Below are 144,179 nucleotides of genomic sequence, written 5' to 3'. Positions count from 1 at the left end.
GAGAGCTTCTGAAGGGTCAAAGATTCTCATTACGACTCGGCAATAAGTTTTAAGTATTGTGTAAATCTGGTTTTAATACACAATGCTAAGAATATTAATAGATTCTGTGCATGTGCGGGAACTTGACTCTTAAAATTCCGATAAAATATAGAAATATTTTAAATTTATAATATTGTTTTGAAATATATGATTTGGAATGATTCATAGTAACTCTATGAATAATGGAGAAATAAAGATAAAATTTATTTTAAAAAAAGAAAAATTATAAATTATTTGTCGATCTCGAGATTCGAACAGAAGACAGCAAAATACAATGACACACCCTGCCGACCTAGCCACCAAGACTCGTACCTCGAGAGCTTCTGAATGGTCAAAATTCTTATTACGACTCGGCAATAAGTTTTAAGAATTGTGTAAATCTGGTTTTAAAAGCACAATGCTAAGAATATTAATAGATTCTGCGCATGTGCGCGAACTTGACTCTTAAAATTCCGATAAAATATAGAAATATTTTAAATTTATAATATTGTTTTGAAATATATGATTTGGAATGATTCATAGTAACGCTATGAATAATGGAGAAATATAGATAAAATTTATTTTAAAAAAAGAAAATATATAAATTATTTGTCGATCTCGAGATTCGAACAGAAGACCAGCAAAATACAATGACACACCCTGCCGATCTAGCCACCAAGACTCGTTTCGCGAAAGCTTCTGAATGGTCAAAGACTCTTATTACGACTCGGCAATAAGTTTTAAGTATTGTGTAAATCTGGTTTTAAAAGCACAATGTTAAGAATATTAATAGATTCTGCGCATGTGCGGGAAATTGACTCTTAAAATTCCGATAAAATATAGAAATATTTTAAATTTATAATATTGTTTTGAAATATATGATTTGGAATGATTCATAGTAATGCTATGAATAATGGAGAAATATAGATAAAGTTTATTTAAAAAAAAGAAAAATTATAAATTATTTGTCGATCTCGAGATTCGATCTGAAGACAGCAAATTATAATGACACACCTTGCAGATCTAGCCACCAAGACTCGTACCTCGAGAGCTTCAGAAGGGTCAAAGATTCTTATTACGACTCGGCAATAAGTTTTAAGAATTGTGTAAATCTGGTTTTAAAAGCACAATGCTAAGAATATTAATGGATTCTGCGCATGTGCGCGAACTTGACTCTTAAAATTCCGATAAAATATAGAAATATTTTAAATTTATAATATTGTTTTGAAATATATGATTTGGAATGATTCATAGTAACTCTATGAATAATGGAGAAATAAAGATAAAATTTATTTTAAAAAAAGAAAAATTATAAATTATTTGTCGATCTCGAGATTCGAACAGAAGACAGCAAAATACAATGACACACCCTGCCGACCTAGCCACCAAGACTAGTACCTCGAGAGCTTCTGAATGGTCAAAATTCTTATTACGACTCGGCAATAAGTTTTAAGAATTGTGTAAATCTGGTTTTAAAAGCACAATGCTAAGAATATTAATAGATTCTGCGCATGTGCGCGAACTTGACTCTTAAAATTCCGATAAAATATAGAAATATTTTAAATTTATAATATTGTTTTGAAATATATGATTTGGAATGATTCATAGTAACGCTATGAATAATGGAGAAATATAGATAAAATTTATTTAAAAAAAAGAAAAATTATAAATTATTTGTCTCGATCTCGAGATTCGAACAGAAGACCAGCAAAATACAATGTCACACCCTGCCGATCTAGCCAACAAGACTCGCACCTCGAGAGCTTCTGAAGGTTCAAAGATTCTCATTACGACTCGGCAATAAGTTTTAAGTATTGTGTAAATCTGGTTTTAAAAGCACATTGCTAAGAATATTAATAGATTCTGCGCATGTGCGCGAACTTGACTCTTAAATTTTCGATAAAATATAGAAATATTTTAAATTTATAATATTGTTTTGAAATATATGATTTGGAATGATTCATAGTAACGCTATGAATAATGGAGAAATATAGATAAAATTTATTTAAAAAAAAGAAAAATTATAAATTATTTGTCGATTTCGAGATTCGAACAGAAGACCAGCAAAATACAATGACACACCTTGCAGATCTAGCCACCAAGACTCGTACCTCGAGAGCTTCTGAAGGGTCAAAGATTCTCATTACGACTCGGCAATAAGTTTTAAGTATTGTGTAAATCTAGTTTTAAAAGCACAATGCTAAGAATATTAATAGATTCTGCGCATGTGCGCGAACTTGACTCTTAAAATTCCGATAAAATATAGAAATATTTTAAATTTATAATATTGTTTTGAAATATATGATTTGGAATGATTCATAGTAACGCTATGAATAATGGAGAAATAAAGATAAAATTTATTTAAAAAAAAGAAAAATTATAAATGATTTGTCGATCTCGAGATTCGAACAGAAGACTAGCAAATTATAATGACACACCTTGCAGATCTAGCCACCAAGACTCGTACCTCGAGAGCTTCAGAAGGGTCAAAGATTCTTATTACGACTCGGCAATAAGTTTTAAGTATTGTGTAAATCTGTTTTTAAAAGCACAATGCTAAGAATATTAATGGATTCTGCGCATGTGCGCGAACTTGACTCTTAAAATTCCGATAAAATATAGAAATATTTTAAATTTATAATATTGTTTTGAAATATATGATTTGGAATGATTCATAGTAACTCTATGAATAATGGAGAAATAAAGGTAAAATTTATTTAAAAAAAAAGAAAAATTATAAATTATTTGTCGATCTCGAGATTCGAACAGAAGACCAGCAAAATACAATGACACACCCTGCCGATCTAGCCAACAAGACTCGTACCTCGAGAGCTTCTGAAGGGTCAAAGATTCTCATTACGACTCGGCAATAAGTTTTAAGTATTGTGTAAATCTGGTTTTAATACACAATGCTAAGAATATTAATAGATTCTGTGCATGTGCGGGAACTTGACTCTTAAAATTCCGATAAAATATAGAAATATTTTAAATTTATAATATTGTTTTGAAATATATGATTTGGAATGATTCATAGTAACTCTATGAATAATGGAGAAATAAAGATAAAATTTATTTAAAAAAAAGAAAAATTATAAATGATTTGTCGATCTCGAGATTCGAACAGAAGACTAGCAAATTATAATGACACACCTTGCAGATCTAGCCACCAAGACTCGTACCTCGAGAGCTTCAGAAGGGTCAAAGATTCTTATTACGACTCGGCAATAAGTTTTAAGTATTGTGTAAATCTGTTTTTAAAAGCACAATGCTAAGAATATTAATGGATTCTGCGCATGTGCGCGAACTTGACTCTTAAAATTCCGATAAAATATAGAAATATTTTAAATTTATAATATTGTTTTGAAATATATGATTTGGAATGATTCATAGTAACTCTATGAATAATGGAGAAATAAAGGTAAAATTTATTTAAAAAAAAAGAAAAATTATAAATTATTTGTCGATCTCGAGATTCGAACAGAAGACCAGCAAAATACAATGACACACCCTGCCGATCTAGCCAACAAGACTCGTACCTCGAGAGCTTCTGAAGGGTCAAAGATTCTCATTACGACTCGGCAATAAGTTTTAAGTATTGTGTAAATCTGGTTTTAATACACAATGCTAAGAATATTAATAGATTCTGTGCATGTGCGGGAACTTGACTCTTAAAATTCCGATAAAATATAGAAATATTTTAAATTTATAATATTGTTTTGAAATATATGATTTGGAATGATTCATAGTAACTCTATGAATAATGGAGAAATAAAGATAAAATTTATTTTAAAAAAAGAAAAATTATAAATTATTTGTCGATCTCGAGATTCGAACAGAAGACCAGCAAATTATAATGACACACCTTGCAGATCTAGCCACCAAGACTCGTACCTCGAGAGCTTCTGAAGGTTCAAAGATTCTCATTACGAATCGGCAATAAGTTTTAAGTATTGTGTAAATCTGGTTTTAAAAGCACATTGCTAAGAATATTAATAGATTCTGCGCATGTGCGCGAACTTGACTCTTAAAATTCCGATAAAATATAGAAATATTTTAAATTTATAATATTGTTTTGAAATATATGATTTGGAATGATTCATAGTAACTCTATGAATAATGGAGAAATAAAGATAAAATTTATTTTAAAAAAAGAAAAATTATAAATTATTTGTCGATCTCGAGATTCGAACAGAAGACCAGCAAAATACAATGACACACCCTGCCGACCTAGCCACCAAGACTCGTACCTCGAGAGCTTCTGAATGGTCAAAATTCTTATTACGACTCGGCAATAAGTTTTAAGAATTGTGTAAATCTGGTTTTAAAAATACAATGCTAAGAATATTAATAGATTCTGCGCATGTGCGCGAACTTGACTCTTAAAATTCCGATAAAATATAGAAATATTTTAAATTTATAATATTGTTTTGAAATATATGATTTGGAATGATTCATAGTAACGCTATGAATAATGGAGAAATATAGATAAAATTTATTTAAAAAAAAGAAAAATTATAAATTATTTGTCTCGATCTCGAGATTCGAACAGAAGACCAGCAAAATACAATGTCACACCCTGCCGATCTAGCCAACAAGACTCGTACCTCGAGAGCTTCTGAAGGTTCAAAGTTTCTCATTACGACTCGGCAATAAGTTTTAAGTATTGTGTAAATCTGGTTTTAAAAGCACATTGCTAAGAATATTAATAGATTCTGCGCATGTGCGCGAAATTGACTCTTAAATTTTCGATAAAATATAGAAATATTTTAAATTTATAATATTGTTTTGAAATATATGATTTATAATGATTCATAGTAACTCTATGAATAATGGAGAAATATAGATAAAATTTATTTAAAAAAATGAAAAATTATAAATTATTTGTCGATCTCGAGATTCGAACAGAAGACCAGCAAATTATAATGACACACCTTGCAGATCTAGCCACCAAGACTCGTGCCTCGAGAGCTTCAGAAGGGTCAAAGATTCTTATTACGACTCGGCAATAATTTTTAAGAATTGTGTAAATCTGGTTTTAAAAGCACAATGCTAAGAATATTAGTAGATTTTGCGCATGTGCGCGAACTTGACTCTTAAAATTCCGATAAAATATAGAAATATTTTAAATTTATAATATTGTTTTGAAATATATGATTTGGAATGATTCATAGTAACTCTATGAATAATGGAGAAATAAAGATAAAATTTATTTTAAAAAAAAGAAAAAATTATAAATTATTTGTCGATCTCGAGATTCGAACAGAAGACCAGCAAAATACAATGACACACCCTGTAGATGTAGCCACCAAGACTCGTACATCGAGAGCTTCTGAAGGGTCAAAGATTCTCATGACGACTCGGCAATAAGTTTTAAGTATTGTGTAAATCTGGTTTTAAAAGCACAATGCTAAGAATATTAATAGATTCTGCGCATGTGCGCGAACTTGACTCTTAAAATTCCGATAAAATATAGAAATATTTTAAATTTATAATATTGTTTTGAAATATATGATTTGGAATGATTCATAGTAACTCTATGAATAATGGAGAAATAAAGATAAAATTTATTTTAAAAAAAGAAAATATATAAATTATTTGTCGATCTCGAGATTCGAACAGAAGACCAGCAAAATACAATGACACACCCTGCCGATCTAGCCACCAAGACTCGTTTCGCGAAAGCTTCTGAATGGTCAAAGACTCTTATTACGACTCGGCAATAAGTTTTAAGTATTGTGTAAATCTGGTTTTAAAAGCACAATGTTAAGAATATTAATAGATTCTGCGCATGTGCGGGAAATTGACTCTTAAAATTCCGATAAAATATAGAAATATTTTAAATTTATAATATGGTTTTGAAATATATGATTTGGAATGATTCATAGTAATGCTATGAATAATGGAGAAATATAGATAAAATTTATTTAAAAAAAAGAAAAATTATAAATTATTTGTCGATCTCGAGATTCGAACAGAAACCAGCAAAATACAATGACACACCTTGCAGATCTAGCCACCAAGACTCGTACCTCGAGAGCTTCTGAAGGGTCAAAGATTCTCATTACGACTCGGCAATAAGTTTTAAGTATTGTGTAAATCTAGTTTTAAAAGCACAATGCTAAGAATATTAATAGATTCTGCGCATGTGCGCGAACTTGACTCTTAAATTTACGATAAAATATAGAAATATTTTAAATTTATAATATTGTTTTGAAATATATGATTTGGAATGATTTATAGTAACTCTATGAATAATGGAGAAATAAAGATAAAATTTATTTTAAAAAAAGAAAATATATAAATTATTTGTCGATCTCGAGATTCGAACAGAAGACCAGCAAAATACAATGACACACCCTGCCGCTCTAGCCACCAAGACTCGTTTCGCGAAAGCTTCTGAATGGTCAAAGACTCTTATTACGACTCGGCAATAAGTTTTAAGTATTGTGTAAATCTGGTTTTAAAAGCACAATGTTAAGAATATTAATAGATTCTGCGCATGTGCGGGAAATTGACTCTTAAAATTCCGATAAAATATAGAAATATTTTAAATTTATAATATGGTTTTGAAATATATGATTTGGAATGATTCATAGTAATGCTATGAATAATGGAGAAATATAGATAAAATTTATTTAAAAAAAAGAAAAATTATAAATTATTTGTCGATCTCGAGATTCGAACAGAAGACCAGCAAAATACAATGACACACCTTGCAGATCTAGCCACCAAGACTCGTACCTCGAGAGCTTCTGAAGGGTCAAAGATTCTCATTACGACTCGGCAATAAGTTTTAAGTATTGTGTAAATCTAGTTTTAAAAGCACAATGCTAAGAATATTAATAGATTCTGCGCATGTGCGCGAACTTGACTCTTAAAATTCCGATAAAATATAGAAATATTTTAAATTTATAATATTGTTTTGAAATATATGATTTGGAATGATTCATAGTAACGCTATGAATAATGGAGAAATATAGATAAAATTTATTTAAAAAAATGAAAAATTATAAATTATTTGTCGATCTCGAGATTCGAACAGAAGACCAGCAAATTATAATGACACACCTTGCAGATCTAGCCACCAAGACTCGTACCTCGAGAGCTTCTGAAGGTTCAAAGATTCTCATTACGACTCGGCAATAAGTTTTAAGTATTGTGTAAATCTGGTTTTAAAAGCACATTGCTAAGAATATTAATAGATTCTGCGCATGTGCGCGAACTTGACTCTTAAATTTCCGATAAAATATAGAAAAATTTTAAATTTATAATATTGTTTTGAAATATATGATTTGGAATGATTCATAGTAACTCTATGAATAATGGAGAAATATAGATAAAATTTATTTAAAAAAATGAAAAATTATAAATTATTTGTCGATCTCGAGATTCGAACAGAAGACCAGCAAATTATAATGACACACCTTGCAGATCTAGCCACCAAGACTCGTACCTCGAGAGCTTCAGAAGGGTCAAAGATTCTTATTACGACTCGGCAATAAGTTTTAAGAATTGTGTAAATCTGGTTTTAAAAGCACATTGCTAAGAATATTAATAGATTCTGCGCATGTGCGCGAACTTGACTCTTAAATTTCCGATAAAATATAGAAAAATTTTAAATTTATAATATTGTTTCGAAATATATGATTTGGAATGATTCATAGTAACTCTATGAATAATGGAGAAATATAGATAAAATTTATTTAAAAAAAAGAAAATTATAAATTATTTGTCTCGATCTCGAGATTCGAACAGAAGACCAGCAAAATACAATGACACACCCTGCCGATCTAGCCACCAAGACTCGTACATCGAGAGCTTCTGAAGGGTCAAAGATTCTCATGACGACTCGGCAATAAGTTTTAAGTATTGTGTAAATCTGGTTTTAAAAGCACAATGCTAAGAATATTAATAGATTCTGCGCATGTGCGCGAACTTGACTCTTAAATTTCCGATAAAATATAGAAATATTTTAAATTTATAATATTGTTTTGAAATATATGATTTGGAATGATTCATAGTAATTCTATGAATAATGGAGAAATAAAGATAAAATATATTTAAAAAAAAAATTATAAATTATTTGTCGATCTCGAGATTCGAACAGAAGACCAGCAAAATACAATGACACACCTTGCAGATCTAGCCACCAAGACTCGTACCTCGAGAGCTTCTGAAGGGTCAAAGATTCTTATTACGAATCGGCAATAAGTTTTAAGTATTGTGTAAATCTGGTTTTAAAAGCACATTGCTAAGAATATTAATAGATTCTGCGCATGTGCGCGAAATTGACTCTTAAAATTCCGATAAAATATAGAAATATTTTAAATTTATAATATTGTTTTGAAATATATGATTTGGAATGATTCATAGTAACTCTATGAATAATGGAGAAATAAAGATAAAATTTATTTTAAAAAAAGAAAAATTATAAATTATTTGTCGATCTCGAGATTCGAACAGAAGACCAGCAAAATACAATGACACACCCGGCCGATCTAGCCACCAAGACTCGTACCTCGAAAGCTTCTGAATGGTCAAAGACTCTTATTACGACTCGGCAATAAGTTTTAAGTATTGTGTAAATCTGGTTTTAAAAGCACAATGTTAAGAATATTAATAGATTCTGCGCATGTGCGGGAAATTGACTCTTAAAATTCCGATAAAATATAGAAATATTTTAAATTTATAATATTGTTTTGAAATATATGATTTGGAATGATTCATAGTAACTCTATGAATAATGGAGAAATAAAGGTAAAATTTATTTAAAAAAAAGAAAAATTATAAATTATTTGTCGATCTCGAGATTCGAACAGAAGACCAGCAAAATACAATGACACACCCTGCCGATCTAGCCAACAAGACTCGTACCTCGAGAGCTTCTGAAGGGTGAAAGATTCTCATTACGACTCGGCAATAAGTTTTAAGTATTGTGTAAATCTGGTTTTAATACACAATGCTAAGAATATTAATAGATTCTGTGCATGTGCGGGAACTCGTCTCTTAAAATTCCGATAAAATATAGAAATATTTTAAATTTATAATATTGTTTTGAAATATATGATTTGGAATGATTCATAGTAACTCTATGAATAATGGAGAAATAAAGGTAAAATTTATTTAAAAAAAAGAAAAATTATAAATTATTTGTCGATCTCGAGATTCGAACAGAAGACAGCAAAATACAATGACACACCCTGCCGATCTAGCCACCAAGACTCGTACCTCGAGAGCTTCTGAATGGTCAAAATTCTTATTACGACTCGGCAATAAGTTTTAAGAATTGTGTAAATCTGGTTTTAAAAGCACAATGCTAAGAAAATTAAGAGATTCTGCGCATGTGCGCGAACTTGACTCTTAAAATTCCGATAAAATATAGAAATATTTTAAATTTATAATATTGTTTTGAAATATATGATTTGGAATGATTCATAGTAACGCTATGAATAATGGAGAAATAAAGATAAAATTTATTTAAAAAAAAGAAAAATTATAAATTATTTGTCGATCTCGAGATTCGAACAGAAGACCAGCAGAATACAATGTCACACCCAGCCGATCTAGCCAACAAGACTCGTACCTCGAGAGCTTCTGAAGGTTCAAAGATTCTCATTACGACTCGGCAATAAGTTTTAAGTATTGTGTAAATCTGGTTTTAAAAGCACATTGCTAAGAATATTAATAGATTCTGCGCATGTGCGCGAACTTGACTCTTAAATTTCCGATAAAATATAGAAATATTTTAAATTTATAATATTGTTTTGAAATATATGATTTGGAATGATTCATAGTAACTCTATGAATAATGGAGAAATATAGATAAAATTTATTTAAAAAAATGAAAAATTATAAATTATTTGTCGATCTCGAGACTCGAACAGAAGACCAGCAAATTATAATGACACACCTTGCAGATCTAGCCACCAAGACTCGTACCTCGAGAGCTTCTGAAGGGTCAAAGATTCTCATTACGACTCGGCAATAAGTTTTAAGTATTGTGTAAATCTGGTTTTAATACACAATGCTAAGAATATTAATAGATTCTGTGCATGTGCGGGAACTTGACTCTTAAAATTCCGATAAAATATAGAAATATTTTAAATTTATAATATTGTTTTGAAATATATGATTTGGAATGATTCATAGTAACTCTATGAATAATGGAGAAATAAAGATAAAATTTATTTAAAAAAAAGAAAAATTATAAATTATTTGTCGATCTCGAGATTCGAACAGAAGACCAGCAAAATATAATGAAACACCCTGCCGATCTAGCCACCAAGACTCGCCCCTCGAGAGCTTCTGAAGGGTCAAAGATTCTCATTACGACTCGGCAATAAGCTTTAAGTATTGTGTAAATCTGGTTTGAAAAGCACAATCCTAAGAATAGTAGTAGATTCTGCGCATGTGCGCGAACTTGACTCTTAAAATTCCGATAAAATATAGAAATATTTTAAATTTATAATATTGTTTTGAAATATATGATTTGGAATGATTCATAGTAACTCTATGAATAATGGAGAAATAAAGATAAAATTTATTTTAAAAAAAGAAAATATATAAATTATTTGTCGATCTCGAGATTCGAACAGAAGACAGCAAAATACAATGACACACCCTGCCGATCTAGCCACCAAGACTCGTACCTCGAGAGCTTCTGAATGGTCAAAATTCTTATTACGACTCGGCAATCAGTTTTAAGAATTGTGTAAATCTGGTTTTAAAAGGACAATGCTAAGAATATTAAGAGATTCTGCGCATGTGCGCGAACTTGACTCTTAAAATTCCGATAAAATATAGAAATATTTTAAATTTATAATATTGTTTTGAAATATATGATTTGGAATGATTCATAGTAACGCTATGAATAATGGAGAAATAAAGATAAAATTTATTTAAAAAAAAGAAAAATTATAAATTATTTGTCGATCTCGAGATTCGAACAGAAGACCAGCAAAATACAATGTCACACCCTGCCGATCTAGCCAACAAGACTCGTACCTCGAGAGCTTCTGAAGGTTCAAAGATTCTCATTACGACTCGGCAATAAGTTTTAAGTATTGTATAAATCTGGATTTAAAAGCACATTGCTAAGAATATTAATAGATTCTGCGCATGTGCGCGAACTTGACTCTTAAATTTCCGATAAAATATAGAAATATTTTAAATTTATAATATTGTTTTGAAATATATGATTTGGAATGATTCATAGTAACTCTATGAATAATGGAGAAATATAGATAAAATTTATTTAAAAAAATGAAAAATTATAAATTATTTGTCGATCTCGAGATTCGAACAGAAGACCAGCAAATTATAATGACACACCTTGCAGATCTAGCCACCAAGACTCGTACCTCGAGAGCTTCAGAAGGGTCAAAGATTCTTATTACGACTCGGCAATAAGTTTTAAGTATTGTGTAAATCTGGTTTTAAAAGCACAATGCTAAGAATATTAATGGATTCTGCGCATGTGCGCGAACTTGACTCTTAAAATTCCGATAAAATATAGAAATATTTTAAATTTATAATATTGTTTTGAAATATATGATTTGGAATGATTCATAGTAACTCTATGAATAATGGAGAAATAAAGATAAAATTTATTTAAAAAAAAGAAAAATTATAAATTATTTGTCGATCTCGAGATTCGAACAGAAGACCAGCAAAATACAATGACACACCTTGCAGATCTAGCCACCAAGACTCGTACCTCGAGAGCTTCTGAAGGGTCAAAGATTCTCATTACGACTCGGCAATAAGTTTTAAGTATTGTGTAAATCTGGTTTTAAAAGCGCAATGCTAAGAATATTAATAGATTCTGCGCATGTGCGCGAACTTGACTCTTAAAATTCCGATAAAATATAGAAATATTTTAAATTTATAATATTGTTTTGAAATATATGATTTGGAATGATTCATAGTAACTCTATGAATAATAGAGAAATATAGATAAAATTTATTTAAAAAAAAGAAAAATTATAAATTATTTGTCTCGATCTCGAGATTCGAACAGAAGACCAGCAAAATACAATGACACACCTTGCAGATCTAGCCACCAAGACTCGTACCTCGATAGCTTCTGAAGGTTCAAAGATTCTCATTACGACTCGGCAATAAGTTTTAAGTATTGTGTAAATCTGGTTTTAAAAGCACAATGCTAAGAATATTAATAGATTCTGCGCATGTGCGCGAACTTGACTCTTAAATTTCCGATAAAATATAGAAATATTTTAAATTTATAATATTGTTTTGAAATATATGATTTGGAATGATTCATAGTAACTCTATGAATAATGGAGAAATAAAGATAAAATTTATTTTAAAAAAAGAAAAATTAAAAATTATTTGTCGATCTCGAGATTCGAACAGAAGACAGCAAAATACAATGACACACCCTGCCGATCTAGCCACCAAGACTCGTACCTCGAGAGCTTCTGAATGGTCAAAATTCTTATTACGACTCGGCAATAAGTTTTAAGTATTGTGTAAATCTGGTTTTAAAAGCACAATGCTAAGAATATTAATGGATTCTGCGCATGTGCGCGAACTTGACTCTTAAAATTCCGATAAAATATAGAAATATTTTAAATTTATAATATTGTTTTGAAATATATGATTTGGAATGATTCATAGTAACTCTATGAATAATGGAGAAATAAAGATAAAATTTATTTAAAAAAAAGAAAAATTATAAATTATTTGTCGATCTCGAGATTCGAACAGAAGACCAGCAAAATACAATGACACACCTTGCAGATCTAGCCACCAAGACTCGTACCTCGAGAGCTTCTTAAGGGTCAAAGATTCTCATTACGACTCGGCAATAAGTTTTAAGTATTGTATAAATCTGGTTTTAAAAGCACATTGCTAAGAATATTAATAGATTCTGCGCATGTGCGCGAACTTGACTCTTAAATTTCCGATAAAATATAGAAATATTTTAAATTTATAATATTGTTTTGAAATATATGATTTGGAATGATTCATAGTAACTCTATGAATAATGGAGAAATATAGATAAAATTTATTTAAAAAAATGAAAAATTATAAATTATTTGTCGATCTCGAGATTCGAACAGAAGACCAGCAAATTATAATGACACACCTTGCAGATCTAGCCACCAAGACTCGTACCTCGAGAGCTTCTGAAGGGTCAAAGATTGTCATTACGACTCGGCAATAAGTTTTAAGTATTGTGTAAATCTAGTTTTAAAAGCACAATGCTAAGAATATTAATAGATTCTGCGCATGTGCGCGAACTTGACTCTTAAAATTCCGATAAAATATAGAAATATTTTAAATTTATAATATTGTTTTGAAATATATGATTTGGAATGATTCATAGTAACGCTATGAATAATGGAGAAATATAGATAAAATTTATTTAAAAAAAAGAAAAATTATAAATTATTTGTCGATCTCGAGATTCGAACAGAAGACCCGCAAAATACAATGACACACCTTGCAGATCTTCCCCACCAAGACTCGTACCTCGACTGCTTCTGAAGGTTCAAAGATTCTCATTACGACTCGTCAATAAGTTTTAAGTATTGTGTAAATCTGGTTTTAAAAGCACATTGCTAAGAATATTAATAGATTCTGCGCATGTGCGCGAACTTGACTCTTAAAATTCCGATAAAATATAGAAATATTTTAAATTTATAATATTGTTTTGAAATATATGATTTGGAATGATTCATAGTAACTCTATGAATAATGGAGAAATAAAGATAAAATTTATTTAAAAAAAAGAAAAATTATAAATTATTTGTCGATCTCGAGATTCGAAAAGAAGACCAGCAAAATACAATGACACACCCTGCCGATCTAGCCACCATGACTCGTACCTCGAGAGCTGCTGAAGGGTCAAAGATTCTCATTACGACTCGGCAATAAGTTTTAAGTATTGTGTAAATCTGGTTTTAAAAGCACAATGCTAAGATAATTAATAGATTCTGCGCATGTGCGGGAACTTCACTCTTAAAATTCCGATAAAATATAGAAATATTTTAAATTTATAATATTGTTTTGAAATATATGATTTGGAATGATTCATAGTAACTCTATGAATAATGGAGAAATAAAGATAAAATTTATTTAAAAAAAAGAAAAATTATAAATTATTTGTCGATCTCGAGATTCGAACAGAAGACCAGCAAAATACAATGACATACCTTGCAGATCTAGCCACCAAGACTCGTACCTCGAGAGCTTCTTAAGGGTCAAAGATTCTCATTACGACTCGGCAATAAGTTTTAAGTATTGTATAAATCTGGTTTTAAAAGCACATTGCTAAGAATATTAATAGATTCTGCGCATGTGCGCGAACTTGACTCTTAAATTTCCGATAAAATATAGAAATATTTTAAATTTATAATATTGTTTTGAAATATATGATTTGGAATGATTCATAGTAACTCTATGAATAATGGATAAATATAGATAAAATTTATTTAAAAAAATGAAAAATTATAAATTATTTGTCGATCTCGAGATTCGAACAGAAGAAAAGCAAATTATAATGACACACCTTGCAGATCTAGCCACCAAGACTCGTACCTCGAGAGCTTCTGAAGGGTCAAAGATTGTCATTACGACTCGGCAATAAGTTTTAAGTATTGTGTAAATCTAGTTTTAAAAGCACAATGCTAAGAATATTAATAGATTCTGCGCATGTGCGCGAACTTGACTCTTAAAATTCCGATAAAATATAGAAATATTTTAAATTTATAATATTGTTTTGAAATATATGATTTGGAATGATTCATAGTAACGCTATGAATAATGGAGAAATATAGATAAAATTTATTTAAAAAAAAGAAAAATTATAAATTATTTGTCGATCTCGAGATTCGAACAGAAGACCCGCAAAATACAATGACACACCTTGCAGATCTTCCCCACCAAGACTCGTAGCTCGACTGCTTCTGAAGGTTCAAAGAGTCTCATTACGACTCGTCAATAAGTTTTAAGTATTGTGTAAATCTGGTTTTAAAAACACATTGCTAAGAATATTAATAGATTCTGCGCATGTGCGCGAACTTGACTCTTAAAATTCCGATAAAATATAGAAATATATTAAATTTATAATATTGTTTTGAAATATATGATTTGGAATGATTCATAGTAACTCTATGAATAATGGAGAAATAAAGATAAAATTTATTTAAAAAAAAGAAAAATTATAAATTATTTGTCGATCTCGAGATTCGAAAAGAAGACCAGCAAAATACAATGACACACCCTGCCGATCTAGCCACCATGACTCGTACCTCGAGAGCTGCTGAAGGGTCAAAGATTCTCATTACGACTCGGCAATAAGTTTTAAGTATTGTGTAAATCTGGTTTTAAAAGCACAATGCTAAGATAATTAATAGATTCTGCGCATGTGCGGGAACTTCACTCTTAAAATTCCGATAAAATATAGAAATATTTTAAATTTATAATATTGTTTTGAAATATATGATTTGGAATGTTTTATAGTAACTCTATGAATAATGGAGAAATAAAGATAAAATTTATTTTAAAAAAAGAAAATATATAAATTATTTGTCGATCTCCAGATTCGAACAGAAGACCAGCAAAATACAATGACACACCCTGCCGATCTAGCCACCAAGACTCGTACCGCGAGAGCTTCTGAATGGTCAAAGACTCTTATTACGACTCGGCAATAAGTTTTAAGTATTGTGTAAATCTGGTTTTAAAAGCACAATGCTAAGTATATTAATAGATTCTGCGCATGTGCGCGAACTTGACTCTTAAAATTCCGATAAAATATAGAAATATTTTAAATTTATAATATTGTTTTGAAATATATGATTTGGAATGATTCATAGTAACTCTATGAATAATGGAGAAATAAAGATAAAATTTATTTAAAAAAAAAATATATATAAATTATTTGTCGATCTCGAGATTCGAACAGAAGACCAGCAAAATACAATGACACACCCTGCCGATCTAGCCACCAAGACTCGTACCGCGAGAGCTTCTGAATGGTCAAACACTCTTATTACGACTCGGCAATAAGTTTTAAGTATTGTGTAAATCTGGTTTTAAAAGTACAATGCTAACTATATTAATAGATTCTGCGCATGTGCGGGAACTTGACTCTTAAAATTCCGATAAAATATAGAAATATTTTAAATTTATAATATTGTTTTGAAATATATGATTTGGAATGATTCATAGTAACTCTATGAATAATGGAGAAATATAGATAAAATTTATTTTAAAAAATGAAAAATTATAAATTATTTGTCGATCTCGAGATTCGAACAGAAGACCAGCAAATTATAATGACACACCTTGCAGATCTAGCCACCAAGACTCGTACCTCGAGAGCTTCAGAAGGGTCAAAGATTCTTATTACGACTCGGCAATAAGTTTTAAGTATTGTGTAAATCTGGTTTTAAAAGCACAATGCTAAGAATATTAATAGATTCTGCGCATGTGCGCGAACTTGACTCTTAAAATTCCTATAAAATATAGAAATATTTTAAATTTATAATATTGTTTTGAAATATATGATTTGGAATGATTCATAGTAACGCTATGAATAATGGAGAAAAAAAGATAAAATTTATTTAAAAAAAAGAAAAATTATAAATTATTTGTCGATCTCGATATTCGAACAGAAGACCAGCAAAATACAATGTCACACCCTGCCGATCTAGCCAACAAGACTCGTACCTCGAGAGCTTCTGAAGGTTCAAAGATTCTCATTACGACTCGGCAATAAGTTTTAAGTATTGTGTAAATCTGGTTTTAAAAGCACATTGCTAAGAATATTAATAGATTCTGCGCATGTGCGCGAACTTGACTCTTAAATTTCCGATAAAATATAGAAATATTTTAAATTTATAATATTGTTTTGAAATATATGATTTGGAATGATTCATAGTAACGCTATGAATAATGGAGAAAAAAAGATAAAATTTATTTAAAAAAAAGAAAAATTATAAATTATTTGTCGATCTTGAGATTCGAACAGAAGACCAGCAAAATACAATGTCACACCCTGCCGATCTAGCCAACAAGACTCGTACCTCGAGAGCTTCTGAAGGTTCAAAGATTCTCATTACGACTCGGCAATAAGTTTTAAGTATTGTGTAAATCTGGTTTTAAAAGCACATTGCTAAGAATATTAATAGATTCTGCGCATGTGCGCGAACTTGACTCTTAAATTTCCGATAAAATATAGAAATATTTTAAATTTATAATATTGTTTTGAAATATATGATTTGGAATGATTCATAGTAACTCTATGAATAATAGAGAAATATAGATAAAATTTATTTAAAAAAAAGAAAAATTATAAATTATTTGTCGATCTCGAGATTCGAACAGAAGACCCACAAAATACAATGACACACCTTGCAGATCTTCCCCACCAAGACTCGTACCTCGAGAGCTTCTGAAGGTTCAAAGATTCTCATTACGACTCGGCAATAAGTTTTAAGTATTGTGTAAATCTGGTTTTAAAAGCACATTGCTAAGAATATTAATAGATTCTGCGCATGTGCGCGAACTTGACTCTTAAATTTCCGATAAAATATAGAAATATTTTAAATTTATAATATTGTTTTGAAATATATGATTTGGAATGATTCATAGTAACTCTATGAATAATGGAGAAATAAAGATAAAATTTATTTTAAAAAAAGAAAATATATAAATTATTTGTCGATCTCGAGATTCGAACAGAAGACCAGCAAAATACAATGACACACCTTGCAGATCTAGCCACCAAGACTCGTACCTCGAGAGCTTCTGAAGGGTCAAAGATTCTCATTACGACTCGGCAATAAGTTTTAAGTATTGTGTAAATCTGGTTTTAAAAGCACAATGCTAAGAATATTAATAGATTCTGCGCATGTGCGCGAACTTGACTCTTAAAATTCCGATAAAATATAGAAATATTTTAAATTTATAATATTGTTTTGAAATATATGATTTGGAATGATTCATAGTAACTCTATGAATAATAGAGAAATATAGATAAAATTTATTGAAAAAAAAGAAAAATTTTAAATTATTTGTCTCGATCTCGAGATTCGAACAGAAGACCAGCAAAATACAATGACACACCTTGCAGATCTAGCCACCAAGACTCGTACCTCGAGAGCTTCTTAAGGGTCAAAGATTCTCATTACGACTCGGCAATAAGTTTTAAGTATTGTGTAAATCTAGTTTTAAAAGCACAATGCTAAGAATATTAATAGATTCTGCGCATGTGCGCGAACTTGACTCTTAAAATTCCGATAAAATATAGAAATATTTTAAATTTATAATATTGTTTTGAAATATATGATTTGGAATGATTCATAGTAACGCTATGAATAATGGAGAAAAAAAGATAAAATTTATTTAAAAAAAAGAAAAATTATAAATTATTTGTCGATCTCGATATTCGAACAGAAGACCAGCAAAATACAATGTCACACCCTGCCGATCTAGCCAACAAGACTCGTACCTCGAGAGCTTCTGAAGGTTCAAAGATTCTCATTACGACTCGGCAATAAGTTTTAAGTATTGTGTAAATCTGGTTTTAAAAGCACATTGCTAAGAATATTAATAGATTCTGCGCATGTGCGCGAACTTGACTCTTAAATTTCCGATAAAATATAGAAATATTTTAAATTTATAATATTGTTTTGAAATATATGATTTGGAATGATTCATAGTAACTCTATGAATAATAGAGAAATATAGATAAAATTTATTGAAAAAAAAGAAAAATTTTAAATTATTTGTCTCGATCTCGAGATTCGAACAGAAGACCAGCAAATTATAATGACACACCTTGCAGATCTAGCCACCAAGACTCGTACCTCGAGAGCTTCAGAAGGGTCAAAGATTCTTATTACGACTCGGCAATAAGTTTTAAGTATTGTGTAAATCTGGTTTTAAAAGCACAATGCTAAGAATATTAATAGATTCTGCGCATGTGCGCGAACTTGACTCTTAAAATTCCTATAAAATATAGAAATATTTTAAATTTATAATATTGTTTTGAAATATATGATTTGGAATGATTCATAGTAACGCTATGAATAATGGAGAAAAAAAGATAAAATTTATTTAAAAAAAAGAAAAATTATAAATTATTTGTCGATCTCGATATTCGAACAAAAGACCAGCAAAATACAATGTCACACCCTGCCGATCTAGCCAACAAGACTCGTACCTCGAGAGCTTCTGAAGGTTCAAAGATTCTCATTACGACTCGGCAATAAGTTTTAAGTATTGTGTAAATCTGGTTTTAAAAGCACATTGCTAAGAATATTAATAGATTCTGCGCATGTGCGCGAACTTGACTCTTAAATTTCCGATAAAATATAGAAATATTTTAAATTTATAATATTGTTTTGAAATATATGATTTGGAATGATTCATAGTAACGCTATGAATAATGGAGAAAAAAAGATAAAATTTATTTAAAAAAAAGAAAAATTATAAATTATTTGTCGATCTTGAGATTCGAACAGAAGACCAGCAAAATACAATGTCACACCCTGCCGATCTAGCCAACAAGACTCGTACCTCGAGAGCTTCTGAAGGTTCAAAGATTCTCATTACGACTCGGCAATAAGTTTTAAGTATTGTGTAAATCTGGTTTTAAAAGCACATTGCTAAGAATATTAATAGATTCTGCGCATGTGCGCGAACTTGACTCTTAAATTTCCGATAAAATATAGAAATATTTTAAATTTATAATATTGTTTTGAAATATATGATTTGGAATGATTCATAGTAACTCTATGAATAATAGAGAAATATAGATAAAATTTATTTAAAAAAAAGAAAAATTATAAATTATTTGTCGATCTCGAGATTCGAACAGAAGACCCACAAAATACAATGACACACCTTGCAGATCTTCCCCACCAAGACTCGTACCTCGAGAGCTTCTGAAGGTTCAAAGATTCTCATTACGACTCGGCAATAAGTTTTAAGTATTGTGTAAATCTGGTTTTAAAAGCACATTGCTAAGAATATTAATAGATTCTGCGCATGTGCGCGAACTTGACTCTTAAATTTCCGATAAAATATAGAAATATTTTAAATTTATAATATTGTTTTGAAATATATGATTTGGAATGATTCATAGTAACTCTATGAATAATGGAGAAATAAAGATAAAATTTATTTTAAAAAAAGAAAATATATAAATTATTTGTCGATCTCGAGATTCGAACAGAAGACCAGCAAAATACAATGACACACCTTGCAGATCTAGCCACCAAGACTCGTACCTCGAGAGCTTCTGAAGGGTCAAAGATTCTCATTACGACTCGGCAATAAGTTTTAAGTATTGTGTAAATCTGGTTTTAAAAGCACAATGCTAAGAATATTAATAGATTCTGCGCATGTGCGCGAACTTGACTCTTAAAATTCCGATAAAATATAGAAATATTTTAAATTTATAATATTGTTTTGAAATATATGATTTGGAATGATTCATAGTAACTCTATGAATAATAGAGAAATATAGATAAAATTTATTGAAAAAAAAGAAAAATTTTAAATTATTTGTCTCGATCTCGAGATTCGAACAGAAGACCAGCAAAATACAATGACACACCTTGCAGATCTAGCCACCAAGACTCGTACCTCGAGAGCTTCTTAAGGGTCAAAGATTCTCATTACGACTCGGCAATAAGTTTTAAGTATTGTGTAAATCTAGTTTTAAAAGCACAATGCTAAGAATATTAATAGATTCTGCGCATGTGCGCGAACTTGACTCTTAAAATTCCGATAAAATATAGAAATATTTTAAATTTATAATATTGTTTTGAAATATATGATTTGGAATGATTCACAGTAACGCTATGAATAATGGAGAAATATAGATAAAATTTATTTAAAAAAAAGAAAAATTATAAATTATTTGTCGATCTCGAGATTCGAACAGAAGACCCGCAAAATACAATGACACACCCTGCCGATCTAGCCACCAAGACTCGTACCACGAGAGCTTCTGAATTGTCAAAGACTCTTATTACGACTCGGCAATAAGTTTTAAGTATTGTGTAAATCTGGTTTTAAAAGCACAATGCTAAGTATATTAATAGATTCTGCGCATGTGCGGGAACTTGACTTTAAAATTGCGATAAAATATAGAAATATTTTAAATTTATAATATTGTTTTGAAATATATGATTTGGAATGATTCATAGTAACGCTATGAATAATGGAGAAATAAAGATAAAATTTATTTAAAAAAAAGAAAAATTATAAATTATTTGTCGATCTCGAGATTCGAACAGAAGACCAGCAAAATACAATGTCACACCCTGCCGATCTAGCCAACAAGACTCGTACCTCGAGAGCTTCTGAAGGTTCAAAGATTCTCATTACGACTCGGCAATAAGTTTTAAGTATTGTGTAAATCTGGTTTTAAAAGCACATTGCTAAGAATATTAATAGATTCTGCGCATGTGCGCGAACTTGACTCTTAAATTTCCGATAAAATATAGAAATATTTTAAATTTATAATATTGTTTTGAAATATATGATTTGGAATGATTCATAGTAACTCGAAGAATAATGGAGAAATAAAGATAAAATTTATTTTAAAAAAAGAAAATATATAAATTATTTGTCGATCTCGAGATTCGAACAGAAGACCAGCAAAATACAATGACACACCCTGCCGATCTAGCCACCAAGACTCGTACCTCGAGAGCTTCTGAAGGGTCAAAGATTCTCATTACGACTCGGCAATAAGTTTTAAGTATTGTGTAAATCTAGTTTTAAAAGCACAATGCTAAGAATATTAATAGATTCTGCGCATGTGCGCGAACTTGACTCTTAAAATTCCGATAAAATATAGAAATATTTTAAATTTATAATATTGTTTTGAAATATATGATTTGGAATGATTCATAGTAACTCTATGAATAATGGAGAAATATAGATAAAATTTATTTAAAAAAAAGAAAAATTATAAATTATTTGTCTCGATCTCGAGATTCGAACAAAAGACCAGCAAAATACAATGACACACCCTGCAGATGTAGCCACCAAGACTCGTACATCGAGAGCTTCTGAAGGGTCAAAGATTCTCATTACGACTCGGCAATAAGTTTTAAGTATTGTGTAAATCTGGTTTTAAAAGCACAATGCTAAGAATATTAATAGATTCTGCGCATGTGCGCGAACTTGACTCTTAAATTTCCGATAAAATATAGAAATATTTTAAATTTATAATATTGTTTTGAAATATATGATTTGGAATGATTCATAGTAACTCGATGAATAATGGAGAAATAAAGATAAAATTTATTTTAAAAAAAGAAAATATATAAATTATTTGTCGATCTCGAGATTCGAACAGAAGACCAGCAAAATACAATGACACACCCTGCCGATCTAGCCACCAAGACTCGTACCTCGAGAGCTTCTGAAGGGTCAAAGATTCTCATTACGACTCGGCAATAAGTTTTAAGTATTGTGTAAATCTAGTTTTAAAAGCACAATGCTAAGAATATTAATAGATTCTGCGCATGTGCGCGAACTTGACTCTTAAAATTCCGATAAAATATAGCAATATTTTAAATTTATAATATTGTTTTGAAATATATGATTTGGAATGATTCATAGTAACGCTATGAATAATGGAGAAATATAGATAAAATTTATTTAAAAAAAAGAAAAATTATAAATTATTTGTCGATCTCGAGATTCGAACAGAAGACCAGCAAAATACAATGACACACATTGCAGATCTTCCCCACCAAGACTCGTACCTCGAGAGCTTCTGAAGGGTCAAAGATTCTCATTACTACTCGGCAATAAGTTTTAAGTATTGTGTAAATCTGGTTTTAAAAGCACAATGCTAAGAATATTAATAGATTCTGCGCATGTGCGCGAACTTGACTCTTAAAATTCCGATAAAATATAGAAATATTTTAAATTTATAATATTGTTTTGAAATATATGATTTGGAATGATTCATAGTAACTCTATGAATAATGGAGAAATATAGATAAAATTTATTTAAAAAAAAGAAAATTTATAAATTATTTGTCTCGATCTCGAGATTCGAACAAAAGACCAGCAAAATACAATGACACACCCTGCAGATGTAGCCACCAAGACTCGTACATCGAGAGCTTCTGAAGGGTCAAAGATTCTCATTACGACTCGGCAATAAGTTTTAAGTATTGTGTAAATCTGGTTTTAAAAGCACAATGCTAAGAATATTAATAGATTCTGAGCATGTGCGCGAACTTCACTCTTAAAATTCCGATAAAATATAGAAATATTTTAAATTTATAATATTGTTTTGAAATATATGATTTGGAATGATTCATAGTAACTCTATTAATAATGGTGATATAAAGATAAAATTTATTTAAAAAAAAGAAAAATTATAAATTATTTGTCGATTTCGAGATTTGAACAGAAGACCAGCAAAATACAATGATACACCCTGCCGATCTAGCCACCAACACTCGTACCTCGAGAGCTTCTGAAGAGTCAAAAACTCTTATTACGACTCGGCAATAAGTTTTAAGTATTGTGTAAATCTGGTTTTAAAAGCACAATGCTAAGAATATTAATAGATTCTGAGCATGTGCGTGAACTTGACTCTTAAAATTCCGATAAAATATAGAAATATTTTAAATTTATAATATTGTTTTGAAATATATGATTTGGAATGATTCATAGTAACTCTATTAATAATGGTGATATAAAGATAAAATTTATTTAAAAAAAAGAAAAATTATAAATTATTTGTCGATCTCGAGATTCGAACAGAAGACCAGCAAAATACAATGACACACCTTGCAGATCTAGCCACCAAGACTCGTACCTCGAGAGCTTCTGAAGGGTCAAAGATTCTCATTACGACTCGGCAATAAGTTTTAAGTATTGTGTAAATCTGGTTTTAAAAGCACAATGCTAAGAATATTAATAGATTCTGCGCATGTGCGCGAACTTGACTATTAAAATTCCTATAAAATATAGAAATATTTTAAATTTATAATATTGTTTTGAAATATATGATTTGGAATGATTCATAGTAACTCTATGAATAATGTAGAAATAAATATAAAATTTATTTAAAAAAAAGAAAAATTATAAATTATTTGTCGATCTCGAGATTCGAACAGAAGACCAGCAAAATACAATGACACACATTGCAGATCTTCCCCACCAAGACTCGTACCTCGAGAGCTTCTGAAGGGTCAAAGATTCTCATTACTACTCGGCAATAAGTTTTAAGTATTGTGTAAATCTGGTTTTAAAAGCACAATGCTAAGAATATTAATAGATTCTGCGCATGTGCGCGAACTTGACTCTTAAAATTCCGATAAAATATAGAAATATTTTAAATTTATAATATTGTTTTGAAATATATGATTTGGAATGATTCATAGTAACTCTATGAATAATGGAGAAATATAGATAAAATTTATTTAAAAAAAAGAAAATTTATAAATTATTTGTCTCGATCTCGAGATTCGAACAAAAGACCAGCAAAATACAATGACACACCCTGCAGATGTAGCCACCAAGACTCGTACATCGAGAGCTTCTGAAGGGTCAAAGATTCTCATTACGACTCGGCAATAAGTTTTAAGTATTGTGTAAATCTGGTTTTAAAAGCACAATGCTAAGAATATTAATAGATTCTGAGCATGTGCGCGAACTTCACTCTTAAAATTCCGATAAAATATAGAAATATTTTAAATTTATAATATTGTTTTGAAATATATGATTTGGAATGATTCATAGAAACTCTATGAATAATAAAGAAATAAAGATAAAGTTTATTTAAAAAAAAGAAAAATTATAAATTATTTGTCGATTTCGAGATTTGAACAGAAGACCAGCAAAATACAATGATACACCCTGCCGATCTAGCCACCAACACTCGTACCTCGAGAGCTTCTGAAGAGTCAAAAACTCTTATTACGACTCGGCAATAAGTTTTAAGTATTGTGTAAATCTGGTTTTAAAAGCACAATGCTAAGAATATTAATAGATTCTGAGCATGTGCGTGACCTTGACTCTTAAAATTCCGATAAAATATAGAAATATTTTAAATTTATAATATTGTTTTGAAATATATGATTTGGAATGATTCATAGTAACTCTATTAATAATGGTGATATAAAGATAAAATTTATTTAAAAAAAAGAAAAATTATAAATTATTTGTCGATCTCGAGATTCGAACAGAAGACCAGCAAAATACAATGACACACCTTGCAGATCTAGCCACCAAGACTCGTACCTCGAGAGCTTCTGAAGGGTCAAAGATTCTCATTACGACTCGGCAATAAGTTTTAAGTATTGTGTAAATCTGGTTTTAAAAGCACAATGCTAAGAATATTAATAGATTCTGCGCATGTGCGCGAACTTGACTATTAAAATTCCTATAAAATATAGAAATATTTTAAATTTATAATATTGTTTTGAAATATATGATTTGGAATGATTCATAGTAACTCTATGAATAATGTAGAAATAAATATAAAATTTATTTAAAAAAAAGAAAAATTATAAATTATTTGTCGATCTCGAGATTCGAACAGAAGACCAGCAAAATACAATGACACACCCTGCCGATCTAGCCATCAAGACTCGTACATCGAGAGCTTCTGAAGGGTCAAAGATTCTCATGACGACTCGGCAATAAGTTTTAAGTATTGTGTAAATCTGGTTTTAAAAGCACAATGCTAAGAATATTAATAGATTCTGCGCATGTGCGCGAACTTGACTCTTAAAATTCCGATAAAATATAGAAATATTTTAAATTTATAATATTGTTTTGAAATATATGTTTTGGAATGATTCATAGTAACTCTATGAATAATGTAGAAATAAAGATAAAATTTATTTAAAAAAAGGAAAAATTATAAATTATTTGTCGATCTCGAGATTCGAACAGAAGACCAGCAAAATACAATGACACATCTTGCAGATCTAGCCACCAAGACTCGTACCTCGAGAGCTTCTGAAGGGTCAAAGATTCTCATTACGACTCGGCAATAAGTTTTAAGTATTGTGTAAATCTAGTTATAAAAGCACGCTAAGAATATTAATAGATTCTGCGCATGTGCGCGAACTTGACTCTTAAAATTCCGATAAAATATAGAAATATTTTAAATTTATAATATTGTTTTGAAATATATGATTTGGAATGATTCATAGTAACGCTATGAATAATGGAGAAATATAGATAAAATTTATTTAAAAAAAAGAAAAATTATAAATTATTTGTCGATCTCGAGATTCGAACAGAAGACCAGCAAAATACAATGACACACCTTGCAGATCTTCCCCACCAAGACTCGTACCTCGAGAGCTTCTGAAGGGTCAAAGATTCTCATTACTACTCGGCAATAAGTTTTAAGTATTGTGTAAATCTGGTTTTAAAAGCACAATGCTAAGAATATTAATAGATTCTGCGCATGTGCGCGAACTTGTTTCTTAAAATTCCGATAAAATATAGAAATATTTTAAATTTATAATATTGTTTTGAAATATATGATTTGGAATGATTCATAGTAACTCTATGAATAATGGAGAAATATAGATAAAATTTATTTAAAAAAAAGAAAAATTATAAATTATTTGTCTCGATCTCGAGATTCGAACAAAAGACCAGCAAAATACAATGACACACCCTGCAGATGTAGCCACCAAGACTCGTACCTCGAGAGCTTCTGAAGGGTCAAAAACTCTTATTACGACTCGGCAATAAGTTTTAAGTATTGTGTAAATCTGGTTTTAAAAGCACAATGCTAAGAATATTAATAGATTCTGAGCATGTGCGCGAACTTGACTCTTAAAATTCCGATAAAATATAGAAATATTTTAAATTTATAATATTGTTTTGAAATATATGATTTGGAATGATTCATAGTAACTCTATGAATAATGGTGATATAAAGATAAAATTTATTTAAAAAAAAGAAAAATTATAAATTATTTGTCGATTTCGAGATTTGAACAGAAGACCAGCAAAATACAATGATACACCCTGCCGATCTAGCCACCAACACTCGTACCTCGAGAGCTTCTGAAGAGTCAAAGATTCTCATTAAGACTCGGCAATAAGTTTTAAGTATTGGGTAAATCTGGTTTTAAAAGCGTAATGCTAAGAATATTAATAGATTCTGCGCATGTGCGGGAACTTGACTCTTAAAATTCCGATAAAATATAGAAATATTTTAAATTTATAATAATGTTTTGAAATATATGATTTGGAATGATTCATAGTAACTCTATGAATAATGGAGAAATAAAGATAAAATTTATTAAAAAAAAAATTATAAATTTTTTGTCGATTTCGAGATTTGAACAGAAGACCAGCAAAATACAATGACACACCCTGCCGATCTAGCCACCAAGACTCGTACCTCGAGAGCTTCTGAATCGTCAAAGACTCTTATTACGACTCTGCAATAAGTTTTAAGTATTGTGTAAATCTGGTTTTAAAAGCACAATGCTAAGAATATTAATAGATTCTGAGCACGTGCGCGAACTTGACTCTTAAAATTCCGATAAAATATAGAAATATTTTAAATTTATAATATTATTTGAAATATATGATTTGGAATGATTCATAGTAACTCTATAAATAATGGAGAAATAAAGATAAAATTTATTTAAAAAAAAGAAAAATTATAAATTATTTGTCGATCTCGAGATTGGAACTGAAGACAGCAAAATACAATGACACACCCTGCCGATATAGCCATCAAGACTCGTACCTCGAGAGCTGCTGAAGGGTCAAAGATTCTCATTAAGACTAGGCAATAAGTTTTAAGTATTGTGTAAATCTGGTTTTAAAAGCACAATGCTAAGAATATTAATAGATTCTGCGCATGTGCGCGAACTTGACTCTTAAAATTCCGATCAAATATAGAAATATATTAAATTTATAATATTGTTTTGAAATATATGATTTGGAATGATTCATAGTAACTCTATGAATAATGGTGATATAAAGATAAAATTTATTTAAAAAAAAGAAAAATTATAAATTATTTGTCGATCTCGAGATTCGAACATTAGACCAGCAAAATACAATGACACATCCTGCCGATATAGCCACCAAGACTCGTACCTCGAGAGCTTCTGAATGGTCAAAAACTCTTATTACGACTCGGCAATAAGTTTTAAGTATTGTGTAAATCAGGTTTTAAAAGCACAGTGCTAAGAATATTAATAGATTCTGCGCATGTGCAGGAAGTTGACTCTTAAAATTCCTATAAAATATAGAAATATTTTAAATTTATAATATTGTTTTGAAATATATGATTTGGAATGATTCATAGAAACTCTATGAATAATGGAGAAATAAAGATAAAGTTTATTTAAAAAAAGAAAAATTATAAATTATTTGTCGATCTCGAGATTCGAACTGAAGACAACAAAATACAATGACACACCCTGCCGATCTAGCCACCAAGACTCGTGCCTCGAGAGCTTCTGAATGGTCAAAAACTCTTATTACGACTCGGCAATAAGTTTTAAGTATTGTGTAAATCTGGTTTTAAAAGCACAATGCTAAGAATATTAATAGATTCTGAGCATGTGCGCGAACTTGACTCTTAAAATTCCGATAAAATATAGAAATATTTTAAATTTATAATATTGTTTTGAAATATATGATTTGGAATGATTCATAGTAACTCTATGAATAATGGTGATATAAAGATAAAATTTATTTAAAAAAAAGAAAAATTATAAATTATTTGTCGATTTCGAGATTTGAACAGAAGACCAGCAAAATACAATGATACACCCTGCCGATCTAGCCACCAACACTCGTACCTCGAGAGCTTCTGAAGAGTCAAAGATTCTCATTAAGACTCGGCAATAAGTTTTAAGTATTGGGTAAATCTGGTTTTAAAAGCGTAATGCTAAGAATATTAATAGATTCTGCGCATGTGCGGGAACTTGACTCTTAAAATTCCGATAAAATATAGAAATATTTTAAATTTATAATAATGTTTTGAAATATATGATTTGGAATGATTCATAGTAACTCTATGAATAATGGAGAAATAAAGATAAAATTTATTAAAAAAAAAATTATAAATTTTTTGTCGATTTCGAGATTTGAACAGAAGACCAGCAAAATACAATGACACACCCTTCCGATCTTGCCACCAAGTCTCGTACCTCGAGAGTTTCTGAATTGTCAGAGGCTCTTATTACGACTCGGCAATAAGTTTTAAGTATTGTGTAAATCTGGTTTTAAAAGCATAATGCTAAGAAGATTAATAGATTCTGCGAATGTGCGGGAACTTGATTCTTAAAATTCCGATAAAATATAGAAATATTTTAAATTTATAATATTGTTTTGAAATATATGATTTGGAATGATTCATAGTAACGCTATGAATAATGGAGAAATATAGATAAAATTTATTTAAAAAAAAGAAAAATTATAAATTATTTGTCGATCTCGAGATTCGAACAGAAGACCAGCAAAATACAATGACACACCCTGCCGATCTAGCCACCAAGACTCGTACCTCGAGAGCTTCTGAATCGTCAAAGACTCTTATTACGACTCTGCAATAAGTTTTAAGTATTGTGTAAATCTGGTTTTAAAAGCACAATGCTAAGAATATTAATAGATTCTGAGCACGTGCGCGAACTTGACTCTTAAAATTCCGATAAAATATAGAAATATTTTAAATTTATAATATTATTTGAAATATATGATTTGGAATGATTCATAGTAACTCTATAAATAATGGAGAAATAAAGATAAAATTTATTTAAAAAAAAGAAAAATTATAAATTATTTGTCGATCTCGAGATTGGAACTGAAGACAGCAAAATACAATGACACACCCAGCCGATATAGCCATCAAGACTCGTACCTCGAGAGCTGCTGAAGGGTCAAACATTCTCATTAAGACTAGGCAATAAGTTTTAAGTATTGTGTAAATCTGGTTTTAAAAGCACAATGCTAAGAATATTAATAGATTCTGCGCATGTGCGCGAACTTGACTCTTAAAATTCCGATCAAATATAGAAATATATTAAATTTATAATATTGTTTTGAAATATATGATTTGGAATGATTCATAGTAACTCTATGAATAATGGTGATATAAAGATAAAATTTATTTAAAAAAAAGAAAAATTATAAATTATTTGTCGATCTCGAGATTCGAACATTAGACCAGCAAAATACAATGACACATCCTGCCGATATAGCCACCAAGACTCGTACCTCGAGAGCTTCTGAATGGTCAAAAACTCTTATTACGACTCGGCAATAAGTTTTAAGTATTGTGTAAATCTGGTTTTAAAAGCACAATGCTAAGAAAATTAATAGATTCTGAGCATGTGCGGGAACTTGACTCTTAAAATTCCGATCAAATATAGAAATATTTTAAATTTATAATAATGTTTTGAAATATATGATTTGGAATGATTCATAGTAACTCTATGAATAATGAAGAAATAAAGATAAATTTATTTAAAAAAAAAATTATAAATTATTTGTCGATTTCGAGATTCGAACAGAAGACCAGCAAAATACAATGACACACCCTGCCGATCTAGCCAAAAGGCTCGTACCTCGAGAGCTTCTGAATGGTCAAAAACTCTTATTACGACTCGGCAATAAGTTTTAAGTATTGTGTAAATCAGGTTTTAAAAGCACAGTGCTAAGAATATTAATAGATTCTGCGCATGTGCAGGAAGTTGACTCTTAAAATTCCTATAAAATATAGAAATATTTTAAATTTATAATATTGTTTTGAAATATATGATTTGGAATGATTCATAGAAACTCTATGAATAATGGAGAAATAAAGATAAAGTTTATTTAAAAAAAGAAAAATTATAAATTATTTGTCGATCTCGAGATTCGAACTGAAGACAACAAAATACAATGACACACCCTGCCGATCTAGCCACCAAGACTCGTGCCTCGAGAGCTTCTGAATGGTCAAAAACTCTTATTACGACTCGGCAATAAGTTTTAAGTATTGTGTAAATCTGGTTTTAAAAGCACAATGCTAAGAATATTAATAGATTCTGAGCATGTGCGCGAACTTGACTCTTAAAATTCCGATAAAATATAGAAATATTTTAAATTTATAATATTGTTTTGAAATATATGATTTGGAATGATTCATAGTAACTCTATGAATAATGGTGATATAAAGATAAAATTTATTTAAAAAAAAGAAAAATTATAAATTATTTGTCGATTTCGAGATTTGAACAGAAGACCAGCAAAATACAATGATACACCCTGCCGATCTAGCCACCAACACTCGTACCTCGAGAGCTTCTGAAGAGTCAAAGATTCTCATTAAGACTCGGCAATAAGTTTTAAGTATTGGGTAAATCTGGTTTTAAAAGCGTAATGCTAAGAATATTAATAGATTCTGCGCATGTGCGGGAACTTGACTCTTAAAATTCCGATAAAATATAGAAATATTTTAAATTTATAATAATGTTTTGAAATATATGATTTGGAATGATTCATAGTAACTCTATGAATAATGGAGAAATAAAGATAAAATTTATTAAAAAAAAATTATAAATTTTTTGTCGATTTCGAGATTTGAACAGAAGACCAGCAAAATACATTGACACACCCTTCCGATCTTGCCACCAAGTCTCGTACCTCGAGAGTTTCTGAATTGTCAGAGGCTCTTATTACGACTCGGCAATAAGTTTTAAGTATTGTGTAAATCTGGTTTTAAAAGCATAATGCTAAGAAGATTAATAGATTCTGCGAATGTGCGGGAACTTGATTCTTAAAATTCCGATAAAATATAGAAATATTTTAAATTTATAATATTGTTTTGAAATATATGATTTGGAATGATTCATAGTAACGCTATGAATAATGGAGAAATATAGATAAAATTTATTTAAAAAAAAGAAAAATTATAAATTATTTGTCGATCTCGAGATTCGAACAGAAGACCAGCAAAATACAATGACACACCCTGCCGATCTAGCCACCAAGACTCGTACCTCGAGAGCTTCTGAATCGTCAAAGACTCTTATTACGACTCTGCAATAAGTTTTAAGTATTGTGTAAATCTGGTTTTAAAAGCACAATGCTAAGAATATTAATAGATTCTGAGCACGTGCGCGAACTTGACTCTTAAAATTCCGATAAAATATAGAAATATTTTAAATTTATAATATTATTTGAAATATATGATTTGGAATGATTCATAGTAACTCTATAAATAATGGAGAAATAAAGATAAAATTTATTTAAAAAAAAGAAAAATTATAAATTATTTGTCGATCTCGAGATTGGAACTGAAGACAGCAAAATACAATGACACACCCAGCCGATATAGCCATCAAGACTCGTACCTCGAGAGCTGCTGAAGGGTCAAACATTCTCATTAAGACTAGGCAATAAGTTTTAAGTATTGTGTAAATCTGGTTTTAAAAGCACAATGCTAAGAATATTAATAGATTCTGCGCATGTGCGCGAACTTGACTCTTAAAATTCCGATCAAATATAGAAATATATTAAATTTATAATATTGTTTTGAAATATATGATTTGGAATGATTCATAGTAACTCTATGAATAATGGTGATATAAAGATAAAATTTATTTAAAAAAAAGAAAAATTATAAATTATTTGTCGATCTCGAGATTCGAACATTAGACCAGCAAAATACAATGACACATCCTGCCGATATAGCCACCAAGACTCGTACCTCGAGAGCTTCTGAATGGTCAAAAACTCTTATTACGACTCGGCAATAAGTTTTAAGTATTGTGTAAATCTGGTTTTAAAAGCACAATGCTAAGAAAATTAATAGATTCTGCGAATGTGCGGGAACTTGATTCTTAAAATTCCGATAAAATATAGAAATATTTTAAATTTATAATATTTTTTTGAAATATATGATTTGGAATGATTCATAGTAACTCTATGAATAATGGAGAAATAAAGATAAATTTATTTAAAAAAAAAATTATAAATTATTTGTCGATTTCGAGATTCGTACAGAAGACCAGCAAAATACAATGACACACCCTGCCGATCTAGCCACCAAGACTCGTACCTCGAGAGCTTCTGAAGGGTCAAAGATTCTTATTACGACTCGGCAATAAGTTTTAAGTATTGTGTAAATCAGGTTTTAAAAGCACAATGCTAAGAATATTAATAGGTTCTGCGCATGTGCGGGAAGTTGACTATTAAAATTTCTATAAAATATAGAAATATTTTAAATTTATAATATTGTTTTGAAATATATGATTTGGAATGATTCATAGAAACTCTATGAATAATGGAGAAATAAAGATAAAGTTTATTTAAAAAAAAGAAAAATTATAAATTATTTGTCGATCTCGAGATTCGAACAGAAGACCAGCAAAATACAATGACACACCCTGCCGATCTAGCCACCAAGTGTCGTACCTCGAGAGTTTCTGAATTGTCAGAGACTCTTATTACGACTCGGCAATAAGTTTTAAGTATTGTGTAAATCTGGTTTTAAAAGCAGAATGCTAAGAATATTAATAGGTTCTGCGCATGTGCGGGAAGTTGACTATTAAAATTCCTATAAAATATAGAAATATTTTAAATTTATAATATTGTTTTGAAATATATGATTTGAAATGATTCATAGAAACTCTATGAATAATGGAGAAATAAAGATAAAGTTTATTTAAAAAAAAGAAAAATTATAAATTATTTGTCGATTTCGAGATTCGAACAGAAGACCAGCAAAATACAATGACACACCCTGCCGATCTAGCCACCAAGTCTCGTACCTCGAGAGTTTCTGAATTGTCAGAGACTCTTATTACGACTCGGCAATAAGTTTTAAGTATTGTGTAAATCTGGTTTTAAAAGCATAATGCTAAGAAGATTAATAGATTCTGCGAATGTGCGGGAACTTGATTCTTAAAATTCCGATAAAATATAGAAATATTTTAAATTTATAATATTGTTTTGAAATATATGATTTGGAATGATTCATAGTAACTCTATGAATAATGGTGATATAAAGATAAAAGTTATTTAAAAAAAAGAAAAATTATAAATTATTTGTCGATCTCGAGATTCGAACATTAGACCAGCAAAATACAATGACACATCCTGCCGATATAGCCACCAAGACTCGTACCTCGAGAGCTGCTGAAGGGTCAAAGATTCTCATTAAGACTAGGCAATAAGTTTTAAGTATTGTGTAAATCTGGTTTTAAAAGCACAATGCTAAGAATATTAATAGATTCTGCGCATGTGCGGGAAGTTGACTATTAAAATTCCTATAAAATATAGAAATATTTTAAATTTATAATATTGTTTTGAAATATATGATTTGGAATGATTCATAGAAACTCTATGAATAATGGAGAAATAAAGATAAAGTTTATTTAAAAAAAAGAAAAATTATAAATTATTTGTCGATCTCGAGATTCGAACAGAAGACCAGCAAAATACAATGACACACCCTGCCGATCTAGCCACCAAGTCTCGTACCTCCAGAGTTTCTGAATTGTCAAAGACTCTTATTACGACTCGGCAATAAGTTTTAAGTATTGTGTAAATCTGGTTTTAAAAGCGCAATGCTAAGAATATTAATAGATTCTGCGCATGTGCGGGAACTTGATTCTTAAAATTCCGATAAAATATAGAAATATTTTAAATTTATAATATTATTTGAAATATATGATTTGGAATGATTCATAGTAACTCTATGAATAATGGAGAAATAAAGATAAAATTTATTTAAAAAAAAGAAAAATTATAAATTATTTGTCGATCTCGAGATTCGAACAGAAGACCAGCAAAATACAATAACACACCCTGCCGATCTAGCCAACAAGACTCGTACCTCGAGAGATTCTGAAGGGTCAAAGATTCTCATTACGACTCGGCAATAAGTTTTAAGTATTGTGTAAATCTGGTTTTAAAAGCACAATGCTAAGAATATTAATAGATTCTGCGCATGTGCGGGAACTTGACTCTTAAAATTCCGATAAAATATAGAAATATTTTAAGTTTATAATATTGTTTTGAAATATATGATTTGGAATGATTCATAGTAACTCTATGAATAATGGAGAAATAATGATAAAATTTATTTAAAAAAAAGAAAAATTATAAATTATTTGTCGATTTCGAGATTCGAACAGAAGACAGCAAAATACAATGGCACACCCTGCCGATATAGTAACCAAGACTCGTACCTCGAGAGCTTCTGAATGGTCAAAGACTCTTATTACGACTCGGCAATAAGTTTTAAGTATTGTGTAAATCTGGTTTTAAAAGCACAATGCTAAGAATATTAATAGATTCTGCGCATGTGCGGGAAGTTGACTATTAAAATTCCTATAAAATATAGAAATATTTTAAATTTATAATATTGTTTTGAAATTTATGATTTGGAATGATTCATAGAAACTCTATGAATAATGGAGAAATAAAGATAAAGTTTATTTAAAAAAAAGAAAAATTATAAATTATTTGTCGATCTCGAGATTCGAACAGAAGACCAGCAACATACAATGACACACCCTGCCGATCTAGCCACCAAGTCTCGTACCTCGAGAGTTTCTGAATTGTCAAAGACTCTTATTACGACTCGGCAATAAGTTTTAAGTATTGTGTAAATCTGGTTTTAAAAGCGCAATGCTAAGAATATTAATAGATTCTGCGCATGTGCGGGAACTTGATTCTTAAAATTCCGATAAAATATAGAAATATTTTAAATTTATAATATTGTTTTGAAATATATGATTTGGAATGATTCATAGTAACTCTATGAATAATGGAGAAATAAAGATAAAATTTATTTAAAAAAAAGAAAAATTATAAATTATTTGTCGATCTCGAGATTCGAACTGAAGACAGCAAAATACAATGACACACCCTGCCGATATAGCCACCAAGACTCGTACCTCGAGAGCTGCTGAAGGGTCAAAGATTCTCATTAAGACTAGGCAATAAGTTTTAAGTATTGTGTAAATCTGGTTTTAAAAGCACAATGCTAAGAATATTAATAGATTCTGCGCATGTGCGCGAACTTGACTCTTAAAATTCCGATAAAATATAGAAATATTTTAAATTTATAATATTGTTTTGAAATATATGATTTGGAATGATTCATAGTAACTCTATGAATAATGGTGATATAAAGATAAAATTTATTTAAAAAAAAGAAAAATTATAAATTATTTGTCGATCTCGAGATTCGAACATTAGACCAGCAAAATACAATGACACATCCTGCCGATATAGCCACCAAGACTCGTACCTCGAGAGCTTCTGAATGGGCAAAAACTCTTATCACGACTCGGCAATAAGTTTTAAGTATTGTGTAAATCTGGTTTTAAAAGCACAATGCTAAGAATATTAATAGTTTATGAGCATGTGCGGGAACTTGACTCTTAAAATTCCGATAAAATATAGAAATATTTTAAATTTATAATAATGTTTTGAAATATATGATTTGGAATGATTCATAGTAACTCTATGAATAATGGAGAAATAAAGATAAATTTATTTAAAAAAAAAATTATAAATTATTTGTCGATCTCGAGATTCGAACAGAAGACCAACAAAATACAATGACACACCCTGCCGATCTAGCCACCAAGTCTCGTACCTCGAAAGTTTCTGAATTGTCAAAGACTGTTATTACGACTCGGCAATAAGTTTTAAGTATTGTGTAAATCTGGTTTTAAAAGCGCAATGCTAAGAATATTAATAGATTCTGCGCATGTGCGGGAACTTGATTCTTAAAATTCCGATAAAATATAGAAATATTTTAAATTTATAATATTGTTTTGAAATATATGATTTGGAATGATTCATAGTAACTCTATGAATAATGGTGATATAAAGATAAAATTTATTTAAAAAAAAGAAAAATTATAAATTATTTGTCGATCTCGAGATTCGAACAGAAGACCAGCAAAATACAATGACACACCCTGCCGATATAGCCACCAAGACTCGTACCTCGAGAGCTGCTGAAGGGTCAAAGATTCTCATTAAGACTAGGCAATAAGTTTTAAGTATTGTGTAAATCTGGTTTTAAAAGCACAATGCTAAGAATATTAATAGATTCTGCGCATGTGCGCGAACTTGACTCTTAAAATTCCGATAAAATATAGAAATATTTTAAATTTATAATATTATTTGAAATATATGATTTGGAATGATTCATAGTAACTCTATGAATAATGGAGAAATAATGATAAAATTTATTTAAAAAAAAGAAAAATTATAAATTATTTGTCGATTTCGAGATTCGAACAGAAGACAGCAAAATACAATGACACACCCTGCCGATATAGTAACCAAGACTCGTACCTCGAGAGCTTCTGAATGGTCAAAGACTCTTATTACGACTCGGCAATACGTTTTAAGTATTGTGTAAATCTGGTTTTAAAAGCACAATGCTAATAGATTCTGCGCATGTGCGGGAAGTTGACTATTAAAATTCCTATAAAATATAGAAATATTTTAAATTTATAATATTGTTTTGAAATTTATGATTTGGAATGATTCATAGAAAGTCTATGAATAATGGAGAAATAAAGATAAAGTTTATTTAAAAAAAAGAAAAATTATAAATTATTTGTCGATCTCGAGATTCGAACAGAAGACCAGCAAAATACAATAACACACCCTGCCGATCTAGCCAACAAGACTCGTACCTCGAGAGCTTCTGAAGGGTCAAAAATTCTCATTACGACTCGGCAATAAGTTTTAAGTATTGTGTAAATCTGGTTTTAAAAGCACAATGCTAAGAATATTAATAGATTCTGCGCATGTGCGGGAACTTGACTCTTAAAATTCCGATAAAATATAGAAATATTTTAAGTTTATAATATTGTTTTGAAATATATGATTTGGAATGATTCATAGTAACTCTATGAATAATGGAGAAATAATGATAAAATTTATTTAAAAAAAAGAAAAATTATAAATTATTTGTCGATTTCGAGATTCGAACAGAAGACAGCAAAATACAATGACACACCCTGCCGATCTAGCCACCAAGACTCGTACCTCGAGAGCTTCTGAATGGTCAAAGACTCTTATTACGACTCGGCAATAAGTTTTAAGTATTGTGTAAATCTGGTTTTAAAAGCACAATGCTAAGAATATTAATAGATTCTGCGCATGTGCGGGAAGTTGACTATTAAAATTCCTATAAAATATAGAAATATTTTAAATTTATAATATTGTTTTGAAATTTATGATTTGGAATGATTCATAGAAACTCTATGAATAATGGAGAAATAAAGATAAAGTTTATTTAAAAAAAAGAAAAATAATAAATTATTTGTCGATCTCGAGATTCGAACAGAAGACCAGCAACATACAATGACACACCCTGCCGATCTAGCCACCAAGTCTCGTACCTCGAAAGTTTCTGAATTGTCAAAGACTCTTATTACGACTCGGCAATAAGTTTTAAGTATTGTGTAAATCTGGTTTTAAAAGCGCAATGCTAAGAATATTAATAGATTCTGCGCATGTGCGGGAACTTGATTCTTAAAATTCCGATAAAATATAGAAATATTTTAAATTTATAATATTGTTTTGAAATATATGATTTGGAATGATTCATAGTAACTCTATGAATAATGGAGAAATAAAGATAAAATTTATTTAAAAAAAAGAAAAATTATAAATTGTTTGTCGATCTCGAGATTCGAACTGAAGACAGCAAAATACAATGACACACCCTGCCGATATAGCCACCAAGACTCGTACCTCGAGAGCTGCTGAAGGGTCAAAGATTCTCATTAAGACTAGGCAATAAGTTTTAAGTATTGTGTAAATCTGGTTTTAAAAGCACAATGCTAAGAATATTAATAGATTCTGCGCATGTGCGCGAACTTGACTCTTAAAATTCCGATAAAATATAGAAATATTTTAAATTTATAATAATGTTTTGAAATATATGATTTGGAATGATTCATAGTAACTCTATGAATAATGGAGAAATAAAGATAAAATTTATTAAAAAAAAAATTATAAATTTTTTGTCGATTTCGAGATTTGAACAGAAGACCAGCAAAATACAATGACACACCCTGCCGATCTAGCCACCAAGACTCGTACCTCGAGAGCTTCTGAATCGTCAAAGACTCTTATTACGACTCGGCAATACGTTTTAAGTATTGTGTAAATCTGGTTTTAAAAGCACAATGCTAATAGATTCTGCGCATGTGCGGGAAGTTGACTATTAAAATTCCTATAAAATATAGAAATATTTTAAATTTATAATATTGTTTTGAAATTTATGATTTGGAATGATTCATAGAAACTCTATGAATAATGGAGAAATAAAGATAAAGTTTATTTAAAAAAAAGAAAAATTATAAATTATTTGTCGATCTCGAGATTCGAACAGAAGACCAGCAAAATACAATAACACACCCTGCCGATCTAGCCAACAAGACTCGTACCTCGAGAGCTTCTGAAGGGTCAAAAATTCTCATTACGACTCGGCAATAAGTTTTAAGTATTGTGTAAATCTGGTTTTAAAAGCACAATGCTAAGAATATTAATAGATTCTGCGCATGTGCGGGAACTTGACTCTTAAAATTCCGATAAAATATAGAAATATTTTAAGTTTATAATATTGTTTTGAAATATATGATTTGGAATGATTCATAGTAACTCTATGAATAATGGAGAAATAATGATAAAATTTATTTAAAAAAAAGAAAAATTATAAATTATTTGTCGATTTCGAGATTCGAACAGAAGACAGCAAAATACAATGACACACCCTGCCGATCTAGCCACCAAGACTCGTACCTCGAGAGCTTCTGAATGGTCAAAGACTCTTATTACGACTCGGCAATAAGTTTTAAGTATTGTGTAAATCTGGTTTTAAAAGCACAATGCTAAGAATATTAATAGATTCTGCGCATGTGCGGGAAGTTGACTATTAAAATTCCTATAAAATATAGAAATATTTTAAATTTATAATATTGTTTTGAAATTTATGATTTGGAATGATTCATAGAAACTCTATGAATAATGGAGAAATAAAGATAAAGTTTATTTAAAAAAAAGAAAAATAATAAATTATTTGTCGATCTCGAGATTCGAACAGAAGACCAGCAACATACAATGACACACCCTGCCGATCTAGCCACCAAGTCTCGTACCTCGAAAGTTTCTGAATTGTCAAAGACTCTTATTACGACTCGGCAATAAGTTTTAAGTATTGTGTAAATCTGGTTTTAAAAGCGCAATGCTAAGAATATTAATAGATTCTGCGCATGTGCGGGAACTTGATTCTTAAAATTCCGATAAAATATAGAAATATTTTAAATTTATAATATTGTTTTGAAATATATGATTTGGAATGATTCATAGTAACTCTATGAATAATGGAGAAATAAAGATAAAATTTATTTAAAAAAAAGAAAAATTATAAATTGTTTGTCGATCTCGAGATTCGAACTGAAGACAGCAAAATACAATGACACACCCTGCCGATATAGCCACCAAGACTCGTACCTCGAGAGCTGCTGAAGGGTCAAAGATTCTCATTAAGACTAGGCAATAAGTTTTAAGTATTGTGTAAATCTGGTTTTAAAAGCACAATGCTAAGAATATTAATAGATTCTGCGCATGTGCGCGAACTTGACTCTTAAAATTCCGATAAAATATAGAAATATTTTAAATTTATAATATTGTTTTGAAATATATGATTTGGAATGATTCATAGTAACTCTATGAATAATGGTGATATAAAGATAAAATTTATTTAAAAAAAAGAAAAATTATAAATTATTTGTCGATCTCGAGATTCGAACATTAGACCAGCAAAATACAATGACACATCCTGCCGATATAGCCACCAAGACTCGTACCTCGAGAGCTTCTGAATGGGCAAAAACTCTTATCACGACTCGGCAATAAGTTTTAAGTATTGTGTAAATCTGGTTTTAAAAGCACAATGCTAAGAATATTAATAGTTTCTGAGCATGTGCGGGAACTTGACTATTAAAATTCCTATAAAATATAGAAATATTTTTAATTTATAATATTGTTTTGAAATATATGATTTGGAATGATTCATAGAAACTCTATGAATAATGGAGAAATAAAGATAAAGTTTATTTAAAAAAAAGAAAAATTATAAATTATTTGTCGATCTCGAGATTCGAACAGAAGACCAACAAAATACAATGACACACCCTGCCGATCTAGCCACCAAGTCTCGTACCTCGAGAGTTTCTGAATTGTCAAAGACTCTTATTACGACTCGGCAATAAGTTTTAAGTATTGTGTAAATCTGGTTTTAAAAGCACAATGCTAAGAATATTAATAGATTCTGCGCATGTGCGCGAACTTGACTCTGAAAATTCCGATAAAATATAGAAATATTTTAAATTTATAATATTGTTTTGAAATATATGATTTGGAATGATTCATAGTAACTCTATGAATAATGGTGATATAAAGATAAAATTTATTTAAAAAAAAGAAAAATTATAAATTATTTGTCGATCTCGAGATTCGAACATTAGACCAGCAAAATACAATGACACATCCTGCCGATATAGCCACCAAGACTCGTACCTCGAGAGCTTCTGAATGGGCAAAAACTCTTATCACGACTCGGCAATAAGTTTTAAGTATTGTGTAAATCTGGTTTTAAAAGCACAATGCTAAGAATATTAATAGTTTCTGAGCATGTGCGGGAACTTGACTCTTAAAATTCCGATAAAATATAGAAATATTTTAAATTTATAATAATGTTTTGAAATATATGATTTGGAATGATTCATAGTAACTCTATGAATAATGGAGAAATAAAGATAAATTTATTTAAAAAAAAAATTATAAATTATTTGTCGATTTCGAGATTCGAACAGAAGACCAGCAAAATTCAATGACACACCCTGCCGATCTAGCCACCAAGACTCGTACCTCGAGAGCTTCTGAAGGGTCAAAGATTCTTATTACGACTCGGCAATAAGTTTTAAGTATTGTGTAAATCAGGTTTTAAAAGCACAATGCTAAGAATATTGATAGGTTCTGCGCATGTGCGGGAAGTTGACTATTAAAATTCCTATAAAATATAGAAATATTTTTAATTTATAATATTGTTTTGAAATATATGATTTGGAATGATTCATAGAAACTCTATGAATAATGGAGAAATAAAGATAAAGTTTATTTAAAAAAAGAAAAATTATAAATTATTTGTCGATCTCGAGATTCGAACAGAAGACCAACAAAATACAATGACACACCCTGCCGATCTAGCCACCAAGTCTCGTACCTCGAAAGTTTCTGAATTGTCAAAGACTGTTATTACGACTCGGCAATAAGTTTTAAGTATTGTGTAAATCTGGTTTTAAAAGCACAATGCTAAGAATATTAATAGATTCTGCGCATGTGCGGGAAGTTGACTATTAAAATTCCTATAAAATATAGAAATATTTTAAATTTATAATATTGTTTTGAAATTTATGATTTGGAATGATTCATAGAAACTCTATGAATAATGGAGAAATAAAGATAAAATTTATTTAAAAAAAAGAAAAATTATAAATTATTTGTCGATCTCGAGATTCGAACTGAAGACAGCAAAATACAATGACACACCCTGCCGATATAGCCACCAAGACTCGTACCTCGAGAGCTGCTGAAGGGTCAAAGATTCTCATTAAGACTAGGCAATAAGTTTTAAGTATTGTGTAAATCTGGTTTTAAAAGCACAATGCTAAGAATATTAATAGATTCTGCGCATGTGCGCGAACTTGACTCTTAAAATTCCGATAAAATATAGAAATATTTTAAATTTATAATATTGTTTTGAAATATATGATTTGGAATGATTCATAGTAACTCTATGAATAATGGTGATATAAAGATAAAATTTATTTAAAAAAAAGAAAAATTATAAATTATTTGTCGATCTCGAGATTCGAACATTAGACCAGCAAAATACAATGACACATCCTGCCGATATAGCCACCAAGACTCGTACCTCGAGAGCTTCTGAATGGGCAAAAACTCTTATCACGACTCGGCAATAAGTTTTAAGTATTGTGTAAATCTGGTTTTAAAAGCACAATGCTAAGAATATTAATAGTTTCTGAGCATGTGCGGGAACTTGACTTTTAAAATTCCGATAAAATATAGAAATATTTTAAATTTATAATAATGTTTTGAAATATATGATTTGGAATGATTCATAGTAACTCTATGAATAATGGAGAAATAAAGATAAATTTATTTAAAAAAAAATTATAAATTATTTGTCGATTTCGAGATTCGAACAGAAGACCAGCAAAATACAATGACACACCCTGCCGATCTAGCCACCAAGACTCGTACCTCGAGAGCTTCTGAAGGGTCAAAGATTCTTATTACGACTCGGCAATAAGTTTTAAGTATTGTGTAAATCAGGTTTTAAAAGCACAATGCTAAGAATATTGATAGGTTCTGCGCATGTGCGGGAAGTTGACTATTAAAATTCCTATAAAATATAGAAATATTTTAAATTTATAATATTGTTTTGAAATATATGATTTGGAATGATTCATAGAAACTCTATGAATAATGGAGAAATAAAGATAAAGTTTATTTAAAAAAAAGAAAAATTATAAATTATTTGTCGATCTCGAGATTCGAACAGAAGACCAACAAAATACAATGACACACCCTGCCGATCTAGCCACCAAGTCTCGTACCTCGAAAGTTTCTGAATTGTCAAAGACTGTTATTACGACTCGGCAATAAGTTTTAAGTATTGTGTAAATCTGGTTTTAAAAGCGCAATGCTAAGAATATTAATAGATTCTGCGCATGTGCGGGAACTTGATTCTTAAAATTCCGATAAAATATAGAAATATTTTAAATTTATAATATTGTTTTGAAATATATGATTTGGAATGATTCATAGTAACTCTATGAATAATGGTGATATAAAGATAAAATTTATTTAAAAAAAAGAAAAATTATAAATTATTTGTCGATCTCGAGATTCGAACAGAAGACCAGCAAAATACAATGACACACCCTGCCGATATAGCCACCAAGACTCGTACCTCGAGAGCTGCTGAAGGGTCAAAGATTCTCATTAAGACTAGGCAATAAGTTTTAAGTATTGTGTAAATCTGGTTTTAAAAGCACAATGCTAAGAATATTAATAGATTCTGCGCATGTGCGCGAACTTGACTCTTAAAATTCCGATAAAATATAGAAATATTTTAAATTTATAATATTGTTTTGAAATATATGATTTGGAATGATTCATAGTAACTCTATGAATAATGGTGATATAAAGATAAAATTTATTTAAAAAAAAGAAAAATTATAAATTATTTGTCGATCTCGAGATTCGAACATTAGACCAGCAAAATACAATGACACATCCTGCCGATATAGCCACCAAGACTCGTACCTCGAGAGCTTCTGAATGGGCAAAAACTCTTATCACGACTCGGCAATAAGTTTTAAGTATTGTGTAAATCTGGTTTTAAAAGCACAATGCTAAGAATATTAATAGTTTCTGAGCATGTGCGGGAACTTGACTATTAAAATTCCTATAAAATATAGAAATATTTTAAATTTATAATATTGTTTTGAAATATATGATTTGGAATGATTCATAGAAACTCTATGAATAATGGAGAAATAAAGATAAAGTTTATTTAAAAAAAAGAAAAATTATAAATTATTTGTCGATCTCGAGATTCGAACAGAAGACCAACAAAATACAATGACACACCCTGCCGATCTAGCCACCAAGTCTCGTACCTCGAGAGTTTCTGAATTGTCAAAGACTCTTATTACGACTCGGCAATAAGTTTTAAGTATTGTGTAAATCTGGTTTTAAAAGCGCAATGCTAAGAATATTAATAGATTCTGCGCATGTGCGGGAACTTGATTCTTAAAATTCCGATAAAATATAGAAATATTTTAAATTTATAATATTGTTTTGAAATATATGATTTGGAATGATTCATAGTAACTCTATGAATAATGGAGAAATAAAGATAAAATTTATTTAAAAAAAAGAAAAATTATAAATTATTTGTCGATCTCGAGATTCGAACTGAAGACAGCAAAATACAATGACACACCCTGCCGATATAGCCACCAAGACTCGTACCTCGAGAGCTGCTGAAGGGTCAAAGATTCTCATTAAGACTAGGCAATAAGTTTTAAGTATTGTGTAAATCTGGTTTTAAAAGCACAATGCTAAGAATATTAATAGATTCTGCGCATGTGCGCGAACTTGACTCTTAAAATTCCGATAAAATATAGAAATATTTTAAATTTATAATATTGTTTTGAAATATATGATTTGGAATGATTCATAGTAACTCTATGAATAATGGTGATATAAAGATAAAATTTATTTAAAAAAAGAAAAATTATAAATTATTTGTCGATCTCGAGATTCGAACATTAGACCAGCAAAATACAATGACACATCCTGCCGATATAGCCACCAAGACTCGTACCTCGAGAGCTTCTGAATGGGCAAAAACTCTTATCACGACTCGGCAATAAGTTTTAAGTATTGTGTAAATCTGGTTTTAAAAGCACAATGCTAAGAATATTAATAGTTTCTGAGCATGTGCGGGAACTTGACTTTTAAAATTCCGATAAAATATAGAAATATTTTAAATTTATAATAATGTTTTGAAATATATGATTTGGAATGATTCATAGTAACTCTATGAATAATGGAGAAATAAAGATAAATTTATTTAAAAAAAAATTATAAATTATTTGTCGATTTCGAGATTCGAACAGAAGACCAGCAAAATACAATGACACACCCTGCCGATCTAGCCACCAAGACTCGTACCTCGAGAGCTTCTGAAGGGTCAAAGATTCTTATTACGACTCGGCAATAAGTTTTAAGTATTGTGTAAATCAGGTTTTAAAAGCACAATGCTAAGAATATTGATAGGTTCTGCGCATGTGCGGGAAGTTGACTATTAAAATTCCTATAAAATATAGAAATATTTTAAATTTATAATATTGTTTTGAAATATATGATTTGGAATGATTCATAGAAACTCTATGAATAATGGAGAAATAAAGATAAAGTTTATTTAAAAAAAAGAAAAATTATAAATTATTTGTCGATCTCGAGATTCGAACAGAAGACCAACAAAATACAATGACACACCCTGCCGATCTAGCCACCAAGTCTCGTACCTCGAAAGTTTCTGAATTGTCAAAGACTGTTATTACGACTCGGCAATAAGTTTTAAGTATTGTGTAAATCTGGTTTTAAAAGCGCAATGCTAAGAATATTAATAGATTCTGCGCATGTGCGGGAACTTGATTCTTAAAATTCCGATAAAATATAGAAATATTTTAAATTTATAATATTGTTTTGAAATATATGATTTGGAATGATTCATAGTAACTCTATGAATAATGGTGATATAAAGATAAAATTTATTTAAAAAAAAGAAAAATTATAAATTATTTGTCGATCTCGAGATTCGAACAGAAGACCAGCAAAATACAATGACACACCCTGCCGATATAGCCACCAAGACTCGTACCTCGAGAGCTGCTGAAGGGTCAAAGATTCTCATTAAGACTAGGCAATAAGTTTTAAGTATTGTGTAAATCTGGTTTTAAAAGCACAATGCTAAGAATATTAATAGATTCTGCGCATGTGCGCGAACTTGACTCTTAAAATTCCGATAAAATATAGAAATATTTTAAATTTATAATATTATTTGAAATATATGATTTGGAATGATTCATAGTAACTCTATGAATAATGGAGAAATAATGATAAAATTTATTTAAAAAAAAGAAAAATTATAAATTATTTGTCGATTTCGAGATTCGAACAGAAGACAGCAAAATACAATGACACACCCTGCCGATATAGTAACCAAGACTCGTACCTCGAGAGCTTCTGAATGGTCAAAGACTCTTATTACGACTCGGCAATACGTTTTAAGTATTGTGTAAATCTGGTTTTAAAAGCACAATGCTAAGAATATTAATAGATTCTGCGCATGTGCGGGAAGTTGACTATTAAAATTCCTATAAAATATAGAAATATTTTAAATTTATAATATTGTTTTGAAATATATGATTTGGAATGATTCATAGAAACTCTATGAATAATGGAGAAATAAAGATAAAGTTTATTTAAAAAAAAGAAAAATTATAAATTATTTGTCGATCTCGAGATTCGAACAGCAGACCAGCAAAATACAATGACACACCCTGCCGATCTAGCCACCAAGTCTCGTACATCGAGAGTTTCTGAATTGTCAAAGACTGTTATTACGACTCGGCAATAAGTTTTAAGTATTGTGTAAATCTGGTTTTAAAAGCGAAATGCTAAGAATATTAATAGATTCTGCGCATGTGCGGGAACTTGATTCTTAAAATTCCGATAAAATATAGAAATATTTTAAATTTATAATATTGTTTTGAAATATATGATTTGGAATGATTCATAGTAACTCTATGAATAATGGAGATATAAAGATAAAATTTATTTAAAAAAAAGAAAAATTATAAATTATTTGTCGATCTCGAGATTCGAACAGAAGACCAGCAAAATACAATGACACACCCTTCCGATATAGCCACCAAGACTCGTACCTCGAGAGCTGCTGAAGGGTCAAAGATTCTCATTAAGACTAGGCAATAAGTTTTAAGTATTGTGTAAATCAGGTTTTAAAAGCACAATGCTAAGAATATTGATAGGTTCTGCGCATGTGCGGGAAGTTGACTATTAAAATTCCTATAAAATATAGAAATATTTTAAATTTATAATATTGTTTTGAAATATATGATTTGGAATGATTCATAGAAACTCTATGAATAATGGAGAAATAAAGATAAAGTTTATTTAAAAAAAAGAAAAATTATAAATTATTTGTCGATCTCGAGATTCGAACAGAAGACCAACAAAATACAATGACACACCCTGCCGATCTAGCCACCAAGTCTCGTACCTCGAAAGTTTCTGTATTGTCAAAGACTGTTATTACGACTCGGCAATAAGTTTTAAGTATTGTGTAAATCTGGTTTTAAAAGCGCAATGCTAAGAATATTAATAGATTCTGCGCATGTGCGGGAACTTGATTCTTAAAATTCCGATAAAATATAGAAATATTTTAAATTTATAATATTGTTTTGAAATATATGATTTGGAATGATTCATAGTAACTCTATGAATAATGGTGATATAAAGATAAAATTTATTTTAAAAAAAGAAAAATTATAAATTATTTGTCGATCTCGAGATTCGAACAGAAGACCAGCAAAATACAATGACACACCCTGCCGATATAGCCACCAAGACTCGTACCTCGAGAGCTGCTGAAGGGTCAAAGATTCTCATTAAGACTAGGCAATAAGTTTTAAGTATTGTGTAAATCTGGTTTTAAAAGCACAATGCTAAGAATATTAATAGATTCTGCGCATGTGCGGGAAGTTGACTATTAAAATTCCTATAAAATATAGAAATATTTTAAATTTATAATATTGTTTTGAAATATATGAATTGGAATGATTCATAGAAACTCTATGAATAATGGAGAAATAAAGATAAAGTTTATTTAAAAAAAAGAAAAATTATAAATTATTTGTCGATCTCGAGATTCGAACAGAAGACCAGCAAAATACAATGACACACCCTGCCGATCTAGCCACCAAGTCTCGTACCTCGAGAGTTTCTGAATTATCAAAGACTGTTATTACGACTCGGCAATAAGTTTTCAGTATTGTGTAAATCTGGTTTTAAAAGCGCAATGCTAAGAATATTAATAGAGTCTGCGCATGTGCGGGAACTTGATTCTTAAAATTCCGATAAAATATAGAAATATTTTAAATTTATAATATTGTTTTGAAATATATGATTTGGAATGATTCATAGTAACTCTATGAATAATGGTGATATAAAGATAAAATTTATTTAAAAAAAAGAAAAATTATAAATTATTTGTCGATCTCGAGATTCGAACAGAAGACCAGCAAAATACAATGACACACCCTTCCGATATAGCCACCAAGACTCGTACCTCGAGAGCTGCTGAAGGGTCAAAGATTCTCATTAAGACTAGGCAATAAGTTTTAAGTATTGTGTAAATCTGGTTTTAAAAGCACAATGCTAAGAATATTAATAGATTCTGCGCATGTGCGCGAACTTGACTCTTAAAATTCCGATAAAATATAGAAATATTTTAAATTTATAATATTATTTGAAATATATGATTTGGAATGATTCATAGTAACTCTATGAATAATGGAGAAATAATGATAAAATTTATTTAAAAAAAAGAAAAATTATAAATTATTTGTCGATTTCGAGATTCGAACAGAAGACAGCAAAATACAATGACACACCCTGCCGCTATAGTAACCAAGACTCGTACCTCGAGAGCTTCTGAATGGTCAAAGACTCTTATTACGACTCGGCAATAAGTTTTAAGTATTGTGTAAATCTGGTTTTAAAAGCACAATGCTAAGAATATTAATAGATTCTGCGCATGTGCGGGAAGTTGACTATTAAAATTCCTATAAAATATAGAAATATTTTAAATTTATAATATTGTTTTGAAATATATGATTTGGAATGATTCATAGAAACTCTATGAATAATGGAGAAATAAAGATAAAGTTTATTTAAAAAAAAGAAAAATTATAAATTATTTGTCGATCTCGAGATTCGAACAGAAGACCAGCAAAATACAATGACACACCCTGCCGATCTAGCCACCAAGTCTCGTACCTCGAGAGTTTCTGAATTGTCAAAGACTCTTATTACGACTCGGCAATAAGTTTTAAGTATTGTGTAAATCTGGTTTTAAAAGCGCAATGCTAAGAATATTAATAGATTCTGCGCATGTGCGGGGACTTGATTCTTAAAATTCCGATAAAATATAGAAATATTTTAAATTTATAATATTGTTTTGAAATATATGATTTGGAATGATTCATAGTAACTCTATGAATAATGAAGAAATAAAGATAAAATTTATTTAAAAAAAAGAAAAATTATAAATTATTTGTCGATCTCGAGATTCGAACAGAAGACCAGCAAAATACAATAACACACCCTGCCGATCTAGCCAACAAGACTCGTACCTCGAGAGCTTCTGAAGGGTCAAAGATTCTCATTAAGACTCGGCAATAAGTTTTAAGTATTGTGTAAATCTGGTTTTAAAAGCACAATGCTAAGAATATTAATAGATTCTGCGCATGTGCGGGAAGTTGACTATTAAAATTCCGATAAAATATAGAAATATTTTAAGTTTATAATATTGTTTTGAAATATATGATTTGGAATGATTCATAGTAACTCTATGAATAATGGAGAAATAATGATAAAATTTATTTAAAAAAAAGAAGAATTATAAATTATTTGTCGATTTCGAGATTCGAACAGAAGACAGCAAAATACAATGACACACCCTGCCGCTATAGTAACCAAGACTCGTACCTCGAGAGCTTCTGAATGGTCAAAGACTCTTATTACGACTCGGCAATAAGTTTTAAGTATTGTGTAAATCTGGTTTTAAAAGCACAATGCTAAGAATATTAATAGATTCTGCGCATGTGCGGGAAGTTGACTATTAACATTCCTATAAAATATAGAAATATTTTAAATTTATAATATTGTTTTGAAATTTATGATTTGGAATGATTCATAGAAACTCTATGAATAATGGAGAAATAAAGATAAAGTTTATTTAAAAAAAAAGAAAAATTATAAATTATTTGTCGATCTCGAGATTCGAACAGAAGACCAGCAAAATACAATGACACACCCTGCCGATCTAGCCACCAAGTCTCGTACCTCGAGAGTTTCTGAATTGTCAAAGACTCTTATTACGACTCGGCAATAAGTTTTAAGTATTGTGTAAATCTGGTTTTAAAAGCGCAATGCTAAGAATATTAATAGATTCTGCGCATGTGCGGGAACTTGATTCTTAAAATTCCGATAAAATATAGAAATATTTTAAATTTATAATATTGTTTTGAAATATATGATTTGGAATGATTCATAGTAACTCTATGAATAATGGAGAAATAAAGATAAAATTTATTTAAAAAAAAGAAAAATTATAAATTATTTGTCGATCTCGAGATTCGAACTGAAGACAGCAAAATACAATGACACACCCTGCCGATATAGCCACCAAGACTCGTACCTCAAGAGCTGCTGAAGGGTCAAAGATTCTCATTAAGACTCGGCAATAAGTTTTAAGTATTGTGTAAATCTGGTTTTAAAAGCACAATGCTAAGAATATTAATAGATTCTGCGCATGTGCGGGAAGTTGACTATTAAAATTCCGATAAAATATAGAAATATTTTAAGTTTATAATATTGTTTTGAAATATATGATTTGGAATGATTCATAGTAACTCTATGAATAATGGAGAAATAATGATAAAATTTATTTAAAAAAAAGAAGAATTATAAATTATTTGTCGATTTCGTGATTCGAACAGAAGACAGCAAAATACAATGACACACCCTGCCGATATAGTAACCAAGACACGTACCTCGAGAGCTTCTGAATGGTCAAAGACTCTTATTACGACTCGGCAATAAGTTTTAAGTATTGTGTAAATCTGGTTTTAAAAGCGCAATGCTAAGAATATTAATAGATTCTGCGCATGTGCGGGAACTTGATTCTTAAAATTCCGATAAAATATAGAAATATTTTAAATTTATAATATTGTTTTGAAATATATGATTTGGAATGATTCATAGTAACTCTATGAATAATGGAGAAATAAAGATAAAATTTATTTAAAAAAAAGAAAAATTATAAATTATTTGTCGATCTCGAGATTCGAACTGAAGACAGCAAAATACAATGACACACCCTGCCGATATAGCCACCAAGACTCGTACCTCGAGAGCTGCTGAAGGGTCAAAGATTCTCATTAAGACTCGGCAATAAGTTTTAAGTATTGTGTAAATCTGGTTTTAAAAGCACAATGCTAAGAATATTAATAGATTCTGCGCATGTGCGGGAAGTTGACTATTAAAATTCCTATAAAATATAGAAATATTTTAAATTTATAATATTGTTTTGAAATTTATGATTTGGAATGATTCATAGAAACTCTATGAATAATGGAGAAATAAAGATAAAGTTTATTTAAAAAAAAGAAAAATTATAAATTATTTGTCGATCTCGAGATTCGAACAGAAGACCAGCAAAATACAATGACACACCCTGCCGATCTAGCCACCAAGTCTCGTACCTCGAGAGTTTCTGAATTGTCAAAGACTCTTATTACGACTCGGCAATAAGTTTTAAGTATTGTGTAAATCTGGTTTTAAAAGCGCAATGCTAAGAATATTAATAGATTCTGCGCATGTGCGGGAACTTGATTCTTAAAATTCCGATAAAATATAGAAATATTTTAAATTTATAATATTGTTTTGAAATATATGATTTGGAATGATTCATAGTAACTCTATGAATAATGGAGAAATAAAGATAAAATTTATTTAAAAAAAAGAAAAATTATAAATTATTTGTCGATCTCGAGATTCGAACTGAAGACAGCAAAATACAATGACACACCCTGCCGATATAGCCACCAAGACTCGTACCTCGAGAGCTGCTGAAGGGTCAAAGATTCTCATTAAGACTAGGCAATAAGTTTTAAGTATTGTGTAAATCTGGTTTTAAAAGCACAATGCTAAGAATATTAATAGTTTCTGAGCATGTGCGGGAAGTTGACTATTAAAATTCCTATAAAATATAGAAATATTTTAAATTTATAATATTGTTTTGAAATATATGATTTGGAATGATTCATAGAAACTCTATGAATAATGGAGAAATAAAGATAAAGTTTATTTAAAAAAAAGAAAAATTATAAATTATTTGTCGATCTCGAGATTCGAACAGAAGTGGCTGCCGATCTAGCCACCAAGTCTCGTACCTCGAGAGTTTCTGAATTGTCAGACACTCTTATTACGACTCGGCAATAAGTTTTAAGTATTGTGTAAATCTGGTTTTAAAAGCATAATGCTAAGAAGATTAATAGATTCTGCGAATGTGCGGGAACTTGATTCTTAAAATTCCGATAAAATATAGAAATATTTTAAATTTATAATATTATTTGAAATATATGATTTGGAATGATTCATAGTAACTCTATGAATAATGGAGAAAGAAAGATAAAATTTATTTAAAAAAAAAATTATAAATTATTTGTCGATCTCGAGATTCGATCTGAAGACAGCAAAATACAATGACACACCCTGCCGATATAGCCACCAAGACTCGTACCTCGAGAGCTTCTGAATGGTCAAAAACTCTTATTACGACTCGGCAATAGGTTTTAAGTATTGTGTAAATCTTGTTTTAAAAGCACAATGCTAAGAATATTAATAGATTCTGAGCATGTGCGCGAACTTGACTCTTAAAATTCCGATAAAATATAGAAATATTTTAAATTTATAATATTGTTTTGAAATATATGATTTGGAATGATTCATAGTAACTCTATGAATAATGGTGATATAAAGATAAAATTTATTTAAAAAAAAGAAAAATTATAAATTATTTGTCGATTTCGAGATTCGAACAGAAGACAGCAAAATACAATGACACACCCTGCCGATATAGTAACCAAGACTCGTACCTCGAGAGCTTCTGAATGGTCAAAGACTCATATTACGACTCGGCAATAAGTTTTAAGTATTGTGTAAATCTGGTTTTAAAAGCACAATGCTAAGAATATTAATAGATTCTGCGCATGTGCGGGAAGTTGACTATTAAAATTCCTATAAAATATAGAAATATTTTAAATTTATAATATTGTTTTGAAATATATGATTTGGAATGATTCATAGAAACTCTATGAATAATGGTGAAATAAAGATAAAGTTTATTTAAAAAAAAGAAAAATTATAAATTATTTGTCGATCTCGAGATTCGAACAGAAGACCAGCAAAATACAATGACACACCCTGCCGATCTAGCCACCAAGACTCGTACCTCGAGAGCTGCTGAAGGGTCAAAGATTCTCATTAAGACTAGGCAATAAGTTTTAAGTATTGTGTAAATCTGGTTTTAAAAGCACAATGATAAGAATATTGATAGATTCTGCGCATCTGCGCGAACTTGACTCTTAAAATTCCGATAAAATATAGAAATATTTTAAATTTATAATATTATTTGAAATATATGATTTGGAATGATTCATAGTAACTCTATGAATAATGGAGAAAGAAAGATAAAATTTATTTAAAAAAAAAAATTATAAATTATTTGTCGATCTCGAGATTCGATCTGAAGACAGCAAAATACAATGACACACCCTGCCGATATAGCCACCAAGACTCGTACCTCGAGAGCTTCTGAATGGTCAAAAACTCTTATTACGACTCGGCAATAGGTTTTAAATATTGTGTAAATCTTGTTTTAAAAGCACAATGCTAAGAATATTAATAGATTCTGAGCATGTGCGCGAACTTGACTCTTAAAATTCCGATAAAATATAGAAATATTTTAAATTTATAATATTGTTTTGAAATATATGATTTGGAATGATTCATAGTAACTCTATGAATAATGGTGATATAAAGATAAAATTTATTTAAAAAAAAGAAAAATTATAAATTATTTGTCGATTTCGAGATTCGAACAGAAGACAGCAAAATACAATGACACACCCTGCCGATATAGTAACCAAGACTCGTACCTCGAGAGCTTCTGAATGGTCAAAGACTCATATTACGACTCGGCAATAAGTTTTAAGTATTGTGTAAATCTGGTTTTAAAAGCACAATGCTAAGAATATTAATAGATTCTGCGCTAATGCGGGAATGTGACTATTAAAATTCCTATAAAATATAGAAATATTTTAAATTTATAATATTGTTTTGAAATATATGATTTGGAATGATTCATAGAAACTCTATGAATAATGGTGAAATAAAGATAAAGTTTATTTAAAAAAAAGAAAAATTATAAATTATTTGTCGATCTCGAGATTCGAACAGAAGACCAGCAAAATACAATGACACACCCTGCCGATCTAGCCACCAAGACTCGTACCTCGAGAGCTTCTGAAGGGTCAAAGATTCTTATTACGACTCGGCAATAAGTTTTAAGTATTGTGTAAATCAGGTTTTAAAAGCACAATGCTAAGAATATTAATAGGTTCTGCGCATGTGCGGGAAGTTGACTATTAAAATTCCTATAAAATATAGAAATATTTTAAATTTATAAAATTTTTTTTAAATATATGATTTGGAATGATTCATAGAAACTCTATGAATAATGGAGAAATAAAGATAAAGTTTATTTAAAGAAAAGAAAAATTATAAATTATTTGTCGATCTCGAGATTCGAACAGAAGACCAGCAAAATACAATGACACACCCTGCCGATCTAGCCACCAAGACTTGTACCTCGAGAGCTTCTGAAGGGTCAAAGATTCTCATTACGACTCGGCAATAAGTTTTAAGTATTGTGTAAATCAGGTTTTAAAAGCACAATGCTAAGAATATTAATAGATTCAGCGCATGTGCGGGAAGTTGACTCTTAAAATTCCGATAAAATATAGAAATATTTTTAATTTATAATATTGTTTTGAAATATATGATTTGGAATGATTCATAGAAACTCTATGAATAATGGAGAAATATAGATAAAGTTTATTTAAAAAAAAGAAAAATTATAAATTATTTGTCGATCTCGAGATTCGAACAGAAGACCAGCAAAATACAATGACACACCCTGCCGATCTAGCCACCAAGACTCGTACCTCGAGAGCTTCTGAAGGGTCAAAGATTCTCATTACGACACGGCAATAAGTTTTAAGTATTGTGTAAATCTGGTTTTAAAAGCATAATGCTAAGAATATTAATAGATTCTGCGCATGTGCGGGAACTTGACTCTTAAAATTCCGATAAAATATAGAAATATTTTAAATTTATAATATTGTTTTGAAATATATGATTTGGAATGATTCATAGTAACTCTATGAATAATGGAGAAATAAAGATAAAATTTATTTAAAAAAAAGAAAAATTATAAATTATTTGTCGATCTCGAGATTCGAACAGAAGACCAGCAAAATACAATGACACACCCTGCCGATCTAGCCACCAAGACTCGTACCTCGAGAGCTTCTGAAGGGTCAAAGATTCTCATTACAACTCGGCAATAAGTTTTAAGTATTGTGTAAATCTGGTTTTAAATGCGCAAAGCTAAGAATATTAATAGATTCTGCGCAGGTGCGGGAAATTTACTCTTACAATTCCGATAAAATATAGAAATATTTTAAATTTATAATATTGTTTTGAAATATATGATTTGGAATGATTCATAGTAACTCTATGAATAATGGAGAAATAAAGATAAAATTTATTTAAAAAAAAGAAAAATTATAAATTATTTGTCGATCTCGAGATTCGAACAGAAGACAGCAAAATACAATGACACACCCTGCCGATCTAGCCACCAAGACTCTTACCTCGAGAGCTTCTGAAGGGTCAAAGATTCTCATTACGACTCGGCAATAAGTTTTAAGTATTGTGTAAATCAGGTTTTAAAAGCACAAAGCTAAGACTATTAATAGATTCTGCGCATGTGCGGGAAGTTGACTCTTAAAATTCCGATAAAATATAGAAATATTTTAAATTTCTAATATTGTTTTGAAATATATGATTTCGAATGATTCATAGTAACTCTATCAATAATAGAGAAATAAAGATAAAATTTATTTAAAAAAAAGAAAAATATTAAATTATTTGTCGATCTTGAGATTCGAAGAGAAGACCAGCAAAATACAATGACACACCCTGCCGATCTAGCCACCAACACTCGTACGTCGAGAGCTTCTGAAGGGTCAAAGACTCTTATTACGACTCGGCAATAAGTTTTAAGTATTGTGTAAATCTGGTTTTAAATGCGCAAACCTAAGAATATTAATAGATTCTGCGCATGTGCGGGAAATTTACTCTTACAATTCCGATAAAATATAGAAATATTTTAAATTTATAATATTGTTTTGAAATATATGATTTGGAATGATTCATAGTAACTCTATGAATAATGGAGAAATAAAGATAAAATTTATTTAAAAAAAAGAAAAATTATAAATTATTTGTCGATTTTGAGATTCGAAGAGAAGACCAGCAAAATACAATGACACACCCTGCCGATCTAGCCACCAAGACTCGTACCTCGAGAGCTTTTGAAGGGTCAAAGATTCTCATTACGACTCGGCAATAAGTTTTAAGTATTGTGTAAATCTGGTTTTAAAAGCACAATGCTAAGAATATTAATAGATTCTGCGCATGTGCGGGAAGTTGACTCTTAAAATTCCGATAAAATATAGAAATATTTTAAATTTATAATATTGTTTTGAAATATATGATTTGGAATGATTCATAGTAACGCTATGAATAATGGAGAAATATAGATAAAATTTATTTAAAAAAAAGAAAAATTATAAATTATTTGTCGATTTCGAGATTCGAACAGAAGACCAGCAAAATACAATGACACACCCTGCCGATCTAGCCACCAAGACTCGTACCTCGAGAGCTTCTGAATCGTCAAAGACTCTTATTACGACTCGGCAATAAGTTTTAAGTATTGTGTAAATCTGGTTTTAAAAGCACAACGCTAAGAATATTACTAGATTCTGCGCATGTGCGGAAACATGACTGTTAAATATCCGATTAAATATAGAAATATTTTAAATTTCTAATATTGTTTTGAAATATATGATTCCGAATGATTCATAGTAACTCTATGAATAATGGAGAAATAAAGATAAAATTTATTTTAAAAAAAGAAAAATTATAAATTATTTGTCGATCTTGAGATTCGAAGAGAAGACCAGCAAAATACAATGACACACCCTGCCGATCTAGCCACCAAGACTCGTACCTCGAGAGCTTCTGAAGGGTCAAAGATTCTCATTACAACTCGGCAATAAGTTTTAAGTATTGTGTAAATCTGGTTTTAAATGCGCAAAGCTAAGAATATTAATAGATTCTGCGCAGGTGCGGGAAATTTACTCTTACAATTCCGATAAAATATAGAAATATTTTAAATTTATAATATTGTTTTGAAATATATGATTTGGAATGATTCATAGTAACTCTATGAATAATGGAGAAATAAAGATAAAATTTATTTAAAAAAAAGAAAAATTATAAATTATTTGTCGATCTCGAGATTCGAACAGAAGACAGCAAAATACAATGACACACCCTGCCGATCTAGCCACCAAGACTCTTACCTCGAGAGCTTCTGAAGGGTCAAAGATTCTCATTACGACTCGGCAATAAGTTTTAAGTATTGTGTAAATCAGGTTTTAAAAGCACAAAGCTAAGACTATTAATAGATTCTGCGCATGTGCGGGAAGTTGACTCTTAAAATTCCGATAAAATATAGAAATATTTTAAATTTCTAATATTGTTTTGAAATATATGATTTCGAATGATTCATAGTAACTCTATCAATAATAGAGAAATAAAGATAAAATTTATTTAAAAAAAAGAAAAATATTAAATTATTTGTCGATCTTGAGATTCGAAGAGAAGACCAGCAAAATACAATGACACACCCTGCCGATCTAGCCACCAACACTCGTACGTCGAGAGCTTCTGAAGGGTCAAAGACTCTTATTACGACTCGGCAATAAGTTTTAAGTATTGTGTAAATCTGGTTTTAAATGCGCAAACCTAAGAATATTAATAGATTCTGCGCATGTGCGGGAAATTTACTCTTACAATTCCGATAAAATATAGAAATATTTTAAATTTATAATATTGTTTTGAAATATATGATTTGGAATGATTCATAGTAACTCTATGAATAATGGAGAAATAAAGATAAAATTTATTTAAAAAAAAGAAAAATTATAAATTATTTGTCGATTTTGAGATTCGAAGAGAAGACCAGCAAAATACAATGACACACCCTGCCGATCTAGCCACCAAGACTCGTACCTCGAGAGCTTTTGAAGGGTCAAAGATTCTCATTACGACTCGGCAATAAGTTTTAAGTATTGTGTAAATCTGGTTTTAAAAGCACAATGCTAAGAATATTAATAGATTCTGCGCATGTGCGGGAAGTTGACTCTTAAAATTCCGATAAAATATAGAAATATTTTAAATTTATAATATTGTTTTGAAATATATGATTTGGAATGATTCATAGTAACGCTATGAATAATGGAGAAATATAGATAAAATTTATTTAAAAAAAAGAAAAATTATAAATTATTTGTCGATTTCGAGATTCGAACAGAAGACCAGCAAAATACAATGACACACCCTGCCGATCTAGCCACCAAGACTCGTACCTCGAGAGCTTCTGAATCGTCAAAGACTCTTATTACGACTCGGCAATAAGTTTTAAGTATTGTGTAAATCTGGTTTTAAAAGCACAACGCTAAGAATATTACTAGATTCTGCGCATGTGCGGAAACATGACTGTTAAATATCCGATTAAATATAGAAATATTTTAAATTTCTAATATTGTTTTGAAATATATGATTCCGAATGATTCATAGTAACTCTATGAATAATGGAGAAATAAAGATAAAATTTATTTTAAAAAAAGAAAAATTATAAATTATTTGTCGATCTTGAGATTCGAAGAGAAGACCAGCAAAATACAATGACACACCCTGCCGATCTAGCCACCAAGACTCGTACCTCGAGAGCTTCTGAAGGGTCAAAGATTCTCATTACGACTCGGCAATAAGTTTTAAGTATTGTGTAAATCTGGTTTTAAAAGCACAATGCTAAGAATATTAATTGATTCCGCGCATGTGCGCGAACTTGACTCTTAAAATTCCTATAAAATATAGAAATATTTTAAATTTATAATATTGTTTTGAAATATATGATTTGGAATGATTCATAGTAACTCTATGAATAATGGAGAAATAAAGATAAAATTTATTTAAAAAAAAGAAAAATTATAAATTATTTGTCGATCTCGAGATTCGAACAGAAGACCAGCAAAATACAATGACACACCCTGCCGTTTTAGCCACCAAGACTCGTACCTCGAGAGCTTCTGAAGGGTCAAAGATTCTCATTACGACTCGGCAATAAGTTTTAAGTATTGTGTAAATCTGGTTTTAAAAGCACAATGCTAAGAATATTAATTGATTCCGCACATGTGCGCGAACTTGACTCTTAAAATTCCGATAAAATATAGAAATATTTTAAATTTATAATATTGTTTTGAAATATATGATTTGGAATGATTCATAGTAACTCTATGAATAATGGAGAAATAAAGATAAAATTTATTTAAAAAAAAGAAAAATTATAAATTATTTGTCGATCTCGAGATTCGAACAGAAGACCAGCAAAATACAATGACACACCCTGCCGTTTTAGCCACCAAGACTCGTACCTCGAGAGCTTCTGAAGGGTCAAAGATTCTCATTACGACTCGGCAATAAGTTTTAAGTATTGTGTAAATCTGGTTTTAAAAGCATAATGCGAAGAATATTAATAGATTCTGCGCATGTGCGGGAACTTCACTCATAAAATTCCGATAAATATAGAAATATTTTAAATTTATAATATTGTTTGGAAATATATGATTTGGAATGATTCATGATAACTCTATGAATAATGGAGAAATAAAGATAAAATTTATTTAAAAAAAAGAAAAATTATAAATTATTTGTCGATCTCGAGATTCGAACAGAAGACCAGCAAAATACAATGACACACCCTGCCGATCTAGCCACCAAGACTCGTATCTCGAGAGCTTCTGAAGGGTCAAAGATTCTCATTACGACTCGGCAATAAGTTTTAAGTATTGTGTAAATCTGGTTTTAAAAGCATAATGCGAAGAATATTAATAGATTCTGCGCATGTGCGGGAACTTCACTCTTAAAATTCCGATAAAATATAGAAATATTTTAAATTTATAATATTGTTTTGAAATATATGATTTGGAATGATTCATAGTAACTCTATGAATAATGGAGAAATAAAGATAAAATTTATTTAAAAAAAAGAAAAATTATAAATTATTTGTCGATCTCGAGATTCGAACAGAAGACCAGCAAAATACAATGACACACCCTGCCGATCTAGCCACCAAGACTCGTATCTCGAGAGCTTCTGAAGGGTCAAAGATTCTAATTACGACTCGGCAATAAGTTTTAAGTATTGTGTAAATCTGGTTTTAAAAGCATAATGCGAAGAATATTAATAGATTCTGCGAGTGTGCGGGAACTTCACTCTTAAAATTCCGATAAAATATAGAAATATTTTAAATTTATAATATTGTTTTGAAATATATGATTTGGAATAATTCATAGTAACTCTATGAATAATGGAGAAATAAAGATAAAATTTATTTAAAAAAAAGGAAAATTATAAATTATTTAACGATCTCGAGATTCGAACAGAAGACCAGCAAAATACAATGACACACCCTGCCGATCTAGACACCAAGACTCGTACCTCGAGAGCTTCTGAAGTGTCAAAGATTCTCATTACGACTCGGCAATAAGTTTTAAGTATTGTGTAAATCTGGTTTTAAAAGCACAATGCTAAGAATATTAATTGATTCCACGCATGTGCGCGAACTTGACTCTTAAAATTCCGATAAATATAGAAATATTTTAAATTTATAATATTGTTTTGAAATATAAGATTTGGAATGATTCATAGTAACTCTATGAATAATGGAGAAATAAAGATAAAATTTATTTAAAAAAAAGAAAAATTATAAATTATTTGTCGATCTCGAGATTCGAACAGAAGACCATCAAAAAACAATGACACACCCTGCCGATCTAGACACCAAGACTCGTACCTCGAGAGCTTCTGAAGTGTCAAAGATTCTCATTACGACTCGGCAATAAGTTTTAAGTATTGTGTAAATCTGGTTTTAAAAGCACAATGCTAAGAATATTAATTGATTCCGCGCATGTGCGCGAACTTGACTCTTAAAATTCCGATAAATATAGTAATATTTTAAATTTATAATATTGTTTTGAAATATAAGATTTGGAATGATTCATAGTAACTCTATGAATAATGGAGAAATAAAGATAAAATTTATTTAAAAAAAAGAAAAATTATAAATTATTTGTTGATCTCCAGATTCGAACAGAAGACCAGCAAAATACAATGACACACCCTACCGATCTAGCCACCGATTCTCGCACCTCCAGTGCGTCTGAAGGGTCTAAGATTCTCATTAAGACTCGGCAATAAGTTTTAAGTAAGGTGTAAATCTGGTTTTAAAAGCATAATTCTAAGAATATGAATAGATTCTGCGGGTGCGCGCGACCTGCTTCTTAAAATTCCGATTAAATATAGAAATATTTTGAAATTAAAATGTATTTTTGAAATATAGGATTTCTAATTTTTCATCATATCGCTATGAATAACGGAGAATTAAAGATAAAATTTATTTTAAAAAAATTATAAAATTATTTGTCGCTCTCCATTTTCGAACTGAAGACCAGCAAAAGACAATGACACACTTGCCGATCTAGATACCACGCCTCGTACCTCGAGAGCGTCTGAAGGGTCTAAGACTCTCATTACGACTCGGCAATAAATTTTAAATACGGTGAAAATCTGGTTTCAAAAGCACCATGCTAAGTTTAGGAATAGATTCTGCGCATGTGCGCGACATGACTCTTAAAATTCCGATAAATATAGAAATATTTTAAATTTATAATATTGTTTGGAAATATATGATTTGGAATGATTCATAGTAACTCTATGAATAATGGAGAAATAAAGATAAAATTTATTTAAAAAAAAGAAAAATTATAAATTATTTGTCGATCTCGAGATTCGAACAGAAGACCAGCAAAATACAATGACACACCCTGCCGATCTAGCCACCAAGACTCGTATCTCGAGAGCTTCTGAAGGGTCAAAGATTCTAATTACGACTCGGCAATAAGTTTTAAGTATTGTGTAAATCTGGTTTTAAAAGCATAATGCGAAGAATATTAATAGATTCTGCGCATGTGCGGGAACTTCACTCTTAAAATTCCGATAAATATAGAAATATTTTAAATTTATAATATTGTTTTGAAATATAAGATTTGGAATGATTCATAGTAACTCTATGAATAATGGAGAAATACAGATAAAATTTATTTAAAAAAAAGAAAAATTATAAATTATTTGTCGCTCTCCATTTTCGAACTGAAGACCAGCAAAAGACAATGACACACTTGCCGATCTAGATACCACGCCTCGTACCTCGAGAGCGTCTGAAGGGTCTAAGACTCTCATTACGACTCGGCAATAAATTTTAAATACGGTGAAAATCTGGTTTCAAAAGCACCATGCTAAGTTTAGGAATAGATTCTGCGCATGTGCGCGACATGACTCTTAAAATTCCGATTAAATATAGAAATATTTTGAAATTAAAATGTATTTTTGAAATATATGATTTGGAATAATTCATAGTAACTCTATGAATAATGTAGAAATATATATAAAATTTATATTAATAAAATTATAAAATTATTAGTCGCTCTCCAGATTCGAACACAAGACCGGCAAAATACAATGACACACCTGCCGATCTAGCCACCGATTCTCGCACCTCCAGTGCGTCTGAAGGGTCTAAGATTCTCATTAAGACTCGGCAATAAGTTTTAAGTACGGTGTAAATCTGGTTTTAAAAGCACAATGCTAAGAATAGGAATAGATTCTGCGCATGGGTGCGACATGATTCTTAAAATTCCGATTAAATATAGAAAATTGGATATTTGAGATTAAATATTTTGATTGAATATTTTGAAATAAAATTTTGAAATTAAATGAATAATATTTTGAAATTAAAATGCATTTTTGAAATATATGATTTGGAATTATTCATAGTAACTCTATGAATAATGGAGAAATATAGTTAAAATTTATTTTAAGAAAATTATAAAATTAATTGTCGCTCTCCAGATTCGAACAGAAGACAAGCAAAATACCATAACACACCCTACCGATCTAGCCACTGAGCGTCGCACCTCCAGCGCGTCTGAATGGTCTAAGATTCTCATTTACGACTCGGCAATAAGCTTTAAGTATGTTGTAAATCTGGTTAGAAAAGGACAAATCTAAGAATAGGAAGAGATTCTGCGTATGTGTGCGACATGATTCTTAAAATTCCGATTAAATATAGAAATATTTTGAAATTAAAATGTATTTTTGAAATATATGATTTGGAATTATTCATCATAATGCTATGAATAATGAAGAAATAAAAATAAAATTTATTTTTTAAAAATTTTAAAATTATTGGTCGCTCTCCAGATTCGAACAGAAGACAAGCAAAATACAATGACACACCCTACAAATCTAGCTACCGAGCCTTGCTCCTCCAGCGCGTCTGAAGGGTCTAAGATTCTCATTACGACTCGGCAATAAGTTTTAAGTACGGTGTAAATCTGGTTTTAAAAGCACAATGCTAAGAATAGGAATAGATTCTGCGCGTGTGCGCGACTTGACTCTTAAAATTCCTATTAAATATAGAAATATTTTGTAATTAAAATATATTTTTGAAATATATGATTTGGAATAATTCATCATAACTCTATGAATAATGGAGAAATATAGATAAAATTTATTAAAAAAAAAAAACAGAAAAACTATTAAATTATTAGTCGCTTTTCATATTCGAACAAAAGACCAGCAAAATACAAAGACACACCCTACAGATCTAGCAACCAACTTTCGTGCCTTGTGAGCGTCTGAAGGATCTAAGGTTCTCATTACGACTCTTCAATAAGTTTTAAGTACGGTGTAAATCTTGTTTTAAAAGCACAATGCTAAGAATAGGAATAGATTCTGCGCATGTGCGCGAACTAGCCTATTAAAATTCAGATTAAATATAGAAATATTTTGAAATTAAAATATAGTTGTGAAATATATGACTTGGAATAATTCATCAGAACTCTATGAATAATGGAAAAATATAGATAAATTTTATTTAAAAAAATGAAGAATTATATAATTATTTGTCGCTCTCCAGATTCGAAAAGAAGACTAGCAAAATACGACGACACACCCTACCGATCTAGCCACCAAGCCTCCTAACTCGATAGCGTCTGAAGAGTCTACGATTCTCATTACAACACGGCAATAAGTTTTAAACAATAACTAGTGGTCAAAATAAATTTTTCAAAGTTTTTAAATTTTATTTTTTAGAAGAATTTTTCTATATCTCTTAATAAAATTGGAAAACCGGACGGAAATCTCTATTAAATATCTTTGATAATAGATGGGAGCATGAAACAATGAAGTCATATTTTCTCTTTTGAGTCATAGATGGAGCAAGAAAGAATGAGAAACTTTTATTTTGTCTTTTTTTTCATAGATGGAAACACGACACAATGAAAAATATTACTTTCACTTTTTTCTCATAGACGGCATTTCGAAACCTTGAACGTTGAAAACATTTTACTTTCTGTTTGGTTTCATTGAGGGCAGCACGACAGAATTTGACACTTATTTTTCTCTTTTGCTTGATAGATGTGAGCACAAAAGAAAGAAAAACTGTTTTTTTCTATTTTTTCCCATAGGTGGCGCAAGTAAGGACTGAAAACTTTTATTTTCTAATTTACTTCGAAGTTAGTGCCACGAATGTAGAATTTATCCGGAAAAAAAAACTTTTGTTAGTTGTCGCCCCAAAAACAAATACATTTTCGCAGTAAATAATCGAATGCATTCGTATTATTTGATTGGATTCATGATTTATTGACATCGATGAAGACGTTCTTATTGATCGTATGAAAATTTTTTAAAATTTTTCCTAAAGTATAAAGACAAAAATTCTGTTTGTTTAGATTTAAATCTTATAAGATAATTCCATTTTATTTTTAAAGCACCTGAAATAATGTGTTAATTTATTTTCATTAAAATTTTGGTTTGCTTTTTTTCAAATTTTTTTTGATAGAATGAATAATAAAACGTTAATTACCAAATTTCTATATCTACAAAATTTCTCTTTGAATGTTCTATTTCAAAATAAAAGAACGGAAATTTTCAATAGTTGGAGGGGAAAAAAACAAAATTACTGCAGAATTTCACTAACATAGCATTTACATCGAATTAAACTGGCGCTATTGCAAAAGATTTACCGGTTTCAATATATTTCCAAAAAACACCTCTAAAAATTATTTTCATAGAGCCGTAATATTAATACTCTTCAATCTAATATTTTCCACTTCTCGTTACTTCTAATTCAACATATTTTTCTTAAGAAAATTAATATACAGTGTAAAAATATTTTCAGAAAATCTTTTTGCCAAAATATGCCACTGGAGAGTCAAGTTTTATGCTTAAAAATTTTTGCAGTTATGTAAATTTAAGTAAGGGTAGTTTAAGTATTTAGAGTTTTCAATGCGTAAGAGTTAGAAAAGAATTAGGTAAGTTTTATAAGAAAGAAAAGAGCTCACATTTCTTTCCTTTCCGTATTGTACATTCACTTTTTTTTTTTTTTTTTTTTTTTTTTGCTGAAAGCATTATGTTTCATGCGCAAGAGAAAATTAATCCCAATAAAATTAAAGATGGACCCATGATATTATCGCTAGTAAAAAAAAAATGAAATTGGTGATAATATTGCATATATAATAATTGTTTTTTTAATAAGCAAACTTTGCAAAGCTAAATTTATTTAAAAGTGAAAAATGATCGAGATTTATTAAGAAAATTCTTTAGACATTTAACACATCTTTCAGTCCTTGAATGCTTACATTTTTTAACCCGTTTATGAAATAATGACTCATTTTTATTGAAGTTTTTGCAATATTTCTTGAAAAAAACATCATTAAAAAATACATTTATTGCAGCAATGTAAAGATTAAATACACAGTTTCTTGAAATTCCTCCAATCAAATCGACTTGGGGGGGATTATAAATATTTGCCATTAAAATAATTATTTCTCAGCAGCATGTAATTCTAATTTCTTAACACTTTTACCGGTAATTCTCACCTTTAAAAATTTTTTTTTTAATTATATAACATCGCATTTTTATCAACACTCTTAGTTCAAAATAGAAACAATGAAAGATTTACATTTTAACTTTTGCAAGAATTGTAAGAAAAATGTTTTATTGATTTTTCATTTTAAGCAATCTAAAAAATACAATTATAATATTTATCTTTTTATGTTGGAGAGGGTCGCAGCGAAAGGAGCTTAAATAATGAAACTTTTTTTTGAAATTCCTGATGCAAAATTGTTGTCAAGGAAATGAAAATATTTTTTACAAGTTTAAAATAAATAATTTAGAAAATAAAAGCTTTTTATAGCTTTAGAATATATTTTTGTTTACATTTTTAACTGTATAGAATACGAAAAATAGATGTTGTGTTTTATTCCCTTTGCGTTTTCTTCTAGTTTTTCGGTTTCTAATAAAAACTTCTTAATTCCAAAGCAACATAACTTGTAATGGGCTTTTAAAAAAAAGTCGTATCTGCTTTAAAATAAAATGATAAATAAATTTTCATTTAGCTAATTTCATGGTTTTTTCCTGTCTAATTATGAAACCTTTTGCATCTGTTTCATTTCTGTGCAGATTACACTGCATCTAGAGACACATAATCCACGATTTTTTGAATAACATATAACTTTGCTATTTTTATTTTTAAATATCTAATATCTGTTATCCAAATATCTGTTATTTTAATCATATTATTAATTAACATTATTAATTAGTATTAAATATGATATTTATTAATTGTAATTAATATTTACTATACTAATTTAAGTAACTAATTTAACTAATTTAATCACGTGCAATTGAATTAATTTATCTATTTCAGCTTACTTCTGAAATTTGATTTTTTCAAAACTATTTATTTAATTTCTTTATTGGAGTAAACAATTTTCTGAAAAATTTAAATTAAATATATATGTCATTCCTTTAAAATGTTTACTTTAGTTCTATATTTTACCAATAGATGGCGCCAGCAGTAAACAGATTATATGCAATCAAAGTCAAATCACAAGCAATTAAAAATTATCTTTATGGAATAGTGCATCGTCAAATGCGGATATCGGAAAATCAAGGTCACTCCCATGAAGTGGTGCGGTGACTTCACAATTTCCAGTGAATTCACCGCTCCTATAAATTTCAGTTATATGCAATTCAATGATACGATAACTTCATTAATAACCGGTCCGTTCACATTTCAACCCTTCCACAGATTTCTCCTTTTCTCTTTATTCGCGTTTAGGGGATGGGAGACTCGGGACACAAGAGAAGAATGTATCGTATTTCTGGAATTTCCTTTCCACTCCCTGGGGGGTCGGGGATCAGCCGGTACCCTTTTTTTGCTTTCAGAGATGTCGGATTGAAAAAATGTTATCGTGTAAATATTTCTCATACAAAATAATACATGTATGGATGTGATTTTATAGATCATTGTAAATGAAACCATTCATTTCTTCTATACGATTAGAAAGAATCATTAGATGAATTAATTATTCTAAGCATAACTAATTTTATATTCCTTTTATAGGTTTTTTTTTATTCTTTAAAAAAGTATTTTGAAAAAATATAAACTTTTTTTTTCCTAAAATGTCTGTTTTAAATCTAATTTTTAAGGATGGATAACGTAATATATTTATGCATTGCTCTGAAATACGATTCTTTCAAAATTGGAATTTCTCCATTTGCTACATTTTTTACTACTTTTAAGAGTCACAAATTGAGCAAAGATATTACTTTCCCCTTCTGCAGATTTTCTGCCCATTAGGAATGCTAATTAATTCCCAGCCACCCGAAAGCAATTGCTTAACGCGTCGAATTTTCGCTTTCTGAGGAGAATAGGTAGTGGGACAAATGCGTACAACCATTTTCGTACGGATCATAAAAGGCCAATAAATCATGCGTAGCTCTTTGAAAAAAAGGGGGGGGGGGAGGGAGTGATTAGTCTAGGTTTACTAAAACATATGTTTTCTGTTGGCAAAAGTATTTGGCGAGAAAATGTATTGATATTTTAACTAAATTTTGATACTTAAACACAAGGAAAAAACTTTTGTCTCTATCTGTATATACTGGCTCTGTACACACCAGGTCGTCTGCCTATCAAATTTGGCAAATATATACTTTGGATGGTAGGAAAGTGATTTTTTGGATTTTTAATTAGAATTTTAATTAATCAAAAATTAAGAGAAATATTGACTTTTTTCCGTGATAACTTTCTAAAAATGTACAGTAAAAATTAGTTTTTACTTGCAAATCATATCAATTCTCTGCATTATTCATTCACGTTCACAGTATGCTAAATATAGTTCTCAAATGAAAATCAATAAAGTTTAAAAGAAAATCTGAAACAGAAACACCTGAACTTGACTATTACCATCACAAGCGATTCCAATTGTTTTAAGATAAGTGGATTATTTAAATGTGCATTTCAGCTAATTAATAACACACAAGTCAATAAGAGAATTTAACAGTTGATAAATTTGCTACTATTTGAAATGAAATCTGTTCAAAGCTTTTGATAAATCTGGTAATCAAATAAATAATTCATATACACATGAAATAAATAACTTAAGAAGCCTGATATAGTTATAAAAACACATTTCATCTTATATTTAAAAATCTAGTATTCTCGTTTATATGAAAAATTTATCTTTTCATACGTAAATATAAACGGAAGATCTTGACTATAAAACATACATGCTATCTAAGATCAGTATTCTTTTTACAGAATAAAAATACGCAAGTACTGATAAACCAATAAAATGAATGTTGTTTAAAAAATTTTAAGATAATTTACATTAGAGATAACATTATTTTTTGTATTAATATTTTTAAATGCACTGAATTGCATATTTCTTTCTCCCAAATATACGTGTGTTAAATTTAGTATCTCTACATCCAATGGTCGATATTTTAAATAGATTGATAGACGCATATATATACATTCACTTTTATTCTTGGAAGAAAATCTTATTTTGTTAATTAAAACTTCTAGATTAAAGTCTGAATATTCCACACTCTAATTTTTGAATAATTTTAAACGAAAAATTTGGAAATACCTGTGAAATTTAAAGTATATGCTTCCGTGTTTAAAGTCAATTTTTTCCATTCCCTCCCCTCCCCCCTCCTTTATGTGTGTGTGTGTGTATGCGCGCGTATTGTTATCAGGTATTTTGTTATTTAAGTTCCTAAATCAGTCCTTATTTTATTTTATGAATTAAAAATAAAATTCGGGATATTTTTAATGGAACATTACAACTGAAAATGGAATAATAATAATACGTAAGAAAGCATTTTTTAAACTTTTCCCGAATTTACTATTTATTTGATTTTTATAATATCGCAATGTATTGAATATTATTTTAAAATATTCTTAGTATGATTTCTTTTGTCTTTTGTGACATTGTTACAAATTTAGATAATTTTGAAACGCTGTATTCTCTTATTTTTCCATTGATGATGTAAATTTTGAAAGTAGAATGCATAAGAAGCTTATAAAGAATACTTATGATAAATGTTAATCGCAAAATGCATATGCGGGTAAGTTAACATAATATTCTAATTGGATGAGGAAGTATTTAAATATGACGAGTCTGATTAAATGACAAATCTTAACAAAGAGTGATTAGTTAAAAAAAGCAACAAAGAAAACTACCCTCAGCTCTTGAATTTTTAGTAGTTGTAGAAAGGTATTTAGTTTTATACTTTCATTTATGACAGACGACCCTGCAGTCAATTTATTCAAGTCATAATCAAGTATTTATTAAATTAATTTTGGAATTTTATTCTAGTAATATTTCTAATTACCATAATAGTAATATTCCTAATACCTAATATTCGTTATGCTGTTTTATAATTCTAAAAAATTTGGAGCTTTACAGTTTAAAAAAATATATTTCCTCCTTTTACAATATTGTTTAGAGTGTTATATAAAGTTGTCTTTTGTTTTCGATATTTTGCTTAAAATTAATTTTACGTTTTGACTGTGCACTTTTTTTATTTGTACAATATTGAAATGGACTTTTTAGAAGGGGACATAATATTGCCACTTCAGTTTTCAAAATTTACTACTTAAAATTGCTGAATAAAAATTAAATTAAAATCAATTAAAAAATTTGGAGAGAAAAAGGGCTTTGAGATTTGCATTATCTCCTTGCCCCTGGAAGGTTTAAAACGGCCATGAATTCTTCTGAAATAAGAAATAATTACATTGATTAAAATATGGATAAAACGCATAGCTAATCAGTAAACATTTCAATTAAGGTGTATATGTATATTGTTGAAGAGTGTATTACCAGAACTTCATTCAAAACTATTTTTAATGATTTATTGTAAATATAAGAACGTTCTTCAATAAAATGAAAGTTACTGAAGAACATATACTACATATATTAATGTAAAAATCATTTTTCTTAATTCTATTTTATTTTTTAACAGTAGATTTGTATCATGGTTTAATAAATAGTGCAACTAGAAGAAAATTAAATTTGAATTCAGCTAATATCTCCTACAAATTTTCGCAGATACAAATGATCAGTTAGCAAAATATTAATATACTTCTGATTTAGTAAGTTGCTTATCTTATGCACCGTATACTTACAATATTTCATATACAAAATGCAAAGACATACAATGAACAAATAATTTATCTTTATTAGAGTACAGACTTAAAAAAAATGTAACAATATTTAAATTATATCTACGATGACAAACAGAAAATTTTAAATTTGTAATGGCTTTCTACTCTGGAAACTGATTTTTTAAAAATTGATATAGCGTGAAAACTTAACATCCGTAATTGGAATCTTTTCTTACTACTTACGGAATTTCAAGAATTGCTTTTGCAAGTTTTCCCTCCTTACAAATCATTCCAATACCACTAACCTCATTTAATTGTACTTTAAATTAAAGAAACAACTTTTTTAAGTGCCTATATTTAAATAACATATTTTAATGTTCGAAATTATTGAATTAAATAAACGAATGAAGAAGAAATAAATCAAAAAGTAATGAAACGCAAACTCTTTTGTTTAATGTAAAACGTTATATTTATGTAAAGTAATGCATTTATATCTGAAATCTAGAAAAAATTATTATTATTTCGATGTGGGTACATTATTTATATGAGCAGAAATATCATTCCTCAATGTTTTTATCTTACATTTTTAAATAAATACATTGAAAAGCAATCCATCTTTCATAAAAAGCAAAGTGGAAATTACTCCTATTGTATTAAAACGCATGAAATTATATTAATGAACGTATCGTTAAGTATTCAAAATTGTATCAAACATCAGGCTAACTCTCGCCAAATATGACACTTTTAGATAACGTTTAAGATGCCGTAACCTCTTCTAGAACTGATCCTTATCAGTAACACAACCGCATTATAAACGAGACAACTGATTGACAGTTTTATGATCCGTACGCAAATGGTTGTACGCAAAAGTCATACAATCAGGAGAATAGATCGTTCTATTTTTCGATCTCTGAGAAAAATTAATATTGCCTTGCCAAATCTGAGTGGGAATTGGTAATCGTGTTTCATATAACGCATAAAACTTAAGTAAAAGAAAAATATTTATAATTTTTGCTTTGATAAAGTTCTAGCTGTTAATAATTAATTGTGTCCAATCTCATGAATTTTTTAAAAATGTTTACATTTCTTAAAACATTTTTATTACATTGAATTGTAAAATTATTTCACGAAATTAGGGAGAAAGTTTAAATTCTTGGAACAAATAGTGCAGTGGATAAAAAAAGTATTGGCAATTGCATCTTAATGGGCGTATTTAAAATAATGTATTCCTAATCGCAAATTAAAGTATAAAATAAATATTAGAATGCATTTTCTTAGGAATTTACTTTAAAATGTATTTATTTGTACTATTAGTTTACCTGCTAAGAATAAAAATATGCAAAACGAAGGTAAAAAAAATATTGGCAAAGTGCCAAGAATTGTCGTATTGAAAGCTCGTGATTTTAGGAGAGAATATTTTTCTAAAATCACGTTGATCTGTTGAACTTCTGGGTCGTTTTTATTTAAAGCTGGTTAAAATGTCTGCAAAATCGAAAGAGTTGGATATGAGTATAAAAACAACATTAACCTTCTTAGAAATGATGTTTAACATATCACGAAATTGGAAATGGCGGAAGGTATGCATACAAAGTATTGAATATGACCTGTATTTATCTAAACTTCGCTGTTTCATTTTGTCAATACTTTTTTGACAAGCTTATTGCCATTTTTGCTCCATTTTATTTTTGAAAACCATATTAAAATAAAATTTTCATTTTATTTTCAATCTTCATTGTCTTTATAATTCATTATATTATGCTTAAATTATCAGACATTTTCTGAGTTAAGTAATATGTTTAAATATAAGCAATTGCCAATCCTTTTTTTACCCACTGTATATATTTGTATAATTTTAATATGGGGTGGATTTATTTCTTGTTCTGCTATTAAAATATTTGTATTTGCCTTGTGTGTGTGCGCATTTTTAAGAATAAGTAGAACTGATTTGATTTCATAGTATTGAAAAAATAGCATTGTTAGAATATTTCATAACCATGAATGAATTAAAATCTTAATTATTTACTCTGTATTTTTATTATACCACATTTCTTCATAGTATTCACTAAAATATTGTGAATACTATGTTTGCTTCTCGTAACCTCCAGAAAAATAAGATTTTTACTATATAATTTTTTTTTCATTGACAGTCTTATTCTACTACACTATTCTGCAAGTTTACCGTAGGAGAACTTAGGCTTTGAATTTTTTTCACAATTTTTCTAGGGCTTAAATTTCCTGCTGCATTGACAATAATTTGAATGTGTGTATTCTTTTGTGTTCATAAAAATAAAGAAGAGATTAATTTGATTTTACAATAAAATAATTAAGTAAGAATCTTATACGATGTACAACTGCATTAAAATTCAAATTATAACAAATGGTATTATACAATAAACAACAAATTTAATAATTAATTCATTACTTGGAATGTAGTTTTCAAGCAAATAAAAAATCCCCAGTGTCCATCCAAATGTCATTTAGACACATTTTTTCAGAATGTTTTATTAACTTTCATTTTCGCATAAAATCGTATAGTCTCGAGCGACCTTGCCTTTTAGCTTTTTTTTTTACATTAAGTCAGCTAAATTATATTTTGAGAACATTTTGAATTGAAATCTACAATAATCACAATCAAGATTAGTGAATCAGATATATTCGACAGTGGTTTTCAAAAGAGATTGTTAAAAAATTATCAATTTAAAATTTGGAGAACAATAAAATAAAATTATTCTAATTACATTTTTTTTTATTTAAAACTAAAGCTATTAAAGATGAAAGAAGCCGTAAACAAAATACAACTGCAAATGTCAGAGAGAGTGGTGTAGAAAAAAACATATTGAAGTCTTCACATGTGTTTAGTAATTGCTTATTTAAATGAAAAATATTAATCCTCTTTTTCAGATAGAGTTTTTTTTTATTCTTCTGTAGAGACTTGAATGGGAAAGAAAACTTGTTTTCGTACAATGAAACAAGCCGCGTATAGTTTCCAGCGATAGTCGTTATCATGCGATGGGATAGGGAGATAGAAATAGGAAGCTCTCTGCTTGTGATCAATAGGTCCCGCCTCCCGCCACAACTATTTGTGGGAGGTCTGTTCCTGGAAAATGCATCAGTGGGTTCAATCCTTTCCCTATGCAGGATTGAACTCTTGTCCGAGAGCTTTCATTCGACAGATCATATCGATTGTTACTTTCTATCGTGATCCAAGACCTGTAATTGAAATATCCCCAGTAAGATCGTATCAAAGATTTGAATCACACCCCTCTTTGAAAAGTATTGATCACTGGTATTTGTGACTTTTTGATATTGGTTAGGTAATAACCGCTCGTGAAATATTCGTCATCCCTAGCTGCATCTCACCAAGAAAAAATTATTCAAGAATCACTTCATTGCGTATATATTTTAGTTTTTCTGCTGGAAAGAATCCCTGTTTTCTTTCTCACTAATATCGTTGGCGCATTTTCAGAAAATTTATGCTAAGTTAAGTTTAAGTTTATTAAGTTAAAAAACTTTTTTATACGATTATATCGGAGGAGTTTTAGAACTGCCTTGCACTCGTTTATTAAATAATTTTCCTTTCCAGTAAGTAAATATTTTTTGCATCTTAAATAAGAATCAAACAAAAAATAATCGAAGAGTTTCAAAATTAAACACGATTTAACTTAAAGTCATTCCAATTACAGAAGGAAAAAACAAATTTCTTCTATTATGATAACTATCTAATCTAGTTTTTTTTAAAACTCAGTTATTAAATTTAATTTACTAAATGCGAAGATGATGCAAAAAGCACGAAGATGTCGACAAAAGGATTCCTATTGGAAACGATTTACAAAATTGAAAAGGCCGTATTTGAATGAGGCAATTTCTTCTACTTCTTTTTCTCGATTAATAAATTGCACCTCTAATATCTTTCTGCAGTTAGTAATTTGTATGCATTCATATTATTTTAAATGAATTCATGATTTTACTTGTTCATATTTGAAATTGTTGGATAAAATGATTTCCCATGAGTCTTCATGTGTCCTTTTCATTAAACTCATTGATAACTTACAATAAAATGAATCGTTTTCTCGAATCATTTTTTTTTATCACGTGAAAGAAAATCAATTCTTACTTTTGTCGAAAAGAAAAATACTAATTGCTTATATCTACATTTATTCAGAAACTTTACACGATATTTTATTTATATCCTTTTAAATAGAATTGTAAGATTGTACAATGTATCATTTCTATGCAAAAATATTAAATTTTTGTCTAATTTTTCGGTAACTGTTGGGAAAATAAAAGTTTTCATCTGTTTTTGTTTCAAAAATAAGACAAATACATAAATTTTTACATGTATCTTTTTTCATACATGGCAGCGCAAATATCCTGATAAAGCAAGTAAGCAAATGTATCGTTTGAAATAATTAACGGAATATAGAATATTACTTTGAAAAATTGCTTCACCTGTTAGGACTTAATATATTCTTATCAATTGATGAATTTTTATCCTCTTAAAACCTAACTTTTTAATAAGTGATTTAAAAAAACTGATTTTAAGATCTTTTACCTTCGTTACATCTCAGTAGCTCGTCGGAAAAAATATTTGCTGTTCAAAACATTTTAAGTCCCATAATTTTAAGGTGCACATATGTGTCCCTACATCAGGTCTTAAGCAAAAAAAAAGTATACTCGACAAAAGAAAATTATTTAATTTTCCTGGTCTCGAAACCGAGGAATAATTTTATTAATTTTCTTCTTTTTTTATATGTTTTGAATATTATTTCTCATACTAGTTCAACAGTTACCATGAATGAAAATAAGAGCAGAGAATACAGTAGAAACTTTCCGTTTATATTTAAATCCGTTATGTAATCTTTTAACTTAGCTGGTATGACTGAACAAACTGAACTATAAAGTAGGAGACAATGGAAACAAAATTGTAAAAATTTTAAAATATTACAAATATTATAACAAAAACATCCAAAATATTCTTAAGAAATTAAAAGTACGTTATTGATGTAATTAAAACTCGAATATGATTAGGGCACCTATTTCATATTTTTACGATTTTGTTTTTAGGTTCGCATTTTTGCTACAGGAGTAATTTTCCACTTTTTAGTGCATCACTAAAAGCGCATCTTTCAAAAAAAATGTTTTCTTTCTATTAGAAAGATTGAAATAATATGATTAGACAATGTGTTTTAAGGAAAACTATCTTTCTATAAATGATATAAAATGTTGCAGAAAATATCGTTGTCCTAGGAACCTAATCTCTTTTACCATCCATAAATTCGAATCTGACTATTGGAAAGCAACGTAATTTTTCACTTTGACAGCCAAGAGACAGCAGAAAACAAATTCCGCATAACTGAAAATGACTATGTATCCATCTTAAGAGAGAAAAATCACATTTTCCCGGCTGTCGCCTAATTGTCAAAGTGGAAAACAAATTTCTCCCCGATAGTTGGATTCGAATCTGTAATTTCATTGATATTTATTTTAACCAGAGATATTTGAATGCATTTACATGAAAGATTCAAATACTTCTAAATCTATTAACACATAATCCGTAGCAGATTCGATTCTTTGAATAGCCATTGATGAAAATCCGATTATTTGAAAACACATGTTGTTGTTGCCTAGCTTCTGGCGCATTTCGACAACAGCTTTGAATTAATCCCTTTTCTCTAAAATTTGGCTCCCTGTTTTGTGAAAGACACATTTGGCGAAATATGTGTGCCAATATAATCATTTGTCTTTCGTTATTTACAACGACAAAGGAATTTGTGCGTTAACAGTAGGGAATTTTTAACCTCATGATGGGCGATAAGTTAAAAGAAAATTGCATTGCTCTTGTAGGGTTGCTAAAATTTCCTGTTGTGGTTCAAGTAATTTGTGTTTCAAACATTCGTTGTTAATATTTCGCTTATGATAGTTATTGTTCTTGTGATACTTTGATTATATTTTGATAAATAATGGATAGAAAAGTGAGTACAAAATTTTTATTCTGAATTCTTTTTTTGATAGAAATTAATAAGAAAGTAATTATTCATTGTTCTTTCTTTATATATTTTGTACTTTTTTTCGAATATAAGCATTTAAGATTTCAGTTACTCGTGTTCAAACAGATATGCATTGATTTATTAGCAAATATATCTAAATTGTGATGAAATAGGAATTTCGTTTTTATTTTTCACTTTCGGATATTTTAACATTCTGTCGAGATAGGGCAAAAGTGATAAAAACTAAGCTCGAATTTATATTACAAAACTATTTTCATTCTCATTGTTCACTGTTTCAGCGTTTATTACGTTACTAAATTATTACTGTGTTGGTTCTTTAAAGCAATTATTACATTTTACAGTTGATTCCAGTAAAATATGAATGGAAAATATTAAATTTTTGAACTTTGATTGAAGAAGTTGGGATATCTCGTGTGTTTTATTCCCTTTCTGAATTTGATTGGTTTATAGTAACATGTTAAGAATAACTACCGTGCAACTTCCTTTTTTATTTTTTTATCAAATAAAAAGAAATGAGCTGAAAAATAAATAAATCATAAATATAAGATTTTCCGAAAAATAGGAATATACATATATTTACCCTACAAATTTCTCAATTACGAATTTCGATGTACATTAATTTTTTTGTGATTTTTATTCCCTGAATATATATACCAATGTTACGATTTAGTGCTTTATAACAAATCAGAAATACGTATATGAATCAGAAATGCGCTGCCCTTTTTGCTCAATATCATTGGTTAGTTTAAAAATATTTATCACATTTTATCGAACCCTTTGCTCGAAAAATAAGACTGGGAAGATAGTCGTCACAGCGTGTTTGCTGTTTTTTAGATACTTCGTATTATATATCTGATTTTAGCTCTATGCAGCACTTCTGTTTAAATAAATTGTCATATTTATTGCTACTATATTTTATTGTATATTGTTTGTTGTATTTATTTGTTTATATTGTTTAATTTGAAATGTCATATTATTAGGGTAATAATCCATAGCATTACAAACAGTTGATTATACCACAAATATACAACTTGAATCCTTACTTAATCTTTGTCTTTTGTGCTTAATACTTTCTTTTAGACTGACGTCATTGTGGTAAATATCTGCATATATTTGTTTTTTTTTATAAAGTCATGGATAACATTTTTGATTCGAAATTAGTCAAGTATGTTTTTTAAAAATCGGGATGATGGTGGTACCGTTTCGAACGGTCCAGTTGAGCTTTATACTTCAAGCTTTATACTTTATACACTTAATTACATTGCAATGTAAATGAATGGTTTACAAACGTTTGACCTATGTAGCTAAAACTCTGCTTAAAGGACAACAAAATAAAAATATTGGCATTTAAACTTACTTTTTCGTTAAAAAAACTGTTTTTATGCTGTATGCTCATGAGCTTTACGGAAGATATTGTAGGTTTCTGAAAATAACGCTTCTTCTAAATTTCTTGTATTCAATGTATACAAGATGAAAGTAGTGTAACCCTCAATAAAATTCGAACTCTAGATTTTGTCGAATCTTCACGTATCAGAGATCCGAGTCCGAAAAAATATTTTTCCAACTATGCCTGTTTATGCGATTCAAAAATTAGTTAAGTTCTAATTAAATTTGATATTTAGTTTGAATAGCTCCTTATTAAATTTTTTCCTAACTTCATTCAATGGAAGTTTGTCTTTTCAAATAAAAACGGATGTGATAGTTACGAAAGGAAAGAACTAGGTGGATGAGATTTGACAATGAGTTTTAGGGTGAAAAATGTCAATCAATATAAGTATGTTGAAGAATTTCCGACATCAGGGCAGCTGTTTCACATGCATGTAAAAGTCTTTACACTCATCGCACCGACATTGACAAAGGACATTTGCGATTTAATAGCTAAAATTGTAGTTAAGTGGCTATTTTCGGTTGCAGTCCGTCATCAGAAATGAATGAAAAATGAATAACTGCGTTTCTTAGTACTAAGTAACAATTTTCTTATATCGGAATTCTATAAATATTTGAGAGCCACATAGTGTTGACGCTTTACCAGGGGTAGACAGGGTGGAGGGGAGGGGAAAAATTGTTGATAGAAAGTTCGTAATTTTTTTATTTCAATATAAATAACTGCCTTTAGTCTTGTATTGAATGAGAATATCTTCATCTCTACTTTTACAACAGTATAATGTCCAATATATATATATATATATATATATATATATATATCGATAAATCTTCGATAAATTCTCTGTTATCGCGTATTTATTAAAAGAAGTTTGTAAATATGAAAAATATACGTCTCCTAGAGAAGCATAATACTTGAGTTTTTTTTTTATTTTTTTAGTTAACTTTTTCATGTTTGAAATGTAATTTTTTTGTTGACCAAGTTTTTATAGTCATACAAATAAAAAGTATTTCAAAATTAAAATTTTTTGACGAGACTTCATATTTTTTACTTTATGGAATTGCTATGTTTTGTAGTAAAAGTAAGAGAAACTTAATAATACTTGAAATTTTTATAATATTCTTTAATTATTTGAAAAATTATGTGTTTTGTTCATATAGAAAATAAAGTGTTTGAAATTTCGAATATGCTTAAAGTTTCTGTTAGGAAATTTCGGCATTAAGGTTCTAAATTCCAAATTCTTTTGTCTCTCGTACTTTATTGAAAATGAATGCCTTTTGAACCTGCTATTGCGCGTCCTTAGTTTGATTAAATCACTTCACTTGACATTAAACATATAACTATTTTATCGGTATTGTATCTGACATTTATTTAACCTTAGCTAATATGCAAATATAAGAACTGAGACGTGATATAAATAAATGTCATTAGGTTTGTAATGTGGTTCAGTGCTGGTCCTGTAATGACCGTCTAAGTATTTATAAATTCTTTCATCATATCTATAAATAGTTTATGTGTTTAATTTTATTTTCTCTTAATAAATTGTGTTTAAATTAAACCTTTCCTTTTGTCGCACAAAATCCTTTCAGACTTTTCATTTGTCATCATTTCCACTGCAGTACTCTAATATCAAAACGGCTCCCAGCCGTTATATAAGATATCAGTTTAACAGTTTCTATTCTATTGACATCTATTTTACAATTCTTTTTATTACTTGTATGTGCGAAGTTAATTTTAACTTTTAAATCGTTAATCGCCATTTCAACCATCAGCTCTAATTTTGTCTATTTTATGTAGTTAAGAGAGATGTTTTGTTACTTTTGTATAATGCCGATCAGAAGCATCTATATAATCATTTGCCCCAATTAATTCAACGGCGTATTCAAGATGCGGTTTGTTCTTAAATTTATTTGTCAGGCGTTTTAAACGCTTGTCGGACATGCATCTTTTAAAAACTGGGGACAAAAAAAATTTATCTTAGTTTTGCGGTGCTTAAACAATTCATTACTGGTTAGCATTTTCTAGTAAATCTCACAAAGTATAAAATTTCATAGTTCAGTAGCAGTTCTTTCGACTGCAGGGTTCAAAGGATGCAGCGCATAAGCTAAAAATTCAATTTGCCCTTTCTACTCATATTGATCGGGCGATATGTTTTAATCGTGCTTTCTTGTGTCCCCAAGTTTGTCGCCAATATGGCAACCCAAAAAAGCGAGCAGAATAATTTCCCTAGTAACCCTAATACTGATTTAATTACATTTTTTTTGCTTTTGAGTTTTACATCTACTACAGTAGTTTTGTAAGTAGTGAAAATTAAAAATCTACTAATAAACATCCATTAAAAAATTTAATTAAATTTCGTTTTATAATTGAAAGTATTACTGATAAAACATTCCGCGTTATTTTTAAAATGAATTATGTACAGAAAACATTTATCCTTGCAATTCTTACAGGATTATGGCAGGCTAATAAAAATGGTCTGTTTACAAACAGGAAAGTAACTATAAACATCTGTTCCAGCTTTCTGAATCGTTTGTCTTTATTTCACACTTTTTCATTTTACTATTATCTTACCATTCTAATGGAATTCTTGACGATTTGTTGTTCTTTTAGTAGATTTCCAGTAAATACTTTATTAGTTTATGAGAATTCAATAATCCGATGTCTGATAACCGGGATAATCAGAAATGATCGAGAATATTATGCGGGATATTATATATATTTGTGAATTTGATGTTTGCAATTCAAAATATATATGGACAGAATGAAATCATTGAAAAGTTTTTGTGGAAATGGTTTCCTGCTTAAATAAAGAATTAAATTGAGCAAGTGTATTTATTCCTTCAAATTTATTCTTAAGAAAAGCAACAGTGTCTAGTAGCGAAGATATTAAGAAAGTACTTTCGTTTTTTCTTGCACTGTTGTTATTCTCAATATCCTTAAGTTTAATCAGCTAGCGAAGCTACTAGTTCCCGCTCCCACTGATAGCAAAGCCCGGTGCCTTTTTGAGACTCTTGTATCCGATTTATTCCATTTTCTAAAATTATTTGAAAAAAATCCATATTTTTGATGTTCTAACGAAGCTACTAGGTTGCGGCTGCCACAGTTCTGCCCTGTGCTTTCTTTAGATGTCGAAGGCATCGCATTCTCTAAAGTTTTTGTCTACTCTACAGACCGGAGCAGCCAGTTTGCAAAAGTTCTTTATTTCAGAATTGTAAAGATAATAAGCAACAACGACCCTAATTGTTAAAACAACTCTTATCAGATAAACTAATTTATCAGTCAAGATCATAATTTTAATGCAGAAAGTGGTAAACATGTTTTGCTGAATTGTTTATTTGGTCCGCCAACTTTACTGGCGACTTTACATCCTTATCGTAGCAAGGGGCACACTAATTGCGATTTTTTCGAAGATGTTTCCAGGGTTTCTGTTGCTTTCTCTTGGAGGCCTTAGCCTTCTGGCAAAGCCTGACATCTGTATCCCAAAGTCTTCCACGTATGGGCTCAACTCATCGAAATGAGCCTCTGGAAAAAACTTATTTTCCTATTAGCCATTTTATTGATCTCTTATTTTCTTACTTTCCTTTTGCCCGACTAAAATTAGGTACAAAAGTTGGACTATACAGGAGAACCACAGCGGTCCTAAGATGCGATTTGTTTAACACGTTTAGTGCCTTATAACCCATATTCGGGCGATAGCAGTAGTTAGCATTCAGTGTAAAATTTTATGCGAGTAGAACATGCCTACGTTAAGTTTATCTTCTTTTTTATCCTATGAATCACCAGCGATTCATTCCTAGAATCTAATTAGATCTCCTTTATTACAATTTAGAGTTAGTAAGAACTTAAGCCTCTTATTAAATATTGATCCAAATCACAGGCATGGTTCTTTGCAGTAAATAATTTAAATGAAATAAACAAGTGGCTGCTCGTATCGGAGATTTGAATTGTGTTTGTACAATGAAATCAATCTATTAGAAGCTCTGGTGTTTGTTCCAGTACCATTGGAACGAAAAGCTTCAATATTTTAATAAGAGTTAATTTTTTTTCATAAGCATTGGCACTGAAAATATTATTTTTCTAGAACCACTTCCTGAGGTTAGAATCCAAAGTATGCTGCCCATCAGGCTCTTACCTTCTTTAAGTTAGTATGGGCGTCTCGACTCTGAGATACCCATGGACCTTTACTCCTTTCATGTTTGCTCTCCTCTACGCCTTTTACGGTCTGCTTGATCCTTTCATTCCTCAACGGCAGGCGAGGTAACTCTCCATGAGAAGCTGTTGCGTTCTGTTTCTTTTTGCTTTTCATATACAGTTATAAAACCCCAACTGTTAGCCGTGAGAGGCGACCCATTAGACGGATGGTGCACTTTGATCCCCGGTGGTATCGGTTGGTAGCTACCAACCTGAGTTGCTAGTCTGCTAGGGATCCAACGAAGGGGTTATTTCTTGAGCGTGGCGTTAAGTGTGGTCACTTCTCCGGGGATAACTCTCAGCGTATAGGTTCCGGCTGGCATTTAGGTAAGCACTGAGGCTTGGAATAGCCAGAGCCGGTGGCTGTCTCCCCTTGTTGGGCTCCGTGGTGGGTGTTGCGCTTGGTGTGGATCTTCTTTCCAGATCATATGGGTAAAAAAATCCGTTCTCCCGTCAGTGGGCATCACACAGTCCAAAGTTTGATCCAAATATTTCGTCTCATGATCCCTTCTTTGTGATCAATCCTGTTTCCGAGTTAAATGAATCTTTTAATTCTGTATCTCCTTTCCTCGTGCAGAAGATTTTTACAACAATAAGTGGCGTTAAATCAATCCATAAAATGCATTCAACAAGCAAAATGATTTGTTTTTTGAAATAAATTCTAAAAAGCAAACCTAACAAATAATAAAATTGAAAGCGTTGACTAATATTCCTATTACTGTCAATTCTCACTTATCTTTAAACTACTCGAAAGGCGTTATAACTGGCTGGGAATTGTTTAATGTTTCCCTTGAAGAAATAGGAAAAGAATCGAAACTCTATGGAGTGACTAATGTATAACAGATTTTAATTTTGCGGAATAAGCAAACCCTTCCCAACAAACATTATATCCTTACTTTCCATAACCCAAATAAACCAGATATATGCTGGTTACATTAAGGTACCTATTAGACATTACGTTCCAAACTCTTTAAGATGCTTCCGGTTCCAACGTTTCGGTCAGTCGGAATCCATTTGATGCGGGAAACTCAATTTTGCCCACTGTGAAATAAAGGGGCATGATAACCAGCACTTTTATGTGCCAGAAAAGTGTGTAAGTTGTGGAAGCAATCATACATCATTCCCCCGAAATTGTAAAAGCTGGCAATTAGAAAAATAGATTTATTTTTAGATAAAATTTAGAAATAGATAAAATTTAGCAATTAAAGTGAAAGAAAACATCCTATCCTGAGGCCAGAAAAAAGTTGTTGGCCCAAACCCTTAAATATGGAATAAGCTACTCAGAAGTTGTACAGAAACCATTTTATGAAAAATGCTTATGCACTAACTGTACAAAGAGCAAATTAAAAACAAAATTCACCCATAAAATTTCAGATTCTGGAATAGAAAACCCTACAACCAGTACTCCTGAACCAAGTCAGTGAAACACAAACAAAATCCAAATCAGATAAATCCTTTAAACTGAAATTATTAAAACATAGCCTATCTGCAAAAGATTTAAATACCAAATTCTACCATTCCAAATTGCCTACATATGTCGCATAGGGACTCGCTAATTTGGGTATCGTCCACAAAGACTTAACGTCTATTTTGGATGGAGCTCCCAACAGTTCCGAATTCATTTCACTTCATCCATCTGAGAAGGAGGATGAAGAATTTAAAATGAGTTGTGATCTCTTGCAACCTCTACCAGTGTCCCGAATTCTTTTCCAGCAACAAAAACTTCTTAATTGGTACCTCCCTTTTTTGTAATTGTCGCGGCATTCGTTCCAAATTGAATGATATTAATAAATTCAATTAATTTTAGATGTCTGCTTAAGTGTTGAAGAAATTTTTTTTAAACGAAACATTTCCATAAAATTACGTGACTACAACTGCGTTCGAAAAGATGCAGACACAGAATCTCAGTTTTGGAGGTATTTGCATCTTCACTTCAAATATCTATCCAAGCTCACCTCTCACTTTAGAAACTTCTCTACAGGCTGTGGCTGTACAAGTTCATGTACAGGAGTTAGTCACAGTCTGTTCTATTTACTTATCGCCACATGTCATCTGTCAACAAGATCTGGACAACTTAGTTTAATATCTTCTTTCGCCTTTTATCCTTCCTGGAGGCTTCAACGGACATGGTACTTTGTGGGATTCGGGTACTACAAATTCTCGTGGAAGGCAGACTGAGCAGTTTATTTCTAACAGCTCTTTGCCTGCTCAATACTGACGAACTGACATACTTCCACGAACCCACACGTACCTTCCACAGTCTTATGTTCACCTGAACGTCTGCCGTTGCTAACCTTTGCTGTTAGTAACGATTTATATAATAGTGATCACTTTCCTATTATTGTCTCCCATGCTGATAGCTGTGGTGCTACTATTTGTCTTCCACGTTTCCGATTCCAGCGGGTGGACTGTAAATCTTTTCCTCAATTTGCAGATATCACTGACTATGATCAATAAATCCGACATCTCGGAATGAGTACAATATATCGTCATTACCATAATACCAATAACCGCCAATAACACCAACCCAAAATCATCCCCACGTTTAAGCAAATTTTGAAGACTGTGGTGAAACGAAAAATGTCGTAACAGCCACAAACAGAAAAAATTATGGGAAAAAATTTAGATGGTACCAGACAGTAGAAAATCTTGCTTTCAAAAGAGTCAAAACATTAGCTCGTCGCATTTTCCATCACAGTCAGAGGAATTCATGGGTATCATATGCTTCTTTTATAACATCCTGTACTTCTAGTAGGACCTTGTAACGGAAGGTAAAGGCTGCTAATGGGATTTACAGTGAAACATCACTTCCTGTTTTAAATACTGGAAATCAGATGCATTCCACCCCATTAGACATAGCCAATATCCTTTACCAAGCATTCGCACAAGTGTCCGCAATAGATTCTAATAGTCCTGAACTTTTGACGATAAAGAAAGAATCCTGCAGAACTGTTGCCTTGCCATTTTAATGACAGAAGTACATATTCATATAAATGTGAATTTAGGATGTTTGAATTAGAAACAGCATTATCTGAAGCCCATGATACCAGTCCAGGACTAGATGGGATTACTTATAATGAGCTCCGATATTTGAATACCACTTCCCTTTCCACCCTGTTGTTATTTAACAGAATGTGGAAGGGGCAAAAGTATCCTTCACAATAGCGAGAAGCTATTGTGATCCCTATCTTAAAACCTGGTAAGGAATCTTCCATTCCTCTGAATTACAGACTAATTGCTCTAACAAATTTTCTTTGCAAAACATTTGAGCGAATAGTCAATGCTCGGCACATATACAAATTCGAGAAACAAGGGTACATCCGTCCGTTTCAGAGTGGTTTCCGTAGAGGTCACTCTACCTTTGACAACCTCGTTTTACTGGAAACCCAGATCCGTAACAGATTTGTTAAGAGGAACCACCTTGTTTCCGTACTTTTCGATATTCCCCTCAGGGGCTCACCTACTATAGGTGAGTACGGGTGTCCCAATCCCGAGGTACCCAGGGATCTTTACTCCCTTTAGGTTTATTCTCCTCTGCGCCTTCTGCAGTCGCCTTTTTTTTCTTTCCCTCGAGGGTAGGCGAGGGAGCTCTCCATGAGAAGCTGTCGCCGCTCTGTTTGCTTCCTGCATCTCATGGACAGCAAATACCCCCACGTGTTTGCCGTGCGTGGCGTCCCATTAGACGGGTGGTACATATCGGTCTTCGTTGTATCAATCGGCCGGTATCTCAGACACTTAACTGGGCTGCTCAAGGGGATCAAGCGAAGGGGTCACTCCTTGGGCTTGGCGTTAAGGGTGGTCACTGTCCCCGGGGGTGACTCCCAGCGTATAGGTTTCGGTCAGCACCATGGTAAGCGCGGAGGCTGGGGTGAGCCAGAGCCGGTGGCTGCCTTCCCTTGTTGGGCTCCATGGTGGGCGGTGCCGTCGAGCCCGAATCATTCACCATATCGCATGGGTCTTTCTACTAATCAACAAAGTAATGCTTTTTTAAAATTTTTTGTAATATTTTCTGAGAACAATAACTTGAACATTTCCCCCATTTTAATCCATAAAAGTATCTCTGCCCTTGTCGGAGAGGTAAAATCAATTAAAAAACTGAACAGCGGAAAACTTTTAATAGAAGTGACGAATATGAAACAATCGGAAAATATATTGAAACTAGAAAAAATAGGGAACGTATATGTTAAAGTCGCTCCACATCGTACACTCAATCATTCCAGAGGCGTAATTTCCGAAAGCGAATTTCAAAAAGATCTGGAAGAAGATATGCTCGAATGTCTGAAAAGCCAAAAAGTCATAGCAGTCCGCCGAATTACAATTAAACGAAATGGTCTAAACCTCCCAACAAAACATCTCATTCTTGCATTTGACACTCCTATACTGCCAAAATCCGTTAAAATAGCTTATATAAACTGCCCGGTTAGACACTTTATACCTAATCCACTGCGCTGCTTTAAATGCCAAAAATTTGGCCACACAATAACAGCTTGTCGGGGAAAACAAATTTGTGCTCGGTGCTCTAGTTCAGATCACGAAAGCAACACTTGCAGTTCTACAGAAACAAAATGCTATAACTGCGAATGTGATCATCCATCGTATTCCAGATCATGCCCACATTATAAATAAGAAAAGGAAATTCTGACAGTTAAAATAACAAAAAATCTCTCTTTCCCAGAAGCTCGAAAAATAGTCACCAACAGAACACCAAAACCAAACCTCTCTTATGCATCTGCACTAAATCCATCAGTCCCCCCATCACAACAAACATCTGCCATAAATAATCTTAAAACAACTACAGCAGCAAATACTCCTGTTAATAGTGAATTAATAACAATTAAAGTGACTGGCTTGAACTTGCAATTAAAAAGTCTTGGGAGAATGCTTCATCATCCTCCGCCGTATCGCAGGCAACTACCAATTCAACTCCTTTACCAGAAATTCAACCAAATCCACCTTATCCCACCATTAGCAATGATGAGCAAGCAAATGCATCTGCAATTCCTACAAACAATTTATTAGATATAAAGACGGCACCAAATAAGTCTCCAAATAATCCCAATATATCCTTATCAACAAAGAACAATTCATCCCCTGTAAAGAATAATACAAAAAGTGCTCGGGAAAATAAAAAATTGATGAAGTCAAATGATAAAGAGAAACTGAAAGAATCTAAATCTAGCAAACGTGTTCGCCTATTAGCCAATAAAAGAGATCAAAATATTTTAAATACTTCTGCAAATCGATCACCTACCCGACAAGATTTTTTAAAAGATTCACGAAAGAAAAACTTTAATGATGATGGCGAAGATAGTGATTCCCTTTTTAAAGTTCATCCATCTGAAGATGAAATGTCCACCAGTGAGGCTGGTGACTTCTAGCTCCCTTTGTTATCTTCTTCTTCAAACAGTCTCTCCTTTTTCTGTTTTTTGGTTTGTAATTAATGGCTGCATTTATTTCTTGGAATTGCAGAGGGTTTATGAATAAGTCTTCAGAACTTAGAGACCTCATTTATAAATATCAACCAACCTGTATTGCACTACAAGAGACGTATCTTAAAACAGATAAAAATAATATTCCTAATTACCAAATTTTTAGTAAGCACCATCGGCAAAATAGAGCGTCTGGTGGCGTTGCAATTCTTACAGCGAGTAATATCCCAACCATACCTTTGATTCTGAACACTAATCTTCAAGCAGTGGCAACCCGTGTTCATGTGCAATCTTTGATCACCATTTGCAGTCTCTACTTCCCTCCCAATGAAACAGTTAATCAAACAGATCTGAATAACTTAATTTCCCAACTCCCATCTCCGTTCATTATTTTGGGAGACTTTAACGGTCACAACACTTTATGGGGTAGCTGTAATTCAAACACACGAGGTCAAAAAATCGAACAACTGCTTGTTGATCATAATTTATGCCTTTTAAATACAGATGAAAAAACACATTTTCTCTTACCAACGCGGACATTCCATTCAATTGATCTGGCAATTTGTTCCCCAGCACTCCTGCCTTTTCTAAATTTAACGGTTGACAATGATCTATATAATAGTGACCACTTTCCTTTACTTTTAACAGATAAGACACAGTATCACTGGTTCTTATCATCCTCCTAAATATGCTTTAAATGCAGCAGACTGGCAGAAATTCACCACCCTGGCTAATATTAATTCTCACATAATTAAATCTTCAACTATTGAGGAAGCATTGAAACATATTGTCAACACTATAATCGACTCGGCAGACAATTCTATCCCAAAAACGTCTGGCATTCGAAGGAAAAAGAACAAGCCCTGGTGGAATGCCGATTGCCAACAGGCTTACAAAAACAGAAAAAGGCCTGGAGTATTTTTCGAAGATACCCCACCACACAAAATTTTATCTATTTTAAAAAGACAAGAGCAGAATCCAGAAAAATTTAACGACGCAGTCGAAGAATTACTTGGCGAAACTTTGTCTCCAATATTACCTCTAAAATATCCAGCCGTTCTTTGTGGAATAAAGTAAAAAGCTTCAGGTGTTTCTCACACTAACGCCGTTTCTATTTTAGTACATAAAGGAAATACAATTTCATGCTTAAAAGATATTGCAAATTGCATTGCTTCAACTTTCGCGCATACTTCTAACAGCCAAAATTACCCTTCTCAAATATTGAATTACAAAAAGAATGCAGAAAAACAAGCGTTAAATTTCAATTCTCGGACTACGTTGCCCTACAACTGTGATCTAACGTTTTTGGAATTACAATAATGTTTATCTAGTGTCCACAACTCTTCTCCAGGACCGGACAATATTAGCTACTCCATGATCAAACATTTAACAGTCGAGTCTCAAAAAGCCTTATTACTTTTCTACAATCGTATCTGGCGCGAACACTACTTTCCTACTATTTGGCAAAACGCAATAATAATTCCTTTGTTGAAACCAGGAAAAGATCCTCAGAATCCGTCAAACTATCGTCCCATTGCTTTGACCTGTTGCCTCTGTAAATTACCTGAGCGGATGATTAATCGCAGACTAATCTATTACCTGGAAAACAATAATATTCTTCATTCATCTCAGAGTGGATTTCGGAGGGGTCGTAGCACCAACGATAATCTTCTGGCCCTTGAAACAGACATCCGCCTCTCTTTTTTACAAAGAAAACACTTAGTAGCCATATTTTTCGACATCGAAAAGGCATATGATCGGACCTGGCGATACGGGATTTTGAAAGATTTGCATGATCATGGACTAAGAGGAAACCTACCTATTTTTATAACGAATTTTTTAAAACTCAGGAAATTTCAAGTTAAAGTGCAGTCCGAATTTTCAGACTTCTTCATCCAAGAGGAAGGTGTCCCTCAGGGCAGCGTTTTAAGTGTGACGCTTTTCATTTTAAAAATGAATAGTATTTTAAGACAACTATCGCCTACTGTGAAGGGCCATTTATACGTTGACGACCTCTACATTTCATGTACGGGGATAAATATGAATTTTATACAACGACAATTGCAGATTGCAGTTAATAGTATCACAGAATGGTGCAATAATAATGGTTTTAATATTTCTACATCAAAAACTGCGGGAGTTCACTTTTGCCGTAAAAGAAATTTACACCCTAACCCAGAAATCAAATTAAATGAGGAAATCATTCCATTTTTAGACGAGATCCGCTTCTTAGGTGTAATCTTTGACAAAAAGCTAACCTTTCTCCCTCATGTAAAATCATTACGGAAAAAATGAGAAAAATCTTTGAATATCGTAAAAGTCTTGTCATCTACATCTTGGGGAGCCGATAGAGACTCTTTGATAAAAATATATAAAGCCACGGTGCTCTCTAAGTTGAATTACGGCAGCGAAATTTATGGATCTGCCAGAAAAAGTATTTTAATTAAACTGGACCCTGTTCATCACACAGCACTCAGACTTTGTTCTGGAGCATTTAGGACATCCCCTGTGAAAAGCCTTTATATCGAATGTTACGAACCTTCCCTTGATATAAGAAGACGAATGCTGTCTTTGAATTATTATTTTAGAATTCAATCAAACATGAATCGCCCATTTTATGATTTTAAACTTCGCCCTTACTTGGTTAGACTGCAAGAGGCTAGAAAGTCGTCCGTACCAGTGTTTTTTACAAGAGTCCAAAACTTCCTTTCAGAAAACCTACTTAACCTACACGTTACTCCACAGCTGGTAAATGATTTTCCACCTTGGAAAAATCTTAATATGCAATTTTTAAACCCATTCAACACTTTTAACAAATCTGAGACAACAGAAGTTATTTATCAGCAAATTTTCCTTGCACACAGACAGCAATACAAAGACTTTCTTCCAATTTATACCGATGGGTCAAAATCATCTAATCATGTCTCTTTTGCTGTTGTCTTACCAGATACAGTCATTTCTTTTACACTTCATTCCTTTTGTTCAATTTTTACGGCAGAAATAACTGCGGTTTTATATGCATTAGAAGAAATTTCAGAGAGACAAGCAAAAAAGTTTATTATTTATACCGACTCTCTATGTGTGTTACAATCGCTAAAATCATTTTATCTTCATCGTCATAATCATCCTTTGGTTTTCAAAATTCTAGATATTTTTAACAAACTGACTTCTCGCGATTTTATTATTTTATTCTGTTGGGTACCCTCTCATGTAGGAATTCTGGGCAATGAGGAGGCAGACAAGGCTGCTAAATCGGCAAGTATTCCAGCGGTCACATCTATTCCTGTAAGCGACTTAAATAAACACACTAAAAGGCTTCTTTATTCCAAATGGCAAGCTCAGTGGGACCTTCAAACTAATAATAAACTGCATACTATTAAACCTTATGTACAACCGTGGTCTTCATTACCTAATCGAAAAGCAGACGCGGTATTAACTCGTTTACGCATTGGACATACGAGATTCAGCCATCTCCACTTGTTACTAGGTGAACAACCACCTCTATGTTCCCAATGTGACTGTCAAATGTCTGTCCAACATATATTGTCGGAATGTCCAAATTTCAATGCTCAACGTTTGCACTTCTTTCAAAATACGAACACTCCATTACCTTTCTTGCTTGGTAAGACACCACATGTTCAAATTTTTGCATTTTTGAAATCAATAGGTTTTTATCCACATATTTAAGTTTTCTTCATCTTTCTCAAAAGTTGTTTTTTTTATAGCTGAAATTTTATAATTTAATCCTGAAAAACACAGTTTGGCGCAGCATAGCCAATATCATGGCTCTTGTGCCAATAAAATCCACAAAATCCACAAATCCACTTTTCGATATAGAAAAAGCCTATGACCGTGCTTGATTCTTTGGCATACTTTCAACACTATTCAACTTTGTTTTTAGGGAGAAATTTGTCTATCTTTTTAAAGAACTTTTTATCTCATCGAACATTTCGCGTTGGTGTAGGGAACTTTTATTCAAATCTTTTTACTCAAGCCGAGGGAGTTCCACAAGGAAGTGTCCTTAGTGTCACGCTTTTTATCGTCCATCTTAGTCAAATTTTAACAATTTTACTTTCTTCTGTATATGCCAGTCTTTATGTTGACGATCTGCAGATTTCACTCCAAGGTTGTAATTTCAATATAATTGAACATTTACATAGAGCCGTTAATAAATTAGTAGCCTGATGCGTTAACAATGGTCACACTATCTCTCCGAAGAAAAGACAATGTTTATTATTGAGAGAAAAGAAAATTTCACCTCGATCTGAATATTAAAATTCGAAACATTCAAATCCTTGTAATGAAGTAAGGTTTTTGGGAGTAATTCTCGATCAGAAGCTCACCTTCCTTCTGAATATCTTATATTTGCTGAAGAAGTATAATAATACATTGAATATTTTGAAGGTGCTCTCGAAAATATCTTGGGATGCCGATCGAACCTCTCTACTCCGTATTTACCGAGCATTAATTCTCTCCAGTATCTCCTTGACAGTTGGTCATACTTTGATTGAATGCCCAGCTTTTGACTCCCATCGCCACAATTTTTTTCCTCCATCAAATGCAACTCTCCCAGAATTCCTGGGAAAGAATTGCTATCCCAAGGTTTTTAAATTTTTAATTGCTATACACCTTTTACCATGTATTTAACTTAAACAATTTCCATTTTAATTATTTTGAAACAAGGATGTCATATTTCTTCTTAATCTGTTTTAGCTATTTTATGTTAGTTTACACATAAGCGTAATTAATTTTATACCAAGTTTCAAACATGAACAACGCTCTACCTTTAACCATGACGATGGCTCACTATGGCCAAGAATGGCCCTTGTGTCAAAAAACTCAAATCAACTAATCAACCAACCTATCCAATATTGATTACGTCTGTATGGTATATGGCTCTTCACGTCCTACTGTTTTGCGGAGATTAGACACCATCCAAGATACAGCCCTAAGAATCTGCTCTGGAGCTTTTCTTACTTTTCCAGTAGAGCTTATACATTATCTGTCATCAGCTACCTCTACATTTAAGGCGGAAAAAACTGTCTAGTTTATATTATTTCGGTACAAACTCTGTGCTGAATCATTCCGTTGTTGGTATGGCATTACCAATTAGTCTTCGAAAACTGATGCATGCCCCTCTCGCATTCTACCATTCAGTGAGAGTCAAATTATTCGTACGTGAAACGGATCTATCAAATATTACCATTGAAACTTTGATTTCTTTAGTTTTCCACCTTGGGAATTTCCATATTTTTCCTTTCTGAATCCCTTTACAGACTTTGATAAATCTTCGATTTATGCTTTTATTTTCCAACAGCTTTTTCATTATCATCGCTGTCGGTACTCTTCTTTCTCACCAAATTATGCATAGTTAAAAAACACTAATGAACATATCGGTTGTGGGATCGTTTTTTCCTTCTGATAGCCTGAGCTATCGTCTGCATAAAGCTTTTACAGCTGAGGTAACCGTGATTTTCTGTGGCCTTCAGAAAATCTCGCCTTTAACTGAGCGTAAATTTATAATCTACACTGACAGTAAGAGTGCATTGAAAACGCTCTCTTATTATCATAATCGGATGAATCCAGACGCTATTCTAATTTTGTTCACCTTACGATTCCTACACAACAGAGGTTTCAATGTCATGTTTTGTTGGGTTCCGGATCACGTGAGCATATCAGGGTAGAAAATGAAATGGCAGACTGTGCTGCTAACCAGGCAGAAACTCTTTTGGAGCATAGATTTCCCTACAGCGATGTGAGAAAGTCCATTGTCAATTATATTTGGCAGAAGGCATGGGATCTGCAGGTCCACATCAAATCGAACCGCATCAAACCAAAAATTGGCTACTGGCCTGTCCTCCTATTCCAGAGGTCGATGTCAAGTCCACTCGCCTTCGTATAGGGCATTCTTGCCTTACACACCGTCATCTCCTTTTCGGTGAAGGAGTTGTCCAACACGCCCATTTCTCCAGCATGTCGCACTGATTTTAATGTGAATCATATTTTGGTCGAATGTCCATTTAATTCTCATCGCCAGAACTTCCTACATTTATCATCTGGAAACATGCGTGACGTGGTGGGTGCGAAACACTACTCAAATATTTTAAACTTTTTAAAGAGTATTGGATTTTTTATGTCCATTTAGTACTTTATAGCCTTATTCATTATTTTTTACATTGCAACATCTAATTCCTGTTCCAAAATCATTGCTCATATTTTATTCCCTAAATTTCACACATATTGTTATTCACATATTCTGTGGTTCAATATTTTACTTAATATACTATATATATATATATTTTACTTAATACAATATTTTTAACCAAAGATAAGTTTTTGTTTAGTTGTCTTTAGAGATTTCCACTTACAATTTAATAAATTTTGATACTTTAGGGAAACAAAATAGAATGCAATTAATCTGAGGTGCGATTTGAACTAATACTCTTAAAATATAGATTTTTATATTGCCACCGATAGATTTCTGGCGTTATAACATTAATTCTTGCAAGAGAGCACTTGCTACATGAATTCTTAATGTATTTGAATATACGAAATAATTTTTTTGATATTTAAAAATAAACAGTACTGCAATATAGACTATATAAAAGAATCGATACCAACCTAATGGACTGTAAGAAGATTTTAGAATATGCAAATTTAATGAGAAAAAAGAAGGTTTTCATGAGATTATGGGAAACCTACATTTTATGAGTTTGATATATATGTATATATATTTACTGTTAACATTTTAAACTTTTGAATTTTGCACTTAAAAAATTATTGGCTATCTATTTTCTAATGTGAAATTCATTATGTAGGCTTGATGTTTAAATATGATTCATATATGCCACTATTTAAAAAAATGTTAAATATTTGTTATTCAATCCTTGGCTCCAAAAGATAGATTAACGGTACATAATAAAAAAATAAAGCATATCTAAATAATTCAAATATATTTTGAAATAATTTTTGTGTATGTTTGCAAGAATTTATTAAATAAAAAATAGAGTAAAACCAAATGTAACTATCAGCAGTTTATATTTAATTTATGGAAAAATTATAATTTTGCTGCTACCCATTGAGAATTAATTTTTCTTCACAAACATATAACCCCTTTTCTGTTATTATCATTTTTCACTTCGTGTTTTATTGTTAAAAGCAGATATTTTTTCCTATCTTGTTTTTTGAGAAACCACGTTTGTAATAAACAAAATTCAGATTTCAGGCCGAATCCGAAATAAAATGTTTATCGTATTCTTAGTAGTTTAAACAGTGAATAGAATAAGACAATTCACGCAGTATTCTCTTTTCCCTCAACTATTAACTGGCAAAAACATCATCCTCTTCAAACGCAGGAAGAATGTGAAGTTCTAATAGAACAAATTTATTCCTCTGAAATACGATTGTGAATAGTGAATCTCTTGGTGCATCTTTTCAGTGGGTTAAAACGCGTATCAGAACAAACGGTTAATGTAAATATTACTTAATAAACCCAGAAAATTTAGCACATTCCAGTTAATAAGTGTATAGCATTTATAAATTACAAATATTTAAATAAGAAACCTTGCACCATGTATAGCATTTGTGCATAATAAAAATTCTACTTTAGATGCAGACTTTCTGACAAAGGACAAATGAGAATGAAATATCTTCCCCAGGGACAAAATAACGTTAGAAATCATCTATTTATAATTAAAACATTTTTTTCTTTGTTAGCTATCATCGCCCTATAAATAAAGTTTTTAATAGCGTTAGGGTGCCTGTGAATATAAATATAGTATTTGAAACAATTAAAGGCAGTTATAAAATATGCATAAAATATTTTTATTTTAAATTAAGAAAAAATATCACTGTGTGAGTAACGTACGTTCATAATAATTTAAGAGTAGGATTTGGATAACATGTCTCAAGTCAATGAGAAAATATTTATAATTTTGATTCGTTGTTAACATTAACAATTTGAAAACTCCCTTTTGAAGAATATTTATTAAAGTGGTTCTTGCCCCATTTGAATGCTCTGTATCAAGCCATCTCTCTGATAGAGCATTATGTACAGTTTTTACCTTTTTCAAGTCGCTATTTATATGTTGTACTCGGCCTTTGAACATGATGAAATTATAAACACAATGTGGTTTCATTTGAAATCAATAGTTTGTAAGGATGAAGTAGTAAATAGATTTATAATAATTTTCGTCCTTTGTTTCTACCGGAGTTCTTTCATTTATTTGTTTGTTACTTCATGCTTGATGATTTAATATTTTTATTCGTGACACTATTCATGCAACTTTGGGAAGATTTTAGAATGCAGCATACTCGTTCACTTAAAAAATGTGGTGTCTCGAGGACATAGATTTCAATTTACTGAAATTTATGAATGAAAAATGGCTTGTAAATATTCAAATAAATGATAAATAATTTTTATTTCTGTCGATGCTACATTTACAGCAAAGAAGTTAACTTTTCAACATCATTCTTAAGAGGGATAACTTCCGTCTTCATTCCTAGTTATGAAAATCATAAAGATCTTGTATTGAAATAAAATGAAATACCTCGAAATTTGTATGCACATTTTGCTTTTTCGAAAGAGATGAATTTTGAAAAGTATTTGGAGCAGTAAATTCTTTACGGAATCACTTCTTAACTTGGTTTATTTATTTATTAAATTAATAATCTTTAAAATCAGCTCCAAATTAGGTACAAAAACAAATTGCTACCTACGAATAAAAAATTTTCTGTTGGAAAAGTTTTCTGGAAATTTTTTCTCTTGAATTCAACAAATCCTCTTGGATTATTAATTCAAATGTTAACTTAGGTTCGAAAAGTTTAATATCTCTTCTCAATTACCATTCTCTTTCATGTAGCAATTTTACATCCGATATGTAACATTTTATAACAAATCTCCGAAGTTAAATGGAAAAAAAATAAGAAAGATAGCTTTTACTTATCCCAACTTTGTTTTAATTTCCAGTATCAATTAATCAAAAAATGCTTTTTTCCTAAATTTTATTTAAAATTTTGAAAATTGTCTATTTTTGAAGTTTTGAGCTGTTGCTGCCATTTCAACTAAATCATTGCAATAGTTAAAAATATCATCTGCTAAAAATCTACTCATTTATTGTTCGAAGTATTCTTTTCTATATTCAGAATGGGTTAAATGATAAATTTATTGGTAATGATTAGATCTTCATTTTTTTTCTCAGGACGAATTCTCTGAGATATCATCTAAAGTTGGGAGCTTTAATTGTTGCTTTTTTTATTAGTAATAATAATCTTCATGAGGATATTGTAGTTTCTGTATATAGAGGATTTCTTATTTAATATTTCAGTTTTTCATTCCGAAAAGTGTTTTGTTCGAATTTATCACTATTTTGTCGTCATTATTTCTAAATCGTTCATTCTTATGTATAGTTACGTAACAAATTTCCAGGCAAAAAAAAAAAAATCTTGTATAATGTTGAGACATCTGAATCTTTTGAATTTCTCTTTGTTAATGGTAAATACCTGAAAGAATTTTCTGAAATGATTCGGTTTATATTTAAGATGAGTAGAAATTCTGCAAATAGGACTTAAGATAAACATTCTTATTTATGTTATTGCTGATTTTTTTTTCAGAGGACCAGAGAATCGGATGATATTGGGGATGACGGTGAGTTAATTTTCATTTTTGAAATTTAAATATTTCTGTGCTACTTTTAACCTGTTGAACTGGATAAATGTGCAAAGAAATTACATTTGAGGTGTTTTGTAACGATATGCAATATCTTATCAACTATATCATGAAAGTTAGTTCAGTCTATGCTGGGGTGGTGTATTGCCAAAATGCTAAAATGATAGCAAAGAATGAAATCTGCAGGCTAGAGTAACTGATATATTGGGGAGGGGGGGGTATAGAATTTTTGAGTCCCCCCGGCATGTTTCAAAGCATTTCGCCTAATATATAAAATATAAAGTCTGTAAGAAGTTAAGTCAATACCGTGTGGGTTTTAACAATAGCATACCGTCAGTGGCAACTGCACACTGTACAATATCAAAAAGTTCGCTTCCAGAAGATATTGCGCAAAATTAAACAGGTTGATACGAAATAGATTTATTGGAATGAAGTAAACAATGGAATAGATCCTTACTTTTAATTCTAATTAATATTTAATATTATACTGGTGTAGTATTAGAAACAATTAGGATACTAGATTTAATTGCATGTACGAGTTCATCTGATAGACAGCCAAAGATACCTATTATAATTTGTTGATCGAATTCCTCTGAGGTTGGTAAAGTATAAAAAAAAAACTTGTGACAGTTTTTATAAAAATAAATGCAGATCGTATTTCTCAAATGAATACTTCTGCTGTATAATATTCAAATTTTATTCGAAGTTAATTGTAGGAAATGCAAGATGAGCATTTTCGTATCGATATATTTTAAGAGATTTTCTGATATATGGGCAGCCTGATTTCATAAAAGTTAACTTATAATCATGAATATAGGTTGCTGGTTTGGGTTGAATTACTTTTCGATTTTCGAAGTATTCAATCTTCTTTATTGATAAAGATACTGGTATCTTCCGCCAATAGATGCTTTGTAGTCAAAATGAAATGGTTTGATTGTGGACAATATTTATAGTATTTACAGATGGTTTGGGCTTTATAAGATATTTAAAATAAAAATAATAAAAAAAATAAGGAATACTGTTTTTCAAAAAATGTATACAAAATACTTCCAGTGATTAAAATTGATCATCCCAATCATGAATGCGGACAAATGTGACTTCAAACCAGTACAATATAATTCCATTATATTACCAAACTAGTTAAGTTTTTGTAATTCTTTTCAAATGATTAAATAAATATGATTTTGGGTTTTTGTCAGATAACTATATATTTCAAAAATTATTTTGAAAGCATACTTTTATATAATTTATTTATGGTGTATGATAGCATCATATTTTTTAAGTTGATACAAATACATTACTAGCATTATTATAAGTTAAATACTGTTTTTAAATTCGTTCACATTATAAAACACATTTGATGCAACTTTAATTATCGGTAAATATCAGCTTGCTTCATTTAGATCCCTTACAATATCTTTCTTTCCATTTAAATTTCTTTAACAAATTATAACGCATATAAATTGCTTTTTTAATTTAAAAATACACATAGATATGCATGTACGTTCAACTGAAATATTGAAAAATTACAACATTCATCCTTTAATTGCACATTCCTTATTTGCAAAGAAGCTAATAATTAAAAAGTGTTTTTTTTTATGAAGAACTCACTCTCAACTTTTAAAATTGTAGAGCGGTCTGCTCAAAGAAGAAGGTCGTATGATGAGAGACAAGTCCAGGAAAACGTGCGACGGCAGATTTTGGTAAGTGTCTTACAGTTGCTTATTCCCATAAATTCCTCCAATTTCAGTATCTCAAGATCGCATTTTCAGAAATCAGCCTATGGGCCTAAAGTATATTGCAATTATAGGATCTCGTTCGATTGACTTGTTCATCGTATAGGTCATGAATGCTTAGTCAACCCATAAGCAAGAACATATGTGAGAGCATTGGACTTATTAGAGAAGTTCATAAGACTGTTTGGCTGTTTGTAAGAACAAAAAAATGGAAAGCCTTATTAAAGACATTCGTAAATAATAAAATACATTTTTTATAGATTTTAAGTGATTTCATTATTTTATTTTGGAATGTTAAATTGTATGCCATCATTAGAACATATGCAATATTTTAAAGACTATTATGAAAATGAGTAAAAATAAAACGTCATTCTTTTAGACTGATCTTTATTTAAGAATATTTTTTTAAAAAAAATATATACTGAAAGAAGCACATTTCAAATCCTTTGGCTGTATGTAAAAATAATTCAATTATAAATTAAACTGAAGTTTCTAAAAAAATACATGCTTCTAAATAAGTTATTAGGTACATAGAAAATGCACAATTATATGAACTCAATTTTTATGCTGAAACGTAATGCTAATATGCTGCATGTTTGGTACCTAATAAAATAGGTTTTACAAAGGTCTTTTTACAGAAGTGTTAAGCAGAGTGAGATTTTAAATAACTATGTTGAATGAAGATTTTTATTTTGTCCATGCACGCGTTTATTTTGTAATATATTTAGCTATCATGAATTGTATATCTAGATGATTATATGAATGAAATAAAAATGCTACAGAGGTTTATATCCCAAAATCGATAAAATGTCCATCCCATATCCCGTATTGTCTGGTTCACCAAATTTTTTATATTTGTTTGTACTTGTGTGTTTTTGATACCAGTAAGCAATTCTGAGATTTTCCAAAATTCAATATTAATAGGTTATTTAAATAATTATTCGATAAAATTGCAATCATCTGATAGCGATTGTGAAAAAGCTGTTATCGAAATTTCACATTATGTGTATTAATGAATTATGAGTAAACCACCACAGATCAGAAAATAATGAAATTATCATTTTTAATATACAAGTAAAAGGATGTTTTAAAAAGAAATTTACCATTTATTCAGTTGAGATTTCTGAATAATGAACTTTTAATGATTCTCTAGCTTACAATGAGTTGGGTGCAGATAAATGAATTTGGATTTTTAGAAATAAAATTCGAAATACTTTGGCGCATTTTTAATCGAAATTACTTTTAAAGAATCGTGAAGAAGAGTTCTGTAATTCCCTTTTCTAAAATTATCACGCGCTATCAAGATCTTCGAATTTAACTTCGTGATTTTCACTAATATTTAGCATTCAAGAACGATTTTGTTTTGTTTCTATCCACTGGTTCTTTAAACGACGACGGGTAATTGGAACATATATTTCCCGGTCGATTACTTAAATTCATCTACACAATAAGCAGAGCAAGTGCAGAGATATTAAAGTAACAAGATTCTAATATCTGTCATCATTTGTAACTTAAAATATTTTTGAAAGAATGGCGAACGGAATGAAAGTTTTGCCTGAGAGATTTATAGAAATTAAATACAACGGAAATATCAGACGAAACAGCTGGTCGCCAAAGGTTGGTTTTGACATCAAGTAAAGATGATGGGAATGCAAAATAGAATATTTTTCTCTGTTTGATTTTTTCTTCTTCCTTGTGATATTAGAATCCGCTTTCGTAGAATATATATTTGTGAGAGATAAAACTGTTCGCAATACTTATTCAGATTAATTTAAGCTTTCCTTGTATTTCATGCTGTAATACTTATTGAACATTATTTTTCAGGATTTCCTCCGTGAACAAGCAGTACTAGCTGCAGCTGGGGTGGTTGAGGATCTAGTAAGCAATTATTTACGTATTTCTAAATAATTTGCAAATAGAAGCAAACTATTTTTTTCAGTGTGTTATTAATAAATAACCTCAATTTTTCATATAGATATTAATACAATTTATAAATTTAAATTTTCGTTCGTTTTTTACTAATTTGCTGAGAAGTTAGTAGAATTATTAAGGGGAAATTGAACATTTTATTGACAACCAGTGAAACATTTAAAGTAAATTATGAAACCGTTTGTAAAATTAAAGTTTTTACATTTTAAAGTTTGATTTATTAATAATTAATGTTCATTTAATTTGATTGCTTTTTATAATTACACGTATGAATATTTTTGATATTTTTGCAGTAAAGTTATCGAATAATAGTTTTTGTTTTAGAAATTTCTTTAAAAGGCATATATATTTGAATAAATATATTAAAATTTCTGAAGCTCAACTTTTGTTTCAAAGAAGCTGAAAATGGTATAAATGATTTTAGGTTAATATTTCCTAATAAAAATTTTTGAAGGTATATTTAAGGAAAGGAAATTCTTAAAGATAAAATTCTGTTTCTGTAAAAGCCACATAATGCGTTTAAATAAGAATATTTCCATAGATATGAGTAATATAAACTTGAAAAATTAGTTCCCATTATAGAAAGGTTATAGAAATACCTTTCACTAAAGTGGTAAAAAATGTCATAAGCAAAATCATTTGCTAGTGTCGTCACAATTCGTGCCTTCAACTGTATTACACTGAGTGAAAACCCTCATAGTTAAAGACTAGTTCAACACTAGCAAAAATAGAATACTGTATTGTGCTCATAAAATATAGGACATTTGTAAGTGAGCTACCTCCTCAGGGAAGCCCTACGTAAATCCCAAAGGCATCTCCACTAAAGGAATACGAAATAGTTGGAAGTAACACATCCTACCAAAACATTCGGCATCCTGAGAAGTGATCCTTGGAATGAAAAGTTAAACTTAAAAGATTATTAAACTGAAAAACCGCCTCTTTAGAAATTTGACGAGCATATCCAATACGACAATGATGATATTGGATTTCCAATCCATTTTATAAAAGGAAAAATTCACTATAGTTGAATTATTCCATAAATGAGATCACATAAGAAAATTTAAACATATATTCTTTAAATTTTTGTACGAATATTTTGATGAAGCTCGTGATCCATTCACTTCAGTCACCGTTACATTTCTCTAAATGTTAAAAATATTTACGAAAAAATCTATCAATTCAGAATAAATAATGAAGAAAAATATAAATGTATCGGGCAATACAAAAACATTGTCAATGTCTTTCATAAACAGGTAGAAATTATCAAGAATTTTAACTTTTCTCAAACAGAATTTTACCTTAACATCTTTGAAAATACTGAAATTATAAATTCATGACTTGTATCTAATTGAAGACTTTTGCTTTATTCTTGAAAAAAACACACCCAATTTAGTTCTTGTAGGAAATTTTTGTGTGAAGTCGGAAACTGCATATGAAAATCTTGTAAGGATTCAGGAATAATTTGCCAAAGTAGATATAAATATGCAGCAAAAGTTCGCAAACAAATCTTGCTTTTAATCATGTACTTTATTTTTCCATTTATTAATCAAAACCTTTCTTAATTTAAATTTCAACAATTATCAAGAAATGATTATAGTACTACTAATGTTGTCTTAGACTTTGGCTAAGTAAGCAAGAGACAAAGAAACTTATTTCCCAGGGCATTTTTCCGAGCTTAACACAACACAGACGGAAATTAATTTTTTAGACAGTTTTCTGATCCCATTTCAGTGAATTTAGTATATTAAAAGAATGCGTCACTTTTCATTTGTCTTTTGTATGTATAGAGGCTTTTATAATAGCGAAATCTTTCCTCTGTCATTCTTTCAATTTTTCTCCCTTTTCTCACGTTACTTCATTTTCATCTTCACATGCTTATAATAAAGTGTATTATGTCATTTTGATGCCATCTTTCAAAAGTTTTTCACTCATTAAGCCATTAAGAATTTCTAATTTTCCATGAAACGGATATGATCTTCCGCGGTGTAAATTTTATCGTCTCAATCAAGTTAGATATTTCAATTGTATATTTCTTTTAAAACCAATTCTAGGTAGATCTAGAAAGAAAATTTGACATCTTTGACGGAGAAGTGGGTTGAGGTTTAAAAACATAAATTAGTGAATTATTTCAATTTGAATAAATATTTTTAATAGTTTGACTGTAGTGAGAACATTGTAGAGAATATATTTTTCTGTCATTGTCAAATATTTCCCGCATTAATTTTAAGGTGTTTTTTTTTCAGCTCGTAGTCTTTGATTAGTTTGAAAATCTGTCCAAGATCAGCATTCGATGAAATTCAGATCAGGGTTTATTTTAATTATTAGAATTGTTTATATGATTAACTTTAAGGCTTGATCTGCGTAATATCTTCTTTCAATAGAATAATGAACAGTTTGAAATTCTCTGGAGTGATTTTTATTTCTTAATACTTTTTCAATTATTTCCCGGCATTAACATAGTTCCTATGTGAACTTCTAATTGGAAGTTTCTGCAGATAATTAAGATGTCATTTGTAAACATGGAGACAGTACAGCGTTTCTTTTATTTTATGATGTATTATTTTGTCGGTAACAATTATGGAAGGGGAAGTGAATCGTATCAGAAATCCTACGAGACGGATTTTATGTAAAAGTGATCTGTTTTATTCTTCCCATCAACAGTCTACTTACAGCGTAGAAAATCAGAAATAATTTCAGTCATTCATGTAAAAGCCAATTTTTACATGAATATATATATTAAGCCAGAGTCTTAATATATATATATTCCTTCATTAAAGACTGTTAAGTCTTCGATGTATCGGAGAAAATTGAAATACAGATATTTTAGCGCTTAAACATGAACATATAAATTGTTCATTCCATAATGGAAGTCAAATTGTTAGAATGGCATTTGATTTTGTTCATCAGTTAAATTTTTCTCTGGAAACATAATAATTTCCTTATTTTATATGAAAACTGGTGTAATTTTTATCCAATGAAAATATGAATATCGAAATGGTGTAATGGAAATTACTTTTTGTATTGAATTTTTTGCCGTATATTTCAGGCATTGTCACAAGATTTGAACATTGTGCCATAAAATTTGGAAATAAGTTATCATATCAAATGAAATAAGGCTAATAGAATGATTTCGGTACCTATAAAGGGTTTTAATGTAACCATCCTATAGTTACAATTCTTAACGTTGTTTCATATGATTTTTCTTCATATATTTTTTCTAACTATGTGAACGTTTCTATTTAGGAAGATGACGTCTTCATCCCCAACCCACCAAGAATGCCAGCACCACCTCCACCATTATCTCCAATTCTTTCGCCAGAATATCCTCCACCTCCTTCTCCAATTTCTCCTCCACCTCCTCCTCCACCTCCAATGTTTCCTCCACCTCCACCTCCAATGTTTCCTCCACCTCCACCTCCAATGTCTCCACCTCCACCTCCAATGTCTCCACCTCCTCCTCCACCTCCTCCAATGTCTCCACCTCCTCCAATGTCTCCACCTCCACCACCTTCTCCACCTCCACCACCTTCTCCACCTCCACCACCTTCTCCACCTCCACCACCTTCTCCTCCACCTCCACCACCTTCTCCTCCACCTCCAGCACCTTCTCCTCCACCTCGAAGAGCTAGGGCCCAACGACGACGGAGGCAGCCCCCCCTTATTCCTGCTGCCTCCTACCCCGCACCGGTGAGTGAAATATTTTCTTATTGTCTTCTTTGGGAAAAACTTCCACTGTTGATATTTCCAATCTCGCAATTTTAGTCGACCGATTTAAATCACAAAATATTTCTTGTTTAATAAATATTTAATTGAAAAATATATTAGTTTTTAGTAAATATTTAAATGATTTATTTTATGAATTCCTTTGTCAAAATTCAATAGTAAGTTGAGACAGGAGTTTGGAAGTTACCAAGTAAAATGGACAGAATAGAAAATATCTTGAAAAATATAATTTTATATTCGAAAGAACAGAATCGATTTTTAAAACTCAACATTAAAAATTCAATTCACTTCAATTTCACTACATCTTAATTTATGAAATTTGTGTAATGGATACCTAATAATATTTCTACTGTATAATTTAAAAATCCTTATTTCAAGACAGAAATATAGAAGGGAATGAAGAAAAAAATGAAGAATACCGATGAAAGATTCGTAGTTTTATTTATTTTTGTTTCATTTATTGGCTCATTTTGTCATAAAGAAATGACGTATAATTAAAAATTTCGAATTAAAATATACGAAAAATACTTAGTTTCTATGTTCCATAAGAAATACCATTAAATGGTTTCAGTTTTATACTTTTCTTTATACAGAATTATTGAATTTAATATGCATTAAGTGTATTTTTACTTTTATTTTTTATTGAAGAAAACGATTGTTCTTAAATTTTATTAGGTGAAATAAGTAAAATAACGGTTAAGATTCCAGCTATTAAGTGCTTAGTTATTACAATGTGAGTAATAATTATGTGTGTGCGAGAAATTGTCTGGCATTTTATGACAAGATGGTCTAAATTTTTTCAGATATAAATTATTCAATTCCTTTAGTGTTAATTCAATTCTCGTAGGTAAAGATTTTAATGAACATTTTATAGTATTAGGAATTGCTCTTTTTAAACTTACTTACTGTTCTTCAGATTAGATAGCACTTGCAGATATATTCGAATTAGATAACAAAAGCGCAATAAGTGCTATATTTACTACAAAAGTCGGAAGCAGGAACAGCAGTGCTTTTCGCTTGAATTTCCCTGAAGTTTCAATTAACAAAAAACAACACGAGCAAAATACTGCTCATAGCATTATCTGAAATCATGGCCATTGTTGATGATTTGTTTAATGAAAATTCATGTCGAGATGGTTCCAATTTTAAATGCCCTCCTATTGATATCTGAATTCAATGAGTTAGTAATTCTAGCATGTCGAACACAACTTCCCATATTTTGGGGGCCTCGTAAATATGATAGTCACACAAAATTTGAATTTAAATAAAAAAAAAAAATCGCATTCAGTGAAGAAAAACTATTACCCAAGTCAGATAGTTTTATAAAAAATGTTTACTGTGACGCATCTCATTTTATTAATTTTTTAAATAAAAACATGATCAATATCTACTTATATTTAGATGCGAATACCAGTAAAGAATTTAATGATTTTTAAGAATCATTATTCACGTAAAAGTGTGCATTATCCATTCTGTAAGCTTCTCACTATTTTTTTTTTATTTTCATGTTTTGAAAATATTCTTGTACTTTATTTCTGCATAATACAACAGAATTCGTATTTGAAATGCTCGTTTTAAATACAAGAAAGAAAATAATTCCATAAAGTCAAAGTTGCTCCGGTTATCATTAAAAGTATAACATTCTTAATTTCATAATTTACTAATTGTTTAAAGTTAAATAGCAAATGGATTGCTTCTAATTATTTTGAAATTCTTTTGATATGATTACGCGGATTTACAATTGTAATTTTTTTTTAAAAAATTTAGTTTTGTATTGACGAGATAAATACATGTTTGAAAGTGAATCCGATTTCTCTACCAGTGCTAAAAAGGAAAATAAAGATAACATAACTTATAATTAAGACTTTTGTCCTACGTTGTAATTTATATCATTCGATTTATGTTAATGAATTGCTTACTAAACTGGATTTTTTCTTCTTCTCAGCCCGCTAACAATCGGGACATAAATAGACGAGTCCAAGAAAGACAAAGACGGCAGGCCGCCAAAGCCAGGCTTGAAGCCTTGTATGAAAAAATTACAGATTACTGCCCTGCGGTCAAAGTAACCAGGGCCCTTTTCAATAGACGGATAAAGGAAATTATTGGAGATGAGAGCGGTCCCGCGCTCAGCATCGCTTTAGATGCAATTCCGGCGCCAGATTCGCCCGAGGAGAATTTGGTGCTCAGGCGATATTCCTTGGCCCATGATGTGGCTATATTTGCCAATCGCAAGACTATCATGGACCGGGATATATCCCTGGCCATCGAATATCTTTGGGCTTGAGCTTGAATCTTTAACTTGCAGTTAAGGATTCAAGTTTCTGACCGTCGGGATGAGCACTAGTCCGATGAGGCTTCAAAACGTATTTCTTTTAATTTAAAAATTTTTAATTCGAATTTATTTTTTTAATGAAAATGTTTATGCCTTGGCTTTAATTTATAAATTGATAAATGCTATTGTTTTTTTAAATTTTATTTCATTTAAAAAAATAATTTATTTTTTGTTTTTTTTAATTTTATTTCATTTAAAAAAAATAATTTAATTTGTCTTTTTTTTTCATTCAAAAATCTTTCTTTTAATTGAATTTTTTTTTTACCTAAATTTAATCTCAGAGGACTAGTGGACTACTCACGCGCGCGTTTTAAATGTAAGGGTGGTTTATGCGGTGGGCTTTTATTCTGTTTTGGCCTGTTATTTATTCTTCTGTTGAAAAGGAACCCTGAGCCGTGGGTAAGTTTTTGGTTAAATTATATTTGGTTATTATTTTTGGCTTTCACTCTTCAAATGCATTATTTGACCTCCCCCGTGCTCATACCATCGTTCATAAAAACATCTACCTTGATTGACTCTAGAAGGATGTTCCGAAAGAAGCCTTTGCCATGCAGCGATTTTTGAATTACAGAACTTTTATATAATTTTTCTCCATTTTTCAACCCAACTCCGTTTTTTTATGCAGAAATTGCCAAATCATTTGGTAGTAAAGAGGCATAATTGTTTTCAGTATTCCATTTTTAATTTCCAAAAATTATTCATTAAACGAGATTCAGATTTTACTCTGATTTTGGTAATAAATTAATGTTTTCTTAATCTCAATTAAGTTGATAAAACTTTTCGTTTTGAAAATTGACGACATTAGTCTACAGCCTTTAATTTAACAAATCTTTACATATTCACTTTAATTCTTGAACTTGAAAATATTAACTCAGTAATAACGTGCGTCAGTGATTTAATTCATACAAAATAATTATTTAAAGTTTGAATACCCCATTAATTTTAGTTTCTCATCGATTTTTTAGAATTATTGTTTTATTGATTAACTGAACAATATCTGCCACTAAAAATTGAGCAAACACAGAGTTGGGATGCTTAGAGCTGAGAAAATGGCTGATCAAAAATCATGAATCAATCGCGTTTATAAGAAAGTGCAATAGAAAACGTCGGTTTCAAAATGTGAAAGTGTAAAATAGAAAACATAAAATGCAAAGCGAAGAAGCCAAAAAAATCAATACCTTTAGTTACGATTTATAAGCAAAATTTTTATTATTTAAAACTTTGATATTTTCCGAATAACTGCAATTATCTGATGTTGAAATTTCTATTTTCATTATTTTTTTAAATTCTAGTGCCTAACGACAGATATTATTAAAATTAATCATATTTTTTGGAGGGGGGGGTATTAAAAACTCTGAAATAAAAAAAGAAATATAGAGTTTACAAGTAATAATTCAACCTCAATATCGTTCTAAATATAGTTCTAAGACAAAGAGGCTAGATCATTCTAAACAAAAAGAAGTTTAAAACAGTAATCATTCTTGCTGGCTGTGTATGTGGTAAGTAATGGGGCATAACAATCCTAACGGATCAAATCACAAATGTTACCTTAACTTTGCGCTGCATCGCGATTTCAAACTGAACTATTCAACTAATTTTTAATAAATTTCTAATTGGTTAATCATGAAATTGTATTCTGGCTTAAAGAAATGGGGTTTGATAGAAAAGATACCTTAAGTACTATTGACGTCTCTTTAATTTTATTTATTGCTTCAGAATTTCTTTTTATTAGTTTTTATTTAATATAATTATACATAATTTTAAGGTGTTACAATACTTTTGTTGACATAAGAATGTGTATTATAGGGTCGTTAATTTAAATAATTAAAAAATATCTCAAAAAAGGATATTGTAGTCGTTTTATTTAAATATAAAAAGACAAATAAAAAATGAAATTAGATTTAAAAACATTTTCTTATAAAATAGTTCTTTTTACAAAAGTCGCATTGTGTTCATTAGATATCGGCTAGATGACATTTACAACTTCGTATGTAACGAAATGTATTTAGAATGCAAACTCCTTTAATTAACTTTTCAGTTTTCAGAGGTAGTTCATAAAATGTAAGAAAATATAAAAGTATTAAATTTGAATGCATTTCTGTGTGCATTAAATGCTTATGTAACGAGTTTCATTAAATCATTTTTTTTTGCTTCTAAGTATTGAATGAATTTATTTTTGCCTTTTAATAAGTCATAAACTCATAAAAGAATATTTTGATATTCTGCAATATATAAATCAGTATTTCATGGAACGCTATCCTCTAATAAATTTATTATTAGCGTGTACATAATTTTGTATATGTGTTAATTACTATTTTTAAGAAGGAATAGAAACTTTTACTTTATTAAATTTAGAAAGTTGCCAAAAAATTCAACAGTTTTAAAATTATATATTAAGATTTAAGATATTCTTTGATTCTAAATTGTATTTATCAAATTGTTTTTCAAAATCTATAAATAGGGTGGATCTAAATACTGTTGACGTAATACTTCTTCATTCGATCAGTCAGGAGATTTATCAGTCTGGCCCAATACCTAAAAATGTCTCCACTTTAATAAAATTTCCGAAATCGGAAAATGTTGAATGAGTTGAGAAGCCTTCAATTCAGAAATAAAGAAAATAAGAATAAAATACAACTTAAAAAATATTAGTTAATTTGTCAAATAGTATATATTCAATATATGCTAGAATATACGTTTAGAGTAGATTACTACAATATATGTTCCATTTTTCTGTTAGAAATATTTTTAAAAATTTAATTCACGGCAACCCATTTATGAATATGTATAACAAAAAAAAATAACTAGCAACCATTTTGAAAAATTATTTTTTCAGTAAAAATTTATGTACATGATCAAAATTAGAAGAGATTTATTATTAAGATTATTTTAAAATTTGTGAGTCTGGGTTTGAGATGAACATCAACTTATAAATGAAAGAAGTTAATGTATTTTATAAAAAGGATTTCAGCATGGGTCTTGGTTTTGCTCTGTGCTGAGAGCTTAAACTGTCATGATAGAAACTTGATGGTGCATGACGCAAAGCAAGAATGTGATCCATACACTAAATTAAATATTTTCTCCATTAAACACAGTTGAAATCTTTTTCTCCTGGAATAGTCGAATAAGAAAGTCACTCACAATTCCATGCACTCACCAACCCATTGCTACAAATGTTTTTGTATTGTTTCCCCCCAAAACGACATATTATTGAATATTTTTTTTCCTGGAAATGCTCAGTCCTTTCTCTCTTGCGTTTATGAAGTGGACTAGCTTCCGTGCAGTGGGAATTGCTTAAAAACACATTCTTCAAGCAATTATTTTCAATATTTTGTATATCCATTTTTCTCAAAAAGGCGATAATTAACTGCAATTTTTTTGCAGAAAGCCTGTCACTTCTCTGTTTGGAAATTCGAAAGTAAAACTATCTTCAGTATTGTACTTGCGTACATTTACATAATCAATAAACTCGTCTAAAATATGCAGGCCTCTTTATACCACGATAAGAGCCATTGTGACAATAAATGTAAATAAAACAACCTTTTAATGAGTATTTCTTCCCGGAAGAGTTGCAGGAATAATTCATTGCGAGAATCGCAATCATTTTTGAAAAGAAATGAAACAAGTTATTATTGTTGTCTAAACCAATAAAAACACTGCTTATGTTAAAAAGGCAATTCATCACCCTTGTCTTATTTTCTAATTAAGGACGGCAGAGAGACTGATTTGACTTTTTCCAAAACATTTTTTATTGTAACCAATCAGTCTTCTGATTGGAAGAAAAGAAAGGTTTTGCATTAATGCGCAGTTTGTCTTTGTTTTACATTTTGTGGATATTAAGGCACAAATTTTTGAGTCCACTATTTGACTTTCCATTTTCCTTCTGTCATGATATGGTACGAATGGTTCGTTGACAGAATGCAGCTTTTCATCGGTTACGAGTTGATGTTTTGCATCGGTACAGTACCTTTAACAACAACGACAACGTAATTTAATTTGCGATTTTCTGTCTCCGAGATACTTTATTCGTAAAGCAGGAGAATTAAAAAAATCGTTACCCTCCTTTGGTTCCATATCATTCTGAAAATCATTGTATTGAGTAATACATGAATGCACAAAATAAAAAAAATTCCCAATTATTATCGGACAAATGGAAGAATGGAAACTGCTGTGAGGGTACAGTGTTTTTGTTTGATTTTGAGTGGATATCTTGCGACAAACCAATGCGCGCATTCGAACGTAATAATTTCATTGAAAGGGCAGCCTAAACCGATATTGGGCACCAACATTTGATTCCATGTTTTGGAAATCAGTATTAGGTGTCCTAGTATTTTAGCAAGATAACAAACAATTCTACAATTTTAACCTTTTTTCTAAAGTTGCAAAGAAATGATGCTTTGTTGTTCGTATACAAATTTCTTTGCTTGAGAGTGGATATCCTGGAAAAATTCTTAGGGACCTAAGCAAACACATCTACTAACATATAGATAATATTATCTTGCCTTCACAAGTATTTATTTTCTCTGAGGGCAGAAAAATAATTCGCAACTCTTACTTTTCTCCTTTCATTAAGGGCAGTAAAACTGAAAATTTTCGATATATACTTCACACTCTTCAATGATTCAAATCAATACTTGAAGGAAATTATTTCAGCGTGTATAAACACTTTTTTCTCTCTTTCTCTATAAATAAAGAAAAGTGATTGTCTTCATTGTTCGATTGTCCTTATTTTCGAATGGAAATCTTGGAAACACCTTTCACAGTTTACATAATAATAAAAATAAAAAAAAATGTATATCGACCTTTTGCTTTTCCATATTTTCTTTTCTGAGAAAGAATAGCGAAAAGGTAAATTCTTATTGAACATGACACTCTTTCATGGTTTAAGTCAATATTAGGTGAGAATTATTTTAGAGCGCATAACAAATTAAAATTACTTTTTGCCCTCATTTCTCCATAAAAAAATAATAATGGTTGCCTTCATTGTACGATTCTCCATATTTCGGAATGGAAATCTTGGCAATATTTTTTACGGTTTACATAAAAATATGCACTCTTTGTGCTTCCATACATTCTTTCCTGCTAACGAAAAGCAGAAATATAAATATGACACACTTTCGTGGTTATAATCAATATTTGGAGATAATTATTTTAGAGGGAATAACAAAATAAAATTAATTTTTGCTCTCATTTCTCCATAAATAAAAATGGTTTCTTTCATTGTTAAATCCTTATTTCCGAATGGAGATCTTGGTAACATCTTTTACAGTTTACATAATACTAAATATTAAAAAAAATCCACTCTTTGTGTTTCCATATTTTCTTTTCAGCAAACGAATAGCAGAAATATAAATTTTCTGGCCAAAAATGACAACCTTTCATGGTTGTAACCAATATTTGGAGAGAATTATTTTAGAAGGTATAGCAAAATAAAATTACTTTTTGCCCTTATGTTTCCATAAAGAACTAAAAACTGTTGCAATCATTGTTCGATTCTCCTTATTTCCGAATTTAAAAACATATTTTACAGTTTATATAAAGCTAAATCTAAAAATATACACGATTTGTTCTTCCATATTTTCTTTTCTGCGAATTAAGTGCAGAAATATAAATTTTCTGACTTAACATGGCAACCTTTCATTGTAGTTACCAATAAAACAAATTAAAGTTGCTTTTTGCTCTCATTTCTCCGTAAATAATTAAATTGCCTTCATTGTTCGATTCTCCTAACTTCCGAATGGAAATCTTCGAAACATCTTTTACAGTTTACATAAAACTAAAAATATCCACTCTTTGTGCTTCTATATTTTCTTTTCTGCGAACGAAGAGCATAAATATAAATCTTTTAACCTAACATGGCACCCTTTTATGGTTCTAAACAATATTTGAAGTGAATTATTTTAGAGGGCATAACAAATTATAATTACTTTTTGCCCTCATTTCTCCATAAAAAAAATAGTTGCCTTCGTTATTCGATTCTCCATATTTCTGAATGGAAATCTTTGAAACATTTTTTACTGTTTACATAATACTAAAAATTAAAAAATGTATATATCCACTCTCTGTATTTCCATATCTTCTTTTCTGCGAAAGAATAAATTTCTGCCCAATTATGGTTCCGTTCATCAATATTTGGAGGGAATTAGTTTAGTGGGCGTTACAAAAGAAAATCGTAATTTTGCACTCTCTACAAATACAAAATATATATATGTTGCCTTCAGTGTGGAGCTATCCTTTTTTCTTCCTAAAGAGTATCCTGGAAGTAAAGTTTATAGTGAGTTTAGCTTAACAAATCAACTGAATGTCATTCCATGTTTGCTTTTCTGCAAAATGACAAGAGAAGTAAAATCTTGCTCTTTGATGTCGCCAAATTTCATTTTTAAAATAATTTTTCCGATATATATTTTATATCATTTTACGGAAAAATTGAGTCCACTTTTGTATGGATTCTTTTTTCGGGTAGGGCATCCTGACATACTTTTTATAGTATACGCAGAAAAAATAATGAACTGCTATTCTTCAAGCTTTTTTTTTTTCAACGGAAGGGCAGTCAAAAGGAAAATTTTCTTTTCATGGTTTAAATCAATATTTGGAGAAAATTTTAGCTAGCATAAAAAAAAAAAAAATTGCTTTTTGGTCTTCTTTTCTCCATGGATAAAGAAAAATGGTTGCCTTCAGTGTTCCATTCCCTTTGGTTTCAAAAGAATATCCTGGATTAAATCTTTACAGCCGACATAGAAAAAAAAATTTCACTTATTGCTATTCCACGGTTTCTTTTCTTCCTGAAAGCAGTAGAAATAAAAATCTACTATTTTGACATGGTACTATTTCATTTTGGAAATCAATTAAAGGAAGAAACTGTCTTAGAATGCGCAAAAATGATTAGTGCATATTTTAATTCTTTTTAATTAATGAAAAATGGGTCTGTTTATCCACCTTTATAAATATATATATCCACCTTTTGCGTTTCCATATCTTATTTTCTGCGAAGGAACAGCAGAAATATAAATTATCTGATTGAATATGACACTCTTTCATGGTTTTAAGCAATATTTGGAGATAATTATTTTAAAACATATTAAAATTGCTTTTTGCTCTCATTTCTCCATAAACAACTAAAAATGGTTACTTTCATTGATCGATTCTCCTTATTTCCGAATGGATATCTTGGAAACATCTTTTACAGTTTACATAATACTAAAAATAAAAATACCTACTGTTGGTATTTCCATATTTTCTTCTCTGCGAATGAATAGCAGAAATATAAATTTTCTGCCCTAACATTGCAACCTTTCATGTTTGTAATCAATATTTGGAGAAAATTATTTTAGAGGGCGTAACATATTAAAATTGCTTTTTGTCCTCACTTCTCCATAAATAATTAAAAAAGGTTCCCCCATTGTTCGATTCTCCTTATTTCCGAATGGAAATCTTGGAAATAACTCTCACAGTTTACATAATACTAAAAATTAAAATATATATACACTCTCTGTATTTCCAGATTTTCTTTTCTGCGAACGAATAATTTTCTGTCCTATTATGGTCCGGTTTCATGGTTTTAATCAATATTTGGATGGAATTATTTTATTGTTCGTTACAAAAATTAAACCGTAATTTTCCATTCTCTGCAAATACCAAAAAAAAAAAAAAAAAAATGCCCGTTGCCATCAATGTGGAGCTATCCATTTTTCTTCCTAAAGATTATCCTGGAAGTAATGCTTACAGTGAGTTTAGCTTAAAAAATTCAGTGAATGTCATTCCATGTTTACTTTTCTGCAAAAGTGCAAGAGAAGTATAGTCTTGCTTCTTGTCGTCGCAAATTTTTGTCTTTTAAATATATTTTCGGATATATATTTTATATCACTTTACGGAAAAATTTCTTCCACTTTTGTACGAGTTCTTTTTTCGGGTAGGACATCCTGGCATACTTTTTATAGTACACGCAGAAAATAAATAATAAACTGCTATTGTTTCAGCTTTCCTTTCAACGGAAGGGCAGTCAAAATGAATATTTTCTGTTCATCGTTTAAATCAATATTTGGTGAAAATTATTTTAGCGAGCATTAAAAAAAATGCATTTTGTTCTTTTTTTCTCCATGAATAATGGAAAATCGTTGCTTTCAGTGTTCCATTCAATTTGGTTTGAAAAGAATATCCTTGAATAAATCTTTACAGTTGACATAGAAAAAAAAATCACTGATTGCCATTCCACGTTTTCTTTTTTACGAGAAAGATGTAGAAATAAAACTCTGCTATTCTGACATGGTTGTATTTAATTTTGTAATCAGTTAAAGGATCAAATTGTTTTAGAGAGCGTATAATTGATTAATGCTGATTTTAATTCTCTTTAATGAATGAAGAATGGGTTAGTTTGTGACTTTATTTGATCTCGGATATAAATTTTGGAAATAGATTTTACAGTTTACATAATACTGTAAATAAAATCCATTGTTTGTATTTTAGTAGAAATAAAATTTTCTGCCTTAACTTGGTAGTTTTTCATGGTTGTATTCAATACTTGGAGAGAATTATTTTAGGCGGCATAATAAAAGAAAAAAAATATATAGTTTTGAAATCTCTTCTTTGAATAATTCCGGAAGAATTGTTGCCCTCAATATGCGATGATCCTTTTTTTTTATGAAAGGATACTTTGGAACTAATTTTCAAGTGTGTTTAGCAAAAAAAAAATCATATTGTCATTCCACGTTTTCTTTCCTGCGAAAGTGCAGGAGAAGTAAAATTTAACTTCCCTGATTGTGCACGATTTCTTTTCCGAAATCAATTTTCAAATTATATTATTTTAACTATTATTGCATCCAGTATGCGGTTCTGTTTGCGGGAGGATATCCCCTGGCATTTTTTTCTGTGTACAGAGAAAAAAAAATTCTCCAGTTTTCTTTCAAATTTCTTTCCCCCAAAAGGTCAACAAAAAAATTTTTTTAGCATCTGACATTTTACCCTTTATGTTTGACATTAATATTTGTAGTAAATAACATTAGCTCACATAAAGAAAATATTCATGTGCAATTCCTGGGATAATATTTTAGTGTTCCTAGTAAATGACAATAAAAAATGAAAAAATCCACTATTTTTATTTAGCCATTTTTTTCATGAGCTGCAATAATAAAAATTAGATTTGCTGATATGGCTACATTTCATGGATGAAATCATGTAAAAGTTTCTTTTAAAGAAAAATTTGACTTTTCTATTCAGTAAACAGTTTTTGGTGAATACATTTAAATGATACCATACCGCCAGGATGAAATGGCTTTAATGTATGAAATTACCATTATCAAAACGTGAACATTAAATCATCGAACTTTGTAAATTTGTTTAAAAAGAGAACTACAAGAAATGCATTTGTTCGAAAGAGACAGCATAGAGTAAAATTGCTGACTCCATCATCATTCTTAGATGATGTCATGTTATTTTAAAAGCGATGAATCTATCGACAAATAAAGATATGTAAATAAATTTACTGAAGGTGAATTATAAAAGATTTTTTTTGGTATAAAATATGATGTTGTAATGCAAATAAAGAGTCAGGTTTTTGTGAAAATAAAATCTGAAGATGTAATAAAATAGAATTTGAAAAAGTAGAAAGAAAAAAGAATATGCAAAAAAATTAAATATTTAGAAAATGAAAAAATGAAATTACATTGAAAAAATGAAATCTTTTTCGTGTTTATTTGTTAAATGTAAGGTGAAGTTTGAGTATCATAGGAATTTAATGTTAGATCTAATGTATAAAGTGTAATATGGTGTTTGTTCTTGAAATGAAGTGCGAAACTTCTGAGTAGTATGCTTTTTAGTTAAGCTTAAATTTATAATGCAAAATTTATTTGGCAAGAAAAAATGCTAACACGTTTATTAATTTTATTTAGATATATATATTCATTAAATTCTGTACTAAGATACAGAATATTTGTACATAGAATATATTTATAGAGTATTGAGCCAGATTTAATGTTTTGTTCATTTTATTTTTCGATTCCTGCTATAAGAGATAATTCATTAATGTGATTTCTAATTTTTTCATGCACCTTAATGAAAAAATTACTTTCGTTTGCTATTGGAAAAAAAAACAATGGTACAAATTGGTTAAATTTTAAACGTTACATTTTGCAGAAATTAAATATTTGAAGAGAAATTCTCGAGTTTTTTAATTTAAATATGCAATAATTCTGTTTTAAAATGAGTTAAATTATAAACGAGTTTTTAAAAAAATTCAGAAATATTTTTACTTTTAATAGCATAATTGCGAAAGAATTATTTTATTCATAAATGTATTTATCAACATGAATTGTACATTTATTGTGTAATAATAATGCTATAATATGAAGATAATGGAGCATAATTTCAACAGCATAAGAATTTTTTTTAAATTTATTAAAATATTATGACGAATAAAATGAAAAATTAAATATATACTCTTAATGATTGTGTATTATTTTTATTTTCACTCCCCTTATTTTAAACTCGCTTGTTTGCAATACATCTTATTTTTTCTTTGCTAAAAACTTGTAAATAATGTAACAGGAAAAGTAGATGTCTTAATTTCATAAAATATATATTTAAAATAATTTCAATATTTATGCGTGGACTACCTTTGAAAACTGGTTTTTGAATGTTTTGAAATAGTTGACTTTAATTGAAAATTAGCACTAAAAATTTTTAATGGGCTATAGATATATTTGAATGAATTAAAAAACACCGTTTTTCAAAAATCAAATTCAGTGTCTTATTTCAGTATCTTAAGGTAATCTTATGTCAACATCGTATTTACAAAAATTATTATATTGTTTATGTACTCTCACAAGGTGACGTTTCCTGTGTTTGCGTTTTAAAATTTTCTTAATGTTTTTCTTTGTAAAAGAACTTGAAATGTATCATACGAAAAGAAAAAGAAGTACAGTTAATTAATAATAAAAATTTAGTAATAAAGAATAATTATAAATTTTGTATGAAAGGATTGTTGTGCCTTAATATCACACATGGCCTTAACAGTTTTCAGAAAATGTTATTTACTTAATATAAATTTTATACTTGGTTACATTTTAAAAATTAAGATTTCATTTATCATACCTGAGTTATTATAAATTTCCATGATAAATTTAGGTTTCTTAGAAATAGCACAGAATATGCGATTTAGTTAAGTTTTGCTTGTAATGAAAAAACTCAAGCTCTTTAAGAAAAGGAATATGAATGCAATAATATATCAACTGAAAAGGTAAGTGTAATCTCACCAATTGATTTTAAATAGTATCTTTACTGCGGGTAACGAAAAACGACTTTTTTTGTAATGAGGTTAAGCGTTAAGAGAAATTTTTATTGACATATTTCAGAGCTTTCACTCGGAAATAGTAGAAAGAAATATTTTTCTAAGCCAAAAACCAGACGTACAAGCTATTTAAATTTTATACGCAAAGTATATAGGAACTTTTTTTTTTTTCAAAAAATGCAGTTATTTGGTTAGTATCAATTTTTGCTTTTACATTTTTGTGATTTCAATATTATTTATTTTAAATTCAACTAGAAACATTTTTTCCTTTGTGCCAGAGATGAAAGACGCAAAAGAAGTATTAAATGTTACACAAAAATGAGCATTTTAAAGTAAATTTCATCGTTTTTTGCAGTACGTTTTTGCCTTACGAAGATTAATAATTTACTTCGTGGTTATATCTGCTCGTCTAAAAAAATCATTTCGTTTCAGTTTCTTCTTTTGCATAAGGTGAAAAAATAATTTTTCCAATAAAGTATTGAAGTAAATTAAACTTAGTATGGTCCCGTGTAATTTCTTATATTAAAAAAATCAACGCATCGAATATCATTGTGCTAATTAAATAAGATTCCTGTTTCTCAAATTGTTCCGAAAACTAATTCTAAAAAAAACCCATCTTTTTCGCTTAAAGTCATTGTTAAAAGTGTTTAAGTTCTACAATTTATAAAAGTTGCTTATGTGGATTATATACTCTAAAAAGTAAAAAAAAAAAATTAATTAAAATATTGAGTTTTTCCGCTTTTTATATGATTTCTTGTTAACCTATATGATCTGAACAGTTTGCAGTTAATAATTGTTATCTTTTAGTGAAATATTTAAAAAAATGATTGAGAAGCCAAAAGATCTCAAAAATTTCATTCGTGAAAATATAATTTAATTTAACGGATTTTTTTCCCTGCTGCATGGCAAATGACTTATTATGCTTCTCCGATTATTTCTTCTTCGCCGATGTCCTTTTCCGAAACTGCTATCTACCATTCGCAGTATTTAGAACCACAAGGTATCAACATTAAGAAATCTCAAATTCAATAATCGTATGAAAATAATGATCGCAATATTTTCTTTAAAATCATGTTAAAAATATTAATTTATGGATTGAATTATTAGTTTAATTTTTGATTGTATTCACTTATTTTAGGGGGGGCGATAACAAACTTGAATGATTTCTGTCTCAATTTAACCCTTTCAGTTTTAATTGCTGAATAATCCTTTAAATTTTCTACAAAATTTTCAAAATTCTATAAACGGCCGTTTGAAAAAGATGGGATAATATTCATTTAACGAATTAGATAGGATAATTTCTGATATTTATCGTTTTAAAAGAAAAAAAATATGTTAATTATATAGAAATATTCGAATAATAGTCGCAAAAAAACTAAAAATTCACGAAAGGGGTTGGATCTGTATTAATCTAGGACAGACAAACATGACTAAAAATAATAAATTTTCTGCTTATGCGGTTTGTAATTTTATTTTTATTTTTCATCTGGCTAATGGTATTGACTCGTTTGCTGAAAGGAAAAGAGATAAAAATGAAGAACTTTGGTAAGGAATTCGCTACCTCGTTTTTTGAAAAAATAAATGACTTTGGGAAAAAAAAAATATTCGAAATTTATTTTTAATTCAAACTGATCCGATTTCATCACTTATCATGGTCAAATAATTCATGAAGAGTAATCTAAATTCAGTGAAAAAAAATCTAAATTTAATTTCAAAATCTTCTAGGGGGATACAAGGCTTCAGTCTGGTAAAATTGAAAAATAAGACAAATATGAAAAAGTAAAAATGTTAATTTGGAAGTTAAAGATTTAAGAAATTGAAAGGCAGAATTTAGATTTTAAATGCCCAAAATTTGTAATTTTAGACATTAAATATGGAAAAGACGCAATGGAAGTATGAGTTGCATAGGGGTACTGAATGCTAAAAGGTGCTTTGGTGATAATGGATGAAAAAATGACATATTGAAAATATTGGTTCCACAAAAGATATCTTGCAGATATTGGTTGTAAAATGTTCTTTGGAGATATCATATGGACAAAAAAAAACTTTGGACATATTCTTGTCCTTATTTGGCCCCCTTTCATGCTTAAAAAATATTTGGTTGAAAATATATTTTAGATGGGAAAGCAAAAAGAAAAAAAAATGGCAGCTTGTTTCAATAAATGCGGAAGAATTGTTGCCCTCAGTATGCGATTTCCTGTTTCTAATAAGAATCGTATGACAATTCTTTATGGTGACCTTGGCAAAGTAAAAAGTAAAAAAAAAAAAAAAAATTCTATGGAAATTAAGTTCTGGTTGTTAGAGTACACTTAAGTACTGGTTGTTAGGATACACTTAAAAGGCATTGGTGATTTTAAAAAAGTTCTAGTGAGATAATTGATGTTCAATTGATTTTATTGGAGGTAATGGATATAAATTGGAAATAAAATGGTTTAAAATGTCCTTTGGTAGTAATTTTGGTTTGGAGGTACGAAATTATCTGAAATGTCCTTTTCAGGGATAAAAATAATTGAAAATGTGATAATGAGGCTTAAACTGTATGAAAACGATCTTTGGAGTATTGAAATCTTACTAAAAGTGTTTGGGAGGTGCAAAATATTCATCGAAGGTATCGAATGTTGTAAATGTGTCTTGGAATGATTTAATATTCAATTTCTTAGGAGCTGATTGTTGATAAAAAGGACCTTCAGAGAAATTGATTCTTCAAATGATAGTTTGGAGGAATTGTTTACACTGGCTATAAAAAAAATATATATATATTTTGTGTTTCCATAATTCACTTTCTGTGAACGAAATGCAGAAATAATTATAATTGAACTTGTCATCCTTTCATGCTTAGAAACAATATTTCGGGAAAATATATTTTAGCGGGAAAATCCAGAAAAAAATTCTATGCTTTGCAATAAATACGGAAGAATTGTTGCCTTCAGTATGCGGTTCCCTGTTTCAAATAGGAATCGTATGACAATTCTTTATGGGGTCCTTTTCAAAGCGAAAAGAAAAAAATATACTATTGAAATTAAGTTCTATGAAAGTGCAGTAGAAATGTTAATCTGCTACTCTGCCAAGCAAATATTTCACTGTTGAAATCAATATTCAGATGAAATTTTTTTAGCAGTATAACTCAGTAATCAGTTCACAATTTGGCATTCTTTAATTATATATTGGAAAAGAATTTACATTGGAAATAGCGATAAACACCAACTCTCTGTTAAAACATATTTTTTCTACAAAAGAATTGCGAAATAAGAAGTTTGTTTGGAGATATTGAATGGTAACTGGTACTTTAGAGGTACTGGATGTTAGAATGTACTTAGGAGGCAATGGAGTTCTAGAGAGATAATTGATGTTCTATTGATATATTGGAGGGGAACTGGAAATATCATTGTTTAAATTGTGGTTTAGTTTTATTTGTGGCTTGGAGGTACGAAATGTATTGAAAAATACTTTGGAGATATAAAAATAATTCAAAATCTGATATGGAGGCCTATACTGTCTGAAAAGAATATTTGTTGAGTTGAAATCTTACTAAAGGTGTTTCGGAGTTTAAAAATGTTCATTGGATTTCTAGAATGTTGTCTAAGTGTCTCGTTTTGATTTAGATTCAAAAAGTTTTTATTAACTCTTTGTTGATCAAAAGGGCTTTTGTATATATTTTTTCTTCAAAGGATGGTTTGAAGGAATTGTTTACAGTGGGCACAATAAATAAATATACTCTTTGTATTTCCATAATTTACTTTCTGCGAACGAAATGCAGAAAAAATAATTTTCTGTCCGAACTAGCATTCTTTCATATCCAGAAACAATATTTGGGGGAAAATGTATTTTAGAGGGGAAAGACCAAAAAATGGCTAAGTAATTAGTTCACAATTTTGCATTTTTTAAGTAATTGAGAATAATTGCTTTGTTCTCAAAATGTCTTCTTTTATTCCGGAGTGGATATTTTGGAAAAAAATTTACATTGGAAATTGTAAAAAGAACCCAACTCATTGTTAATACCATTTCATTGTTAATACCATTTCATTGTTAATACATATTTTTTTTTCTGCAAAAGAATTGCAGAAATAAGAAGTTTGTTTTGAGTTTTAGAAAGTTAAGTGGTACTTTAAAGGTATTGGATGTTAGAATACACTAAGGAGGCATTGGAGGTTTTAAAAAGTTCCAATGATGTTCAATTGATATATTGGAGGTAATGGAATAAAATTGGAAATAAAATTATCTGAAATGTACTTTTCAGGGAAAAAAGTAATTCAAAATGTGATATATTGGAGGTAATGGAATAAAATTGGATATAAAATTATCTGAAATGTACTTTTCAGGGAAAAAAGTAATTGAAAATGTGATATGGATTCTTAAACTGTAGGAAAACGATCTTTGGAGTAATGAAATCTTACTAAATGTGTTTGGGAGGTGCAAAATATTCATCGGAGGTATGGAATGTTGTAAAAGATTATAGGAATGATTTAATATTCAAAAATTTCTTAGGAGCTAATTATTGATCAAAAGGACCTTTCGAGGTACTGGTTCTTCAAATGATAGTTTGGAGGAATTCTTTATAGTGGGCATAATAAGAAAAAAATATATTCTTTGTGTTTCCATATTTCACTTTCTGCGAAAGAAATGCAGAAATAATAATTATATTCGAACTTGTCATCCTCTCATGGTCAGAAACAATATTTGGGGGAAAATATTTTAGCGTGGAAAGAAAAAAAAAATTGTCACATGTTGAAATAAATACGGAAGAATTGTTGCCTTCAGTATGCGGTTCCCTATTTCAAATAGGAAACTTATGACTATTCTTTATGCTGACCTTGACAAAGCAAAAAGAAAAAAAAACTATTCAAGTTAAGTTCTCTGAAAGTGCAGTAGAAATGATGATCTACTTTGTCAGGCAAGTATTTCATTGTCTAAATCAATAATCGGAAGAAATTTTCTTAGTTTTATGATTGAGTATGCAGTTCACAATTTGGCATTCTTTAAGTAATGTAGAATAGTTGTTTTGTTCTCAGAATGTTCCTTGCTTTATTCCGGAGTGGATATATTGGAAAAGAATTGACATCGGAAATAGTGAAGAGACACCAACTCTTTGTTAAAACATATATTTTCTGCAAAGGAATTGCAGAAATAAGAAGTTTGTTTGGAGATATTGAATGGTAACTGGTACTTTAGAGGTACTGGATGTTAGAATACACCTAGGAAGCATTGGAGGTTTTAAAAAGTTCTAGTGAGATAATTGATGTTCACTTGATATGTTTGGAATGGATATAAATCGGAAATAAAATTGTTTGAAATGTCTTTGATGGTAATTTTGCTTTGGAGGTACGAAATTATCTGAAATGTACTTTTCAGGGATAAAAATAATTGAAAATGTGATATGGAGGCTTAAACTGTATGAAAACGATCTTTGGAGTAATGAAATCTTAACTAAAAGTGTTTGGGAGGTGCAAAATATTCATCGGAGATATCGAATGTTGTAAGAGTCTTGGTAAGATTTAATATTCAAAAATTTCTTAGGAGCTGATTTTTGATCAAAAGGACCTTTAGATTTACGGGTTCTTCAAATGATAGTTTGGAGGAATTGTTTACAGTGGGCATAAAAAATAATATATTCTTTGTATTTCCATAATTCACTTTCTGCGAACGAAATACAGAAATAATTATATTATTATATATAATAATTATATATAATTATACAGAAATAATTATATGGTCATCCTTTCATGGTTATAAACAATATTTGGCGAAAATACATTTTAGTGGGGAACGAAAAAGAAATTCTATGCTTTGCAATAAATACGGAAGAATTGTTGCCTTCAGTATCCGGTTCCCTGTTTCAAATATTAATCGTATGACAATTCTTTATGGGGACCTTGGCAAAGCAAAAAGAAAAATATATGCTATTGAAATTAAGTTCTATGAAAGTGTAGTAGAAATGTTAATCTGCTACTCTGCCAAGAAAAAATTTCACTGTTGATATCAATATTGAGATTTTTTAGTAGTATAACTGAGTAATGAGTTCACAATTTGGCATTCGTTAAGTAATGGAGAAAAGTTGCTTTTTTGTCAGAATGTGTCTAGCTTCATTCCGGAGTGTATATATTAGAAATGAATTTACATCGGAAATTGTAAAGAAAAAGCAACTCTTTGAAATACATATTTTCTTTTCTGCAAAAGAATTTCAAAAATAAGAAGTTTGTTTGCAGATATTGAATGTTAACTTGAGGTAATGGATGTTAGAATACATTTAGGAGGCATTGGAGGTTTTAAAATGTTTTAGTGAGATAATTGAATTTCAATTGATATATTGGAGGTGAATAGGAAATAACAGTGTTTAAATTGTTGTTTGGTTTTAATTGTGGCTTGGAGGTACGAAATGTATTGAAAAATACTTTGGAGGGATAAAAAATAATTCAAAATGTGACATGGAGGCTTTAACTGTCTGAAAATGATCTTCGGAGAGATGAAATCATACTTAAGGTGTTTCGGAGGTTCAAAATGTTTATTGGGAGTCCCTAATGTTGAAAAGGAGATTTGGATTGATTTATATTCAAAAAGTTCTTAGGAACTATTTGTTGATCAAAAGGACTTATGTAGGTATTGGAGTTGCAGAAGACAATTTGGAGGAATTGTTTACAGTGGGCATAATAAATAAATATACTCTTTGTATTTCCATAATTTACTTTCTGCGAACGAAATGCAGAAAAAATAAGTTTCTGTCCGAACTGAGCATCCTTTCATGGCCAGAAACAATATTTGGGGGAAAATGTATTTTAGAGGGGATAGAAAAAAAATGCCATTTGTTGCAATAAATACATCGCATTATCTCACTGGATGCATTACTGGATGTTAGAATACACTTAGGAGGCATTGAAGGTTTTAAAAAGTTCTAGTGAGATAATTGATGTTCAATTGATTTTATTGGAGGTAATGGAATAAAATTGGAAATAAAATTGTTGAAAATGTCTTTTGGTGGTAATTTTGCTTTGGAGGTACGAAATTATCTGAAATGTACTTTACAGGAGTAAAAATAATTGAAAATGTGATATGGAGGCTTAAACTGTATGAAAACGATCTTTGGAGTAATGAAATCTTACTAAAAGTGTTTGGGAGGTGCAAAATATTCATCGGAGGTATCGAATGCTGTAAGAGTCTTGGAATAATTTAAAATTTCTTAGGAGCTGATTGTTGATCAAAAGGACCTTTGGATTTATTTTTTCTTCAAATCATAGTTTGGAGGAATTGTTTACAGTGGACATAATAAAATATATATATATACTCTTTGCATTTCCATAATTCATATTCTGGGAACGAAATGCAGAAATAATAATTATATTGGAACTTTTCATCCTTTCATGGTTACAAAATATAGTACATTTACAAATAGTAAGTGCATTTGCGGAAAAATATATTTTAGCGGGAAAAGCGCAAAAAAAAAAAAAAAAAAAAAAAAAATGCCATGCGTTGCAATAAATACGGAAGAATTGTTCCCTTCAGTAAACGGTTAATGTTATCAAATAGGAATCGGATGACAATTCTTTATGGTGATCTTGGTAAAGCAAAAAGAAAAAAAAACTATTGACATTAAGTTCTGTGCAAGTACAGTAGAAATGATAACTTGCTACTTTGTCAAGCAAGTATTTCATTGTTGTAATTATAATTTCAGAAGAAATTTTTTTAGTCTGCATAACTAAGGAATTGGTTCCAATGTGGCATTCTTTAAGTAATGGAGAATAGTTGCTTTGTTCTGAGAATGTGTCTTGCTTTATTCCGGAGTAGATATATTAAAAAAGAATTTACTTTGGATATAGTAAAAAAAAAAAATATTTCATTGTTAATACATTTTTTTTTCTGCAAAAGAATTACAGAAATTTAAAGTATGTTTGGAGACTTTGAATGTAAAATGGTAGTTTAGAGGTACTCGATGTTAGAATATACTTAGGAGGCATTGGAGGTTTTAAAAAGTTCCAGTGAGATAACTGACGTTCAATTGAAGTGTTGGAGGTGAATTAAAAATATCAGAGTTAAAATTGTGCTTTGGTTATATCTGTAGTTTGAAGGATCGAAATGATTTGAAATATATCTTGGAGGGATAAAAATAATACGAAATGTGACATGGAGGCCTAAACTGTCTCGAAAGGAACTTTGGAGAGACGAAATCATTCGAAAGGTGTTTCGGAGGTTCAAAACGCTCATTGAAGGTTTCGAATGTGGAAAAGGAGATTTGGATTGATTTATATTCAAAAAGGTTTTAGGAATTGTTTGTTGAATAAAAGGACCTTTGGAGGTATTGGTTCTTTAAATGATAGTTTGGAAGAATTGTTTACAGTGGGCTTAATAAGAAAATAATATATTCTTTGTATTTCCATATTTCACTTTCTGCGAAAGAAATGCAGAAATAATAATTATATTCGAACTTGTCATCCTTTCATGGTCAGAAATAACATATGGGGGAAAATATATTTTGACGGGGAAAGAAAAAAAATGGTCGCTTGTTGCAATGAAAATTGTTGCCTTTTTATACGCTTTTCGGTTTCTAATAGGAGTCGTATCACAATTCTTAATGGTGACCTTTGCAAAGCAAATAGAAAAAAAAAAGTATTGAAATTAAGTTTTCTGAACGTGCAGTGGAAATTATAATCTGCTACTCTGTCAAACAAAAATTTCATCGTTGTAATCAAGTTTAAGATGAAATTCATTTAGTAGGCATAACCGAGTAATTAGCTCACAATTTGGCATTCTTTAAGTAATGGAGAACAATTGTTTTGTTCTCAGAATGTGTCTTGCGTTTTTCCGGAGTGGATACATTGCAAAAGAATTTACAATGGAAATAGTAAAAAAACCCAACACTTTGTTCATACTTATTTTCTTTTCTTCAAAAGAACTGCAGAAATAAAACGTTTGTATGGAGACATTGAATGTTAAATGGTATTTTAGAGGTACTGGTTGTTAGAATACATTTAGGAGGCATTCGAGGTTTTAAAAAGTTCTAGTGAGATAATTGATGTTCAATTGATATTATTGGAGGAAATGGATATAAATTGGAAATAAAATTGTTTAAAATGTCCTTTGGTGTTACGTTTGGTTTGAAGGCACGAAATTTTCTGAAATGTTCTTTTCAGGGATAAAAAAAATTGAAAATGTTATATGGAGGAAAAAAATGTATGAAAACGATCTTTGGAGTAATGAAATCGCACTAAAAGTGTTTGGAAGGTGCAAAATGTTTGTCGAAGGTATCAAATGTTGTAAAAGAGTCTTGGAATGATTTAATATTCAAAAATTTTTCAGGAGCTAATTATTGATTAAAAGGACCTTTGGATTTATTGGTTCTTCAAATGATTGTTTGGAGGAATTGTTTCCAGTGGCCATAATAAAAATATATATACTCTTTGTATTTCCATAATTCACTTTCTGGGAAGGAAATGCAGAAATAATTATATTCGAAATTGTCATCCTTTCGTGGTCAGAAACAATATTTGGGGGAATATATTTTAGCGGTGAAAGGAAAAAAAATGCCAAGCGTTGCAATAAATACGGAAGAATTGTTGCCTTCAGTGTGCTGTTCCCTGTTTCAAATAGGAATCGTATGACAATTATTTATGGTGACCTTGGCAAAGCAAAAAGAAAAAAAAATTATGAAATTAAGTTTTCTGAAAGTGATGTAGAAATGATCTACTTTGTCAGGCAAGTATTTTATAGTCGAAATTAATATTCAGATGAAATGTTTTAGTGGTATAACTGAGTAATCAGTTCACAATTTGGCATTCTTTAAGTAATGGAGAATAGTTGCTTTATTCTCAGAAAGAGTCTTGGTTTATTCCAGAGTGGATATACTCGAAAAGAATTTACATCAGAAATTGTCAAGAAAAACCAACTCTTTGTTAATACATAATTTCTTTTCTGCAAAATAATTGCTGAAATAAGAAGTTTGTTTGGAAATATTGAATGTTAACTGGTAGTTTAGAGGTACCGGATGTTATAATACATTTAGGAGGCATTCGAGGTTTTAAAAAGTTCTAGTGAAATAATTGATGTTTAATTGATATATTGGAGGTAATGGAATTAAATTGGAAATAAAATTGCTTAAAATTTCATTTGTTGGTAGTTTTGCTTTGGAGGTACTAAATTATCTGAAATGTACTTTTCAGGGATAAAAATAATGGAAAATGTGATATGGAGACATAAACTGTATGAAAACGATCTTTGGAGTAATGAAATATTACTAAAAGTGTTTGGGAGGTGCAAAATATTCATCGCAGGTATTGAATGTTGTAAAAGAGCCTTTTAAAGATTAAATATTCAAAAACTTCTTACGAGCTAATTGTTGATCAAAAGGACCTTTGGGTGTATAGGTTCTTCAAAAGATGGTTTGGAGGAGTTGTTTACAGTGGGCATAATAAATGCACTCTTTTCATTTCCACAATTTACTTTCTGCGAACGAAATGCAGGAAAAATAATTTTCTGTCCGAACTTGGCATACTTTCATTGTCAGAAACAATATTTGAGGGAAACTATATTTTACCCGGGAGAGAAAAAAAATTTCCATGTTGCAATAAATACGGAAGCAATTATTGCCTTCACTATGCGGTTTTCTTTTTGTAATAGGAATCGTATGATAATTCTTTATATTGACGTTGGCAAAGCAAAAAAAAAAAAAAAAAAATACTATTGGAATTAAAATGTCTCAAAGTGCAGTAGAAATGTTAATCTGCTACTCTGCCAAGCAAAAATTTCGTTGTTGAAATCAAGATTCATATGAAATTTTTTTAGCGGGTATAACTAAGTAATTAGCTCATAATTTTACATTCTTTAAGTAATGGAGAATAGTTGCTTTGTTCTCAGAATATCTTGCTTTATTCCGGAGTGGAAATATTGGAAAAGAATTTTCATTGGAAATGGTAAAAAAACAAAATCAATAAAAACCCCAACTCATTGTTAATACATATTTTCTTTTCTGCAAAAGAATTGCAGAAATAAAACTCTTGTTTCTAGATATTGAATGCCAACTGGTACTTTAGAGGTACTGGGTGTTAGAATACAGTTGGGAGGCATTGGAGGTTTTGAAAAGTTAAAGCGAGATAATTGATGTCCTATTGATGTATTGTGGTTGTATTTGTGGTTTGAAGGAACAAAATGATTTGAAATATACTTTGGAGGGATAAAAATAATTCAAAATGTGACCTGGAGGCTTAAACTCTCTGAAAATTATCTTTGGAGAGATGAAATCATACTAAAGATATTTCGGAGGTTCAGAATGTTTATTGTGGGACTCGAATGTTGAAAAGGAGCTTTGGATTCATTTATATTTAAAAAGTTCTAAAACTATTGGTTCTTCAAAAGACAGTTTGCAGTAATTGTTTACATTGGGCATAATAAATAAATATAATCTTTGTTGTTCCATAATTTACTTTCTGTAAACGACATGCAGAAAAAATAATTTTCTGTCTGAACTTAGCATTCTTTCATGGTCAGAAACAATATTTGTGGAAAAATGTATTTTTGCGGGGACAGCAAAAAAAAATTAGCATTTGTTGCAATAAATACGGAAGAATTGTTGCCTTTTTATGCGGTTTTCAGTTTCTAATAGGAATAGTACGACAATTCCTAATGGTGAACTTTGCAAAGCAAATAGAAAAAAAAATACTATTGAAATTAAGTTCTCTGAAAGTGCAGTAGAAATGATAATCTGCTAATCTGTCAGGCAAAAATTTCATTGTTGAAATCAAGATTCAGATGAAATTTTTTTAGTGGGCATAACTGAGTAATTAGTTCATAATATGGCATTCTTTAAGTAATGGAGAATAGTTGCTTAGTTCTCAGAATGTGTCTTGCTTGTATTCGGAGTGGATATATTGGAAAAAAAAAATTTTACATTGGAAATTATAATAATAAAAATATCAATGTTTTTTTTTTTAATATTTTGAAACGATGATGTTGTAAGGGTAAAAGCTTCTTTTTTCAGTATGGATATTATTAAAGTGTATAGTACCTAAGCACTGTAAAGGAAAAATTAAATTCTCATTTAGTCTTCCCTCGAGTTTCGTAAGGGCGGCAACAAGGACCATTAGCTGCTCTGAAGTGGCTTTTTCATTATGACGAACACTAATGCACCTAACTTATTTAACTGGCAAAATAAAAATTATTGTAATTTTTTTCTTTTTTCTCATTAAGTGAAGAAAAATGGCTTCTTTGCCGTCAGAATGCGATTTTCTCTATAATTCGAGAGGATATCCTCGAAAAAAGTTGACAATGGATAGATACAAAAAGAAAGCATTCTTTAAGATAGAAATTTGCTTCCATGGCTGCTCACAATTTCATTGCAGAAATCGCTTTTCGGTATATTTAAGGGACATTAAATATATTACCCTTTTTGTCCGAGCTTTTATCCTTAAGAGATCAAGAATCGTTGAAGTCAGTTTGCGAGCTTTCTTTGCTTCCGGAAGGATATCCTGGAACCTATCTTTATAGTTGACATAGTAAAAAAAAATTCTCTGATAGATATTTTTCTTTTTCATTTCTAAATAATGGAAGTAGAAAAAAAATGTTATGCTAACATGGAATTATTTAAATGTCGAAACCAATTAAAGGATGAAAGTTTTTTACCGGGCGCATCAGAATAATTAGTGCCCATTTTGGCTTGTTTTTTTCTCTAATTATTGAAGAATGGGTGGTTTGCCGTCAGTGTCCTGTTTTCTTTGATTCCGCGAAGATATTTGTTGAAAATACGTTACAGTAAACATAGAAAAAAAATTCACTGTTTCTTTCCATGTTTTCTTTTCTGCGAACGGGCAGCAATGAAATTTTTTCTACTTAAATTGGCCCCTTCATTGATGAAATCAATATTTGGAGGAAATTAATATAGCGCGCATAAGAAAAACAATATTATATTTTATTCCCATAATGTTGTCCATAGATAAGGAAGAATGGTTGCATTCAGTGTACCATTCCTTGATTGGCTGGCCACATTAGATAAATGATAGTTAATCCAAGCCCTATATAGGCACACCACAAAGCAGCTGCTGTTTTCTTATTTAATGAGTTCTTTCTTATGTAAAAATAAATATCCAATTGCTATGCCTATTATGCAAGAACCCATTCTACAATAGGTTTTTATATAAACATTTTTATAATACTCGTTCACCACTTCTAAAGGCAAAATGTTATTCATCTAGGGAACTGCAGGATAATGATTAACAGCAGTTGTAATAATAGTAGTAAACAGGAAGGCACCCATAGATATAAAACCATATTTAACACTCCTATACAAAGGTATTAATATCAAAGGTGTGACCAAGTACATTTTCATATCAATTGCTAAATACCAGGTATGACTTAAGCACATATTCTCTGTTTTGATGAAATTGTGAAAATATAGATCATTAATCAGCCATTTTGTCTACACCAAGAATCATACATTTCAATAGAGTGCAACCAATTTGGCCCAGAGCTCACATTCTGAAGATGGTAGGCACAAAACATAATCACTGCCATAAATAGAGGTGTTAATCTGAAATATCTATGGAAATAAAAGTACAGAAGAGGTAATTTTCCATTTGTTTTTTCCAATCCTTTCAAGGTAACAAAAGCAACTAAAACACCACTTATCAAATAGAAGGTATCCACTGCAAATGTTCCATTTACGAAGATCTGGGATAGGAAATCTTTAGGTGTTTCTTCCGTAAACCCAGGATTCACATAGAAAAGGTTTGTTGTAGCAAAGGAAGATGTGTGTTGGAAGATAATGAGGGCCATACTAAGGAATTTAAGTCCATGAATAGCTCTGATACCATCTCCTTTACCCACTGTGAAAATTTTTCCCATGTTGGTTTTAAAGGAAAAAGTCAGAAGGCATCGCAATCCTAGGGATGGACCTTTTGGTTTCTGATCTTCATTTTCACATAATTCAGCCATTGAAATACTTTTGTTTTCATTGGAAAGAATTTTTATAGTTTATGGACTATTTCTGTTTTCAAGTATATAATCGAAAATAGTGGCAATGATGGCAGTCACAAAAAATACCGAAAAGATACAGAAAGTTGTAATGGCTCCAGCATCTTTAAACATTCCTGTTTGATCAGTATGGCATACTGCTACATGGCCATCAACATCTAGAAAATTTTGACGCTCACTAGCATTTGTAGCATATTGTACATCTTGTGTAGAACAAGAATATGGAATGCATACTCCAATTGTGGCTGGATGTCCACTCTTGGTCAATACCAGCCTTGAAGTTTGAGGTATTTCCCACAATAATTATCCTTGAGAATTGGGACGAGAGAATACGCGAAAACACAGTTGATTTGTTTACGTCGACCACTCAAGCTACAAGTTTCGGTTCGTGTTTTGACTAAGAACTACGCTAATCCACTTAGCACATTTTCACACACACACACAAAAACGTAATCCGTCGCTGATCGCTCTTTCACTTCCGGCTCGACGGACCATGTGAACATACACGCACTAAATTTATGTCGATTGCTATCACATTATTAAAAAATCACCACACAAGAATAATTTTGGACTCCTTTTCCTTTTATTCTGGCCATCATTGCTTAGCAGCACGCTGTCTTGCTCGCTCACGATACACTGAAGTGTTTTTCCCTTTGCCGCAAGTGGGCAGCACAATTGACAGGTCAGAACAAACTTTTTTTTTCTAAAAATGCAGTTATTTGGTTAGTATCAATTTTTGCTTTTACATTTTTCTGCTTTGAATATTATTTATATGAAATTCAACTAGAAATATTTTTTCCTTTGTGCCACGGCTCACTGATGCAAAAGAAGTATTAAATGTTACACAAAAATAAGCATTTTCAAGTAAATTTCATCGTTTTTTGCAGTACGTGTTTGCTTTACGCAGATTAATAATTTACTCCGTGGTTATGTCTGCTCGTCTAAAAAAATCATCTCGTTTCAGTTTCTTCTTTTGCATTCGTTGAAAAAATAATTTTTCCAATAAAGTATTGAAGTAAATTAAACTTAGAATGGTCCCGTGTAATTTCTTATTGTAAAAAAATCAACGCATCGAATATCATTGTGCTAATTAAATAAGATTCCTGTTTCTCAAATTGTTCCGAAAACTAATTCTAAAAAAAACCCATCTTTTTCGCTTAAAGTCATTGTTAAAAGTGTTCAAGTTCTACAATTTATAAAAGTTGCTTATGTGGATTATATACTCTAAAAAGTAAAAAAAAAAAAAAAAAATTAAAATATTGCGTTTTTCCGCTTTTTATATAATTTCTTGTTAACCTATATGATCTGAACAGTTTGCAGTTAATAATTGTTATCTTTTAGTGAAATATTTAAAAAAATGATTAAGAAGCCAAAAGATCTCAAACTTCATTCGTGAAAATATAATTTAATTTAACGGATTTTTTTCCCTGCTGCATGGCAAATGACTTATGCTTCTCCGATTATTACTTCTTCGCCGATGTCCTTTTCCGAAAATGCTATCTACCATTCGCAGTATTTAGATCCACAAGGTATCAATATTAAGAAATTTCAAATTCAATAATCGTATGAAAATAATGATTGAATATTTTCTTTAAAATCATGTTAAAAATAATAATTTATGGATTTAATTTTTGATTGTATTCACTTAATTTTTTAGGGGGGGGGATAACGATCTTGAATGTTTTCTGTCTCAATTCAACCCTTTCAGTTTGAATTGCTGAATAATCCTCTAAATTTTCTGCAAAATTTTCAAAATTCTATAAACGGTCATTTGAAAAAGATGGGATAATATTCATTTAACGAATAGGATAATTTCTGATATTTATCGTTTTAAAAGAAAATATGTTAATTATATAGAAATATTCGAATAATAGTCGCAAAAAACCTAAAAATTCACGAAAGGGGTTGGATCTGTATTAATCTAGGACAGACAAACATGAGTAAAAATAATAAATTTTCTGCTTATGCGGTTCCGAAATATTTTTATTTTTCATCTGGCTAATGGTATTGACTCGTTTGCCGAAAGGAAAAGAGATAAAAATGAAGAACTTTAGTAAGGAATTCGCCACATCGTTTTTTGAAAAAATAAGCGACTTTAGAAAAAAAAATATTCGGAATTTATTTTTAATTCAAACTGATCCGATTTCATCACTTATCTTGGTCAAATAATACATGTAGAGTAATCTAAATTCAGTGAAAAAAAAATCTAAATTTAATTTTAAAATCTGCTAGGGAGGTACGTACAAGGCTTCAGTCTGGTAAAATTGATAAATAAGACAAATGAAAAAGTAAAAACGTTAATTTGGCAGTTAAAGATTTAAGAAACTAAAAGGCAGAATTCAGATTTTAAACGCCCAAAATTTGTAATGGATACATTAAATATGGAAAAGACGCAATAGAAGTATGAGTTGCATAGGGATGCTGAATGCTAAAACGTGCTTTGGTGATAAAGGTTGAAAAAATGACTTATTGAAAATATTGGTTGTACAAAAGATATCTTGCAGATATTGGGTGTACAAAATGTAATGTACAAAATATATATTGGATGTACAAAAAAAAAAAAAAAAATGGACATATTCTTGTCTTAATTTGGCCCCCTTTCATGCTTAAATATTTGGGCGAAAATGTATTTTAGATGGGATAGCAAAAAGAAAAAAAATGGCAGCTTGTTTCAATAAATGCAGGAGAATTGTTGCTCTCAGTATGCGATTTCCTGTTTATAATAAGAGTCGTATGACAATTCTTTATGGTGACCTTGGCAAAGCAAAAAGTAAAAAAAAAAAAAAAAAAAAAAAATACTATTGAAATTAAGTTCTCTGAACGTGCAGTGGAATTGATAATCTGCTACTCTGTCAAGCAAAAATTTCATTGTTGAAATCAAGATTCATATGAAATTCTTTTAACGGGCATGACTGAGTAAATAGTTCAGAATTTGGCATTATTTAATTAATGGATAACAGTTGCTCTATTCTCAGAATGTGTCTTGCTTTTTTTCCGGAGTGGCTATATTGGAAATATCAGAGTGTAAACCAACAGATTGCTCATACTTATTTTCTTTTCTGGAAAAGAATGGCAGAAATAAAACTTTTGCTTGGAGATATTGAACGTTAAATGGTATTTTAGAGGTACTGGTTGTTAGAATATACTTAGGAGGCATTGGAGGTTTTAAACAGTTCTAGTGAAATAATTGATGTTCAATTGATATGTTTGGAATGTATATAAATTGGAAATAAAATTGTTAAAAATGTCCTTTCGTGGTAATTTTGCTTTGGAGGTACGAAATTATCTGAAATGTACTTTTCAGGGATAAAAATAATTGAAAATGTGATATGGAGGCTTAAACTGTATGAAAACGATCTTTGGAGTAATGAAATCTTGCAAAAAGTGTTTGGGAGATGCAAAATATTCATCGGAGGTATCGAATGTTGTAAAAGAGTCTTGGAATGATTAATATTCAAAAATTTCTTAGGAGCTGATGGTTGATCAAAAGGAAATTTGGAGGTATTGGTTCTTCAAATGATAGTTTGGAGGAATTGTTTACAGTTTGCATAAAAAAAAATATATTCTTTGTATTTCCATAATTGACTTTCTGCGAACGAAATGCATAAATAATTAATTATATTCGAAATTGTCATCCTTTCATGGTCAGAAACAATATTTGGGGAAAAATATATTTTAGCCGGGAAAGCAGAAAAAAAAATGCCATGCGTTGCAATAAATACGGAAGAATTGTTGCCTTCAGTATGCGGTTCCCTCTTTCAAATATGAATCGTATGACAATTCTTTATGGTGACCTTAGCAAAGCAAGGAAAAAAAACTATTGAAATTAAGTTTTCTGAAAGTGCATTAGAAATTATGATCTACTTTGTCAGGCAAGAATTTCATTGCCTAAATCAATATTCATATAAATTTTTTTTAGTGGTATGACTGAGTAATCAGTTCACAATTTGCATTCTTTAAGTAATGGAGAACAGTTGCTTTGTTCTCAGAATGTGTCTTGCTTTATTCCGGAGTTTATATATTGGAAAAGAATTTACATCGCAAATAGTGAAGAAACACCAACTCTTTGTTAAAACATATTTTTGCTACAAAAGAATTGCAGAAATAAGAAGTTTGTTTGGAGATATTCAATGGTAACTAGTACTTTAGAGGTACTTACTGGATGTTAGAATACACTTAGGTTGCATTGGAGGTTTTAAAAAGTTCTAGAGAGATAATTCATGTTCTATTGATATATTGGAGGTGAATTGGAAATATCGGTGTTGAAATTGTGCTTTGAATGTATTTGTGGTTTGGAGGTACAAAATGATTTGAAATATATCTTGGAGGGATAAAAATAATTCAAAATGAGACATAGAGGCTTAAACTGTCTGAAAAGGATATTTGGAGAGAAGAAATCATACAAAAGGTGTTTCGGAGGTTCAAAATGCTCATCGAGGGTTTCAAATTTTGAAAAGGAGATTTGCATTTACTTATATTCAAAAAGTTCTTAGGAACTATTTGTTGATGAAAAGGACCTTTTGGAGGTATTGTTATTCAATAGATAGATTGGAGGAATTGTTTAAAGTGGGTGTAATAAAAAAAATATATACACTTTGTATTTCCATAATTCACTTTCTGCGAACGAAATGCAGAAATAATTATATTCGAAGTGGTCATCCTTTCATGGTCAGAAACAATATTTGGGGGAAAATATATTTTGGCGGGGGAAAAAAAATGGTCGCTTGTTGGAATAAATACTGAAAATTGTTGCCTTTTTATACGGTTTTCGGTTTCTACTAGGAATCGTATGACAATTCTTAATGGTGATCTTGGCAAAGCAAATAGAAAAAAAAATACTATTGAAATTAAGTTCTCTGAACTTGCATTAGAAACGATAATCTGCTACTCTGTCAAGCAAATATTTCATTGTTGTAATCAAGATTCAGATGAAATTTTTTGAGTGTGCATAACTTAGTAATTAGTTCACAATTTGGCATTCTTTAAGTAATGGAGTACAGTTGCTTTATTCTCAGAATGAGTCTTGCTGTTTTCCGGAGTGGATATATTGGAAAAGAATTTACATTTGAAATTGTGTAAAAAAAAATAAATAAATAAATAAAAAAAAACCAACTTTTTGTTCATACTTATTTTCTTTTCTGCAAAGGAATTGCAAAAATAAAACTTTTGGAGATATTGAATGTTAAATGGTATTTTAGAGGTACTGGTTGTTAGAATATACTTAGGAGGCATTGGAGGTTTTTTAAAGTTCTAGTGAGATAATTGATGTTCATTTATTATTGTGGATAATGGATATAAATTGGAAATAAAATTGTTTAAAATGTTCGTTGGTGGTAATTTTGCTTCGGAGGTACGAAATTATCTGAAATGTACTTTTCGTGGATAAAAATAATTGAAAAGTGATGTGGATGTATAAACTGTATGAAAACGATCTTTGGGGTAATAAAATCTTACTAAAAGTGTTTGGGAGGTGCAAAATATTCATCGGAGGTATCGAATGTTGTAAAGAGCCTTGGAATGATTTAATATTCAAAAAGTTCTTGGGAGCTAATTGTTGATCAAGTGGATATTTGGGGAATTTGAATCTTCAAAAGATAGTTTGGTGCAATTGTTTTTAGTGGGCATAATAAATAAATATAATCTTTGTAGTTCCATAATTTACTTTCTGCGAAAAAAATGCAGAAAAAATATTTTTCTGACCTAACTTGGCATCCTTTCATGGTCAGAAACAATATTTGGGGAAATATAATTGTTGTCTTCAGTATGCGGTTTCCTGTTTCTAATTGGAATCCTATGATAATTTTTTTATGTTGACCTTAGCAGAAAAAAAAATCAACTATTGAAATTAAGTTCTCTGAAAGGGCATAGGAAATGATAATCTGCTACCGTGTCAAGCAAGTATTTCATTGTTGAAATGAGGATTCAGATGAAATCTTATTAGCGGGCATAACTGAGAAATTTGTTCACAATATGGCTTTCTTTTAGTAATAGAAAATAGTTGCTTTGTTGTCAGAATGTGTCTTGCTTTTTTCCGGAGTGGATATATTGGAAAAGAATTTACATTGGAAATACTGAAAACACCAACTCATTGTTAATACATATTTTTTTTTCTGCAAAAGAATTGCCGAAATAAAACTTTTGTTTGGAGATATTGAATGTTAATTGGTACTTCAGAGGTACTGGATGTTAGAGTACAGTTAGGAGGCATTGGATGTTTTGAAAAGTTCCAGCGAGATAATTGATGTTCTATTGATATATTAAAGGTGAATTGGAAATATCAGTGTTTAAATTGTGCTTTGGTTGTATTTGTGGTTTGGAGGATCGAAATGATTTGAAATATAATTTGGAGGGATAAAAATAATTGAAAATGCGACATGGAGGCTTAAACTGTCTTTGGAGAGATGAAATCATACTAAAGGTATTTCGGAGGTTCAGAATGTTTATTGTGGGTCTCGAATGTTGAAAAGGAGCCTTGGATTCATTTATATTTAAAAAGTTCTAAAAGTATTGGTTCTTAAAAAAATAGTTTGCAAGAATTGTTTACAATGGGCATAATAAATAAATATAATCTTTGTTGTTCCATAATTTACTTTTTGTAAACGAAATACAGAAAAAATAATTTTCTGTCTAAACTTGGCATCCTTTCATGGTCAGAAACAATATTTGTGGGAAAATGTATTTTTTCGGGGACAGCAAAAAAAAAAAAAAAAAAAAAAAAAAAAAAAAAAAAAAAAATTAGCATTTGTTGCAATAAATACGGAAGAATTGTTGCCCTTTTATGCGGTTTTCGGTTTCTAATAGGAATCGTATGACAGTTCTTAATGGTGTACTTTGCAAAGAAAATAAAAAAAAAATACTATTGAAATTAAGTTCTCTGAAAGTGCAGAAGAAATGATAATCTGCTAATCTGTCAGGCAAAAATTTCATTGTTGACATCAAGATTCAGATGAAATTTTTTTTAGTGGCCATAACTGAGTAATTAGTTCATAATCTGACATTATTTAAGTAATGGAGAACAGTTGCTTTGTTCTCAGAATATGTCTTGCTTTAATCCGGAATATTTTTATTGGGAAAAAAATTACATTGGAAATTATAATAATCAAAAAACCAAAATGTTTTTTTTTCATATTTTGAATCGATGATTGTGTAAGGGTAAATGCTTCTTTTTGCAGTATGGATATTATTAAAGTGTATAGCACTTAAGCATTGTAAAGGAAAAATTAAATTCTGATTTAGTCTTCCCTCGAGTTTTCGTTACGGCGGCAGCAAGGACTATTAGCTGCTCTGAAGTGGCTTTGTTTCATTATGACGAACAGTATTTCAACTAACTTATTTAACAGGCAAAATAAAAATCAGTGTACATTTTCTGTTTTTTCTCCTTAAGTAAGGAAAAATGTCTGCTTTATCATCAAAATGCGATTTTCTCTATAATTCGAGAGAATATCTTCGAAAAAAGTTGACAATGGATAGATACAAAAAGAAAGCATTTTCTATATGCTAAAAATTTGCTTCCATGGCTGCGCACAATTTCATTGCAGAAATCACTTTTCGGTATATTTAAGGGACATTAAATACATTAGCCTTTTTGTCCTAGCTTTTATACTTAAGACATCAAGAATGGTTGACGTCAGTTAGCGATCTTTCTTTACTTCCGGAAGGATATCCTAGAACCTATCTTTATAGTTGACATAGAAAAAAAATTCACTGATAGATATTTCTTTTTCATTTCTAAATAAGGGCAGTAGAAAAAAATATGGTATACTAACATGAAATTATTTAATTGGTGAAACCAATTAAAGGATGAAAAGTTTTTACCAGGCGTATCAGAATAATTAGTGCACATTTTGACTTGTATTTTTTCTCTAATTATTGAAGAATGGGTGGTTTGCCGTCAGTGTCCTGTTTTCTTTGATTCCGCGAAGATATCTGTTGAAAATACGTTACAGTGAATATAGAAAAAAAATTCACTGTTTCTTTCCATATTTTCTTTCCTGCGAACGGGCAGCAATGAAATTGTTTCCCCTTAAATTTGCCCCTTCATTGTTGAAATCAATATTTGGAGGAAATTAATATAGCGCGCATAAGAAAAACAATATTGTATTTTATCCCCATTCTGTTGTCCATAGATAAAGAAGAATGGTTGCATTCAGTGAACCATATTCGGTGATTTTCCAAAAAGATAACCTGGGACGAATTTTTGCAGGGAACATCGGTAAAGTAGATCATGGTTTTTCTTTCCATTCTTTCTTATCTTTGAAATATCAACAAAAAGAATGATTTGCTTTGGTGATATGACAACATTCTATTGCTGAAATCTATTTTCGATATAAATTATTAAAACTAGCACAAAAAATATGTATTTATAATTTGCCCCTTTTCTCCAAACTCTTCAGTCCTGATATTCGAAAAACTGAATTAAAACTATTGATCTCAAGTTCTTTTACCTTTTGTTAGATCTCAAAAGTTCGTGGACAAAAGATTTATTGATCAAACAATTTTACGTCCCATAATTTTAAGGTACATATGTGCACCTAAGGTCTTAAGTAAAATCATCCTAGACAAATAAAAATTCTTTAATTTTCCTGGATATTGAATAGCTACATTTTTTTTCTATTTTGAATATTTTCCTGGATATTGAATTTTCTATTTTTTTTTCTTTATTGAATGAAAAAGCACAAAATTTATTTAATTCATAAATTGTTAACTTTATTTTGAATGAAATTTCAAAAAACATTAGTTTTAAAATAAACTTAAGGTGATATTGCATTTTGAGCGCTTGACTCTTCTGTTAGATTTAAATTCTGGATACCTGTATTTTGATGCATATTATTTCCTATATATTGCGTTAGATTGTTGATTTGTCAAGTCTTATTTATTTTAATGGGGTAGAGTCAACTTGGTTTTCTTTTTGGGGATTGCCTGATGGTGATGATGAAATTTCCAATGGTCTTTTAGTTGCATTTCCATCATTTGAAACCATTCTTCTATTTTTTTTCATCCAAAGATCATTTTTTACTTATTCTCGGTCTGCTCTTCGCCTCGACTGCATTCGGAATTATAATTAGGACTTATTTTTCGGCTTTATTCCTGACAGTTCAGCTTATCCCTATTTCACTGATTCATATTATACCCGGCAATCGCCAACTATTAAATCTACAAAATGGCTCAATACCCTTATTGGCCACTTTTTTTGTCCTTACTGCACTCTTGTAATATGTCAAATAACAATCTCATAAATCGATGCTTCCCGTATGCATGCTGTATGCTTTTACAACAGCAGGTTCTTTTGACCATCTTCAAGTTACAGTTGCTATTATACATGTGGGTAATGGAGTCATGGATTTACTATCTTTTCACTTGCCAAAGCACTTTGTAATAACGTTTGTCACCCATTCATCCTATTCTAACCTTTCATGCATTTGTCAGGTTTCATTTTTTATGCATGAGGAATCCTATTTCTTTCACTAAAATCACTTTGTTCTAAAAGTTCAATAATCTGCTTGAGTTTAAGCCACTAGACTTAAAACATTATTGTCGATAAAATTTCGCACACTGTATATATAATGATGGATTGAAATATCAATTACAGTCTACAAAAGAGTTATGAAATTAATTTTCTTACTAATGTTAAAAAGATAATTTTATTAAGTTTAAATTTTATTACATTAGTGAACATAAGAATAATTCATTACAAGAAAGATATAAATATATTCAAGGACAAGCAGTGACAGTTTGAAAACAACCGCTGAAAAGATAAACGTCAAGATGAACGCAAGCAGTCAGGAAATAGAGAGTAAACGCCTGAGGCACATGTATGCGAACCATAGTTAAATTCATATTTTCAACGATTCCATAATAAATTTATATACTTTGGTAATGACTTTAATGAAGCATTGAGGATTTTATACGAGATTTTATTTTAATAATAATTGGTTAAAACGTATTTATATTTGCTGTTTTTCTGGTCGGCGTTATTTCAATTATGTCGCTGATTAATAGCGATAGATAGGGAAAAATACCGAATTATAGTATCGTATATTGATGAAAAATGCTAAATAAACTCGTAAATGTTTTAATGCCCGTATTTTTTCGTTATAATTTTACATTAGACCATAAGAAAAATTAAAAAAAAAATTGCAGGTACACATGTACCTCAGGCTTGTAGATGTTTTAAGGAATGAAGTTTGCCTTTCCGTCAGTGTACCATTTGCTTCGTCTCCTTGACGGTATTTTGGGACAACTTTTTGCAGTGGAAAGAAAAACAAATGGAATGACTTTCTTTCCAATTTTTCTTCTGCAAATGGCAACAGAAAGGACAGTTTTCCACGCACCATTTGATAGCTGAAACCAGTTTTTGAACTAAATTATTTTAGTGGGCATTGCGAAAAATAAATTGCACTTCATGCGCCCTGTCTTCTCCATCAATAAGGAAGAATGGCTGCCGTCAGGGTGCGATTTTCCTTGTTTCCTTAAAAATGCGATGGGACAATTCTTTACAATACACATAACAAAAATCGTATCCTCCGATTGTTTTTTCACGTTTCCTATTCTGCCTAAACACAGCAGAATTACAGATTTCAGTGCCAGACTTGGTGTCATTTCATTGCTGAAACCAATTTTCGGAGTAAATTATTTTAACGGGCTTTAAAAGAAAATTACATTCTTATATTATGTCCAGCCCCCCTTCCCCAGCTCGTCTTAAATAAAGAACGTTATCTTACTATAAGTGTGTGATTGTGTTTTCGTGAGGATATCCTGGAACAATTTCTAATAATGGGCCTGTCAAAAAAATCATTTACTGTTTGTCTTCCTGCTTTTCTTTCTTCTATAAAACGCATATATAGTTATATTTTTCACCCCTGTCATCGTTTTATTGCTGAAATCAAATTTAGGACAATATTAATACAGTAGTTAAGAAAAATAATATTTTGATTTTTTTTGTCTCTGAAATCAGGATGAATGATTTGTATGGTCGGTTTGTGCGATTTTCTTTGTTTCCAAGAAATTTCTTGCAGTGGACACAG

This window comes from Argiope bruennichi, chromosome 6 (assembly GCF_947563725.1).
Source record: "Argiope bruennichi chromosome 6, qqArgBrue1.1, whole genome shotgun sequence".
NCBI lineage: Eukaryota > Metazoa > Arthropoda > Arachnida > Araneae > Araneidae > Argiope > Argiope bruennichi.
This window is presented reverse-complemented; position numbering follows the sequence as displayed.